The sequence below is a fragment of the Pongo pygmaeus genome, chromosome 16 (assembly GCF_028885625.2).
Source record: "Pongo pygmaeus isolate AG05252 chromosome 16, NHGRI_mPonPyg2-v2.0_pri, whole genome shotgun sequence".
Lineage (NCBI taxonomy): Eukaryota > Metazoa > Chordata > Mammalia > Primates > Hominidae > Pongo > Pongo pygmaeus.
Genome location: NC_072389.2, coordinates 22,872,288 through 23,016,466, shown reverse-complemented (window position 1 = coordinate 23,016,466; position 144,179 = coordinate 22,872,288). Strand labels below are relative to the sequence as shown.

Sequence of the window (144,179 nt, the reverse complement as noted above, 5' to 3'; positions counted from 1 at the left end):
GAGCTTCCCTGCACACACATGAAAACCTGTATGAGCCACTCACCATGCTCACGTGTACCCCCCATCTCCCAGCACACCACCCCCACTAAGGGCTCCCAGACCTCCCATCCCAACTTCCCCCATCCTACATGTTCCTATACAGCTCCAGACTCAAGGTGTCCCTCTCATTTGTTAACTCCTCGATGTACTGCAAATAGAGAAAGGTCAAGTCAGGATAGAGCAGGCAGAGGAGCAGCTGGCCGACCAGTAATGACAGCTACAGTGACTACTCCACAGTAACTCTTGCTCCCTCTCAATCACACCCGACATGTTCTCAAGACATTTCCAAGCCCATGGTCTCATTTGTTTTCCTTTCTTTCTTTCTTTTTTTTTTTTTTTGAGATGGAGTTTCTCTCTTGTTGCCCATGCTGGAGTGCACAGGCGCGATCTCACCTCATCGCAACCTCCGCCTCCTGGGTTCAAGTGATTCTTCTGCCTCAGCCTCCTAAGTAGCTGGGATTACAGGCATGCACCACCGCACCTGGCTCTCACTTGTTTTTCAAAGAACTCAGTAAGGGTGGAAGGGACACGGAAAGAGATTGAATTGATAGCTGGCTAACAGGGGCCCAGAGAGATCAGATAATATTGCTATTGCTATTACTCTTATTACTACCACTGTTGGAACCTTTATTGAGTGCTTCACCAGGCACTATGCTAACAATCCCATTTAATCCTCACAACCTCCATAGGAGATGGTTACCATTATTATCTCTATTGTGTAGATGAAAAACATGGGGTATTAGAGGTTAAGTGCTGCCTAAGATCACTTAGAGCTGGGATTTCAAAACGCAAGTATATCTGATTCTCTAAGCCCATTCTTTCGCTGGGGGTAGGGACACAGATAAGGAGAAGGAAATTAATCCTTTGTTCATTTTTGAAAGAACGGTACATTGGCATAGTCCAAACCTCAGAAGGTACAGAAGGGAAATATCTCCCCCCAACACTGTTCCTATCTCCTGAGTTTTTACGAATCCTTACAAACATGTTTTATGTATATTACCATAATACATACACACACACATGTATGTGTGTTCCCTCTCTCTACACAAATGCTAACATACTAAAGATACTCTTCTGTACTTTCATGGTACAAGTACCCTAACCCCCACCTAGGATTTGACCAAGGGTGCAGCCAAGTATGGGCAGGGTGGGCACTTGGCCTCGGAGCTCTGTGTCCAGTGCTTGCTCCCCACAGCACCCCACAACTCACCCACAGCAGCTGACTCAGCCCTAACCTGTCTCTAACAACCACACACAAAAGCAGCAAGAAATGGCCCATGCTGTCTTCTGGGCAGGACACTGCATCCTGCAGAAGGGACCTTTAGGCTCATTCCTCTATCTGCAAAGCTGGGCTCCCATGGGACCGTGCAGGTGATTGGACTCACCCTGTCTGCCTTCTTGTGCTGTATGGACACAGAGGAGAGAGCCGGCTGTAACTCTCCTTCAAAGTGCCAGGAATGATGCAGGTGGTCTGCCAGATAATGGGACTCTCCTGGAATAAGAGAGGTTGAGATGCGGCCCAAAGGACTCCCCCAAAGGCCTGTGAAAGTGCGAGGTTGAGGGATGATGGGGTGCCCAGATTCCCACCTTCAAATTTCCCGGCAGCATCCTGGCTGTAATAGAGCACTGTCTCCAGTTCAATTTTCTGACACATAAGGATTTCTACGGTATGATCCTGGGCCTTTGGGAGAAAAGACAAGCAAGTGCTGAAAGAGAAGCAAAGAAACCTCATCCAGAGGACAGGAGGGAACTTCACCCCCTCCACTCACCTCTAGCTGCCTCCTTAGGGCTTGCTGGTGTTGATGGCTCACCTTCTTTTCCTATAGGAAGAGGAAGAAAGAGCTCCTACTAGGGGGAGGCAGAGATCCACAGCAAGAGACATGCCCCCAGAATGGCCCCCTGCCCCAGGACAGGCCCACCCATGGGACCAGTTTATCAGGGACCCTGTGGGGATGGGGTGGAATAAGGGGGGTGAGCCTTCTTCCCCAGGCTAGGAGTGGGGGAGATGAGACTTGGGCCTCTACATCTGAGTGCCCCCAAACCCAGCAGTCATGTCATGAGCAAAGAAAGAAACCATGTTACTTCTTTCAGCTGAGCTCGGTTCTGTTGTTTCTGTGGGGAGAGTCAAAGGAAGGTGACTGAGGGTAGCCCCCTCAACTCTATTCCCCAGGCCAGGAAGTGGTAGGCAGGGGTCAGGAATGGATTTTAAGGGCAAAGTTCTCAGACCCAATGGGAACACGAACTGGTCAACTCTCCTCAACTCCCAAAGAAGAAGGATTTGGGTCTTTGTTGGTTTTTGCCCACAGCCACGGAACTCAAAGTCTGAAACTAGATTCTCTTGAAAAGACAGTAACAGAAACCTTCGGAGATGGAGTGTGAGAAAAGCCCACCCTTCTGCCAGCTTGTGATTTAGAAAGGTGCATTCATTCAGCAAACGTTGAGCACATACGGGCCAGGGACAGCTCCTCACAGCAGGGATAGAGGTCAGAAAAGGCAGAGAGGAGCCCTTGGCCCCGAGGTTTCCATTCTAGTGGGCCTTTAACTGTCGGGCTCTCAGAGCTAACAGAAACCTCTGATACTCTCTAACTCTACCTCAGGAAATGCAAGCCCAAGAAGGAGAGTTTACAGCCGGCCCTGGACTAGGGATTAACATAAAAACTCAATGATAAATCTCATTTAAACTTCACAAATACAAGTAAAACAATACCACTCCTGTTTTACAGATGTGAAAAGAGAGGCCCAAAGAGCTCAAGCTATTTGCCCTAAATCATATCCCTAGGAGATGGAGAGGTAGGATTCAAACCCAGAACTCTTAACCAGTACCTGGCAGTTCTTCCACAATCTTAACAATTACCCTCCACCACCCCTTGGGCCCTCTGTCCCCAAGGAGCCTGGCCAGCCAAGACTCACATCCTCAGGTGAGTGGCAACCATCAGAAGTGGTTGTCTCAGGGTTAGTGCCATTATTTATTTTCTTCTTTTTGGCGTCGCTTGCTCCTGCACCAACACTAGGGCTGGTCTGGGCATGATGGTCTCTCAACTGTGGAAAGGAAGAGCAGTGATACTCATGAGAACTACAAGATCCTACAGTCACATCCTGCTTTACAGTTTATACTAAATACTCTTATAGCCCATCTGATTTAATGCCACCAACTGTAGGAAATGTTGTCACAATCACTTAGTGACTGAGAGAGATTGATACCATGGCTGAAAAAAAAGGCAGTAATGGAACTTAAACTCAGTTTTCTGACCCTGAGCTCTGGGATTTTGCCACAAATCAGCAGCTGCCAGGGACCAAAACCAGAGGCAGAGGTAGAAAAGCAAATATTAAGCAGGCAGGAACTGTACACTCTGTGGTTTAGAGTTATTCACCCTCACACGTCTGTTAGTGTTAAGAAGTACACCAGTACCTCTCAAACCTTTACATCAATGTATCCTCATGGCAGAAGGCAGCCTTTCTGTTAAATCCGGGAATTTAGCAGAAAGAGGACAACCCAAGCCTCATTTCAGAGAGAAGTCTTGTATACTCTTATAAATCTATGTGACTTTCATCCCTAAGTACATTAATGTTTCATCTCTCAATAGAATCAAGGGAAACTGATGCTTCAGAAAGATGCCCCATATTTATCCTGTGGCACTCAAAGTACCCCAGGTTGAGATGAGATGAGGAAGACTCAAGCTGTCAAGTCCAGTTTCCCAAGATCTGTTCCACAGAAGATAAGCAGATCTCACTCCAGAAACCAGTGACTGAGGGGCACGCTGGTCCCAGAACAATGGAGAATTCAAATCTGAGGTGCAGAACTCAGAAAAAATGTTAAAGTCTCTCTGGAGAGTAGAAGCCTGGGAGAAAACCCAACCCAACCCGTTCTCCCATTGCCACCGAGAGACACTGTCAACATGTGGAGCTCATGGGGGAGGTGTAGGCTTTTCACCCTGTCAACGTCTGTGGTAAGGAAGTCAGGCAGCCTGAAACCTCTCTCTTCTAGGTCCCACGGTCCCCATTCCCCTTCCAGCTGGAAACCTGTGCTGCAACCAGAGGAAACAGAAGTGGGCAAGAACACTTAGGGGACTGGGTCCTAAGACCAAAGGCCGGTCTCGTGGTAGTAATGACAGTTTGTAGAGGGACTGTGACATCACTACATTCCACTCCTTGGTGGAGTGGCGGGGGGGGGCGACATATGAGCGCAATGCCCAAGTTGCCACTTTGAGACTGGGGAGGGGGGTCAAAAATTGGGACTTAGGTCCTTGGAGATGTGACCCCAAAGAGCCCCGGGAGGTCAGGCTTGGGGCGGCAGGAGGTGAGGGCCAAGTAAGGAGCAAGGAGCCCCAGGAGTCACATCCCCAAAGTCACCCTGTGGCAACTGGTGAGGGCAGGTTCTGGGGCACCCAGGTCCTTGGAGATGTGAGCCCAAAGAGCCCAGGGAGGTCGGGTTTGGGGTAGCAGGAGGTAAGGGCAGAGTATGGAGTTGGAAGCCCCGGGAGTCACCTGCTCAAAGTCACCCTGGGGTGCCGGGCACGGCAGGGGCAGGACTCATGTGGGGGTTGGGCTGACTGACAAGATTTTGGTGTGGGGATCCCAGAGGTACTGGGGGGGCCCAGCCCGGTGTGCCTCGGGAGTGTCACAGACTGGCATCAGCTCAGCTGTCAGAGGGGGCCTCAGCTTGTGTTGGGGTGCTTGTGCGTTTACCTTTTCCTTAGCCTCGGCCAATTTGTTCTGTCGGGTTTCTTTGGACATCGTCGGTTGGGTAGGGAGGTGGGGGTGGGTAGGGAGGTGGGGGTGTGTAGGGAGGTGGGGGTGGGTAGGGAGGTGGGGGTGGGTAGGGAGGTGGGGGTGGGTAGGGAGGTGGGGGTGGGTAGGGAGGTGGGGGTGGGTAGGGGGGAGGGGGTGGGTAGGGAGGTGGGGATGGTCAGGGAGGTGGGGTTGGGGCCACATCAGCACGATCCAGGTGAGGACAACTATACACCTCCAGTCACCTCTACGTCGCTGTGTGACTGAGCCAGAGGAGGCGTAACCAGGGCTGCACTAGAATGCAGAATAGGGGCATGGCCTTAATGCTTGAAGCCCATTGGCCAATGAGAAAGATGAAAGGAAAAGGAGTTGTGGCCAGACAGCAGCGTGTCATGAAGGACCTGTGTTGTCACAAGGAAAGCTGCCCATGCAACTGCTGTCCCCATCCACTCCAGGAGAGGGGCGGGGCTGGCTTTCACTTGAAAAACTTTAAAACTTTATTACCTCAGTTGAGGTACAAATCCTATTAAAATGGAAATTTTATAGTGTGCTTGATGATTGATAAAGCAGACTTTAGTATCCAACATTCCAATAAGATAAAGTAATCACAATGTTTTCTCTTTTTTGGAAAAACTTTCTCTTATTCTCCTACATTAGTGTTAAGTTAAAAAAAAAACAAAAAACAAGAAACATGTCTAATATCTTTAAAAACACAAAGCTTTTGAGCCCGGCGTGATGGCTCATGCCTGTAATCCCAGCACTTTGGGAGGCTGGGGTGGGTGGATCACCCGAATTCAGGAGTTCAAGACCAGACTGGCCAACATGATGAAACCCTGTCTCTACTAAAAATACAAAAGTAGCTGGGCATGGTGGCAGGTGCCTGTAATCCCAGCTACTTGGGAGGCTGAGGCAGGAGAATCCCTTGAACCTGTGAGGCAGAGGTTGCAGTGAGCCAAAATCATGCCACTGCACTTCAGCCTGGGCTACAGAATGAGACTCTGTCTCTAAATACATACGTACACACACACACACACACACACACACACAAAGCTTTCCATTTAATAAGCACTCAAAGTTCTTTACAAGGTTAAAGCAAATACAGGACCCTTCTAAAGTAAGGCTAAATCCTAAGTGATGGGGGAGAGAAAAAGGACATAAATAACTCCCACTCTCATGAGGTTAATCACTAAATCCTATTTTTCTAGAATCACCTGGCCTCTAAGCCCTGAAAATGAAACTGAATTTCTCACTAGATACTTGGCTATGACTTGCAATCATGAAAACCAAGAATTGTGTTATGTCACTGTGTGTTGCTTGTTACCTGGGATCAAGGGTTGACTTTTTCATGATTTGCTCCATTGCCTGTGTGCTTCTTATCTCAGACCAAACTAAGCTTTTTTATAGAGTTCTACAATTTACAGTTAGTATGTAAGAGTGGCTCTCAAACATATAGTCTCTGGACCAGGAGCACCTGGGAACTTCTTATAAATGTAAATTCTCAGGCCCCACCCTAGACCTGATGAATCAGAAACTCTGGAGTAGGGCCCAGCAATCCATGCTGCAATAAGCTGTCCAGGTGTTCAGGAACCTCTGCCATACAGCAGGTAGAAAAATGTGTTTCCTTCTATAGGTCCAAAGCCAGGGATACTATATGTTCTGTCTCAATATGAAACAATGACATGCAATTAAAAGACATAAATCTCCTTCCTATTTCCACCCTCCAGCCAGTGTGTTTTATTTTTATGAGTTCAATAAGAAAACGCGTGGCAATCAGAGATTTCATCTAAAAAATATATTTACAGGTATCGGTTCTCATCCAGCCTGATCTCATCCAATATCATTTCTAGCCTCTTACATCTAAAGTTTTAGAAAAGGATCTTCACATTATAAGACTCAGGCACACTAGGAATTCTATGATAAAAGACAACGTACATCTGAATGTCCAAACTTACTAGAGAAGAAAAGTGGAGTCATTGGCTATATTTTCAAATTGCATTCAACAGGAAATTAAAGTTTTGAATTTTTTTCACCTTCATCCTTCCAAGTTAATAGAATTAAACCAGAATACTCCATTCTTCCACAGCCTGTAGCCAGGCATACTTTTACTGTGTTACTTCTTGCTTTTCAATGGATATAAAGCAAAGTCCTGGTAGGCACATTTTGTATACTTGCAAAGGTGCAAAACTAAACAGTTCCCTCTATTCAACATTAAAACAAAAGTCCTGTAAACCTCAGATGGTGAGTGTAATACTTCAGCACTAGCACGAAAGCCTCAAATATAAAAAGATACCAAGAACCTCGCTAGCAAACACAAGTAAGCTCTTGGCCGGGAGCAGTAGTTCACGCCTCTACTCCCAGCATATTGGCAAGCCAAGGTGGGGTAAGTCAGGAGTTCAAGACCAGCCTGGGCAGCATAGCAAATTCACTTCTCTACAAAAAAATTTAAAAATTAGCTGGGCATGGCGGCACGCACCTGTAGGCCTAGAGCTACTTGGGAGGCTGAGGTGGGAAAATCGCTTGAGCCCAGGAGTTTGAGGCTGCAGTAGCTATGATCATGCCACTGTATTCCAGTTGGGGTGACAGAGTGTGATCTATGTATTGCATTCTGTCCTGCTCCTGTTTCCACTAAAATCACTGTTAAAATATGTTCATTCAGCAGGATGAAAAATAAGTGAAATTTGATTTTGGTGCTTTGCTAGCAAAAAATAAATAAAGTGAAATGACAAATTACTTACTGGGAGAAGGTCTTTGTAACCTCATTGACAGGTAAAAGGTTTGTATCCTTAGCCTATAAGGAAATCTTTAAAATTACTCAGAAAAAAAAATGATTTCCAGCAGAAAATGGGCAATGGAGAAACCAGCACTTCCCACAAGAATAAAAATGGCCAATGAGCAAATGAAAAAGATTCAAAAGCACTAGAAATCAAAGAAATGTAATGAAAACAATGAGATTTTCTGCTTAAAGATCTGCAAAGATGACAAATGGAAGAGGGAACCTGGAGCTCTGTCCTTGCTGGTGGGAGCATAAACTGAACCAATTTTTCTACAGGATAATTTGAACATTTCTTTTAAAAACCCTAAAACAGTTTTATATTATTTTCCTCTAGGAATTCTACTTCTATGAATTCAGTGTAAAAATCCTCACTCGAGTCCATTAAAATGTTTATACCAGGAAATTCACCTCTGGGTGGCAACTATTCACTTAACATACATCCAGCTACAGGCTGGGTGTGGGGCCTCACGCCTGTAATCCCATCACTTTGGGAGGCCAAGGTGGGCAGATCATGAGGTTAGGAGATTGAGACAATCCTGGCTAACAGGTGAAACCCCGTCTCTACTAATAAAAGACAAAAAATTAGCCAGGCGTGGTGATGGGCACCTGTAGTCCCAGCTACTCGGGAGGCTGAGGCAGGAGAATGGCATGAACCTGGGAGGAGGAGCTTCCAGTGAGCCAAGATGGCACCACTGCACTTCAGCATGGGTGACACAGTTAGACTCTGTGTCAAAAAAAATAAAAAATACATCCAGCTATTAAAAATGGTGATGCCAAGATATATTTCCGCCATAGAAACATGCTTAAAATATAGGAATTGACAAAAGACCATATGTTATGATTCTACTTTTTAAAATGTTTATATGCATAAAAAGTGTAAAAAGCAACGAACTGGAATGTTTTGAGTGGCAAAATTAAAGATTTTTCTTTATATTTTTCCTCCAAATTATTAGAAAAAAATGTGATTTCCTTTATAATCAGCGAGAAGTGTTATTTTCATTTATTTATATTTATATTTCTTTTCTTTTTCTTCTTTTTTCTCCTGTATGTATCCCATGTAGGCTAGAGAGCTTAAATTGCTGCCTCTTGAGGGAAATCAGCCCATTTTCAGGACGTGAAGTACAAAAAGCTGTCCCATCTTCCCTTTATTTTTTATTTTTACTTTACTGATTTACTTATTTATGTTGAGATGGAGTCTCGCTCTGTTGCCCAGGCTGGAGTGCAGTGGTGCATCTCAGCTCACTGCAACCTCCATCTCCCGAGTTCAAGCAATTCCCCTGCCTCAGCCTCCCGAGTAGCTGGGGCTACAGGTGTGCACCACCATGCCCAGCTAATTTTTTTATTTTTAGTAGAGAGGGAGTTTTACCATCTTGGACAGGCTTGTCTTGAACTCCTGACCTCAACTGATCCATCTGCCTTGACCTCCCAAAATGCTGGGGTTACAGGCATGAGCCACTGTGCCTGGCCTGTCATATTATTTCTAAACATTTCAGTGACATTTCAATTAATTTAAATTTAATTCTTACTGACCTGATCTCTTATCCTCTGTTTAATGACATCTTCCAGTTGAAAGATGTTTCCTCTATAATCACAGGTGCTAAAGGAAATACAACATGTATTCATTAGGTAGATATCCACTAAACCACTGATGCTCACATCGTAGTCCTTAGATCCTCAGCATCAGCAACACGTGGGAACTTGTTATACATGCAAATTCCTGGGCCAGCCCCACACCTCCTGAATCAGAAAGTGCAAAAGAGGGACAGCTATCTGTGCTTTAATAATCCTTGAGATTCTCCCTGAAGTTTGAAAACTACAGAACTAGAATACATATGGTAGTAAGTGCTCATACTTTATCCAAGTTACCTTCCCCTCTTTTCCATTCTCTTTTCCATTGAAATAAAATGAGAGCTCATTTGGACTTAATGGATATAAGAAAGAAGGAATGGAAAACACTTTAAAAAATAATAATAAACATTATTACAAACTAATATATGTGAGAGTACTTAGTTGAAACAAAAAGGAGTTTTAGTAAACAGTATTATTCTATATTTGAAAATCAAGGAGAAGTTTATGCAATTTAAAATGTTTACAAACTGCAGTGCAATCTACTGTTTGTGAATCTCAGTGTATTAGGAAACGCATCTACACAATCACAGAGTTATATTTCTTCACAAACTACGAAGAGCGAAATATGTTTTTGTACCTCTTGGTTTCAGTTAGGGACATATTTTGTGCAGTATTTATGTGATTGTGCCTATGCATGATGAATGAATGAATTTCAGTCATACATTGCCTAAATCATAACTTGATGATGCTTGGGAAAGACTCAACAGTTCAAACTTCATGAAGTTCTAATGTCTGTGTTTCAAAACACATCATATTATTAGGATGTAGGGAGATATGTATATGTGCTCCCTGGGGTGGGGATTTCTAGTTACTAGGCCATCTCCATTTTTAGCATTTGGCATCCTCATGACAGGACTTAATGTCCTGTTCTTGCCTTTTATTTTCTGAACTTGCCGCTTTTGCATTCTTTGGGCTCAGTTTAAAGACAGTTACTTTAAGTCCATTTTAAACCCTCAGGCTAGAAATTTGACCACTGTTAATTAGCCACATTATTTGGTCTAATGTTTTTTCTTTATCATTCTGAAACTGGGTTTATCTAATACATTGATAAAGTATTTCAAAGGTACTTTTATCATTGAAATCACTTCACTTTTACCCTGATAAATGTCAATGACTAGGAATGACCTTCAGATAGTGTTTAGCATCTGTAACCAATCTGACAATAATGTGTTCATCAGGTGCTTATGGATTAAATCACACACTGGCATATTTAAGCTAAACGTCAGTCTGGAAAATAAATTTACTATATTAACTGAAATAGCACTCTTTGTGTAGGTATTTGTCATACATTTAAGAAAAAGCTAAAAACAATGGAAATCGTATGACAATAACTTAAGTCTTTCTTCAAAGTGTATGCAGTCTTTTGTGATACCACATTCAGCTGAGTATTTGTGCTCTTCCTCATTCAGTATAAGGCAGCTTTCAATTTGCTTAGAAGGCAACATTGGAAGGTTAGAGTTCATCAGAAACAGAATTTTAAAATGTGAGTTCCATTGAATACATTTTAATTTCTGTAGGAAGAATCAAAACACCTATTTAAAGATTGCAAATATAATAATCATTTTTAAAGTATTGGATTAAATCTGATAGGTTTTCCAGAAATGAACAAAAATCAGTTCTAATACCAAAGATGATTTTTAGAAAATTTGAAAATGTAAATCTGCCCTATCCATAATATAGTTTTTCTAAAACTTTACCTTAAAGAGTCATTTTAAAACAATGTTAACTATTAAAAAATGTAACTGTTATCTTAATGTTCTGAAATAAGTTAAAACATTTTAAAATATGAATACTGTAGTATAAAAGAAAGAAACAGTGGGAAGGAAAACTAGAGAAAGAAATGCCAATTCTAGTCCAAAGCTTTATTTGCCAAGTTTTCTTGGAATGAATTTTTCCAATTTATGAATTCTTGTAAACAGAATGTATAATGGAAATACTGAAAGACTTTTGCCTCACGTGGCATTATTGACTGCTGGTGTGATGCTACTGTAATGTAATAAATTATTAAGTTGTTGCAAAGTGCTGTTTTTGCCTTAAAATTTTATTTTGCATGTCTTGAAAACTATAGTATTGAAGGTATTGATACCGTGCAAATGCTGGGCATGCTTGGCATGAGATAATCTGTTTCATTTTTACAAAATTGTAATGTAACTATGCAAGTGTTTATTAAAAGAACACAAAATAAAAAAGTTATGGGATAAAAAAGTTATGGGGTGGAAGTTACAGGATAAAAAATGTAAAAAAGTTGTGGCAAAAAAGTAGAAAAAAGTTTTATGAAAAGTTACAAAAAAAAGTTATGAAAAAGAAGTTATGGGATTTAAAAAAAAAGTTATGGGGGCCAGGTGCTGTGGCTCATGCCTGTAATCCTAGCACTCTGGGAGGCCAAGGCGGGCAGATCATGAGGTCGGGAAATTGAGATCATCCTGGCTAACATGGTGAAGCCCCATCTCTACTAAAAATACAAAAAAAAAAAAATTAGCCGGGCGTGGTGGTGGGTGCCTGTAGTTCCAGCTACATGGGAGGCTGAGGCAGGAGAATGGCATGAACCCGGGAGGCAGAGCTTGCAGTGAGCCGAGATTGCACCACTGCACTCCAGCCTGGGCAACAGAGCGAGACTCCATCTCAAAAAAAAAAAAAAAGTCATGGAATGAAAATAAAAATTAAAAGCAGGCCCCTATCAGCAAATCCTGGAGAAGTGGGGCTGGAGTCTCCACCACCACCATGTCCCTACCACCCCTTCCCAGTCACTCCTTTACAATTAGGGTAGCAAGACAAGACTTCTGTCTAATGGGGAAAGACAAACAGACCCTTTGCCACCTTGACCAGGGCTGAGTCCTTAAATTTCTGGATGATGATGATTGTTATTTAAGAGCCAGAGGCTGGTGGAGTTGGTTTGTTTGGAGGAGGCCTCGTGGTCTCCTTACTCTCACCATAGCAACTTTTCCCTCAGTGGGGGCTCCAATCTTCTTATTCAGAGAAGTAGCTGAGGTAGGACAGTGGGGCTAACTGTGGATCAGGTGAGGGCACGGGCTGCTGGGGTGACCCCCCTTCCCCAGTGTACATATTGTGTCTGTAACATTTTGTATATTCCAGAGGGTAGGGCTGCCCCTGTGTCCTACCTAGCAGAGGTTGGAGCTGGCACTTGAGAAGGAGGTTCTAATAATTATTTGTGGCTGGGAAACTTATTTATTGCTAGCATTGGACATAGGAAGGAGGCAGGGATGGGGTCGTGGCTTCCCAGTGGTGTGATCACAGATCACTGCAACTTCCAACTCTCAGGCTCAAGTGATCCTCCCGCCTCAGCCTCCCAGGTAGCTGGGAGTATAAGCATGCACTACTATGCCTGGCTAATTTTTAATTTTTTTGTAGAGAAAAGGTCTTGCTATGTTGCCCATGCTGGTCTTGAACTCCTGGCCTCAAGCGATTCTCCCATCTTGGCCTCCCAAAGCACTGGGATTACAGGCATGAGACATTGCTTCTGTCCATGAGGTTTTCTCTTTATTACTGTTTTGTTGTTGTTGTTTCATTTTGTTTCATTTTGTTTTTTGACAGAGTCTTGGTCTGTTGCCCAGGCTGGAGTGCAGTGGTGTGATCTCGGCTCACTGCAACCTCCACCCCCTGGTTCAAGCAATTCTCATGCCTCAGCCTCCCAAGTACCTGGGGTTACGGGCATGAGCCACTGCACCTGGCAAATTTTTGTAGTTTTAGTAGAAACAGAGTTTTGCCGTGTTGGCCAGATTGGTCTCCAACTCCTGCCTCAAGCAATCTGCCCTCTTCAGCCTCCCGAAGTACTGGGATTACAGGGGTGAGCCACTGCTCCTGGCTAAGATCCCATCTCTATTTAAATAAAAAAAGAAAATTCAGAATATGTGGAATATAGAACACCAAAGGCCAAAGTTATTTACCTCTCTGGGGTAATCACTGTAAACAATTTGAAATATATCCTTTCAAGTTCATACTTGCTATGCATATACATACATATACAGACATACGTTGACATATTCCCTCTTCCCTGCTGTCATGCTATTAGAGTCTTCTTTTTTTTTGTAGAAATTGGACCAACTCTATGTTCTTTGCTGGCCCAAATTTCTACTATTCAGTGATGTGTTGCGAAGATGTGTTTAAGTCAATTTATGCAGCTCTTCAATATCATTTTAAAAGGTTATGATATATGATCATATGATCATATGAAGGTATTACAATTTATTCCAACAGTTCCCTTTTGCACATTTAATAATTTCCATTGATTTGCCAGGGAGAACATTCTCATGTCATGGCTAAATCCTTTTGTACGGCCATCCTTAATTATTTCCTTAAGATAAACTTTTAAATAAAGTTGCTAGATTAGTCTCATTTCTTAAAAAGTTGATTTTTGACAAAATGGGAGAAAATTTTCGCAACCTACTCATCTGACAAAGGGCTAATATCCAGAATCTACAATGAACTCAAACAAATTTACAAGAAAAAACCAAACAACCCCATCAAAAAGTGAGTGAAGGATATGAACAGACACTTCTCAGAAGAAGACATTTATGCAGTCAAAAAACACATGAAAAAATGCTCATCATCACTGGCCATCTGAGAAATGCAAATCAAAACCTCAATGAGATACCATCTCACACCAGTTAGAATGGTGATCATTAAAAAGTCAGGAAACAACAGGTGCTGGAGAGGATGTGGAGAAAGATGAACACTTTTACACTGTTCTTGGGACTGTAAACTAGTTCAACCCTTGTGGAAGTCAGTGTGGTGATTCCTCAGGGATCTAGAACTAGAAATACCATGTGACCCAGCCATCCCATTACTGGGTATATACCCAAAGGACTATAAATCATGCTGCTATAAAGACACATGCACACGCATGTTTATTGCGGCACTATTCACAATAGCAAAGACTTGGAACCAACCCAAATGTCTAACAATGATAGACTGGATTAAGAAAATGTGGCACATATATACCATGGGATACTATGCAGCCATAAAAAGGATGAGTTCATGTCCTTTGTAGGGACATGGATGAAACTGGAAACCATTATTCTCAGCAAACTATCGCAAGGACGAAAAACCAAACACCGCATGTTCTCACTCATAGGTGGGAATTGAACAATGAGAACACATGGACACATGAAGGGGAACATCACACACTGGGGCCTGTTGTGGGGTGGGGGGAGGGGGGAGAGATAGCCTGAGGAGATATGCCTAATGTAAATGACAAGTTAATGGGTGCAGCACAACAACATGGCACATGTATACATATGTAACTAACCTGCACATTGTGCACATGTACCCTAAAACTTACAGTATAATAATAAAATTTTTTTAAAAAGTTGTTTTTTTGTAGTTTATATGTAACACTGTAGTTTTATATGTAGTTGCAAATAGCTATAGTACCAGTAAAAAATGTGATAAAATTAAACTCTTCCACGTATGCCAAAAATACTTTGATTTAGCACTTCATTAAGTGCATGATTACAGTCTCTATATCTTTTGATTTACCTTTCTACCTTTACAATTTTCAGCCCAGATACTTAGAGGTCACATAGTAAATTAAGGTTTTCTTTCTTTAAATAATTTCCATCTTTCTAAATTTGGTGAGTCACAGTAAGTTATTTTTGGGTTGTCGAAATCTGTGGCTTTGTTCTAAATTTGAGCCCAGAAATCATTCCACTTACAAAATATGCTTTGTCTTCCAACATCAGAGTGTCTGGTAGAAGGTCACTGTTCTTGGAATTTAAAAAATCTTAACAGGACAAGAAAAGAATCTAGACACTTTTTCTGTTTCTGATAATATGGCTGAGTAGGTAGACATACTGGATAGTCCTTGCAAAGACATATTTGAACTTGCCAAAAAAAAAAAAAAAAATCCAGAGTCTCTAAGAATGAAGATGAAGTGAAAATCAGAAGGGCTACTGAGAGAATAATGGGGAAGCAGCCCCAGTTACAAGGGACGTGTGCATGTGTTCAATAAAAAGTTTCAGACGTAAAAAATGTTGAGAAAAATAATATAATTGCCCTACAGATACACATCATCAACAATTTTTCATTCATGGCATGGACAGTTTTTTTGTTTTTGTTATTTTTTGTTGTTGTTTGTTTGTTTTTAAAGGTGGGATTTTGCTATGGTTGCCCAGGCTGGAGTGCAGTGGCATGATCTTGGCTCACTGCAAATTCTGCCTCCCAGGTTCAAGTTATTCTCCTGCCTCAGCCTCCCGAGTAGCTGGGATTACAGGCACCCGGCACCACATCTGGCTAACTGTTGTATTTTTAGTAGAGATGATGTTTCACCACGTTGGCCAGGCTGGTCTTGAACTCCTGACCTCAAGTGATCCACCTGCCTCAGTCTCCCAAAGTGCTGGGATTACAGGCATGAGTCACCACACCTGGCCACAGCCAGTTTTGTTTCATTTATATTCCCACTTCATTTATATACAGTCCTTCTTCTTCTGAATTATTTTGAAGTAAAATCTGTACATCATATCATTTTTTAATTACCTTATATGTATCTGTAGAAGACAAGGAATTTTTAAAAATAAATATATTCACAATGCCATTAAATACCAAAAAATTAGTATTCTGAAAATAGCCACAAATCCAGAGTTCACATTTTCTTGACTTCCTCATAGGTGATTTTTCTTCTAGGTTTTCTATTTAATCAGATAACTGTTTGCTCATATTTACATTCCTTACTGAACAATGTCTAAACTTAAACTGACATAAAACGCAGATGATCTTCTGACCAAATGCTTAGCCTAAGAAAAAACTTCAAACTGCAGGACGAGTCCCTCCAAATGTAGAAAGGACCAGTATGTTAATAGGTATGTTAACTAAAATGTAGCAATGTAAGGAGCAGAGCAGGAAGAACCTTTAAGTCCTAAACTTAGAAGTCAATTTCCTAGTCAGTTTTCGCGGTCCTTCCACAACAACCTCTGGCATCTGTTTTCTCTACAATGGAGGTAACAATAGTAGCTATTTCAGAGCAGGAAAAGGCTTAGAGCAGTGCTACAAGAGGGTCGTGGCTATATAAAGTTTAGCTATTTGTATATTGTAGCAAACCAACTTTTTTTTTTGTCAATAATATATTTCTTTTGGAAAACTAGCAGCCTTCTGTTTGGGGACACCTGCAGTTCCACTAAGTGAGCATTGGTGTCTGCTAACCTTTGCCTCTATTTCTCTCAATATATTGTGAAGCTGTTCCTGGATTTAGCAATTTTGTATACTTTCTTTTTCTTTATTATTATTTTCCTTTCCCTTTTCCTGAGACACGGTGCCGCTCTATTGCCCAGTTTGGACTGCAGCAGCGCCGTGATGGCTCACTGCCACCTCCACCCCCACCCCTCTCCGGCTCAAGCAATCCTCCTACATCAGCCTTCAGAGTGGCTGGGACTACCTGCGGGGTCCACCAGGCCTGGCTAATCTTTGTGATTTTTGTTTTGTTTTTCTGTTAAGGGTCTGGGTTTCGGGCCAGGTGCAGTGCCACACGCCTGCCATCGCAACACCCCGGAAGGCCAAGGCCGGCGGATCACCTGAGGTTAGGAGCTGGAAACCAGCCCCACTAACATGGAGAAACCCCATCTCAACCAAAATAAATAAATAAATAAAAAAGGCAGGCATGGTGGTTCACACCTGCAATCCCAGCCACTCAGGAGGCTGAAGCAGGAGAATCACCCTTCGCCCAGGAGGCGGAGGCCCAGGGAACCCAGATCAGGCCACTGCACTCCAGCCTGGGCAACAAGAGGGAAACTCCGCCTCAAAAACAAAACAAAACAAAAACGAACAAAACCAGGTTTCACCATGTTGCCCAGGCGGGTCTGGATCTCCTAGGCTCAAGCGATTTGCCATGCTCAGCCGTCCAAAGTCCTGGGATCACAAGCGTGAGCCATGACGCCAGGCCGATCTATTCCTGTCTGATTAAAAATTGGGCCCGGCGCGGTGGTTCACGCCTGCGATCCTAGCACCCCGGGAGGCCGAGGCCCGCGGATAACCTGAGGTCAGATTGAGGCCAGCCTGACCAACATGGAGAAACTCCATCTCCACCAAAAACAAAAAAAAAAAATACAAAATACAAAATTAGCAGGGCATGGTGGCTCACGCCTGCAATCCCAGCCACTCCAGAGGCTGAGGCAGGAGAACCACCCAAACCTGGGAGGCCGAGGCTGCTGGGAGCCAGACCCTGCCACTGCACTGTAGCCTGGGCAACAAGAGCGAAACTCCCTGTCAAAAAAAAAAAAAAAAAAAAAGAGAGAGAGACTGGGTTTCAGCATGTTGCCCCAGCCGGCCTGGAACTCCTAGGCTCAAGCGATCGGCCACGCTGGGCCATCTGAAGTCCTGGGAATCACAAGGGTGAGCCGCCACACCAGGCGCATCTGTTCTTTTCTGATTAATAAATTGGGCCTGGCGCGGTGCCTCACTCCTGCAATCCCAGCACCCTGGGAGGCCGAGGCGGGCAGATCACCTGAGGTCGGGAGTTTGAGACCAGCGTGATCCACATGGAGAAACCCGTCTCTACCAAAAAAGAAAAAAAATAAAAAGCTGGGCATGGTGGCTCACGCCTGCAATCCCAGCACCCCAGGAGGCCGAAGCAGGCGGTTAACCTGAGGTCAGGAGTTTGAGATTGCCCTGAAGAAGGGAGAAACCCCGTCTGTACCAAAAAAAAAAAAAAAAAATTAGCCGGGCATGGTGGCTCACGCCTGCAATCCCAGCACCCCGGAAGGCCGAAGCAGGCGGTTAACCTGAGGTCAGGAGTTTGAGACTACCCTGATGAAGGGAGAAACCGCGTCTGTACAAAAAAAAAAAAAAAAAAATTAGCCAGGCATGGTGGCTCACACCTGCAATCCCAGCCGCTCTGGAGGCTGAGGCAGGAAAACGATCCAAACCCAAGAGGCAGAGGCCGCCGGGAGCTGAGACCGCACCACTGCACTCCAACCGGGCAACAAGAGTGAAACTGCCTCAGAAAAACAAAAAAGACCGGGTTTCACCATGTTGCCCCGGCCTGTCTGGAACTCCTAGGCTCAAGGGATTCCCCGCACTATTCCTTTCTGATTTATAAATTGGGCCTTGGGCGCTGGCTCAAGCCTGCAATCCCAGCACCTCCGGATGCCCAAGGCGGGTGGATAACCTGAGGTCGGGAGTTTGAGACCAGCCTTATGAACATGGAGAAACCCCATCTCCAACAACAACAACAAAAACAAACAAAAAACAAAATGAGCTGGGCATGGTGGCTTAGGCGTGCAATCCCAGCCACTCGGGGGGCTGTGTCAGGAGAACCACCCAAACCCGGGAGGCGGAGGCCGGTTGAGCCAAGACCTCACCACTGCACTCCAGCCTGGGCAACAAGAGCGAATCTCCGCCTCAAAACAAAAAAAAGTGACCGGGTTTCACCATGTTGCCCAGGCAAGTATGGAACTCCTAGGCTCAAGCGATCTGCCGCGCTCAGCCATCCAAATTCCTGGGATCACAAGCCTGAGCCACCATGCCAGGCCGATCTATTCCTTTCTGATTAATAAACTGGGCTGGGCGTGCTGGCGCACGCCTGCAATCCCAGCACCCCCGGAGGCCGAGGAGGCGGGCGGATAACCTGAGGTCAGGACTTTGAGACCAGCCTGATGAACATGGAGAAACCCTGTCTGTACCAAAAAAAAAAAAAAAAAAAAAAAAAAGAAGAGAGACCGGGTTTCACCATGTTGCCCAGGCCGGTGTAGAACTCCTAGGCTCAAGTGATCCCCCGCAATCCGCCGTCTGACGTCCTGGGATCACAAGCGTGAGCCACCAGCCAGGCCGATCTATTCCTTTCTGATTAATCAGTTGGGCCTTGCGCGCTGGCTCACGCCTGCAATCCCAGCAGCCCCGGAAGCCAAGGCGGGCGGATAACCTGAGGTCCTGAGTTTGAGACCAGCCTGACCAACAGGGAGAAACCCTGTATGTACCAAAAAAAAACAAGAAAACGAAAAAGAAAAAAGAAAATTAGCCGGGCATGGTGGCTCACACCTGCAATCTCAGCCATTAGGGAGGTTGAGGCAGAAGAACCACCCAAACCCAAGAGGTGGAGGTGGCGGGGAGCCAAGACTGCACCACTGCACTCCAGCCTGGGCAACAAGAGCTAAACTCCGCCTCAAAAAAAAAAAAAAAAAAGAGACCAAGTTTCACCATGTTGCCCAGGCCTGTCTGGATCTCCTAGGCTCAAGCGATCTGCCGCGCTCCGCCATCCAAAGTCCCTGGATCACAAGCGTGAGCCACCACGCCAGGCCCATCTATTCCTCTCTGATTAATAAAGTGGGCCGGGCGCGGTGGCTCACAGCTGCAATCCTGTAGCGGGATTTTTAAGGAATTAGATAGACTCATGGGGTTTAGGAGGACATTATTAATTATTTAGGTGCACTGGCCCAGTCGGATTAACATTTAAAGGATTGAGTACTGAACCAAGAGTTATCTTTCAAGCATTATGTGGGGTGAGGGGGCAGATCTGTGCAGGGGGAAGCATATTATAGAAGCAAGAAACAAAGATACTTATTTAATTGAAACATACATTATATTATTTTTTACCATTTAAGGAAAAATATGTTTTGTGACTTGAGTTTATTTGTTTAGTGACCTTGTAGTTGCACAGTTAGGGAATTAGTTGGGCATGGTGGCTTACACTGCAATCCCAGCCATTCAGGGGGCTGTGGCAGGAGAACCACCCAAACCCGGGAGGCAGAGTTCCCGGAGCCGAGACCTCGCCACTGCATTCCAGCCTGGGCAACAAAAGCAGATCTCCCCCTTAAAAAAAAAAAATGTGACTGGGTTTCACCATGTTGTCCAGGCCGGTCTGGAACTCCTAGGCCCAACCGATCTGGCGCTTGATGTCTTTAACCTGTGATTGAAAGCATATTAAGATCTTGGGTGTATCAACAGTCCAGAGGTCAAGAAGGAAAATCCTGGGATGTGAAATATTCTGCAACAAGAAAAGCAATTGGAGAGGTGACCAAATTCACTGAAGCTGTTTTGCCCTCTTCTTTCTCCTCTCTCTGTCTCTTTCCTGGAAGTCCCCTAGTAAGAAGTAAAAGAGATAATGGCTTTGGAGTGCATGTTTTTCCTGGAATTGGAAGGAATTTTAACAAAGGAGCCTTTCACAAAGAAACCCCCCCACAACCCTGCTTTTCACTTGAAGTAGGACAAGATCGGTGCCCCCACCATCATTCTCCATGTGACCCCAGGTGGAGATGAAGGGTAGACGCTACTGATAAGCTCTTAGCAATTTCCCTATTTATGGACTCTGAAGCTCCTTAGCTTGTCAACTGATGAATAAGTTTTCTTTTGTGGGATAAGAGTAGGTGAACTTTTCCGCCTGAATTCCCATCCTGGGGCCAGGGAAGAGAGCCCAGGATCCCTTCTCTTGGCCTTCACACTGTGGGAAAGAGTACCTAGAGTTAAAAGCCTGATAAATGCCCTCAAACAGCTTTGAAAATCACAAGGTCAGGAGATCAAGGCCAACCTGGCTAACACGGTGAAACCCCGTCTCTACTGAAAAAAAAAAAAAAAAAAATTAGCGGGACATGGTGGCAGGTGCCTGTAGTCCCAGCTACTGGGGAGGCTGAGGCAGGAGACTGGTGTGAACCTGGGAGGCGGAGCTTACAGTGAGCCGAGATCGTGCCACTGCACTCCAGCCTGGGCGACAGAGCGAGACTCCGTCTCAAAAAAAAAAAAAAAAAAAAGTGATTATTATATACTTTATTTCAAAGATGAAATGTATGACTATACAGCAAAATAAAATTGGGATAAAAAATAACCTGAAAAGCAGGAAACAGGAGAAACAGTCTAAACATTTAGTTTTGTGGTCTTGCCTAATTATTTTTCTTATGGTAAATAAGGAATGATTTAAAATGACCTTATTCCTGAGCACCTGGAGACTTCTAAGAAGTTTTTAAGAATAATTTTATGTTGAAGAATCATACCACAAAATACTTCCAAGATATATGTGTTGCCATCCTAGTTACTATAAACCAGAGAAAAATGTTCTAATTACTCTTTTTAATGAATATGTACAAAAATGCTTCATTATAAATCTAGAATATAGGAATATGTTCAGTAATTGATTTTTGCAAAAAGTCTGTTATTATTAATTTTCCCTAAAGCAGGGAGAGAACTGTAGCTTCATGATCTGAGATATCAGGTAAGGAAGTCCTCCCCTATTCTTTCTTAAGGTATAAGCTCTTTATATTCCTCTCTCCAGTCTCTCAGAGATAGCATCAAATAAATCCCCTATGCTCTGTTGGCTCCATCCTCGGGGGCAAGTGCTATTTCACATCTTACTCTTAAATCACTTTTGAGAAATAGACATAGCTTCCACCAAAAAGGAGCCCTCCCAACAGACCTCTAATAACACCAAAGGGTTTCCATGTGTGCGCCCTTAAGCGAACATACACAAATGAAATGAATCTATAGATTGATAATGAAGCCAGTTTTTATAAGTGACACATGAATATCAGTTGTATTAGACACACTCCTGCTGAGTACTGTAACAAATCTCATTTTTACCACATACAGGAATAGCTGTCCCATATATTCATAAAATATAAGAATTTTTTTCTTGATTAATAAACTTAATTTTTTTAGAGTAGTTTTAGGCTCACAGCAAAATTGAGTGGAAAGTAGAAGAGTTCCCATAAACTCCCTACTCCCCTTACACACACAGCTTCCCCCACTGTCAACATCCTGCACCAGAATGATGCATTTGTTATAATCGATGAACCTACACTGACACATCACTATCACCCAGGGTCCACAGTTTACATTAGGGTTCGATAAAATAATTTTTTACAAGTTAAATCCCCCAATAAACTTAACATTACTTCTCCGGGCCATAAGTTTTTCTGCATCAGTACAATGGGATAAGAATATTTATTTGCAGCTGGGAGTGGTGGTGCATGCCTGTAGTCTCAGCTTCTTGGGAGGCTGAAGTAGGAGGATTCCTTAAGCCCAGGAGTTTGACACTGCAGTGAACCACGATTGTATCACTGCACTAAAGCCTGGGCAGCAGTGAGACCCTGTCTCAAACAAAATAGAACAAAGACAACAAAAAGGTAATATTTATTTGGAAGGTTTTGTGAGTATTATTTGGGATACATTATGAAAAGTGCTAGCACATTATGAGTATTCAGTTATGGTTAGTTAACTTTATCATTAAGATCGTTATAACCTGTAGGAACTGACACTGCTACCCCAATCCTGTCTTTGAAGGAGCAAACCCATATGGGAGTAAAAATGACTGGCTCCCCTCCCTACCTTGATCCTGTCATCTGAGTCTACCTAATTATGAAACGAACAGGGTTTTCAGTTTTGAACCTATTCCCTGTCATGGTGGGTAGAAAATCAATCACTACACCCCTATTTATAGAACAATCAGAACAGAGGAAAAGACACGATTTTGAATTCCAGCCACACATTAATTGTGTGTCTTCAGGAAAATCACTTAAGCCTGTTAAAATTCATTTTATTCCACTGAATAATAATACATGAAAGCACTTTATATACTTGAATGAACTATGCTCATTTACAGGGTTCTGCGCGTGACACTGCATCTGTAAAATTGAGAAACCAACAAAGTGAAGGCAGAATGAAAAAAGAAAAAAACTTTCAGAATGTTCTTCCTTTCCTCAATGCCATGCAGTTTGTGCAGTCAGCTGATTGGCTGAAAATAGTCACTTTTGATGACTGATGCTTCCTGCTTATGTTTAGTTGGCTTAGGAAGCTCATTAGGGATGCTATCTTGGAGATGAGTCTGGTGGGTAGAATATCTGATGACTCTAAGGCAAATGTACTTCTTTCAGCTGGTAAATTAATTTCTCAATAGACTCAATTTGCTTTTTACCAACTGTCTGGCAATATCCGATATTTGCAATAGTCTTTCAAACACTTGCAATAAAATCTGGCTCACACATACAACCTGTTAGCGGTGAAAGAGAAACATTCATCAAATTCAAAATTCTCCAAACATGAGAGCAGTTGAATGTGCTTTAAGATGGTATACACAATGATACATCTCTATTTTCCCCTTCCTCTTACAATCATTTACACAGATATATAAGAAGTAAATATGTGTTTAGAAAGTATTAGTCATCATAGATGTACCTCCAGTCATCTATTCAAATGTAATCATGGTAAAATATGCACTTGTACAATTTTATACTATCAATGAGTATAGGTAGGTGAAAATTAGTGTTGCCAGAAAAAATCCAAACCAGAAAACAGAAAGTATAGAAAAAGTATACGTTATGTCATTGATAAACCATTTTAAAATAATATATCATGTGTAGAATAAAAAATTCCATGAATATATACATGCAAATTATACATATATGTGAATTTAATTTTGTTAAAAGGCAATTGGCATCTGCAATTTCATGCAGTCTAAGTGAAACCCATAAAGAAATATGTATGAAATAGAAAAGCAACAAAGCTCATAACATTTTAAAATTAGAAGTCAGATTCAAAACCCATCATGATCTATTTTAAATTTCTCTCTATAACATTTCAATGGAGACATAAAACACACTTTAATAACATGCCTCACTATTTCATTCACAGCATGACTTCCCTTTCCCCAATGCCCAAACCATGTTCCCATCTACACCCCACCCCACCCAACTCTCACCTCTTCCATTAGCATTATTACAAACATATTTTACAAATCTTATACCAAGCTTTTCCACTCTGTCTCTTTTAAATGTAGAAATATCTTGTATATAAACCTGAATACCACAAATCTTCACATTTATATTTTCTAAAGCAGTTAAACCTTTTTAGACAATTCTACCTAAAAAGCCAAATGCGCTTGACAATATGTCATGTTATGTTAAGTTGAGCAGATACAGAAGTCATTTCTGTCGGATTTCTTGTCGGTGTTTACATTAAGTTGGAGCTTTCTGATCTCGGCTCTTGTTGTGCCAGTAATTTGAAACGTCACCTCTCTGTTGGCCTTTGGTTTATGCAATGCAGTCTGGCAATTAAAAGTCTCCGCTGGGCGCGGTGGCTCTCGCCTGTAATCCCAGCACTTTGGGAGGCCGAGGCGGGCGGATCACGAGGTCAGGAGATGGAGACCATCCTGGTTAACACAGTGAAATCCAGTCTCTACTAAAAATACACAAATTAGCCCGGTGTGGCAGGCACCTGTAGTCCCAGCTACTCGCGAGGCTGAGGCAGGAGAATGGCATGAACCTGGGAGGCGCAGCTTGCAGTGAGCCGAGATCGCACCATTGCACTCCGGCCTGGGATACTGAGTGAGACTCCATCTCAAAAAAAAAAAAAGAAAAAAAAAAGTCTCGTGAATTTGTACATAGAATATTGAAGTTAGAAGAGGCTTATCACTCTCTGGGCTCTAATACTGTCCAGAGGTTGTTTCTTGTTCCCATAAGAAAATCCTGTATGTCTCTCCATTACCATTCCTGATCCTTACCTCCAATTCAAAATGTGGCCAGTTCCACCTTCTAAGCCTTTATACCAAATTGACTGGGTAGGTTTATTATGAATCTGTGTCCTTGTCCAAACTCTACATTAGACCTCCCAGGAGAGTTCAAACTAAAAACTAATGAGTAAGTGCAATATTACAATTGAAACAGGGGAGCAAACATAATTTCAAGTAGGACTCATAATAACTCTGGGACCAAAAGAGGAAGAGTGCACGCCAAATGTTCTCAATTCTGAAATGGCCCTTGTGAAATATCTATGTGAAAACACTTCAAGGACCTGAAAAAAAAAAATGGTGAAAAAGCGAACAACCTTCCTTGCAAAACAACTCCAGAGTTAATGCCAGAGCTTTCTATCAAAACATCCATGCTAAGTTCACCGGAACGATTCAGAAGATCAATGACAGGAGTAAGGGAAAAAACAAGGACATTTTGTGAGTAGGAATGTATAATGACCCTGCAGCAGGAGAACCAGAGAGGGGAAAAAAGGAAATGGAGGGTATAAGTAAATTAATTGCCTGTAACATGTTTAATGAAATAAGTAGACGTGTGATGCAAATTTCTTAATAGTCAAACATTATGCAACATATGATGCATAAGAATTGTACTATCTCAAATTTTTCTTAATGTGAGATTTTCTCAATGCCACTTTCATTTACCTACACACACACAAATGGCACAAATCACATGTACATATACTTCCACGAAAATACATATGTGGGAGGGAGAGAAAGAGGGAGGATAACTTTAATCATGATACATTGCCAATATAAGAACTCCCTTTTGGCCCGGCGCGGTGGCTCATGCCTGTAATCCCAGCACTTTGGGAGGCCGAGGAGAGCGGATCCTGAGGTCAGGAGATGGAGACCATCCTGGCTAACACGGTGAAACCCCGTTTCTACTAAAATTACAAAAAAAAAATGAGCCGGGCGTGGTGGCGGGCGCCGGTAGTCCCAGCTACTCGGGAGGCTGAGGCAGGAGAATGGCGTGAACCCGGGAGGTGGAGCTTGCGGTGAGCCGAGATGGCGCCACTGCACTCGAGCCTGGGTGACAGAGCAAGACTCCGTCCCCCCAAAAAAGAAAAAAAAAAGAACTCCCTTTTTAGAAAGATCTTTTATTCAACTTACCAAAATTTTAATTGCCAACGGAACAGAAACCAGCACAAATAAGAACTTGTAACTTACCCAGGTACAAGTGAACTTCTATGACTGAAATTCAGGGGCATTCTAAGCAAGAATAGTTCAATAGTAACTAATCTCATTATTTTTAATTTTTATTAAGTCATATTTATTATTCGTAGTGTGATTTCTCATCAAGGAGTTACTTAACATGCCAAAAGCCTGCATCTCTTTAACTAGGTCTTTATGCATAGGGAATGTTTAAATATCCACAAAAGTAATACATACTAACCAATTTTTTAGATTTTAACATATATATTTGAAGATATGTTTTCCCCAAACGTACAGTTCTTTGTGGCCTGGATTGCCTCAGGAAACTGCCTCTGCCTGTTGTGGGTATCATGGCAAGTAAGGGCACTGGTAATTTACTGCTGAGAAAATGCCTAGCCGTTTGCCTACTTATGCCATGTCATCTTCCCGACACTACAGAGCACGGTAACCTCATTTCCAAAATCAAAGACAGAACAAATCTGAACAGCTACTGTTCCTGAGGCAAACAAGTGAGTAAATTCCAAAACATGCCATGGACTCACTGAAGATGAATTTCAGACAATTCTTTTTTTTTTTTTTTTTTTTTGAGATGGAGTCTCGCTTTGTTGCCCAGGCTGGAGTGCAGTGGCGCGATCTCGGCTCACTGCAAGCTCCGCCTCCCGGGTTCACGCCATTCTCCTGCCTCAGCCTCCGGAGTGGCTGGGACTACAGGCGCCCACCACCACTCCCGGCTAATTTTTTTGTTTTTTTAGTAGAGACGGGGTTTCACCATGTTAGCCAGGATGGTCTCGATCTCCTGACATTGTTATCTGCCCGCCTCCGCCTCCCAAAGTGCTGGGAGTACAGGCGTGAGGCCCCGCGCCCGGCCGGATTTTAGACAATTCTACATCATCTGTTGAATCTGTCGTCTGTTGAATCAGCTTTCTATTAACCACACACTATAGAAGTGAAACCAACCTGTACTACCAAGAGTGTATTAATTTTGCATGCATTTCCTAGTAAACAATGTAGACAGTATTAATTTTTATGTTGCCAAGGTAATAGTTTTGTCCTTCAACTCATCTGCCAAATTTTGCCTCACCTGGCTCACTCAGAAGGAACAGAATTGACAGTATTAACTAGTCTCAGTTATCTCCACTGACAGAAAAAAAACGTCTATTTTCTACACGGACTGTGAGAATCAGCATTTTCTGTTATTAACTTAGATTTTTTTCTTGCCATTTCTCTTTATGATCCCAATGTATTGATGTATTTCTAACACTACAACAAGATTTGTGTCACTCAACTGCATGTGTTGTAATCATTATCTTTTAACCATTTACCTCCATGAAACTGATGTCATTGAAAGATAGAAAAGAGAAACAAAAAGCATAGAAGGGAGAGAGAGAGGGAGGAAGATTTTAGTCATGATACAATGCCAATGTAAGGGCTCCTTTTAAGAAAGATTTTTAAAAATTTCTTCATCAAAATTTCCATTGCCTCCTTGAATGAAATGTGAAGGATTGCAAATTCCTTTAAAACTTGGTTTTGGCAATGACTCTGGATTTCCTTCATTAGCCAGCTATGCAGAATTCATTTTTCAATTCTCTATTAAAAATAAAAGGCCGGGCATGGTGGCTCACGCTTGTAATCCCAGAACTTTGGGAGGCTGAGGCGGGTGGGTCACAAGGTCAGGAGATCGAGACCATCCTGGCTAACACTGTGAAACCCCGTCTCTACTAAAAATACAAAAAATTAGACGGGCGTGGTGGCGGGCACCTGTAGCCCCAGCTACTTGGGAGGCTGAGGCAGGAGAAAGGTGTGAACCCAGGAGGCAGAGATTGCAGTGAGTCAAGATCGCACCACTGCACTCCAGCCTGGGCAACAGAGCAAGACTCCATCTCAAAAAAAAAAAAAAAAGAAAGAAAGAAAATAAAATTAAAATTAAAAAGTGAAGATTCCCTTAATGTTTCCCAGTCTATTAAAGCTTTCCTTCCAAAAGGAGCTCATTCTGATCCCATTTAGTACAACACCCTCGTGTATGCCAGATGGCACAGGCATCATAGCTTCACAAACGTCATTCTGATTCTCACCTTTAAAATGAAATTCCCTTAATCTACCTTTCTTTACATAAACAACAAAATTGTAGACAAAGATATGCCAAATTAAAAGCCTCTTTTGCTAAATATTCTAGAAATAATTTGAGAAAAATGGGCACAATTTGAGACCTTAGTTGTCTTGGAAAGCGGTTAGGTGGGTATTTGACTATGATTCAGGTCGCTATTTCTCCTGTTAACTATTTAAATGTGTGACCTTAAAAGAAAATCACTCAGTCTTGTTGAGACTAATAAATGTCTCATCCAAAAAAAATGAACTTAAAATTTCTCCTATGTGTCTTATAGCTCAAAAATGTTCAATTCTGTTTCAAGCCATTCTAACATTTGGTTTATAAATAGGTATTACATCGTCAAGGCTTACTGCAGGCCTCTGCCATCTGTATTTCAATTTCATTCCTTTTTAGGCTAGATGTAATTTTGGGATTTTAAAAATGGAATTATATGTTGTTATGGGTTGAACTGTGTTTTTCCCAAAAATGTATGCGAATGCCCTAACCTCCAATACTTTAGAATGTGACCTTATATAGAAAGAGTCTTTACAGAGGTTATCTAGTTAAAATGGAGTCATTAGGGTGGGTACTAATCCAATATTACTAGTGTTCTTATAAAAAGGGGAAAATTGAACACAAGAGGAACATGCACAGAGGGAAGATGATATGCAGACACTATATGGAAGACTGGGCTGACACATCTGTAAACTCAGAAATACCAGTGATTTCCAACAAACCACCAGAACCTGGGAGAGATGCAAGAGACATGGACAGCCTCCCTCATATCCTTCTGGAGGAAACTACCTTGACTACATCTTGTTTTCAGACTTCTAGCTTCCCCAACTGTGACACAATAAATGTTAGTTGTTTTAACCCACCCAGTTTGTGGTACCTTGGAGAGTAGCTCCTACAAATGAATACATTGTTATAGACTAAAAAGTGCATAAATCATAAGTGTACAATTTTTATAATCTTTCAATATGGACTGAGTCATGTGACTACCATAAACAAGAGCCCCTCAGAAGCCTCTTTCATGCCTCATTAATTTTCTTCTACCAAATATAACACTCTTCTGACTTCCTCTACAATAGATTCATTTTTCCTGAGGAAATTTATATGAATGCAGGCATATTTGTGACACCACAGATGTAGCAGCAGTTCTTTAACTGCTGTATTTTATTCCACTCTATCAATGATCCATAAAATATTTTTACATTCTGCTCTTGGTGGACAATTGAACTGTTTTGAGTGTCTGCATATAAAAATAATATTGTAATGAAAGTCTTTTGGTGTAAAAAATTCCCAGTCATATCTGTTGGGTATATACTTAAATGTGGAATGGTTGGGTCATAGATAGGTATCTGTAACACCAAACTGTGTTTTATTAATCCACTTATTTTTCTTTTAAATACTAATGTATAATTTACACATAACAGAGTGTACAGATCTTAAGTATACACCTTATTGAATTTTCACATAGCTTCATACACGTGGAACAACTCAGATAAAAAATATCTTACAGGCCGGGCGTGGTGGCTCATGCCTGTAATTCCAGCACTTTGGGAGGCCGAGGCGGGTGGATCACCTGAGTTTAGAAGTTCAAGACCAGCTTGGCCAATGTGATGAAACCCCGTCTCTACTAAAAATGCAAAAATTAGCTGGGTGTGGTGGCGGGCACCTGTAATCCCAGCTACTCGGGAGGCTGAGATAGAAGAATTACTTGAACCCAGGAGACGGAGGTTGCAGTGAGCTGAGATTGCGCCACTGCACTCCAGCCTGGGTGACAAGAGAGAGACTCCATCTCAAAAAAAAAAAACAAAAAACTTACAAATACCCCATAAACCTTTTTCTTGCCATCTCAGTCAATAACCACAACCCAAAAAAAGATAACTCCTATACTGACCTCTATTTATATAGATTCATTCCATTAATGAATTAATGTTAATAGGCTGTTAATGAGCTTCATAAAAATAGTATCATGCAGTATATATGCTCCTGCGTATGGCTGATTTTATTCAACATTAGGTTTTAAACATTTATGAGATTCTTGTATATACCTATAGTTCATACCTTATAATTTTAATAGGGGTATTCCATTTTATGAATATATAACTTTTTGTGTTATTGGATGATTCATCTGTTTCTAATTTTGGGCTACTATAAATAATGCTAATTGAATATCTTATACATATCTTTTGTTAGACTGAAGTACTCATTGATCTTGAGTATATATACCCAGGAGTGGAATTGCTGGGTCAAACGGTACACAAACATTTAACTGTAGTAGATATTGCCAAAAGAATTTTCAAGATGGTTGTTCAGATTTACATTTACACAACAGTCTATAAGAGTGGTAGTTATTCCACATCTTCTGAAACAATCTTCTATATTAAAATTCTGGATTTAATCTTTAAAATCCTGGATTTAATATTTTTATATTTGTACTATCTTTTTTTATTCTTATTTCCTTTTTTTGGCTTTTGTTTTATTTTATTTATTTATTTATTTGAGACAGAGTCTCACTCTGTTGCCCCCGCTGGAGTGCAGTGGTGCCATCTCAGCTCACTGCAGCCTCTGCCTCTTGGGTTCAAGTGATTCTCCTGCCTCAGCCTCCTGAGTAGCTGAGATTACAGGCATGTGCCACCACGCCTGGCTAATTTTTGTATTTTTAGTAGAGATGGGGTTTCACCATGTTGGTCAGGCTGCTCTGGAACTCTGACCTTGTGATCCACCCGCCTCAGACTCCCAAAGTGCTGGGATTACAGTCAGGAGCCACTTCACCCAGCCTTTTTCCCATTTTTAGAATAATTATTTATTTTTCATTTTATTAAAATACTTGTAATTCCTTTTTAGTACTTTAGTTACCCTACAAAATATAATATTTATTCTAGACTATTGTGGACTATCTTAAGTACCTTGGTTATCCTAGAAGATATAATATTTATTCTCGACTATTGTGGACTACTATTTCTGAAGTATGTTCGTACTTTTTCCACTTCTCCAACAATATAAGGACCTTAGAACAGTTCAACACTATTTAGCTACTCCCACTCTTTGTCATATATTTTATTCAACATTTAAACTTTGTAAAAGACAAGTTAATTATATTTATCCTTACTTCTCAGGTTTATTTTCATGGTGAATGTTCCTTATAAATTACTTTTCTTTAATATCTTTCAGATTTTTGTATCAATGATTACTGGCTTCCTACAAAAAAATTAAAGTGTTCTTTTTTTTGTATTATTTCCTGAAAATACTTGTGTAAGACTAGTCCAATTAGTTTCTTAAGTTTTGGTAAGGAGTCACCAGGTAATCCACATGTGATTGGAATTTTGTGTGTGTGTGTGTAAAATGTGTTAATCATAAATATAGTTTCTATAATACATACAGAACTTACTCAGATCTTTAGAACTTCTTGTGCCAATATTTTAAGGCTTTTATTTCAGTTAATTTCATTGCTTCCTCTAATTGTATGCTTCTCTCTGGGATAATTTTTTTCTTAGCTGAAGAACTTTCCTTAGTATTTCTGTAGTTCAGTTCTCCTAGGCAAACATTCTCTCAACAATTACTTGTCTGAATATATTTTACTGCGCTTCACTTTTATGTGTTTTTTCACTGGTTATTACATTTTAGACTGGCAAATTTGCCCCTCAGCATGTTAAAATGCCATTTCATTGTCTCCAGCCTCTATTGTTTTTGTTGGAATACTTATTTTTGCTCTTTTACTTACTTTTGAGACTTTCGTTTTGGTTCAGCAGCTTATAATCTGGATAGGTAAAGTTTTATTTGTATTATGTTTCTTAGGTTTTGTTAAGTTTCTTGCAAGTAGGTTGATATTCTTTATCAATTTTACAAAATTTTTGACCAACAGCTCTTCCAATATTGCTTCTTCTCCATTCTCTCTCACTTGTCTTTATGTCCAATTCAGTTATAGTAGATGTTTTGACTGTGCCTCATGTCTTTTTTGTTCTGCTTTTTAAAATCTCATCAGTTGAGATTATTTCTATAGATCAATTTATATTTCTATGAATCTCTTTTCAGGTTGTTTTACTACATTTATTCTAAAGTAAACCTATTCAGTGACATAAATTCAATTATTATGTTTCTGTTTGAGAATATCTGTGCGACTTTTTATAGATATTTAAATCTTTGCTGCAATCTCCATCATTTCATCCAGTTTGCCTACTTTTATTATATTAGCAATGGTCATTCAAAATTTGTCTGCCAAATTCTGAACTGTGAATCAGTGGAGCTGTGCTTATTGTGCACTTGTGTTTTGATTAATAAAATTTTTGCCACTTCACATATCTAGACATTTTTTGTATCATGCTGGACATTGTGTATACAAGAATAATAAAGTATTCTGATAATAATAGTTTTAGAATGTATTCCCACTTTTCTCTATTAAGCAGATAGTATTGGGAGAAAGTCATTACCAATATAATCAGATATTGGAGCAGTCAGGATTCAGTTTTAGTTTCAGTAAGACTGGCATCTTTGGCTTATCTCTGTTTCTGAAGTATGTTCCTTTTGAGCTTTTGATTGAGAGCTGGTTGGAACTACTCATTAGTCTCAAAAAATGCTGTTGGAGATTAAATTTTAATTTCAGGGGTATTGGGCCTAGCCCTTTACCAATGCACCCTATTCAGATTCAAAATCTTAGAAATGTGTTGAACAAGGGAGTTAGCCATGCTTTTGAGGCAGGCTGTCTTCTTTGCAATGAGTTTGTCTCCCAGTTGCTGTGATACTCTTGAAGATTTTATTCTGTCTTTTGAAATCTTCTGGAATAACCCATCATTCTTGCATATAACACAATAATGCAATCAATATGCCTCAGGGAAAATATCTTTTGTGTGCCACTGCTTATTTTACCCCTAATCTACATCTGGGCCAGGCCCAATCCTCAGCCTTCACCCATAATTATAAAAGACACTCAGAGAAACGGTCAGTTCACGTTGGAAGCTTCACTAATCTATACATTTTTGTGGACCTATTTTGACCTATGCAACTTTCTTGGCATTCACTTTAAGTGCTTTATGCCTAATCAAATGGCCTTTCTTCAATATTTTTTCCAAAGCATCTCAATATTTATAAAATTATACATCTCATGCAGTTTTTAAAGAACTAAAGAGATCCTTCAAACGTACATATAGAATAAAAAGTCATGTTATCTTTGTTTGCATGCTCATCTTGGGAAGGAATATACTACTCAAGATTACTTTTTTTTTTTTTTGAGATGGGGTCTCACTCTGTCACCAGGCTGGAGTGCAGTGGCACGATCTCAGCTCACTGCAACCTCTGCCTCCTGGGTTCAAGAGATTCACCTGCCTCAGCCTCTTGAGTAGCTGGGATTACAGGCACATGCCACCGCGTCCAACTATTTTTGTATTTTTAGTAGAGATGGGGTTTCACCATGTTGGCTAGGAAGGTCTCGATCTCCTGACCTCGTAATCTGCCTGCCTCGGCCTCCCAAAGTGATTGGATTACAGGCATGAACCACTGCGCCAGGATTGCTTCTTAAATTAAAAGCATGCTGGAATTGGTTCAACAAGGATTTAAGACGGCTGTTCTAAACAGGTTTTGCTAATGATATTCCGAGTCGTCTGACACAGTATGAAAGTAAAAAGTTCTTGTTGGTATAATAATGATTCTGAGATATTAGTAATGCATATTATTGAGAAGCTGCCCTACAGGTATTTAGAAACCCTGGACAAGGGAGAAGCAGTAGATTTCAACCAACATATTCTGAGGAAGCAGCTTCAAATGTGACAGCATATCTTGTGTTTAGGTCAGTTGGTCTAAGGTAACTCATGTGTAAATCATAAAGCTTTAGAGATGGTCTTGGGGAGAAATGTGTAATAACATAGGTGTCAGGAAAACTACTATGAACCACTCTGTATAAAAGGTTCTGGGAGAGTAATTTACTTTGGCCTGTAAGGCTCAGGTTAACAGAGGGAAGAACAGCAAACAAACCCTGAGAACCATATAGGAGTGAATGACAGACAGGGATACTAGCATCTATTATCAAAGGACCCAGAGGAAATGGGAAAGAATAGAGAAGAGCTGAGTAAGTCAGTGTTCAGTAGGTTTTAAAAGAAGGTAACTATCAAAGGAGAGGAATATTGATCTCACAAACATCCTTTCACCTGGAGAGTAAAGATGGCATCAGAAGGAGCGCAGGCAAATGGAAATCTTGGTCCCTCTAGCATTGTCTTATTTCTTCACAAAGTAAAATTTTGTTGAAGACTCAGATCAGCCCAATAATTTCCTGGCCTGGTGTAAATTGTGAAAGATAATATTTCACAGTGTTCTATGGGTGTATTTGTGCTTTTTTCTTTAAAAATACAAAAAAAAGTTTTTAATTTTCACATGAGTAATTCATCATCATTATAAAATTTAAGCTAATATAGAAAACTTTGTGATTAAATAAAAACTTTACACATTTCAATGCTAAACATCCCTCATAGGGCTTTTATCACTGTTTACCCACCATTTGTTCATGTCCCTGCACCAGGCATGTGCCCTTAGACAGTTGAAACCTACTTAGATGTATCTGCTATTCTAGACCTATATCTGGTGTTTAGATGCTTAGTTCGGCTCTTCTAATTCAAGGAATATTAATCTTTAATGCATTGAATCCTGAGTACCATTATGTAAGTTTCTGCTTCTTGAACCCTATTTAGGAGACCCCTATTTAGTTCTATCAGGAGAGAATTTAAACAACAAAAGGAACCTGGTGATGTTTTTAAATCATTGATTTTTTTAAACCCCATATAATTTCAATTCATACTAAAAAAGTTAATATTCTAATTTATACATTAAGTACCAGTATCTTTTGATACATATATACAAGAGGCAGCATGAAAACCAGTGTTTACTTTTGGTGCAAACTGGCTTCCTTTTAGGGCTGCTCTCACCTGCTTTCACTCATGCATTCATCCAAGTGTTCGGTATCATACTGATTTTTAGCTGTTCCCTCCAGCTTTCCTAGAAGTATGCAATCACCGCTCCCTTCCATTATAATTCTTTCTCAAGCAATACTACTTTTCCTTCTGAGTAACTTATCCTTTCTAACCATTAGGAAAAAAATACGACCAGTTGATTAAACCACTTAAGAGTTGAGTGGAAAGGCTTATTCCTCCAAAATTGCACTTAAATATTAATGGAGGAGACTGTGAATTCACAGCCATCTAAGCACCACGACGGCCTCCTCTTCTATATTGTACCTTGCATTTAAGCAGTTTTCATCACATACACACAAATGCACACAGATGCATACCCACACGCACACTCCAACTTTTCCTTTCCATTTTTATTGTTAGTATCCTACTTGTTTAAGGCAGTAACACCCCATATGTTTTAATGAGTTTTTTTTCTTTCTCTCTACTCAAATCCATTTTATGATGTAGACCAGGGATTGAGAAGCATTTCCTGTCCAGGGACAGATAGTAAATATTTTTGGCTTTGCAGGTGGCACAGTCTCTGTCAAAGCCATAGACATTATGTAATGAATGAGGATGGCTATATTCCAATAAAACTTTGTTTACATGAATGAGCTGCAGACTAGATTTGGCCCATCGGCAGTAGTTTGTTGAGGCTGGATCTACATAAACCCTACTGATTGCAGATTTTCTCACATTACTTATTACTTAAAAATAAAATCAATCATCTCATTTCTTCAACAAACTTAAATAACTTGTCCTAAGTGCAAGACATCTATTTAATTGTCCTGTGATTTCACTACAGAATAAGATGTTAAATTTAGGCTGACAATTGAGACACATTTTCCCATTGTCTTTTTCATATGCTTGCAATCTAGTGAAAATAAACTATTGACTTCTTTATATGTCTAATGAAATATTTTGCTTCCTTTCTAATGTTAATCTCTATATGTTACTATCCAAAGTCCAACTCACATATACCTTTCCTCAAATGCTAATTGGATGAATTTCTCCATTAGGAAAAATTTCACAACATTCTACTTTGCACTATACCATTTTGAGGGCATCACCATTTTGAGGGTTCATCTCGGTGTCTAGTACAGATAACATAATGTCTTACACATCACAGATGCTCAGGAAGTAATTGTTAATGCTTAAATAAAACAACTCTGCCAATGGTTTTCCTACTGACTTGAACTAAAAATCTTGTTCATTTACCGCTTCTCCCTCTCCTTTTCTCCCTTTCCCCCTGCCTTTCTCTCTCCCATCTCTCTATCCTCCTCTCACCCCCATCATTGGTAGGTCCTATAAAATCTTACTTTATAGAATCTCACATTTATCTTTTACATCGTTCACACTGCTACCATCCAAATTCAGATCTTTCATACCTCTTCATTGGACTATTAAAATAGTCGAATTCCTTTCTGTCATTATCTCCATGCGAAACCATCTTTATTATTTATCTATTTATATGTAACATATCACCCCCAAACTTAGCATTTTAAAACACACATTATTTCAATTTTTGTTGGTGGGAATCCACATGTGGATTAGCTGTGGCCTCTGACTCTCACTCTTTTAAAAGTCTGCAGTCACCTTAAGGCTGGACAGGGAATAATGTATTTGCAGACTCACTCACATAGTTGTTGGCTTTAGTTTTATGCCAGGTGTTGTGCTGTAAACTCCCTTGGTTCCTTGTCACGTGGGCCTCTCCACAAAGCATCACACAACATGGTAACTCTTTATCAAAGCAAGCAAGCGAGAGTGCAAGAGGGAATGCCAGCAAGAGTTGGGGGTGGCTAGCAAGGGGCAAGACGTAGTTCCTTGTTACCTAACCAAGGAAGTAACACAGCATTACTTTTGTTGAATTCTGTTTCTTAGCAGCAAGGCACCAGGTCTAGCTCATACTCAAGAAGGGGAGATAATACAAGATATCGGGAGGTGGAATCAGAAACATGGGAGCTGTGTCAGAAGCCACCCATCCCACCATTCCAGATAGTTATCACTTTCTTCTATCATGTTATTTTTCTCTCCTTAGAACACTTAAATGACCTAGAGTAGTGGTCTCTACAGTTTTTTTTTATCCTGCTCTTCACTCCCAGAGTATATTAGTTGATGCAGCAGTTAGTCTGTCTTCATTATCACCAAACTCACACACAACTCGTGCATGTGGTAGATGCTCTGTGTGTGCGTAAGTCTGACTCTTCAGAATCCATGTTATTGACATGTGGGTGACTATTTTTATCCGTGAGCCGTTCAATTTCCACTTTCCTCATTCTCAATGGTCAAAAGTGTTGATTGCTTTCTACTCTCTACTTATTGTCACCTGGCTTCTGTAACAATGTTCCTGCCTATACTTTTTTCCTTTTTGCAATGTCATTTTCTGCTTTCTTGTGTAATTTCAAGTAAAAAGAACTTTTTTAAAACAGTTTCTACTATGGGGTCCTCCTGAACAGTGTGACTTCTCTGCCCGAAACAGTTGTAACATCCAGCTCTTTTCAGTAATTTTTCCTAGTTGGAACTCAAAGAGCAACACAAGAGAACTAATTTTTTTTTTCATTCTGTCCAGAGTAAGATGGGAGGGCTGATAATTCTGGAAAACTATTGCAGGGATTGCTAAGATTTTATTGCATGAATATGTCTGTCTTTCTTCGGATGCCTTTTTTTTTTTAAAGCACAAAGTTAACTGTAATAAGGATGGTTATTTATATTGTTTATTTATATATACCTTTGAGATTTCAATTTTGTTAAATGAATATTTATTAAGTCCTTATGCACTAGAAAACAGAGAAACAAAACTGAAAACAAAAACCTAAATTGCGAGGATTTTTCAGTACTACTGTAACTATATGCAAACTCAAAGCAGTTTTTTTGTGTTCAGTGGCGCTCTGAAATCCTCTTCTGGATACCTTGCCAAGTCCAGTATTGTGGAAGATGGCATTATGGTCCAGATCACTGCAGAGAACATGGATTCCTTGAGGCAGGCACTGCTAGAGATGAGGGACTTCACCATCACCTGTGGGAAGGCAGACGCGAGGAACCCCAGGAGCACATCCACATCCAGTGAGTGGATGATGACAAAAACGTTAGCAAGGGTGTCCTAAGTCCTATAGATGGGAAGTAAATGGAGACTGTAACAAATGTGAAGATATTCCATGGATCAGAATATAAAGCAAATGGAAAAGTCATCAGATGGACAGAGGTGTTTTTCCTAGAAAACGGTTCCCAGGATCTCCTAGAAATCCTAGTGCTGGGATTACAAGAAAACGGTTACCAGCACAATTGCCTCGGTGATCCTACAGATCACAGTAGATCGAGCATGTTGCCAAGGCTTTTTGCCTTGCTCCTGAAGCTTCTGAAGGAAGATGGAATGACCAAACTGGGACTACGTGTGACACTTGCCTCAGATCGGGTTGGCTATCAAGCAGGGAGCCATGGCCAGCCCCCTTCCTCACAGTACATGAATGATTTGGACAGAGCCTTGGTGCCGGTGATCCATGGAGGGGCCTGCCAGCTCAGTGAGGGCCCTGTCGTCATGGAACTCATTTTTTATATTCTGGAAGCCGGGCGCGGTGGCTCATGCCTATAATCCCAGCACTCTGGGAGGCTGAGGCGGGTGGATCACAAGGTCAGGAGATGGAGACCATCCTGACTAACACGGTGAAATCCCGTCTCTACTAAAAAATACAAAAAATTAGTTGGGCGTGGGGGCGGGCGCCTGCAGTCTCAGCTACTGGGGAGGCTGAGGCAGGAGAATGGCGCGAACCCGGGAGGTGGAGCTTGCAGTGAGCCGAGATTGCGCCACTGCACTCCAGCCTGGGCGACTGAGCAAGACACCGTCAAAAAAAAAAAAAAAAAAAAGTTAGATTAAGCTTTTGTTAACACTATTAAATGGGGCGGGGAAAGGGTGGCAGTGGGGGTTTGGGGGATGGGTGGGAAAGGGTGGTTGCGGGGACAGATGTTTCATAATTCTAAGTCTTCTATGCATTGTCCACCAAGAAGATCTGGGCAGCTTCTGTTCCTGCACAACAGTTATGCTATCCTTACAGCTAATCCCCTTCTGTTACTGTTTAGACAGTAATTCCGCTCCTCTCTCAAGATTTACTTACGGTCATGTGCTCCGAAATGCTCAAATGGGCACAACCATCACCAAGGGTGGGATGGGAGAGCAGAGGGGAAATAAAATATGAAGCATCAGTTAAAAATAATAATACCAATAATTTGAAAAATGTTTAATGAAGACATAACTTTGTAGAAAAAGGTACACCTAAGTAAGGTTATTCAAAATTAAGAATATATTTGGTAATATATGCTTTGAATTAATTTTTGATGTGTTTCTTATATATATATTTAAAAAGCAAATGTATGAATTTTAATCATTTTTTATTCATAGGAAATGTATAGGGGTTCATAAATTTTGTCACTATACTTCTCTGACCTTATATATTCAGTTTTGTCCCCTTGTTTACAATCTAACTGAGCTGTAAAGGTGTAACCATTAACCAGTCAAAGTGAACATTAAAAGGTCAGTGCATTATATATTTTAGCTGCTTCCCAAAAAAATGTGTAAGGCATTCAAATTTTGGCACATTTTTGCAAGTCCAAACTTGTAAAATAAATCTGTGATGACATAAATGAGACTCTGGCTCCCCGTAAATTTTGTAAAAAACATGAGAAGAAAGTTCAATTCCCTGTCTTTCCCTTTTTATTATATTTTAAAGTCAGTCTCCAAAATTCTAGTAAGTTGATATAGGAAGTACTCCAGTTATCAATGCCATAACAATCTTATAAATATTTCCCAGGCTGCAAGTTTCAAAATAAGAACTTCCTTCCTATTTACAAATTAGCACATGGACATACTTTGGAATTATTTGTGGTTATGAAATAACTTTTTATTTTTGCAAATATTTGTATCAATAACTTCTTTCCTGCCTCAGCCTCCCAAAGTAACTGGAATTACAGGTGCCCACCACCAAAACCAAAGAGTGTTTATTTATTTTTTATTTTTTTTTTATGTAGAGACAGGGTTTCTACATGTTGGCCAGGCTGGTCTCAAACTCCTGACCTCAGGTGATCCCGTCTTTCTCGGTCTCCCAAAGTGCTAGGATTACAAGCATGAGCCACCCCACCCAGCCAGTGTCAATAACTTCTATCATGACAATTATCTATTTTGGCCATCAGTTATTTGTAAATAAGTGATAAGACATTTTGCCCTCATATCTATTTGTGATCAAAGGAAAACCAGTATCAAAGAATATTTATTTTCTGCATGATCAATGTGATTGGAATATATATAGTGTCTATATTCTTTGTGTTATTAGTGTGAAAAATAATAAGCAAATTGTGTTTTAAATCATTTGTAAAAATTGTTTTTGTTGCCCATATATTTTAACCATCCTGAAGAGAAGGCTAAAAAAGATTTTTGCCTCTTTTTTTTTTGAAATGGAGTCTCGCTCTGTCACCCAGGATGGAGCGCAGTAGCGCAATCTCGGATCACTGCAGCTCCGCCTCCCAGGTTCATGCCATTCTCCTGCCTCAGCCTCCTGAGTAGCTGGGACTACAGGTGCCCGCTGCCAGGCTAATTTTTTTGTATTTTTAGTAGAGGCGGGGTTTCACTGTGTTAGCCAGGATGGTCTCGATCTCCTGACCTCGTGATCCACCCTCCTCGGCCTCCCAAAGCACTGGGATTACAGGCGTTAGGCCACCGCGCCCGGCCAGGTTTTTGCCTTTTTAAGAATGAATGTAAGGAATAAAATTAGATGGCTAAAAATGTGGGGGTGGGGAGGGGAAGACTGGCCTATTGATTAGGAGAAGGCCAGGAGTAAAGTCTGCCGGTAACGTTAAAGATATGAAACCATAACCATTGTTACACAATTTTATCCACTGCATAACAGCAATGGATGCTGTTTCTGCGCTGAATGGAAGGTGAGGTCAAGGCAAGAAAACTGCCTACAAGGCCTCGTTTACAGGGAAATTTGGAGAAGCTGGAGAAACTCTGAGAAAAAGCATATATGATGGTTGGAATTAAACCATCTACAGAAAGTATGTTCTAAGGTGTTAGGATAAGCACCTAATTAAGCGCCAGCAGGCTGAAGCAAGCAGAGGCATAATTGGAGCTACGTGTTCACACTGCGCTGTGACTGAGAAGAAGCTGAAGGCAGTATCTCTTCAGAAGTTTCAGGCATCCGGGCCTTTAAGAGGCCAAGAAGTCTGTGGCTGCTAAAAGCAAAAGGGCTAGCAGATTTTAAAAAATAAATAAATAAATAAATAAAAATAAAAATAAAAAACATTGATTTTTAAAATCTAGAAAACGTCACTGCGAGCGCAAGGTAAATTGTCACTGCAAAGATAAAAGGCACCCTAATTTCCTAAGCTTCCTGTTCTCCACATACAATTTATTTTTTAAGATTTCTGGGCAAAAGTAATTACTGCTTGATCTGCACCTAAAACTATTTTAATTGCTGTATTTCTGTATACCATGTGATAAGTGGAACATTGCTGCTATCACTGGACGAATGTCACAGAGTCAGTAGATATGTGATTTGTTGCAAGTTGCTTCTAGCAAAGGCTGAAGTTTCTTTCTTCTCTGACCTTGATTATGATAACTGAATGAGGTAATTGGATGAAAATATCCTTACTTTCATTTCAATCTTAATTTTTTTCTTTAAAAATGTTATAAGCAAATACATTTGGCACTTTCGTCACCTTTCAGCAATGTTTTCAGAAAATACACACTTTTCACTGGGCCATTATCCTATTTAAAAGGAGCCATGAATATCTTGTGAATGAGAGAAAAGGAGGTCAGGCACTAAGAAGATGTGATGACATTTGGAAGTCTGAAAGTGAATAGAATTGTCCTGACAGTCTAGCTAAGGAGAAGAGACCCACCACTCTGAGTACTCACAATGCCAACGTAGTGGCAGTTTTTCCAAAAATCACTATGGATGATAAGAACTGGGAAGAGAAGCAGAAATCAAGAAGATTGAAAAGTTGCATATGGAAACAGCTATGTGGGTCAACCTTCCACATACTTCCCCTATCGCCTCCGTTGCCTATAGCCTTTGCCCAAAGGATAAAGTCACATAAATATTCTTGAGAACAACATGATTTGTCCAGAAAAGGCTCAGTGAGACATAGCTGAATGATAGTTAGATTTGACGGGTTAATTTAGCAATTACTTGTGTGACTTCTCATCAAAGAGCAGATGTGAGTTACAGCATCATCATAAATTATGGTGAACAGAGATGCAGACCTGAACCAGAACTTCCACCCAACCCCCACAAACGTGTCTCCCCACCGTGTGACTAAGTCCATTGTCTCTGGAACAACAGGTAGGAAAGTGTGAGTGGGATCATCAAATCAACTACAAGAAAATCGAACAAAGGATTCTGAAGAGTAGAACTGAGGTTACAACAGAAATGTATTCAATAATATGGAAAATAATTATGTCTATCTTTTTAAAAGGAAGAAATACTAGTTTTACTTGGACATATGTGGTTGAAGGAGAGGGGCTGTGGGCATCTCTATCCTCCTCTTGAATGGCAAGGTATCAGTAACTGCTCAACAGAAGAACTAGTGGTCTTTTCAGAAACATTACTGTTGGGATTAAAAAGTATGCTAGTGGATAGGAAATAATATAACCACAATAATTTCAAGATGAATTGAAAAGGCAAACGTTGAAAGCTAAATTTCAAATTCATTTGAATATGAATTGATATTTACATAATCTGGAGTGAGGCAGAGCCTGCATAGAGCTGGACACCATAAGGGAAAGGACTATAGATTAACTAGATAAAATTTCACATCTCAATTTTCCAAACAAAATTTTATCCTGTTTAGTAAACATCACTTAAACACAGTTTTAACATTATAAATATATCTGCACATATACATGTACAAATGTGTTATTTATGTAGAAAGTTAGTTAAAACAGATCAACAGCAAAACATGCATTTTTGTACATAAGTGATTAACAAGGGAGGGTAATGTGTTTCTTTTTTCAAAAATAGTCACTAGCCTGGGCACGGTGGCTCACACCTATAATCCTAGCACTTTGGGCAGAAGTGCTTGAATCCAGAAGTTTGAGATCAGCTTGGGCAACATAGCGAGACACCATCTCTATAAAAATTTTTTTTTAAAAAGCCAGGCATGGTGGCACACACCTGTAGTCCCAGCTACTCAGGAGGCTGAAGCAGGAGGATTATGTGAGCTGGAGGTCCAGGCTGCAGTGATCAGTCATGCCACTGAATTCCAGCCTGGGTGACAGAGACTTCATCTCCAAAACCAAAAAATAGTCATTAAAAAGAAAGGCCCTGCTACAAAAGAAGAAAGGCAGTGGATTTGTCATAGAGTCTAACTTTTATGAAGAGTTTACTTACTGCTGCTTTTAAAGGGTATCTTACAGTCTGTAAATTAGCAGATGGAATAATGACTTGTACTTCCCTCTTATAAGTAATTAAAGCAGCTTATTTTTGTTCAGTGCTTCGACACCTGCATTTACTGTCTGATTAGACAACTTTTCTAGAATCTGCTATCTGCAAACCCTCTTCTCATATGCAGATCTACAACCTGTGAATATAACATTCCTGATTATATCATGACCACTCCCAGTGGGCTCTGCTGGTAGCTTGTTTTGTATAAATATAGATCCAGTGCTTTTTCCTCTTTATTCTTTTTACTGAGCGCTCTTATACATAGATGGTTGTGCAGAGATAACACACTGTCAATACAAAGATTTTCAGAATTTATTGGACAAAATGACACAAAACTAAAACTATCATTTACACATGAAATTCAAAGAAGGCATTATTTTTCCTTACAAAATTGTGGAAAAATTAATTGAGATAGTAACATAGAACTAGTTCTACAACTAAAATGCTAATGTGAATGTATATAGGAGATATGGTTTGACTGTGTCTCATCTTGATTTTTAGCTCCCACAATTCCCACATGTTGTAGCAGGGACACAGTGGGAGGTAACTGACTCATGGAGGTGAGTCTTTCTCATGCTGTTCCCATGAGAGTGAATGTCTCATGAGATCGGACGGTTTTATAAAGGGGAATTCCCCTGCACACATGCTCTCTCTTGCCTGCGACCATGTAAGATGTGACTTTGCTCCTCATTCACCTTCTGCCATGATTGGGAGGCCTCCCCAGCCATGTGGAACTGTGAGTCAATTAAACCTCTTTACTTTGTAAATTACCAGTCTTGGGTATGTCTTTATTAGCAGTGTGAGAACAGAGTAATACAATAGGCAAAACGAAGGAGTTTATTTTAAACCTGCTTTAAATTATTTCATGGTTAAAGTATTTAAAACCTTTTCTATTTTTAGGAAAACAATGAGAAAGCTAAGCACAGGTCTAACTTGTTATTCAACTAAAAATTATTTTAAAAATATTTGAGTATAGACTTCTGGCACCAGCCAAGACAAAGCATGCTCACCAAGGCCTATTTTCCTTCTGATTGAAATTAAAACTCTGGACATAAAAAGCAACTATCAAGAACTCTTAAAAGTAAACAATAACAGATGGATTGAAAGCAAAATCAAAATACCAATAGTGACCTGTAACAGGGGTGGGTTTAATGGCTATTTTTTTTTCTAACCCAGGTGTGCAAAATTTCTACTCTTTTTAGCTAGAGAACCAAGAATGAAGCCTCTGTAAAATGGAGCATATGTAGAGTGTTGGGAGCAAGCCCCCCAAAATCTGGCTATAAACTGGCCATAAACAAAATCTCTGCAGCACTGTAACATGTTCATAATGGCCCTAACACCCACGCTGGAAGGTTGTGAGTTTACGGGAATGAGGGCAAGGAACACCTGGCCCGCCCAGGGTGGAAAACCGCGTAAAGGCATTCTTAAGCCACACACAATAGCATGAGCGATCTGTGCCTTAAAGACATGCTCCTGCTGCAGTTAACTAGCCCAACCTATTCCTTTAATTCGGCCCATCCCTTTGTTTCCGTAAGGGATACTTTTAGTTAATTTAATATCTATATAAACAATGCTAATGACTGGCTTGCTGTTAATAAATACGTGGGTAAATCTCTGTTCGGGGCTGAGGTCTGAAGGCTGTGAGAGCCCTGATTTTCCACTTCACACCTCTATATTTCTGTGTGTATGTCTTTAATTCCTCTAGCACCGCTAGGTTAGGGTCTCGGCATAGCGAAATAATTCTTTTGTTTTTCTCTTTCTTCCCCACCCAGCCTTGCCTGGAAGCCAGCTCTGGTTCTGAAGCTGTTGTCATGAAACTAGCTGTGTAGTGGCAGTAATGCACAGGCACTGAGAACTTCAAGAGAGACAATCTCTCTCATCATTTCTCTTTAAAGAAAAAAAAAGGGGGGTACAGACACTTATGAGAAAAGAAAAACACATGAAGACAAATATAAAAATACAATACTAAGATATCAAACCTAGCAATATTTAAAAACAATACTTTACAAACAAGTGATTTATACCATGAATGCAAGCCTGGTTCAACATTCAAAGCTCAACAGATATAAATTGCAACATTAGGTAGATGAAGAATAAATGTATCATTTCAGCAGATGCAGCAAAAGCATTTGACAAAATTCAATAGCTATTCTTTATAAAAACTCTCAGCAAAATGAGAAAAGGGAACTTAACCTGATAGAGGCCATCTACAAAACAAACAAACAAACAAAAAACCAAAACTACCACTAAATTACACTTAATGGTGACTCTCCGACTGATTTAAAAACTGGGTCCAAGGCAAGAAGTCAGCTCTTTTACCACTTATATTCAACTTTATACTGACAGTGCTAGCCAGATCAGTAATGTAGGGAAAAAAATCAGTAACATCCACATCAGAAAGGAAGAATTAAACCTGTTTCTATTTTCAGACAACTTAACAGTCTATGTAAAACTATTCAAAATAACCTATTAAAATGCTCAATATGTGAGTTTAGTAACATGGTTATACGCAAACTCAATAAATAAAATCAATCATATTCCTATCTATTACCAAACATTTGGAAATAGAAACATACAAAAAATTATTTAGAATGACATAAAAATAAAGTGTTTATGTATAATTTTATAAAAATATGTGCACAATTGGTATTTTTTCCTGAATATAAGTAATTTATTCTGATTATTGATAACATTCACATTCAAACCTATAAATCTGAGAAATCACTATTCCATATGCACAGGAGGCCACAGTCAGTAGTCTAATAGTGCTGCTTACCAGAGTAGAGTAAACTTCTTTCAGAATCAGGGAACAATTCTAGATCACCCATGGTGAGAAATAAGTGCTCTTCTGTTAGGCCAGCGACACATCCGATGGGTCTTGACATCCCACGTATGGGGTGGTGTATGAAACTCTCATGTCTACTTCCCTCCCCAGTTTTAAGAGTCACCGCGTCACATAAAAGCTGCAGCATCAGCCAGGCACGGTGGCTCACACCTGCAATCCCAACACCCTGGGAGGCCAAAGCAGGTGGATCATGAGGTCAGGAGTTCAAGACCAGCTTGGCCAACACGGTGAAACCCAGTCTCTACTAAATATACAAAAATTAGGTGGATGTGGTGGCACGTGCCTGTAATCCCAACTACTTGGGAGGCTGAGGCAGAGAATTGCTTGAACCCGGGAGGTGGAGGTTGCAGTGAGCCAAGATCGTGCCACTGCACTCCAGCCTGGGCAACAGAGTGAGACTCCACCTCAAAAAAAAAAAAAAAAAGCCCGGGTGCAGTTGCTCACGCCTGTAATCCCAGCACTTTGGGAGGCCGAGGCAGGTGGATCATGAGGTCAGGAGATTGAGACCACCCTGGCTAACATGGTGAAACCCCGTCTCTACTAAAAAATACAAAAAATTAGCTGGGCATGGTGGTGGGTGCCCGTAGTTCCAGCCACTCGAGAGGCTAAGGCAGGAGAATGGCATGAACCCGGGAGGTGGAGCTTGCAGTGAGCCAAGATTGCACCACTGCACTCCAGCCTGGGCAACAGAGCGAGACTCCATCTCTCAAAAAAAAAAAAAAAAAAAAATGCTGCAGCATCCCACAAAAGGCCCTGCTGATCTTCTGGAATGTTACGTGGCCCAACTACCAGCACCCTGTTAGTGTGCTTTTCAATAGGTCTTAGCCTCACCCACTTTATTCAAGCCTACAGTGGCGGATGCCTTTGTCAAACTTGAGCCTAACAGTCCCACTGGCCAGGGTCCTGCTCGTCGCTGTCCTCCTGAGTCAGCAGACACCCTCTTGATCCTCTGGAGTGCGGCCTTGATTCTCTTCTCAAGATCACTGTTGCATCTGTTGCTGGTTGGTTTGCTGCTGGGTTTTGGGCCAATATCAGGGTGAACTTTCTTCAGTTTGACCCCTTGTCTTATGGCAGCCAGAATGTGCTCACTGACTGAGGCACGGGGAGGACACACCACCAGCACTTCCACCTTCTGGAGAGGAGCTCTGCCGTGCCTCAAGGAGGCCAACGCTTCGTCCATAGATCGTGGACATGGAAAACTTTCCAAGGAGTCACGTGGTCTCTCAGCAGGTGATTCGCACACTAGAGGAAGTGGCTGGTCATCTTTCACTGGAGCCCAGAAGCCTAAGTTCTGATGAGTTGCAGCTTGAGAGGATGAGGACAGAGCAGGCAGAGGAGGGGGTGAGGTGGTGGTGGTGGTGGAGGAGGAGGTGGTGGCAGTGACAGTTCCTCACTGGATTTGGAATGTGTTTGATCACCAACTGGAACAAAAAGCTGGACAGGGATATTTCCATGACAGTCGACACTTGGGGCTTATCACTTTACCAGCTTCCGATAGGGGAACACCTCTAGTTTTCCTAGAGGACGGGTGAATCACTGACACCACCTGGGAAGCTGGCAAGCACGTCTGCTGGGAAAGGTCACCTGGCAGGTTTGGAGCCACAGATTCTGAGCCAGAGGTGTTTCAGACAGATTGAGCTAGGCATTTCTGAAAATGAAAAACCATGGTGAGGAATCTGCCACAAGTGCAAACCCTCAAAATGCTGCAACTTTCTAGAAATCTATAAACACATGCGTTTCTATGCACGGATGGTCTAATCCACAAAGTGGCTCCTTCCTGTTTGCACAGCCATCCTCGCTACCGAGTCCATTTCTCATGGGCTAAACGATAAGCATTTATATCCTCTGATCAAGTATTACCTTCTCTGTAGTAAAATGAAGACACGAAAGCATATGTATAGAGGAAAATAGTCATCAATTTTAGTATGGAAAATTAGAAATGCTAAAATACGAATAATAGGATACTAGTTGAAAAAATGACAAATCTATTCAAAATATTAAGTAGTCATAAAAAGTCATAAATAGTACAACCCCTGAAACATCTGAAAAAATCAGATGATATAGTCAGTGTTCAATGAAAACCAGATATAAAATAGTATGTATTACAATTAAAAATGAGAAAAGTTCTATGAAAAATGCCAGCACAGTGGACATCTGAGTGGCAGCTATTACAGAGCCTGTGGATATTTATTTTCTCTAACTTTTAGGCTTAGAGTTAATTTCATAATTTAAAAAATGTAAATTGAAAAAGTTCTGGTCTTTCAGGTATTCATTTGATAAAGAAAAACCTAGCCCTACAAAGAGCTAATCTTGAGAGGAGGTCCCTAAAGAAGGCGCTGATTAGCCAATAAAACATAAAATGTAATACTATGAACTCATTAAAATGAACTAGCTCTATACATATTAACATGAATATATCTCAAAAACCTAAGTTAAAGACACTGGCAAAGGATGCATTCAATATGATCCTATTAATGCAAACCTAAAACAAACACACACACACACACACACACACACACACACACACACACACACACACACCATGCAATCCATGATTAACTCAAGGACTATTTCCATTTCCCTCACATTCTGCTCCTTTCAGGACAAATAGCAATGTCATGGCAACAAGCCCCCAAACTTCCCCGATGCAGACACAGCCATGCAGCTGCCGTCCTGCAGCCTTCTGTCAGAGAGCATGCCAGCAGAATTAGAATCCCAGAAACTGGGCCAGAGGGCTAAACTGCAGTGGTCATCCAGCTGATCTCCATCCAACTGATCAGGTCATCCCTGATGTTGGGGTTCCCTGAACCACTCAAGGATGCCCTCTGTGGCATCCCGGCTGCAGCATGTCACTGTGACTCTGAACTATTAAGTTTCCCTTTGTTTTTTTTGCAGAGACGGGGTCTCGCTTTGTTGCCCAGGCTGGTCTCAAACTCCTGGGTTCAAGCAACCTGCCTGCCTCAGCTTCCCAAAGTGCTGGGATTACAGACGTGAGCCACGGTGCCTGGCCAAGTTCTGCCTTATATTACACAGGCAGTCTGTCCACCCACGATAAATTAAATCCTTTACCTCGTGCAGCCCTTCAGATATTCAAAGAACTTCCTTGATCTCAACAGATATCATGTATCACAAGATTTTATTTCTACTTCCTCCCTTCTAAATGTGCTCAAACTGGCTATGTCCCCTTCAAGGGTGGCACTTCTTGGTAAACACAGAACTCCCTTATTCTACACAGGATGCTGCTGTCCATACATCCCAAAAGCCCATGAGCTTTCATCACACAGATGGCTCATTAAGCTGAAGGAAATTGAATTCTCAAATTCTTTTACCCAAAACTTAAGCCACACAGACTTTCCTATCACCCCATGCAAGTGCATAGCTCCACATGGGCTTTTCTGCACTAGAAAACCAGTAATTTATCCAAATTTTGGGTGAACTTGTTAGCATTTAACTAATTGTTCCAGTTTCACTGGGAGGTTAGGAGGCCTGATTCTGTCATCTTAAATCTGCCTACCCCTCCCATTTTCGTATCACCCACACATGAAAAAGTAATCTTCTGTACTGCCAAACAATTCCTTGATCTGAGTGACAGCTGAGGAGACGGGCTGGCCGCCCTTGGATCCCTTCCTCCACACTAACTCCATTCTGTTCATCGAAACTCTGTGACGGCGACCCGCCAGTTCCTCTCCACCTCACTAGCTCTGCGTTCATCTGGTATTCATGCAGCTCCTTCAATTCATGCTTCCCGCTGCAGTTCAAACCCAAACCATCAGAATTTCTGTGGGTGGGGCTGGGCGTTAGTACTTAGAAGAAGCTCTCCAGGGAATCTGGATGTGTTGCCTACGCTGAGAAGCCATGTCTGGCTCTGGAGTAAGACCTGGCTTCAATGCCTGTTTAACCTTGAACTAAGTTGTGTAACCAACCATTCTGAACCTTGGTTACTCATTTGTAAAGTGGTGATGAAACTATCTCACAAGGCTGTTTCAAGAACTAAGAGTGAATGTGAAGTGCCTAGCATGGTGCCTGGTATATGGAAGGCATCTGATACCTATTCCAGAATCTTTTCTGGGATAAAGTGGGTTGTTTCCTTTTTTGGGGCTATAATAAACTTGGGTCTTTGTGAAGAGGCTGGGGAATGAAAGCAGGTCTATGTTTTATAGTCGGTAAATTCAATGATATTCTTTAATAAGCCCCTATTTACTTTTTTTTTTTTTTTTGAGGCAGAAGAGTCTCACTCTGTTGTTCAGGCTGGAGGGCAGTGGCGCAAGCTTAGCTCACTGCAACCTCTGCCTCCCAGGCTCAAGTGATTCTTGTGCCTTAGCCTCCCAAGTAGCTGGGACTACAGGCATGCACCACCATGCCCGGCTAATTTTTGTATTTTTAGGAGAGCTCGGGTTTCACCATGTTGCCCAGTCTGGTCTCAAATTCATGGTCTCAAGCAATCCGCCTGCCTCAGCCTCTCAAAGTGCTGGAATTATAGGCGTGAGCCACCGTGCCGGACTCCCTATTTACATTATTTAAAAAAACCTATTTACCTTTAGATAAATGTTTGAGGTGATAGATACGCTAATTATCCTGATTTGATCATTCCACATTATATACCTGTATCAAAATATCACACTATACCTCATAAATATGTACAATTATGTGTCAATTAAAAATAAAAGCAAAAAATTATTTTTTGAATCTTCATAGCAGCTTTTTTTAATTAAACAAATTTATCTCTAATAATAAAGTCAAATAGAACAAAAATTACAGACTCAGGATCATTTTGTGGAGGAAATACAAATGTAGGCCTGGAACAGAGGACATAAAAAATAACATTACCCTCTTAAGTATATACTTTAAAAAAAAAAAGAAAAAAGAAAGTTGTAGATATTAAAAAAAAACCACATTTTACTTTTAACTGGGCACTTTCACTACACTTATATCACAATGCTGCCTGTATAACATTTTAAAGAACTGTTTATTACAAATGAGAGGAAATGCCAGCTAAAGTCAAGGGAGTTGAACAGTTTTCAGTTTTCCCTGCCAATCTAAACCACCAGTGCCAGTTAGGACTACTCAGTGAGGAGTGCAGAGCAGGAACCCAAGTGTGTTGTGATGTACAAAACAGCAGTTATTTTATGTCATGGGTTTTGAATCACTGATATTCTATTTTTGTTGTTGCTTTTTATTGATATACCAGAAATAATGTTATTTTTAAATGTTTCTTGTTCTGAATGACCTGTTCTTAATACTTTATCCTTTCCTCTTTAGAGCAGTCTTCATTTATTTCCCCAGAAGTGTAGATGAGGTGGTGGTTTATAGAACTTACATCTTTAAATGCTCTCAATCGTTGGAGTGTTTGACGTTCTTGGTTGATCCATTCTTTTTTCTTTTGCTCCTTTTTATCTTGTCTCTTTTCTGTATTTAAACAAATGTATATTTGTAAATTGCTCAACATTACAAAAAATGTCTTGGCATACAATAAAAATGTCTTGACAAAGAAAGAGGCTGTACCCCAACATTACCACCCCAAGGCTGCGCCCAGACTGCAGACCTGGAGGCAAGATGGCTGACAGCTGCGGGTCCAGGGCAACACAATTCCAGTTTCCACAAATCTAGGCCTGCATGTCATGCTACACAAACAAAACATTTTCCTTCAGAGGACACTCACCATCTGAATACTGTGATGCTGACGAGAATATCTTATGCTTTCTTCAGCCTGTTGCAATCTGAGCCGATGATTTTCTTTGCACTGATCCTGGTGGAATAATACAAATCACCTACATGGTTTTTAATATTACCCTGGTATAGCATAAAAGGTTAAAAGAAGAAAGCACTGCATTTGGGCATAGTGTAAGGCATTCATTAATATTAGTTCTGGCGCGGCCCAATGGTACTGTCTCCTTCAGAGTCTATGATGAGAGTTGCCTGGCTGCTTATGGAAATAATTTGTTCCCAGCAGAGTGCTTTAAGAGATGAAAACAATCCTCCAACCAGGAGAGGACATACAGGCAGCCCCAATTCTTAAATGGGATGTGTCCCAACAATGTTTTAATGTGATTGTTTTAAACACATTTCCCCATAACATTATAAATACTAATTACATTTCCAAGCATACCTACAAACACAGAGCAATCTACAAATACCTGAAAAATTGTTATCACTGTGTTTCACCTGTGCTTAACCACTCACTATACCAATATATAATATGCTATATATACATAAAATCTTTAATCTATGTAAAAAATAATACAGTAATACTCACAGATAATACTAACATTTATTGAGTAGGTTTTAGCTTCAATGACAAGTACTTTTCATGCCTTATGATACTTTATCTTCACATGAAATTTGTATTATTACCACTATTTTTTTTTTTTTCTTTTGAGACTGAGTTTTGCTCTTGTTGCCCAGGCTGGAGGAGTGCAATGGCGTGATCTTGGCTCACTGCAACCTCCGCCTCCTGGGTTCAAGCGATTCTCTTGCCTCAGCCTCCTGAATAGCTGGGATTACGGGTGCTGTGCCCGGTCTGTCACCGTCTTTTAACAGAGGAGAAAACTGTGAGCCGAAAAGAGATTTAAGTAGTTTGCCTAATGTCACATGGCTACCCTAAGTGGCCAGGCTGTGATCTGAACCCAAGTTAAGAGCTCACCTCAACTACCAATCTATGAACCGAGTGCCTTCCAAATTCCAACATTTCCAGAATCAGTGGAAAGAGCTCCTCTAAATGGGGTAAGAGGAGTGATTATATCTTGAGAGTGAAGGTTAATGCTCCAAGTCTGGATAAGAGAAGGCACAGGAGCATTTTATATACATATACATATACATATAACACTGCCAAGGAGGTGGAGGTATCTGTTCATCCACAGCACCATGGGAGTGCCAAAGGAGACTCCTCTTGGGGCTCATGGGTTTTCTGAAATGTGGAGCAAAGGGCAAATGCCTGTAGATCTTCAAATCCTCTGAATAACCGTTCCTAAATTCAGAAGTACAATTCTTAAACACGAACATGCAAAGAATATATTCTTCTAACAAAATTTTTTATTTTTATTTTTTATTAGAGACAGGGTCTTGTTCTATCACCCCAGCTAGAGTGCAGTGGTACAATCACAGCTCACTGAAGCCTCAATCTCCTGGCCTCAAGCGATCCTCCTGCCTCAGCCTCTTGAGTAGCTGGGACTATAGGTGCGCATCACAGAGATGAGGTCTCACTGTGTTGTCCCTGGTCTCGAACTTCTGGCCTTAAGTGATTCTCCCACCGCAACCTCCCAAAGTGCTGGGATTACAGGCATAAGCCACAGCACCTAGACAAGTTTTTTTTAAGTATTCGTATTACATAGAAGAGTAATCAACATTTTTGTAAGCTACAAAAGTCACAATTTTCAAGTTTTCTTAATTCTAACAAGAAAAGTATAGTAGGCTGGGCACAGTGGCTCATGCCTGTAATCCCAGCACTCTGGGAGGCTGAGGCAGGTGGATTGCTTGAGGTCAGGAATTCAAGACAAGTCTGACCAACATGGTGAAACCCCATCTCTACTAAAAATACAAAAATTAGCCAGGCGTGGTGGCAGGCGCCTGTAATCCCAGCTACGCAGGAGGCTAAGGCAGCAGACTCGCTTGAACCTGGGGAGGCAGAGGTTGCAGTGAGCCAAGATTGCGCCACTGCACTCCAGCCTGGGAGACAGGGCAAGACTCCATCTCAAAACAAAAAAAAAGGGAGAAAAGTATAGTAAATATGAGTAAATACATATAAAAGTCTGTATAAAAATGATATATAGAAGCTTCCTTTTCTGTCGGAAACAATTAAATTTCTTAGTGTTATCTTTTTATGTATTCATGGATTTTTAAAAATTAAGAAAAAAATCACCAAATACAAGATCTGAGGTGAGCTGAATATTGTTATATCTGTAATTGTTTTGTGTACTCAATAATTTACAGTAAAATATATTTAGAATTGTTATAGTTGGTTATTAGAAATAGGGTTTCTACCTATTGTAGTTTTTAAAGTACTCATGGTCCAGGGGCGGTGGCTCACACCTGCAATCCCAGGACTTTGGGAGGCCAAGTGGGCAGATCACTTGAGGTCAGGAGTTCAAGACCAGCCTAGCCAACATGGCGAAACCCCGTCTCTACAAAATATACAAAAATTAGCTGGGCGTGGTGGCACGTGCCTGTAAACCCAGCTACTTGGCAGGCTAACACATGAGAATCACTTGAACCTAGGAGGCGGAAGTTGTAGTGAGCCAAGATCGTGCCTCCGCACTCCAGCCTGGGTGACAGAGCAAGACTCTGTCTCAAAAAAATAAAAATAAAGTGCCTGTGTATGCAGTGGGCATTCAACAAATAGTTGTTGAATGAATAAATTAAAACCTTGAGATCTGCTAAATGCTTAAAACCCAAAAGAAAAAAATAATATTTTTAAGAAAAATATTTAAAATCATTTTAACTATAGCCATGGATAAGTGCATAAGCACACAAAAAATTAATCACTGTGTGGGTAAAAACCTTATTTCAATACCTCTTTATCCTTCATACAAGAATAAATCTCTGGAAGAGAAAAGAAAAGAAAGCCGCTCTGAGCGTACCTACCTTTCTACTCTGGAGAGAAGCTATTTTGACACAGATCCTGCCCGGTTTAATAGACTCCAGCTGCTGGCACTGCCTTCTGAGTTCTTTCACTTCCGAATTCTTATCATCCTGCAGCCCCACCACAGTCAATGACTAAGTTCCTCTGGACTTTCACATGGATCATAATAGACAACTTCATCCTGTTTTTCCAAAAATGTATTAATGATTGTTTAAAACATATTTTATTATTTGTAAAACTGCACTGAATTTTTTTAAATGTAAGGAAAATAAAGATCACTTGTAATCCCACCACTGAGAATCGCTATTAACATATAAAAAATGTATGTGTATAAATGTAATATACATATACACATGTATATATACATGACTATACACATGTATGTAAGTAGCATGTGTGCATATACCTGTAAGTAGTATATGCATGTATACATACCTGTATAGACATACGTATATACACACACACACACACATACACATACTACTTACATAGCTACACATATCAATGGAGTTCTAAAAGAACATTTTCCATGGGATGGAAATAAATTTTTAGGCCAGGTGCGGTGGCTCACACCTGTAATCCCAGCACTTTGGGAGGCCAAGGCAGGTGGCACACCTGAGGTCAGAAGTTCAAGACCAGCCTGGCCAACATGGCAAAACCCCGTCTCTACTAAAAATACAAAAACTAGTTGGGCACAGTGGCGTGTGCCTATAATCCCAGCTACTCAGGAGGCTGAGGCAGGAGAACAGCATGAACCTGGGAGGCAGAAGTTGCAGTGAGCCGAGATCGTGCCACTGCACTCCAGCCTGGGCAACAGAGCAAGACTCCATCTCCAAAAATAAAAAGAAATTAAAAAAGATAAATTTTAATGGCAGCATAGTATTCTCTAATTTAAGCAATCCATGTTGTTAGGCTGTTCCAATGTTCCATTATTCATTTCACTGTGATGAACATCTCTGTATAAATCTTTGTGTACACTTTTTATCACTTCCTTAGCAGATAAGTATTTAAGGATCTTGATACCCATTGCCACAATGCCCTCCAGAAAGGCAACTTATATTCTATCAGCAATATATTATTAAGATGCCTTAGTGATATTTAATCTTGATTTCATATTGATTTTTTAAAAGTCATGCTTACTGTAACAAATTCAAACCCTCCCGAAGTACATTAAATAAACAGTGAAATTCTATTGCTTCTTCCCCAAACCTTCTGAGTCATTCTCAGAGGAAAAACATTATGAACAATTTGGCATGCATCCTTCCAGATTAACTTCTTTTTTTAATGTAATTTTTTTCCTAAATATGTAAAATGCTTATAACCTGAAACTACTGAAAAAAATTCTGAATACTCAGGATTAAACTAAAAGTTCAGGATCTATGTGAAGAAATTTATTAAACTTGGAGGAACTTTAGGAAAAAAGATTTAAATAAATGGAGAGAGACATACCATGTTCTTGGGTAGGAAGATTCAAAATTGCAAAGACCACTACTCTCCCCAAAGTAATCTCTAATTTGAAGCAAAATCACAATCAAAATTCCAACGAGTTTTTGTTTTGAACTTGATTCTGAATTTCATCTGGAAGAATAAAGGAGTGAAAATAGTCAGAAAACTTGTGAAGTAATGGGGGGGTGCTTGCCTTACCAGACCCTAAAATGTGCCTCCAAGACAGTCATGAGAACAGTATGGAGCCAGCAGCAGAAGCCACTCACGAACCAATGGAGGAGAACAACTTAGAAACAGACCAAAGTCAATCTAATGTTTAACTGGAGAAATGTTAAACATTTAGGGAAAATGTTTTTAAAATCAGTGATTGGGACTGCTTAACAATTTGAGTGAAAGTTTCAGTTCCTACCACAATCAAAATAAATTCCACCTGGACTAAAGAATTAAATGTTTTAAAAAGTAACATCATAAACATACTAAAAGAAAACATAAGTATATATTGACATAATTTTGGGATAGGAGACTATTGCCAGACATAATACTAAAAGCAAAAGCCATAGGGGAAAAAATCGATAAACACGACTTCATAAAAATTAAATATTTCTGAAAGGCAAGAAAACGCAAATGACAAGGAGAGATTATTTGCAATATATGACAGACAATAGAGGATATTATTCTTAATGTCGAAAGGAAATATTCCAAAGAAAAACGGACAAAGACTATGAATAGGCATTTCATAAAATAAGTACAAATGGCTTGTAAACATACAAAATTTTGTTCAATATTCACTCATAATTAAATAAATGAAAATTGGAAGATTGCCATTTTCTCTGTCAAGTAAGCAAAAATGCAAAAGAATGGTATGAGTCTGGGAAACATACACACTCATATTCTGCTGATGGGAGTGTCTTTTTTCTTTTTTTTTTTTGAGACAGAGTCTGCCATCTGAGCTCACTGCAATCTCGACCTCCCAGGTTCAAGCGATTCTCCCGCCTCAGCCTCCCAGGTAGCTGGGATTACAGGCGCCCACCACCACGCCCTGCTAATTTTTGTATTTTTAGTAGAGACAGGGTTTCACCACGTTGGCCAAGCTGGTCTTGAACTCCTGACCTCAAGTGATCTGCCCCTCAGCCTCCCAAAGTGCTGAGATTACAGGCGTGAGCCACCACACCCAGCCTGGGAGCGTCATTTTAAATGTACAACCTATCTAGAGGGCCACTACGTAGTATGAAATTTAGAAATCAGAAAATAATACGGAGGTGAGGAAAAATGTATCTCAGATGATTGTTGTATTGTTACATAGCAAAATGTAAAATATACATTGCCCTTGACCCAATAATTCCATCCTCAGATATTTATTCCAAGGAGATAATCTGTCGTATACTCAAAGACATGTGTAAAGGAAAGTTCACTACACTACTGTTCAAAACAGCAAAAATCTGGAAATCACGGTATATCCATATAATGGAATACTATGCAGCCATTAAAATTTTGATACTTTTATTATTTCTGAAATAGAAAGACAATTATTATGTATTAAATGAAAAAGAGACTATTATGCATTGTATGCCTGTGTCAAAATATCTCATGTAACCCATAAATATATATATCTACTATGCACCCATAAAAATTAAAAAAATTTAAAAAAGATGTTACTGAACTGGTTATGTAGTTTTGGTTAAAAATTTATGCTTTTATATATCAGCATATTTTAAAATCTACAAAGTTATACAGCAAATTATTACCACTAAGTATCTCTCTCTTTTTTTTTCTTTTTTAGACGGAGTCTCGCTCTGTTTTCCAGGCTGGAGTGCGGTGGCATGATCTTGGCTCACTGAAACCTCCGCCTCCCGGGTTCAAGCCATTCTCCTGCCCCAGCCTCCCAAGTAGCTGGGATTACAGGCAAGTGCCACCACACCGGACTTTGTATTTTTAGTAGAGACAGGGTTTAGTATTTTTGTATTTTTAGTAGAGACGGGGTTTCACCATGTTGGCCAGACTGGTCTGGAACTCCTGACCTCAAGTGATCTGCCCGCCTAGGCCTCCCAAAGTGCTGGGATTATAGGCGTGAGCCACTGTGCCTAGCCAACCATTAAGCATCTCTAGATGATGGGATTGGGATAATAATCATTTTTCTTTCTTTGTTTTGCTATGTGCTAACAATGAATATATTATTTGAATAATAAACCACTGAAAGAAAACTTTAGGAAATTTTCAGATGTTACAGTTTACAAAAAGTAATTGATAATATGGTCTGTATTTCCTTAAATTTATAAACATTGTAATCTATATACTTAAATATAAACTTTACCTTTTATAAGTCTTTTAAGAGAGTCCAACTGTGTAGTAGGCAGTATTTCTTCATTTTTTAATATCTCAAATTTAACTTCATATAGTTCTAACTGAATTTCATAAAATTATATTTCTAATTCATCTACAACATTTATATTTTTTTCTTGTTCTGGAAGATCTTCCATCTTATTTTCATAGAAAAAAGAAAAATAAGTTAAAATAAATAGTATATTAAAAACAAACTTTAGAAGCATTCTAGCTATTTTCTATTCCTTGTTCAGTACTAAATATAAAAGAGCAAATAGGAAAGAAACACTTTTTCATTTCATCTAGTGATGCTAATACTTTATCTCATCCTTGAAACACAGAAAAACATTTAGGTTTTGAGAAACATAAATGGCAATGAGGTATTATTATGTATTGCCTATTGGTGTCCCACCAAAATCATATGTTGACACTCTAACTCCCCATGTGATGTTATTTGGAGGTGAGTCCTTTGGAAGTAATTAGGTTCAGATTATGTCAAAAGGATAGCATCCCCACCATGGGATTAGTGCCCTTATTAGAAGAGAAAGACAGGGATCACTTTCTTTCTCGCTAAACATACACACAGAAAAAAGGCTATATGAGCACTCAGTTAAGAAGGCAGCTGTCTACCAGACAGGAAGAGGATCCTCACCGGGCAGTGAATCTGCAGGAACCTTGATGTTGGACTTCCCAGCCTCCAGAACTGTGAGAAATACATGTCCATTGTTTAAGTCACCCAATCTGTGATATTTAATCTTGTTATAGCAGCCTTAGCCAACTAAGACAGGTGTTTACAGTGTTTTCTGCTTTAAAGTCATAAGATTATAGGAAAAAAGTGTCTATGATCCTTCAGTGAAGTATCTCTTTGATTATTTTAAAGCTGTACTGAAAACATTGCTGGATTGATTTTCAAGTACAGTACCCACTTCAATACTGGGTTCAGTGTTACTATAAAGTGAATCCTACAATATGGTATTTTGAAACATCTTAACCAAAGGAAAACTTTATGTCTAACCTTCCATAGAAGACGGTGTTGGAATAAGTGAAGAAAAGAAGCTCCTTAATGATGCCTGGAAAGAAGAGTGCTATCTAAAAATAAAAGTGTGCTTTACCACATGGTCTCACTTATAAATGGGAGCTAAGTAGTGTGTATACACAGACAGTGTGGAATAATAGACACTGGAGACTCAGAAGAGTAAGTGGGTGGGAGGGGGGATGAGAAATATTTAATGGGTACAATTACATTATATAGGTGATGATTACGCTAAAAGTGAAAACTTCACCACTACACAATATATCCATGGAACAAAACTGCACTTGTATCCTTTATTTATACAAAATTTTTAAAACATAAAAGTGGGGCTGGGCGCGGTGGCTCATGCCTGTAATCCCAGCACTTTGGGAGGCCGAGGTGGGCGGATCATGAGGTCAGGAGATCGAGACCATCCTGGCTAACACGGTGAAACCCCGTCTCTGCTAAAAATACAAAAAATTAGCCGGGCATGGTGGCGGGTGCCTGTAGTCCCAGCTATTCGGGAGGCTGAGGCAGGAGAATGGCGTGAACCCGGGAGGCGGAGCTTGCAATGAGCCGAGATTGCACCACTGCAGTCCTGCCTAGGTGAAAGAGCGAGACTCCGTCTCAAAAAATAAATAAAAAATAAAAAAAAATAAAAGTGTATTTTTAAAACAAAGTTATATTTATCTTTGTCTTACCTTTCCCTGAATTTCAGCTCTTTTGTGATTTAAACAACTCTTTCGCTCTCATGAGTTGCAGAGTCTCCTGAGCTAGCATTAGCTTAAGTTTTTCCAACCTGGGAATTGCTGTGGCCCAGGCAGCCTGGCCAAATCTCTTCACATCCTGTTCCATTTCTTTCTGCATTCCTGTTGGACTATAAAGATAAAATATAATTACACCTCATTAAAAAGGGAAACATTGATCATGAGCTAATCCTTTTTTTATTGCCTCCATACTACCTACAGAACATCTTTTTTAAAAGAAATTTTGTTTTATTAACTTTTTTATTATTATAAAAATAATACGTGGTCATTAATATAAAATTTTAGGTACTCAATTTTTAAAAGGACAATAAGAAGTCATGATCTCACCTAGTTGAGGCAACTGCTTCTTATATTTTGGCACACTTGCTTCCATATCGTTTCTATGTCTAGCTAGACAGACAGACTCATATGGATAGTTTGACCAAAAAACCAGGATCATCATTCTGCTTTATATCTTGTTGATTCTGCACAATATATCAGAAACTCTTGCCACTCATAAAAAAAAATCAAGAATCATGCTTAATAGCTATGTAGTTTTCTCTTTTATGAATGTACCATAACTTAACAAACTGACAGACATTAAGTTGTGTCCTACTTGGTGTTTTTATCAAAAATTATTTAAGACTGAAAAAAAGTCCTTCACCCAGCCCACAAGCCCCTGCACAGTCTGATCCCTGCCTGTCTTGCCAGCATTTTCCCTCATACCACATTGTCCTGCACTCTCTGCGATCCAGCCCCGCAGGTTTTCTGTAAGCTCCTATTTGCCAACTTCCCTCAAGCCAGGGGACCTTTGCCAGTGCTATTCCTTCTGCCTGGAACACTCCTCACTTTTTCTATTCTCTCAACTTCCATTTACCCTTCAGATATTGGGGCAAGTGCCACTTCTCAGAGGCCTTCAGTGACCACCCTGATCAAGCCCAATTTCTCTCTCACAGACCCTCAGAGCCCCATGTCTCTCTTCTTTGTGCCATTTATTGTCACTGCCATTTTCCATGTGCTTCAGTGAATAGATAATTAAGATTTCTCTCTTCACCAGACTGTACAATGTCTCTTAATGCTTGACACTGAAATCTCGCCACTTAGAAAACACAGTGCCTAGTGCGTTAAGAGGGACTCAAATGGTATTTGAATAAAATGACAATCAATTACACGTATCTGCATATAGCATTTTTTAGATTATCACCTGCTAATGCTTTTACTGTCTCCTTAAAATAATTCACTGTGATATCTTGAATAGAGACGACAGCTGCTTCAGCCCATCTGGTCCATTCCTCAGCTTCTTTCTCCAAGGCAACTACCCTTCTAGGACCTAGGTCATCCTCATCCAAGGACTTCTACAGACAGAAGGGAAAATTATCTTAGTAAAAGCTAATAGTTACATAGAACCATTAGGAAATTGAAAGGAAATTGGTCACATGGATTAATTTAACTACACTACTACTCAATTAAATTTTCATTCATTCAGCAGTCCCTTACTGCATATGAATAAGGCTCTAAGCTGAGCACCACCTGGAAGACAAAAGGACACTCTGGGGCATAAAGGGGGGGAAAAAAACCTACTTTCACTTCATATGCCTAGAATAACTTTTTCTAGAGAGGAATGTTGTCAACTTATGCTTCTCTCTATTAATAATAATACACAATTGTTTAAATGAGTCATCTGTGTTGTCAAGCACTCAGCATAGGGCCTGGAACACAGCACTTAAGTGTTAGCTGTTGTTATCATTTCTTTCAGGGATATGTAATATAATCACCTGAAAGACAGTATCTGTATATTCATGCTTATAACATGTACTGGTATTGGACTGAATGTTTGGATCCCCCCAAAATGCATATGTTGAAGCCTAAATCCCCAGTGTGATGGTATTTGAAGATGGGGCCTTTGGGAGGTAATTAGGTCATGAGGGTGGAACCCTCAAGAATGGGATGAATGCCCTTATAAAAAGAAGAGGAGACACAGGATCTCTCTCTCTGCTCTTCACCATGTGAAGACACAGCAAGACAGTGATCTACAAATTAAAAAACTGGCCATCACAAGACACTGGATCTGCCGGCACCTTGATCTTAGACTACCCAGCCTCCAGAACTGTGAGAAAAAAAGTTTTGTTGTTTATAAGCCCCTAATCTACGGTACTTTATTATAACAGCCTGAACTAAGACATGAACTGCTATGTCATCCAATATGCAATTTTTCTTCTACAAAGCATAAGAAATATGTACAAGTTAGCCAACAAGGAATTACAAATCAAAACCATAATGAGATACCACTTCACACCCACTAGGATGGCTGTAACCAAAGAGACACACAATTACAAGTGTTGGTGATAATGTGGACAAATTGGAACCCTCATTTACTGCTTTTGGGAGTATAAAATGGTGCACCCACTTTGGAAAACCAGCTGGCAGTCTTTCAAAAGGTTAAACATTGAGTAATCATAGGACCCAGCAATCCTACTTCTCAGTACGTACACAAGAGCAATGAAAACATATGTCTACACAGAAACTTACACACAAACATTCAAAGCAGAATTATTCATGATAGCCAGAAAGTGGAAACAACCCAAATGTCCATCAACTGATGAATAAAATGCAATATATTCATACAATGAATATTACTGAGCAATAAAAAGAAATGAAATCCTGATATTTGCTACAACATGGATTAGCCTTGCAAACACTGTGCTGAGTGAAAGGACCACATATTGAATAATGCTGTTGCTATGTCCAGAGCAGGGAAATCCACAGAGACAGAAAGCAGACTGGTGGTTGCCCAGGGTTGGGAGTGACTAATGGGTACAGAGTTTCTTTTGGGGGTGAAAATGTCCTGAAATTACATAGTAATGATCATTGTGCAACTTTCAATATACTAAAAATCACTGAATTGTACATCTTTTTATATATATTTATATATATACATATATACGTATATGTATTTTATACATACACGTATATACGTGTATGTATTTTATACATACACGTATATACGTATATGTATTTTATACATACACGTATATACGTATATATGTATTTTATACATACACGTATATACGTATATATGTATTTTATACATACACGTATATACGTATATATGTATTTTATACATATATACGTATATATGTATTTTATACAATACATATATACGTATATATGTATTTTATATATATACATATATACGTATATGTATTTTTTTTATATATATGTATATACATAAAATCTGTGAATGGTATCTTAAAACAGCTGTTACTTAAAGAAAGGAAAAATACAGACCGGGTGCGGTGGCTCATGCCTGTAATCCCAGCACTTTGGGAGCCTGAGGCGGGCAGATCACCTGAGGTCAGGAGTTCGAGACCAGCCTGACCAACATGAAGAAACCCCGTCTCTACTAAAAAAATACAAAATCAGCCGGGCCGGGCATGGTGGCACATGCCTGTAATCTCAACTACTCAGGAGGCTGAGGCAGGAGAATCGCTTGAATCCAGGAGGTGGAGGTTGCAGTGAGCTGAGATCATGCCATTGCACTCCAGCCTGGGCAACAAGAGCGAAACTCCATGTCAAAAAAAAAGAAGAAGAAAGCAAAATATATGCAAGAAGTAGACTCTCCAAATAATAGACTTTCAAAATAATGAACAGAACAACTTTATCCACAGGTTAGAGTGGCATGAGTTTCACCTAAATGTGACACTATTTTTATAGTACAATCATCTGGCAGGGGTCATGAGATTATATGTGGAAAGATGGCCCAGTGCAGGGGGCAGAAATCAAGAGATCTCTTAGGTGTCTTCTGATTCCCGTTGTTGAGACCCAAGGCAAGCTATTTAACAACTCTGGACTCTAGATTCATTTGTAACACTGGAATAAGAATGCCTTTTCTGAATGGTGTCACAAAGTTGTTTGATGGCTCAATGAAGCAAGAGCAATAACTGTATTTACTAAAATTTAAGTTACTGAATTACAATCTAGGGTCCTGCTATTTAAATTTTCATCCTATTTTAAGAAATCTGCATGAATCCTTAGAGGAAAACAGCTGAAGCAAATAAACATCACATCAAAAACAATTCATCAGGCTGGGCGCAGTGGCTCACGCTTGTAATCCCAGCACTTTGGGAGGCTGAGACGGGTGGCTCACTTGAGGTCAGGAGTTCGAGACCAGTCTGGCCGACATGGTGAAACCCCGTCTCTACTAAAAATACAAAAATTAGCAGGGCGTGGTGGTGCACACCTGTAATCCCAGCTACTCAGGAGGCTGAGGCAGAAGAGTCACTTGAACCTGGAGGAGGTTGCAGTGAGCCAAGATTGTGCCACTGCACTCTAACCTGGCTGACAAAAAGAGACCCTATCTCAAAAAAAAAAAAAAAAAAAATTCATCGCCAGAAAAAACATTTAACTCTTTAAAATTTGTAGGAATCTTAAGCTATCAAGCTGACCTATGTAAATGTCTTCATTTTCTATCAATTTTAAATATAAATTCAATATTTAAACATAAGGGTGAACTAGGCATAGTGGCTTACACCTGTAATGCTACGCTTTGGGAGGCCGAGGTGGGCAGACTGCTTGAGCTCAGGAGTTAGAGACCAGCTTGAGCAACATGGCAAAACCTCATCTCTATCAATAAATAAGTAAATAAACATAAGAGTAAACCCAAACAAAGTACAGAGATTGAACATTAAGTGTAAATACAGAAATAATATATGATAAATAGTAAATGTGATAAAATAAAAATTAAAAAAAATACCAAAATATCAAGCTTACATAAAGTTGCAACTTCTCGCATAGCCCTAAATGGCCGCAATAAGTACTGGAAGAACATGGTTGCCACGGTAACCAATTCCTGGTACGCTTCATCTTCCTCTTGGTAAACTTTCATTAATGCCACCATGGTGTTGGCTTTTCCGTGTCCTTGAATAACCTAGAGAGCAAATGTGAATAAAGCTCAAGTCAGGACAGTGTAATACATACCCAACAAACAAAACTAAACAAAGGAACCCTTCATGTTCTCAACTTTCAATACATCAATTTAAAATATTGATTAAATATGAAAATGTTACCATCCTCCATCAAAAATGTCCAATAAAACAAGAATTGTTACATAAATTATGATATATCCATGGCAGAATATTATTACTATAGTCATTCAGCACTGTGCTTCTGAAGATTGTTTAATAATATGGAGACTTTTGGCCAGGCACCGTGGCTCACGCCTGTAATTCCAGCACTTTGGGAGGCCGAGGCGGGTGGATCGCTTGAGGTCAGGACTTCGAGACCAGCCTGACCAACATGGAGAAACCCTGTCTGTACTAAAAATACAAAATTAGTTGGGCGTGGTGGCGCATGCCTGTAATCCCAGCTACTGGGGAGGCTGAGGCAGCAGAATCGCTTGAACCCGGGAGGCGGAGGTTGCGGTGAGCCGAGATAGTGCCATTGCACTCCAGCCTGGGCAACAAGAACGAAACTCCGTTTCAAAAAAAAAAAAAGAGAGACTTTTATAATTAAATGGAGAGGCAGAGTACAAAATTTAATCTCAACTATGCACTAAGTATGCAGCGAAAAGGACTCAAAAGAACACTTGAGATTGTGGATATTTTTTCGTTTGACTTTTCTGACTGTAAAGGTTTTGTGAGGCTGTATTCCTTTTTAAAAGCTCATAAGGGCCAGGCGTGGTGGCTCATGCCTGTAACCCCAGCACTTTGGGAGGCCACAGCAGGCGGATCACGAGGTCAGGAGAACGAGACCATCCTGGCTAACACAGTGAAACCCTGTGTATACTAACAATACAAAAAAATAGCCGGGTGTGGTTGCAGGGGCCTGCAGTCCCAGCTACCGGGGAGGCTGAGGCAGGAGAATGGCGTGAACCCAGGGGACGGAGCTTGCAGTGAGCCGAGATGGCACCACTGCACTCCAGCCTGGGCGACAGTGCAAGACTCCGTCTCAAAAAAAAAACACACACACACACACACACACACACACACACAAACCTCATAAAACATCACAGAGCTGTCTCCAAGTACTTTAGCATGTTGATTCTCTTAATGCCCCAGGTTAATATTCCCATGAAGTCCTTAGCAGTCAACTCATTTACAGAGCCTCAGCTGTGGTTCCAGTCTCTGCTGGTTATTGCTTGTGCTGCAAGGCAGAAAACAAACTGAACAGTGTATGTAATCTAGGTGGACTGATTTGGTTGGAAATTATTTTACTCCCACAAGAAGAGAAATAAAATCAAATAATATAGATGTTTTTCAACCAATACATTCTTAAATTCTTCTATTTCCATCCTTCTGCTTAAGGATAAAGTGATCTACTTTCAGCTGTATTTTTTATCCAGGTAATAATATTATGTTTTTTTTTTTAAGTGAAAGCCTCACTGAACAATATTAAAACACACACGCAAAAGTAAACTTAAGGCAAGTGATACATTTCAGCCTTATTTCTCAAACTATTCAGAAAAATTCCAGAGTTAAAATATTCAGCTTCATTTTATATATCCTAGCAATGCTAGCAATTGGTCTAATTCTAGAATCAATTGCTTTTCTATTCTAAATATAAAGTAAATATTAAAATTATATATTTGGACATGTTTTGAATTTTAGCTTCCCCCTCAACCCCTCATTTTTGAGTTCCAGATAAACATGTGAACTACACTAACGTGAACAGCTAGCTCAACAGAATGAACGACATTCATGCTATAGGACCCCAGAGTGAACTGAAATTTGGGAAAACTAACTTTTCTGATAGTAACTACAGTAAAATACATCATATAAATGTTCAATTTTAAGGAGAAACCACCTATCTCTGTGAGAAACCAAGTGTTTAAAAAACAAGTCTGATACAAAATGATACCATTTTTGAAACTCCCGTGTGGGTTCCTCACATCCTAAGGTGAAAATGAAGCTCAAAAGCTGACTGGCCTGAAACTCCCCTGTGGTTTCCTCACATTCTAAAGTGAAATCAACACGTTAAGTGGGTGTGTACACATTTACACATAAAGCTCACAGTACAAAAATGACCCCACTAACAAGCTCCTTTAATAAAACTATTTTAATTTAGAAAACTTATTTTATATTTAGCTTAGGCTGAATTCTTCTTTTCACCTCCTCTTCCTCAAAAGAATGCACAGAAAAATATTCAGGTTAATAAGAGCAGTGAGCCGAGACTCCAGCCTGGCTCTCCTTATAGTAAACTGTGGGTGTGGATTTAGAAGGCATATTTTCTCCTAAACCCTTCTATGAACACGTACTTCCCCGTCCCCTCAGGTTCAGTAAGTTTACCACTCAAATAATTACTCTCTCAAACTACCTCTTTCAAGTTTAAGCGGGCACTAATGCGGTTATTCTAAACTGATGAATAAAGTTTGCTTTCTACTGGCTTTCCATTTGACCAAGTCTATATTACTTAAAACAAAACACTCTCTCTCCTAAAAGCCATTTCTTCCTTTAAACCATTTTATCCCACTTGCGACGTCCCCTCATACACAGACTTGGAATTGTTTACATGTAGTCCGTGTTATTCTTTCCTACATGGATGGGTTGTTTTGAGTTTTGCTTGCAGTATTTCTGGCATTTCCCGTTACAACATCCTGCTCTGCCTGCATCTTCAGGGCAAAGGTTGGGGGCCTAGCCCAGCTCCCAGCTGCAAGGACACTAGGCTCTAACTTCGCTTGTCCTCTCTGCAGGCCCTCCCGGAGCTCCCCCCACCCTCCCCGGTTTCCCGCAGCGGTCCCGCGCAGGTGAGGGCACCGGGGAGCCCTTGGCCTTCTCCGCCCGCCGGCGCCTCCCGTCACCCGTCCGCTAGGGCTCTCGGCGCGGGGGGAGCCTCCCACAGGGTCCCAGGTAACCGAAGCCCGGACTAACGCCGGCGGCCCGGACTCGCTTACCTGACGCAGCCGCGCGTCCGCCTCGACCCATCACGCGCGCAAGCCCTGCTCCCGGAACTCGCGCGGGCTCTCGCAGTCGGCCGCGCGGCCCTTAGCCGCGAAGAGCGCGTCGCGCACGGTGGCGCCGCCGCAGCGGTGGGCCGCCGCGCCCAGGTAGCGCTCCAGCTGCCCGCAAAGCTCCTGCAGCGCCTCCTCGCAGGGGCCCGCGGGCGCCGGCCAGAGCAGGGCCCACAGCCGGAGCCCCAGACCCCAGGCCCCGCCTCGCATGTCCAGCTCCGGCGGCAGCCGCAGGAAGCAGCGTTCCAGAGGCGGCCACGGCGCCGCTAGCTGCCGGCGCGCGCCACGGAACCCCGCGGCCGAGAGCCGGCCGGCCCAGCTGGGCGGGGACACGGCGGCCTCGGGCTTGGGCTCCAGCCCCAGCCGGGCCCCCTCGTGCCGCTGCTGCTGCTGCGCGGTTGCGGTCGTGACAAGTCACAGCGAACTTGCCCTCCGCGCCGTTCCAAGCCATCGGGAAGCGCAGCCGGTGCCTCTCGGGTTCGGCGAAGAGGCCCTCCCGGACCGGCGCCGAGCCCTCCAGGCTGTCGGGCTGCTCGTCCTCCATGGCCGTAGGCGGCAGCGGCCCTAGGGCTCGGCGGGCGCGGGCCTGACCTCGTCGCACGGCCTGTCAAGAGGACAGTCCCAGCTGAAGCATTTTTCGCTCCACAATTGGTATTTTAACAATATGAATGAAAAAAAAAAAAACTCAGCTGTTTTGATAGAAATAACAAACATGCCTAGGAATCATCTTCCTTGAAGGGAGAGGAGGGTCTTGTTGAACTTGAAAAAACTAAATAAAGTTGATACGTAAGGACACCCTTCTCTTTACCCTTACCTATTCTTCTCTTAACAACTTTAATTCATTTCTGACAGTCACCCACTGAAAAACGGTCCAACTTAAAAAAAAAAACTGATCATAAAGGTGAGAAAAATTGTGATGTGTTCTGTCCTAATCCAAGATATCTAAACCAATTTTACTGATAGAGAAAATATATTAAGTGAATGATGTAAATACATTAATATAGGTAACAACTCTTTGAAAGTAAAGTTTGCACATAATATGAAATACAAAGAGAATTACTGTAGTCTCGAAGGAGAAAACCCTTGATGGGGAGTGGTAGTGAAAAAGGTGTACGAGCAAGTCATGTGTTGCACGGGGATGGGAGGAGATTTTTATGCAGGCGTTCAATATCAGAGTCAGAGGTTTTAATGATTTTTATTTTTTATCTTGAGAGTTAGAGACTAGAAGATCTAAAATAGGAAATTTTTGGCATATCCATAGATAGAATGGAAACTCTTGGCCAAAAATAACGTGCTCCAAGTCATGAAAAATAGCACACATGCACAACTAACTACGGAGTTACACAAGATGGTCCTTTTCATTCGATTTTATTTGAACTCTTATTCTCTATCTTTTACGCTTTGTATCCTTTTAACTCTTCCACTTTTTCCTCATCCTATGAGGTACTTTAAACATTTTATTCAATAACTCGAGGCAATTTTTACAATTCTCTTCACATATAAAATTGTCAAGCATGTTTTGTGAGTGAAAAATTCTAATTTGTAATGCATATCAAGTGAAAAGCCTCAGTTCAGCACTTGTCATATCCAAAATCTGTGTTATATAATAAGGTAAAAGAAATATTTTCACACATGTAACTCAAATGAGATTCTTACTTACATTTTTCTTTTTCTTTTTTTTTTTTTTTGAGACAGAGTCTCACTCTTGCCCAGGCTGGAGTACAATGGCGCAATCTCGGCTCACTGCAAGCTCTGCCTCGTGGGTTCATGCCATTCTCCTGCCTCAGCCTCCCAAGTAGCTGGGACTACAAGTGCCCACCACCACGCCCAGCTAAGTTTTTGTATTTTTAGTAGAGATGGGGTTTCACAGTGTTAGCCAGGATGGTATCGATCCCTGACCTCGTGATCCACTCACCTCGGCCTCCCAAAGTGCTGGGATTACAGGCCTGAGCCACCATGCCTGGCCTACGTTTTTCAAAATTTAACTCAATCTTTTATTTTTAAAAATGTGCATATACTGCCTGTTCAAGTACTTAATCTTTTTATTATTTGAAATTGGAGGTCCATCTTTTTAGATTGTTAGGGGGTCTTCACATATTTGAATGAGTTATTAAGTTGATACAACCATTTTGGAAAAATAACGATCATTATCTACTACATTTAAACACATAATTTATGACCAGCAGTTTCCACAGAAACACCTGGATGTTCATCAGGATAGAATGGATTGGAAAGCTCCGTATTTATTCAACAGGGTGCTACACAAAACACAAAGGAATGAATCACTGGTCCATAACATAAATAGATTTCACAAATGTAATTTTGAGTGAAATAAGCCAGAAAAAAATAAATACCGTATGCTTCCATTTATATGAAGACAAAGATAGGCAATATTAATCTATGGTAACATGTGAGAGTGACTTCTTTTCTCAGCATCAGCTGAGAGCCTGAAAAATATTTTTCTGGGGTGCTAAAAAAGTGCCAGATCTTAAAAATATTTGTACAAAAGATAATAATATTTGTTTTTTATATAAATAGGTACAAAATACAAATATGTACAAAAATATATTTATAAATATGTTAAACAAGATTACTATTTATAATTTATACTTCAATATAATTTTTTTCACTTTTGTTGACATTAGTAAACCATCACACTTAATAAACAGCCATTTGGAATGGTTCTTGATTTAGGTATTTCCTTGATTAAGTACCAAGTAGGAACATACCTTCATTCTAAAATATAAAGAATATGATTCCATGAAAGTTTCCATGAAAACTATCTTGCATTCTAAAATATTTTTAAAAGTACTTATTTTCAAAGTTCAGTTTCCTATTTTAAACAAAAGTTGAGCTAAATTACATATAAGCTAGTCCCCAAAATATTCAGTAAATATCAAATGAAGGTGTGAAAGTCAAAGATTTCAATTTTTTACTAGTTAATTTGTAGTGCTCTATTATTTTGCTTAATAAACAATTTTATGCTAGAAATAAGCAGATTTCTCTATTCACATTATCTTTAGCAAGAGCATTTAAATAAATACCATTGATTACTTGCAAAATACAGACTGTAGATTCAGAGCTCAAAACTAAAGCTCTGAGGATGTAATTCAATTAAAACAACCCATAGTTGTGAATTCACCTCACCAGTGCCCCTAAGACAATAAGCTCTTTCTCACATCAAAGTGAATTATTTTAATTCGCTTTGGATGTTAGGAATATCCTAACTCCTTTGTAATTAAAACAAAAACAAAACTTCTGATGCTCCTTTATACCTTAACAATCATGAGGTCTATAAAAATATGAACACAGAAGTTTGGGTCAGTTCAATGACTGAACTAAAACATTATTTCCCAACATGTCCATGTTTTACAAGATGATGGGGTTGTTATCTGTGATGTCATTGCAAAGATCTTGATGGTTCCAAAACACTCTAAGCATCACATAAGCCATGTTATACCTGTCGCCCCAAATTTACCAAACCATTTGGATTAAAACTCTCAGTAAGGACCTCTGAGGCACAAAGATCTATGAGTAACTCCTTAACCCCTTTTCTCTTACTCTTCAGGTACAATTTCAAATTTTCACCTTTCCCTTTCTGCACTGACCTTGGGAAAGTCACTTTATCTCTGTGATCTAATTTTCCACATCAAAAATGTATCTATACTTGGCATAGAGAGTTATAAGAATAAAATAATAACATATATGGGAGATTTCTGTGAATACCAATTGTACAGGTGGATTTTTAAATAATAGATTTAGGGCCGGGCGCAGTGGCTCACACCTGTAATACCATCACTTTGGAAGGCCGAAGCGGGTGGATCACCTGAGGTCAGGAGTTTGAGACCAGCCTGACCAACAAGGTGAAACACCGTCTCTACTAAAAATATAAAAATTAGCCAGGTGTGGTGGCGGGCACCTGTAGTCCCAGCTACTCAGGAGGGTGAGACAGGAGAATTGCTTGAACCCACAAGGCGGAGGTTGCAGTAGGCCGAGATCACGCCACTGCACTCCAGCCTGGGCGATGAAGTGAGACACCATGTAAAAAACAAACAAACAAACAAATAAATAAATAAAATATATTTAGGAAAACTATTATAAGAAAAAAATTGAAAGCATTAAGAACTCTATTATAGACTGAACAAAAAAAGGAGAATTGGTACCATAACTTGGTAAGTTTATTTTAATAAGCCCAATTTCTATTAGTCCCTCAGTGTTTCTTCTTGCTCCGTGAATGTATATTCCTTGCCTCTATCTTATCCCATTTTTTCTATTGTTAATGCACAGAGAGTTATCACAAGTTCTATTCTCAATGCCTATTGCATCAGGCAATAGATGACTCTGGTTCCCAACTCAGAAAAACCTCATTTTTAAGAAATGTTTGAGCTTTGACTTTGATCTCATTCAGAATATTTTGGTTCAAAAGTGGTTTTTTTGTTTTGTTTTGTTTTTTGAGACGGAGTCTCGCTTTGTTGCCCAGGCTGGAGTGCAATGGCGTGATCTCGGCTCACTGCAAGCTCCGCTTCCCGGGTTCACACCATTCTCCTGCATCAGCCTCCCTAGTAGCTGGAACTACAGGCGCCCACCACCACGCCCAGCTAATTTTTCTTTGTATTTTTAGTAGAGATGGGGTTTCACCGTGTTAGCCAGGATGGTCTCAATCTCCTGATCTCGTGATCTGCCCGTCTCTGCATCCCACAGTGCTGGGATTACAGGCGTGAGCCACCACACCTGGCCCAAAAGTCTTATGTTTGTGTAAATAAGAAAAGCACCTTTGAAAACTACATCTACAAATGGGAATATGGAATAAAAAGGACAAACCAAAGGTTATGGAACAAAATAAAACATGAAGAAAGAGAAATAGAAACACAATATTACTATATACAATATAGTAATGTATTTTAAAATATGAAAAACGCTAGCAAAAACAGCAATATGTAAACAAAAGAATTGGAGTAAAATAATAGAATTTGAAGCAGCACAATCTGCTGAAAATATACAAAAGACAAATTAGGATATTTCTGAGCTCACTGTTTATAATATTAGAACATGTATATAAAAAGGAAAAGTCACTTTAAAATGTCTGGGGGCCAAGCAATATATAGTTTGTTACATTTTATTTACAAACAGTTTCTTTGACTAGGGAATCAATTTAAATTTTCTGTTTTGGAAGTAATATAAATATATATTTTAGACTTTTTGCTGAAAAGTTTCTTAAATATTTACAACTTTAGGATAATCAGTGTACAGTTCAACATATAATGTCCTAAAAATCAAACAGCTACCAAACATTGAAGTTCTGCCTTATATAAATCATTTGCATAAAAACTGGTCATTAAAAACAGTATCTAATGAACATTTTGGCCCCAATATTAATTAAAACTCAAATGATAGCATTACGAGCTAAAGATTAATTTCAATGACATGTCATCAACCATTTTGACATAATCGACTTATAATAATCTAAAACTGACTATTTTTATGACATATTTGGCCTAAATGAAGAGAAAAAAGCTTTGACTCATTCTTAATTACTCTTTCTAACCAATTGATGGCCAATAACTGAAATCAATTTCAAACCGTTTTTTGTTATTTTAATCTTTTAAACATGTTTTACTTTCAGTGATTCATTTTCTAACATTCATAGCCAAAGCCCAGGCTCTACCCATCTTTGTCTACCTTAATGACTTTGTCAATTGTTGGCATACACTGGGTCTTAAAAACTTGTGTTTCTTCTGAATTAATGAAGTAGAATTGCTCTTATAGGGTTTCATATACCATTACCTCCAAAAGAGTACATTAGAAGTATTAGAAAATACTGATATTTATAAACAGATATTTATCTTACGATTCCAAGAGCTAGAGCTGTTTTATTTTCTGTAAAACTAAGAATAACTTCTTGATAACATAGCTTCACAAAAAGAAAATCCAACACATTTGCATAAATAATTCTCTGAAATAACTATGTGAGTTTGTGTCTTTTTATATACATGTAGGTATACATATACTTACACATACATATATATGTAACATAAAGGATATGAACACTAGGACTGTTTAATGTCTATTTGTCTTGGAAAGAAAAATATACTTAAAAATATTTCTCAATTGGAATTTGTAATCGTACCGACTTAATTGATAAACTTGGCGACTGCTTTTATGTTGTCTCCTTCCATAAATTTTTCAAAATACTAATTCAACAAAGAAAAAGCTCTAATGTTCATTGGAAATAATTTATAGACTTTTTTAGAGCAGAGAAAAATTAAGAAAAACTTTGAAATGGTCTCAAAAAATTACTAAATATTTTCAATGGAAAACTAAATGTTAGTTTAGCTGATTGTATGGGGTTTCTGAACCTTTCACTTTTTGTTTGTTTTACCTATTTCACAACTGTGTAAATTGCAAATAACTCCTGTCCATGAAAATGCAAATTATCCACTGTAGATATATTTGACCGTCACCCTATGGATATTGGCTAATTTTGCCTTTATTAAGCAAATTCATTTCAGCATGAATGTCTGCCTATATATTCTCTGCTCTTTGTATTCTCCTTTGAACCAGTCAAAACATCCTGTGGCACTCTTATTTATTAATCAGTTAAATAAAATCATGAACATATATCCATTTTACATTTGTAGGAGAACCATTATTTTTCTTTTCTTTAAAAAATTAATTATCCTTTGACATTGGGTTGACATTTTCTTAAGACATGCCGTAAACAGAGGATATCAAGTTTCTCAAGGTCAGTTCTAGAGGAAAAAAAAATTCTTTATAAAAATTTAACCTCATGTGTAACAGTTTGCATTCCCATAGCAATGACATTTGATATACATTGTATATATTAATCTGGGAATGATGTAAGATTCTAAGTATAATTTTATCAGTGAACTCAACTACTTGATTACTTTCACTTATTTAAATATCTAGTTCAATGTTGTCCAGTGGCGTTGTGGATTTAGGTAATTTTACCAGGTAGCCGTTTCTACACTTTCTGTTTGCCCATGCAGAACATAACACATTTTATAAGTCAAAGTATAGGCATCTGGTGGCATAATTTTAATTTGTTATCAAAAGCCTGATCAAATTTGTCTAGAAAATAACTCATTATTTATTTTAGGACTGTATCACTATGTAATGAGATACAAATGTATGTAAGTGTAAGTGCCTAAGAGGCATGCAGAGAGCCTAAGATGTATGCAGTATGCCTAACAGGAATGCAGAGAGCCTAAGATGTGTGCAGTATGCCTAACAGGAATGCAGAGAGCTTCATTTTCATTGTCAGCTGCTCAGTTGTTTCTCAGGAAAGAAGTGTGGCCAACTGACACCATTTAAGAGATATATAGCAACAAGTTTAGAAAATTCTCATAAATGGGAGTGGCTAATGCATAGACAATAGCGTTGACCTTTGATCCATATATATATATATATTTAGATATATACCTCAAATACATTTGGATCAATTTAATCATGAGTACTATAAACTACAAATGAAAGTAAAAAAGCAAATCTGTTGGTGTTTTAGAAGAATGAAAGATTATTAACTCATGGCCTGTATGTATTTGGAATGAGAAGGACGTACACAGCTTTCTTTGGATGGGGTGGAATTGAAATTGTGATTTACAGTGACTAAAACCTGACTGCTTTCACATTTTTTTTTTCACTGTTGAGGGTGAAATTCTTGATTGATTGGTGCATTCGGAACTTTTTTTTTTTTGAGATGGAGTCTCGCTCTGTAGCCCAGGCTGGAGTGCAGTGGTGGGATCTCGGCTCACTGCAAACTCCACCTTCTAGGTTCACACCATCCTCCTGGCTCAGCCTCCCAAGTAGCTGGGACTACAGGTGGGCGCCCCCACGCCTGGCAAATTTTTTGTATTTTTAGTAGAGACGGGGTTTCACCATGTTAGCCAGGATGGCCAGGATGGTCTCGACCTCCTGACCCTGTGATCCACCTGCCTTGGCCTTCCAAAGTGCTGGGATTACAGGTGTGCGCCCACCTGAGCCACTGCATCTGGCCAGGAACTTTTGAAGGAAATTGACAAAATAGACAAAATAGACAAAATAAGTAAGGAAATTGACAAAATAGAGAATGACTCCTTATGTGACATGCAGAAAATATTTTGTGTCATTCGTGGTACATTTATCATATTTTCTATAGGTTTGTACTATGTTACTCCACTTCTTAGAATTCCAAGTAGTTCAAAGCCAACAGGGACTGGTATATAGCATATTTAACCTAAGCAACTCTAAAAGCTAATGAAACCAAGTATCTACAAACTCTAGCCATAACTACCATCAACATGAAGAATGTAATAGGCAAAATGTTTTACGTGCTGAATATGCACTACTGAATTCTGTATATATTTTTTGCAGTTTTAATTTAAAAATATACTAGTTAGATATTTCATCTATACCCTGGTATAGTAATAAAAATTCAGATACTGCTCAATGAGGAAGCACATTTTCAAAGCAACAGACCTGAAAACTAGTATTTTATTTGATATTTTAAATGCTTATTTCATTTTCTGGTTAAAGATGTTTGTGGAGGTAAAATTTAAAATAGATAACTTTATGTTCTTCTATTATATAACATTGAAATTAAATTTATTATTAGTAAATGTAGAAAAGGTAAGTCTGAAGCATTGACCGAGAAGGATTTAGTAAATGGAGAATTTTGAGTATTAAACATCCCATTTTAACAAAAATATGCATAAAATATTCTTAGGATGATTTAATTAACCTTTTAATAAATACGAAAGACATTATGAAAAAATTAAAGAATACATCACATTGCAGAATCAAAATAATAAAAATCACTCAAATTCTACTGCTCAGAAATGAAAATAATTGCTAAACATTAGGTGGCAGTATTTCAGACATTCCTATATAAATATACTTAAATGAGGCCCAGAGCAGTGGCTCTCGCCTGTAATCCCAGCACTTTTGGAGGCCGAGGCGGGTGGATCAGGAGGTCAGGAGATGGAGATCATCCTGGCTAACACAGTGAAACCCCGTCTCTACTAAAAATACAAAAAAATTAGCTGGGCTTGGTGGCAGGCGCCTGTAGTCCCAGCTACTCGGGAGGCTGAGAGAGGATAACGGCATGAACCCCGGAGATCACGCCACTGCACTCCATCCTGGGCGAAAGAGCAAGACTCTGTCTCAAAATAAAAATATAAATAAATAAATTATACACACATGCATTCATTTATAAAATACATTTAATATTTTTAAATAAATAAAAGTCAGAATAAAACATTGATAAAATGACTATAGTTATTTGTATGAATATATGCATGTGTGTTTGTACAGATGCATTAAGAAATCTTAATCCTCAAAATGATGAACATTTTAGAAGAAATATTAAGAATAATAGTTTGGGATCTGTATCTATCTTTCTTTGTCTTTTTTTTTTGAGACGGAGACTCGCTCTGTCACCCAGGCTGGAGTGCAGTGGCACGATGTCAGCTCACTGCAAGCTCTGCGTCCCGGGTTCACACCGTTCTCCTGCCTCAGCCTCCCAGGTAGCTGGGACTACAGGCTTCCACCACCACGCCCGGCTAATTTTTTGTATTTTTAGTAGAGACGGGGTTTCACCGTGTTAGCCAGGATGGTCTCGATCTCCTGACCTCGTGATCTGCCTGCCTCGGCCTCCCAGAGTGCTGGGATTAAAGGCTGAGCCACTGTGCCCTGCCCTGGGATCTGTATCTTTCTAAGTAGGTGATTCTGTATCTAATGAGAAAATTATCACTTAAAAATTCAAAATGTTTTTGTTTGTTGTTATTATTATTATTTGTATTACTTTTAAAGATGGGGTCTTCTTATGGTGCCCAGGCTAGTCTTGTTAATATTTTTATATTATCATGGTGTCTTAGGCAGCTCAAGCTGCCAGAACAGAATACCAGAGACTGGTGTTTTAAGCAGACATTTATTTCTCACAGTTTTGGAGGCTGGGAAATCCTCCACAAGGTGCCGGCAGATTCAGTCCCTGGTGAAAGCCCCCTTCCTAGACTACAGGCTCCTGCCTTCTGACTGTGTCTTCACATGGCACAAAATAGAGAAAGACAGAGAGCTGTGGTCTCACTCTCTCTTCCTGTAAGAACACTAATCCCATCATGGAGATGCACATGATCTTAACCTGACACACTTTTTTTGGATATTTTGAACTGATCAAATAATTCACATTGATTCAAACATATCACAGTTATTAAAACTCAGGCAAAAAATCAAGTTAGTTCATCAGTAATTGAGGCAGATAATTTTAAATCAAAATATAGCTACACAAAACATCCTTTGCTAATTATCTTAGACTTTAAAAGTAGTTAGAGGAAAAGAAAGCTCATCTCTCTATTACAGTATTAATGGGTTTCCCATCCTAGGTGTCTTAATCTATTTAAACAGCTATAACAAAATACCATAAATTGGTGGATTATAGGCAATAGAAATTTGTTGTTCACAGTTCTGGAGGGTGGGAAGTCCTAGATCAAACTGCCATAAGATTTGGTGAGGACCTGCTTCTTGATTCATGAATTGCCATCTCTTCCCTGCATCCTCACTTGGTGAAAGGGGCAGGAGTCTCTCTGGGGACTCTTTTATAAGTGCACTAATCCCATCCATGAGGGCTCTACCATCATGATCTAATCCCCTCCCTGTAAGGCCCCACCTGCAAATATCATCATATGGGTGTTACATTTCAACAGTTGAATTTTGGGGGGCACCATCATGCAGTCTACAGCACTGTGAAATCCCTAATATCGGGTTTTCTTTTTAATTTTTTTTTTTTTTTTTTTTTGAGGAGTCTTGCTCTCTCCCCAGGCTGGAGTGCAGTGGCACGATCTCGGCTCACTGCAAGCTCTGCCTCCCGGGTTCACGCCATTCTCCTGCCCCAGCCTCTGGAGTAGCTGGGACTACAGGCGCCCGCCACCATGCCCGCTAATATTTTTTGTATTTTTAGTAGAGATCACGGCACCTGGCCCTTAGATGAATATTTGAATAAAAGTTGTATGTATGATGATAAAACAATAAGAAACTGAATTTTTGCAGAAAGTAAAAATAAAACTTGTCATTCTTTATATAGGCAAATCAGAGACTATACTTGAGGTTTTAGAAAAGACATCAGTATGTTCCATATAAAGTACGTACTGGGACCCCGTCAGTCTTTTTCACCATATAATATCAGTGTTTTTAATAGTACCTGGAATGGCTGGGCGTGGTGGCTTACGCCGTAATCCCAGCACTTTGGAAGGCCGAGGAGGGAGGATCACGAGGTCAGAAGATCGAAACCATCCTGGCTAATACGGTGAAACTCCGTCTCTACTAAAAATAACAAAAAAATTAGCCGGGCGTGGCGGCGGGCGCCTGTAGTCCCAGCTACTCTGGAGGCTGAGGCAGGAGAATGGCGTGAACCTGGCAGGCGGAGCTTGCAGTGAACGGACATCGTGCCACTGCACTCCAGCCTGGGTGACAGAGCGAGACTCCATCTCAAAAAAAAAAAAAAAAAAAAAAAGAAAGTACCTGGGACATGGGACATGATAAGAACTCAATGACTATTTATTGAATGAATTAATTGAACAAGTTTATGCAAGAAATTGACATAAAATGAAACATTGTCTTCTTATACCATAGAGTGTCTACAAAAACTAAGTTGATACAGAACCTGTATTCTAAAATGATTAAATTTGAGCCAAGTACATTTCTCTCTTAAGAATTTAGAAGTTTATAAAGAAATCAGGGCCTTGGAACTGAATCATTAATGGAAGATCTCAAAGGCAATATTCTTTTCATTGTAATTAATATTAAGTCATTAAAGTAATAACTAATATTTCGGTTCCTGAAAAAAATGATTAAATTGAACATCAAATAGTTTGCATTTATATCACACTGTACAATTTATATTTTTTATGCTGCTTTACTGTAAGATTTCATTGAACAAATGCATCTTATGATTTCAAGGTAAGGTATTGAAATATGCCTTTTTAAAATGTAATGCTATATTAGTGATTTTAAAATATGTAAAAAAATTGTGTGGGAAATACTAGAAATGTTATTTGAAATTAACCAATTCTGGGTTTGCTTTTTTTTTTTTATTTTATTTTATTTGCCAAACTGAGAACAATAGCCTTTACACATTTTCTATTTTTCTGGACTTGATTCTTAGGAACTTTAATTTTGCACTTTTGCATTCCTCTACTAATGTTAATGTCTTGGCCAATGACATTTTTCTAGATAAATTCAAAAGCTTAACCTAAGTAATGTAATGGTGGCATTTATGAAATTGATTCCTGGTTCTCTCTTTAAATTATTTTTTATTGTTTATTTCTATGGCACCATTACACTATGCTATCACGTTGTTCTTGTTTTATTCCCTGTGTTTAAAAAGCTGTATCTTCTTTGCTGAATCTTAAAGGTCACTTTGAAGCCTGAAGACCATGACTGAAATACAGTGAAGATTAAAGATAAAAAGGAGAAAAAAGGTTAAATTATAAAACCTCTAATATCATTACTCATATATATGATATACACAGAGATGCATCACCTAGGTCCTCCCTGAGAGCTGTGTCAGTAGACAGGACTCAGCTGTGAGCCCCTTCAGACGTCACCTCAGCTGCAGAGCTTCCCCCTGCCTAAGGTCCTGATGTTCCCAGTTGTGGCGCATATCCAATGACTGATTGAGGTGAGGCAAGGAGGCAGGTGAAAGAGGTGGGGAGGGGACTTGGGGCCTATAAAGACTCAGTCATGTCATTGTAATGTGAGAGGATGCCAGTGGGCCATTTTATCTTCAAAGTCCCCTGGTGAGATGAGCCAAAGCTGTGGTCCAGGACTTTTTTTCAGCCCAGCTTTTTCCCTTTCCCCCAACCCAGCTTCCTTCTTCTCATTTTCACAGGTAGTAATCCAAGGGCACTCCCTAGTATATATCCCCATGTCCAAATCTGCTTACTAGAGAACACTGTATCATGAATGATACCATTCTTCAAAAATACGGGGTACTTTGAGTGAAAGGAGTGAAACGGTATGGAAGAACAGCTTTGGTAGAGTAGTTAGAATAGAAGCTACTCTACATTGGGTTGATGCATGAATGGGATATTAGGAAGTAAAGTGGCAAATTGAAAACTCCTTTCAAAAGAAGATAATTAGAAAAGGGTCAGCAAGATAGTAGTTGGGGCCTGGCTGTGATGGATCACGCCTGTAATCCCAGCACTTTGGGAGGCTGAGATGGGAGGATCACTTGAGGTCAGGATTTCAAGACCAGGCTGGTCAATGTAGCGAGACCCCATCTCTTTAAAAAAAATGTAGTTGGAAGCTAGAGAATAGCATAACAAAAAAGGTGATTTTAGAAGATAAAAGGGCCCACTGGAGATCTCTCACATTGGAATGACATTCTGAAATTACCCTCGTTTTGGTTATGTCATTCTACCTCAATCATTTTGCCTCAATCATGTTTACAGGCAAAATAAGAGATAGAGAAGTGGGAAGGGGTGAAGGCAGGGATATGAGACACAATAACAAATGGGGAAAGATAAAAGATATAATAAAAGGCATGAGCTAGATCAATTCTACAAGTGAAAAATTATATTTAGTTAAGAGGAAGGATCACTCATCACCCAATTATAGGTAAGTTTATAGGAGGGTGAGACTGGCTACATAAAGGTAGGTGATACTTTAAGTCCTTATTTTCATTAAAGAGAATATGTCATTTCCTGAAAATGAAAGATGTGGGTTTGAATAGACAGTTGGCAAAATTTGGTATTTATTTGAAATCAACATTTATTTGGGAAGATAATGTAGGGTAACTAATCCACTTAGATGATACTTATTAACTATAAACTATGTACCAGGTACTTCGCTATAATATAAAGGCAATGGAAAAACCCAGATTCAATCTTGATTTGACATCCTTAACATTTACAGTGTCGTGGTGGAAACTATGTAAAGAATCCAGTGTGATAGAAGGTGGTAGATGCGGAAACAGGAGGTTTAGAAAAAGCTCCAGGACACATTGCTGATACATCTAACTCAGGATCAGAGCATTAAAGAAAGCATCACACTCTCCCTCAATCTCTCTATTCTGTCTCTTGATCTAATCCTTTTAACAAAGTATCAAGATGGCCCTCAGCACTAAGGAGGAAGTGTTATTTGAAAGCATGTGTTTGAATAGTTGCATTTATCTAAACAGAATTTTTCACTCCTATGTGGATTTGGCTTGGAACTGGTGTATTCTGGCATTCCATGTTGTAAAGCACTTGAGGTGCTTAAGAGATATTTGGTTGGCCAGGTGCAGTGGCTCACACCTGTAATACCAGCACTTTGGGAGGCCGAGGTGGTTGGATCACCTGAGGTCAGGAGTTCGAGACCAGCCTGGCCAACATGGTGAAACCCCGTCTCTACTAAAAATACAAAACTTAGCTGGGCATGTTGGCAGGTGCCTGTAATCCTAGCTACTTGGGAGGCTGAGGCGGGATAATCGCTTGAACCTGGGAGGCAGAGGTTGCAGTGGGCCAAGATTGCACCACCGCACTCCAGCCTAGGGAACAGAGCAAGACTCCGTCTCAAAAGAAAAAAAAAAAAAAGGAGGAGAGATATTTGGTAAATAACTGAGGCAAAGGTGGAAGAAAATAGTGTTCTGCAGGAGATCAAATAATGTGTGAAGAGAAAATAAAAATTTTAAAGAACTAAAAGAATCAGGTATTGAAGTCAAAGGTGAGAGGGCCACTGGAATTCAAAAATACAATGTGAATAACTACAGAAGATGTCATCATTCCTGATGAGGCAATGAATGTGGGTGCCTAAATTAGAGTAGAAATACATGTTATTGAAGACAAGGAGAACAAAAGGTGTAAGGCCAGGGTGTTGAAGGTATTTTGCACAAATGCACTAACGTTACCCAGAGTGTTGGCAGGGGGAAAAACATCTGATGGCCTGTAGCCAGAGTTTTCCTTAAAAATGCAGATGTGTCCTCTTGGAAAATAGACATCTTTGAAAAAATGAAGGAAATTAGGGTCTCACGGCATGAATCTCATGGAGGTGGTGAAGGACTGATTTGAGAACAGCCATGCAGAGTTAGGACAATGCCAGCAACATCTGACCCATGTACATGAAGCTCCAGATAACCTAGGTGATTCTTTTAATGCAAAAGGCAACACAGTGTGAATTCCTGAGAGACTATTTATCTTTTATATTCCAGAGGTTGGAATGGAATAATTCACTCTTTTAAAAGGCTTGCTGGATATCCTCTATTTCAGGGCTCTCCAAACCCATACTAGTCCATGGCTGTTAGGAACTGGGCTGCACAGCAGGAGGTGAGTGGCGGCTGAGTGAGCGAAGCTTCAGTGTATTTACAGCTGCTCCTCATGGCTCGTGTTACCCCCTGAGCTCGTCCTCCTATCAGATCAGCAGCAGCGTTAGATTCTCATAGGAGCATGAACCCTGTTGTGAACTGAGGATGCAAGGGATCTAGGTTGTGTGCTCCTTATGAGAATCTAATGACTGATGATCTGTCACTATCTCCCATCGCCCCCAGGTGGGAACATCTAGTTGCAGGAAAACAAGCTCAGGGCTCCCAGGGATTCTACATTATGGTCAGTCGTATAACTATTTCATTATATGTTACAAAGTAATAATAATAGAAATAAAGTGCACAATAAATGTAATGGGATTGAATCATTCTGAAACCATCCCCACCACCACCAGGTCTCTGAAAAAAATTGTCTTCCACAAAACCAGTCCTTGATGCCAAAAAGGCTGGGGACCACTGCTCTATTTTTCTTCACTGCTTAGAGAATCTGTTCTTCCACTCATGATCTACAAGGACTGAATGTTTCAAACAGTTCAAGTGTTCAAAATATATTTTTTGTAAACTTGAGTTTTTAGAAATCATTCACAGTATCCATATTATATTTTATTTGCTGCAATGCCCTATACATTTCCCTTATAATGTTCTTGAATATACTTTTACAACTTCAGTAACTTTACCCTTTACTGAATCTCAATCTGTCTCTCAATTTCTCTCTGTCAGCAAATCTAAACAAAAGAGAAACATACCGACTTGTGCTATGGTCTAAATGTTTGTGTCTCTAAAATTCATGTGTTGAAACTCAATCTCCAATGCAATAGTATTAAGAGTGAAGGCTTTGGAATGTGACTGGCAGAGCCCTCATGAATGGGATTAGTGCCTTTATAAAAGAGGCCTCCAAAATCTCCCTAGCCCCTTCCACCAAGTAAGGACACACAGAAGTCACCATCTATGAAGTAGAGAGCAAGCTCTTGCCAGATACCAAATCTGCTAACACTTCAGTCTTAAACTCCCACCCTCCAGAATTGTGAGCAATAAGTTTCTGTTTTATAATTGTCTAAATTACCCTGTCTAAGGTGTTTTGTTATAGTAATGTGAATGGACTAAGACAACTTGAAAATGCAAGGTACCACACCAATAACAAGAAAAACATTCATGTTTTGTAACATTTATTTTATACCAAAGATATGCCAATTACTGTATAAAAATATATGCCAAATGTTGGGTAAAATACTTTACATAAATTATATTAATCCTGACAACAACCTGAAGGTGGATACTGTTGTCTCCATTTATAGATGAGGACGTGGGGCTTGAATTAAGTAACTTACCTCACATCTCATCATGCTAAATGGCAAAGCTGGGATTCAAACCCTGCTCAGTCAGACTCCCATCAGGCTGCTCTTAGCCTGGTTATATTTTGAAGAAAAGAAGTTCAGAAACTTATCCATAGACATGGCCAGGTAGGGCCAGAGTCCAGACTCAACTGACTCTCAGCCAAGACCAGCCTCAACTCTTCCATTTTACCTCTAGCCTGAACAGCTTAAACATTTTTTCTCTTGCCATCTTATTAGAATACATAATGCCTATAATGATGGGACCCACATGATATAGCATGACAACACTCTGGTTTAAAAAAACTGAAATGTAATTAAAAAAATATTTTAAGTTCTGGGATACATGTGCAGGACGTGCAGGTTTGTTACATAGGTAAACGTGTGCCATGGTGGTTTGCTACACCTATCAACCTATCACTTAGGTTTTAAGGCCCCCATGCACTAGCTATTTATCCTGATGCTCTCCCTGCCCCCAGCCTCCCGATAGGTCCCAGTGTGTTTTGTTCCCCTCCCTGTGTGCGTGTGTTCTCGTTATTCAGCTCCCACTTATAAGTGAGAACATGTGGTGTTTGGTTTTCTGTTCCTGTGTTAGTTTACTGGGGACAATGGCTTCCAGCTCCATCTATGTCCCTGCAAAGGGAACATGATCTTGTTCCTTTTTATGACTGCATAGTATTCCATGGTGTATAGGTACCACATTTTCTTTATCCAGTCTGTCATTGATGGGCATTTGGGTTGATTCCATGTCTGTGCTATTGTGAATAGTGAAGCAAAAAACAGATGCAATAGGAATGCTTTTACACTGTTGGTGGGAATGTAAATTAGTTCAGCCATTGTGGAAGACAGTGTGGCAATTCCTAAAAGACCTAGAACCAGAATTGCCATTTGACCCAGCAATCTCATTACTGGGTATATACCCAAAGAAATATAAGTCATTCTATTATAATGAAACATAATGTAAAAATACCTCGAGTCTATTTGTATTTTGGTAATATCTGAATAAAACATAAAATATTATGCACACATCTTTATATCCTTTTATCCATATCTCTCTTTCTTTAAATCATTTTGGTTAAAATTTGTTATCACCTCCTGACTCTATATATATATTTTTTCTTTTCTGGAAGAAAGCTCACCTAAGCCTTATTCAAATGCATCTTCTCAATCTTTACCTACCACCCCTCCTGCCTTTTTGTTCCAGTTTCCTCTTATCATTGTACTGATGTGGAGATAACGAAAGAGAATATCACTGTCAGCCACCGGCAGTGCCTTTTCAGAGAAGAGCAATGGGGAGGAAATTGAGCAGACAAAGCCAGAATCCCCATTAGCACACAGAAAGAGGGAGCTCAGGATAACCACATACATTAATAATTCTTGTCCCCCAAAGGGAAGCTCTGTAAAATAAGTTGTATTACATCTGTACATAGCAGTACTTGAAATATAACTCTAGCTTAAGTATTTTAAGCATCTCCGTGATATGAACCTAAGGGAATAAACTCAATAAATCAATATTTATAAGCTCTGTTCACTTATTTCTTGTGGTTTCAGCCACTGATTTCAGAATATGCATGAAAAATATATTTCTTCTGAATATTTGATTTCATGATCCTAAGTAGACACATCTCTGTATTGGGTTTCAACAAGTCCACAAAAGTTAAATACCTACTTTTAGCCAGCTTTGATTTTCACAAGTTTAATTCTGACATTTAGTGATATACAATATGTAAAATAACCTGGCACTATATCTGTCATATCATAAGTACTTGGCAAACATTTCACTTTACTCTTTCTCATAATTGAATAATGGCTCAATAATAAAAGTCTGCAGGGAAAAATTTAACCTCTTATTTATCAATTACAAATAGTTTAAGACAGATAATTCCCCTTTCCTTGTTACCTTTAACGCTGAGTCATTAAAATTGTGAGCAATATATTTATTTTGAGGAAACTATTTTTTACTAAGTTTTTTTTTTTAGAATTTTATGAGTCTTCAAAATAACTAGAAAATCTTAAAGTGTCACCAAACAGAAGTGGACATTTAATAAACACCTCAACTTTAATACTTACAGAAAATCATTTGAAGGCTGTCACTCCTCTGGGTATTACAAATTTTAGCCTTGGTCAAATCGAATCACCAGGAGGCTACAAACTTGAACTACATTGCCTTAGTCTCCAACAGAATTTCTTTCCTTGAATTAAGTTTTCGGGCCATGCCCTACTCCTTTTAATAAAAGAACAATACAACAAATAGTCATATGAAATCCATTTTGTTGCCTAATACAAAAATATTGTTGAAGAGTATCATAGTTCAATGGCCCATATATATAAAATGTCTCAGCAAAGGCACTTATATCATAATTCAGTACTAGGAAATGATTTCCTTCAGGCAAGCTCCCTCTTAATTTTTTTTTTTTTTTTTTTTTTGAGACGGAGTCTCGCTCTGTTGCCCAGGCTGGAGTGCAGTGGCACCATCCTGGCTCACTGCAAGCTCCACCACCTGGGTTCACACCATTGTCCTGCCTCAGTCTCCTGAGTAGCTGGGACTACAGGCGCCCGCCACCACGCCTGGCTAATTTTTTGTATTTTTAGTAGAGACAGGGTTTCACCGTGTAAGCCAGGATGGTCTCGATATCCTGACCTCATAATCCTCCCGCCTTGGACTCCCACAGTGCTGGGATTACAGGCGTGAGTCACTGCGCCCAGCCCCTCCCCATTAATTAAGGTGAGAAATGCATAAATGATGATGGTAGTCATTGACGCATCAGTTACAAAAGAGTGAGGCCAGGTAATTGGATGACACCTGCACAGGGCTCTGGGGTCTCAAGGAAAATGACAGGTGTTTGTGTATTCCAAAAATGTGGACATGATGGCATAAGGCCCAATGAAGAAGGGGTAGATTATGAATGGTGTTATCTTGAACATAAGGAGACTGAGATAGTGTAGTTTTTAAAATGGCAGCATGAAAAAAGGTGATTGCTAACCCCACCCCACCTTATGGTAAGTGTCTGAAGAATAATCTTTCTAGGGACTACTAGTGGGTATTCTTAAAGGAAAGAGGCAGCTTTCTGTTTGAGTAGGAAGGTATTAGAAGCAGTATATGAAGGAATAAAAATATAAAAGAGAAATATTGGAGCAAGAGTGGGAAGTATGGTTAAAGATAAGGAAATGGCAGAGCACTTTAGGGAAATATGGTGTGAGACAGAAAAGAGGCATTTTTGACTGATGAAAATACTAATCATGGCTAACACTTACTAGCATTTATCGTATGTCAAGCATTGTTCTAGGTACTTTACGTGTATTAACTGTTATGATTCTCACATTAACCCCAGAAGGTCAGGCCTATCACTTTACAGGAAGTTTAAGCAACTTCCGAAATATTAACACTTCTTCTGAATTGCTTCTCTGGTGACAGGAATAAGAGTCGCAGTAGCATCAACTTGCTAAAAAGTTTAAAATGATGCTCAGAATAAAGGTATTTTACTGCTTTTTGAGACTCATTGTAAAACGGCTTGAAACGTCTTTGCCCTCAATCTCTGCCAGAGGGAAATTGGATGAGTTGCTAAAGAATATGGAATTAATTATCCAAAAACACTTTAGATATTTCTCTTTGTATAGGGTATTGTAAATGGTCTTTAGCTAATTATAATTTAATATCTCACTTGTCTCTCTCATACATAGGTACATATGATATATACACGTGTATGTGTACAATTCAATACATCTATGTGTCTATGTAGCTACCTATGTATGCATGTATGTATGTATGGATCTGCCTATCTATTAATCTATCTCTATGTATCTACCTACCTATCTATATCTGTGTCTATCAAGTTCAGGAATGCTTGGCATTCTTCTAACATCTGTGGGGTATTTACGGATTAGGCTATGATGATAGATTTCCAGCTTCATTTCTTTTTAAAATCTTTTATTCTTCTTGCCCATTTTCCTTTTCCTGTGCCTAAAGGACAGTTTCTCCTCAATTTAGGACTTCTTCCTTTTGCTCTCTTATCCACTCATTTGCAGACCTTCTGTTCTCAGCCAGAACATCCCTTTTGTGCACTGTACAACCTGTTGACACTGTCACAGTTGCCACTTGATCACTGCAGATAAAGGAGGAAGTAGCAATTCTGGAATGGGTGGCTTATCTCTTGGCTTTATAACTGGATACCTTCATCTGCCATTCAGTCACTCTTTTTTATTATGGAGACATATTTTCTGGGAAAATGCTACCATGAAGCAGGACCAATCTCCAGTTCAAGGTACCTCTTGATTTATTCATTCCAAAGCATCCCCTGTTAGGAATTAGGGCTCAGATCACAGGGTCATCTGCTCTGTAAGTAAAAGGCTGACAAAAAGTCTGTTACTTCACTGCTCTTTACATTAGGGTAATATTAACAATGGAAATCCAGTTCATTCAATAAAACAAGTGTCGATGAAGAGTCAAACTCGGTAAAATATTTTAAGGGACTTATTCTGAGCCAAATATGAGTGACCACGGCACATGACACAGCCCTAAGGAGATCCTGAGAACACATGCCCAAGGTGGTCAGGGTGCAGGTTAGTTTTATACATTTTAGGGAGATATGAGACATCAATCAAATACATTTAAGAAAGACATTGGTTTGGTTCAGAAAGGCGGGACAATTCAAAGCAGGGATGGGTGGGCTTTCAGGCTATAGGTAAATTTAAACATTTTCCAATTGACAATTGGTTGAGTTTGTCTAAAAACCTGGGATCAAAGGAAAGGAAATGTTCAGGTTAAGCTAAAAGATTGTGGATACCAAGGTTCTTCTGAAGTCTTATAGTGGCTGCCCTTAGAGATAATAGATGACAAGTATTTCCTATTCAGACCTTTAAACAATGCTAGACTTCTACTAATTTCTTCAGGATTGGGAGGGCTTGGAAGAAAAAGATCTAGCTATGTCAACAGAGATTCTTTACAGATGCGTATGTCCCCCAACAAAGGGCAGCTTTGCAGGACCATTTCAAAATATGGCAAAGAAACTTGCTTTTGGGGTAAATTCTTTTTTACTTTCTTCTTTGTCACATAATGTTATGCCAGAGTCAGATTGCAAAGTAAGCCATGATATATAGGGTTAAATAAAATCCATCTGATGAGAATTTATGGTTAGTAAGGGATGACTCCCCAGACCCCTTAGATAGGAATATGGGCAAAATAAAAAAATCAGAGCTTAGTCTTACACGTTATTGAAAAACAATGAGCTACCAATTTTATTTATTTATATTCTTTCAGTGGTCTTCAACAGGTGGCTCATGAATTCACATATTTGACAATTGTAATGTGAAATAAATTTAAGATATTTCAACAACAATCATATAGGAAAATATAGATAAATAAGAAACTATAAAAATTATACTTTCAAACCTTTCCTTCTCTAAGACACATGGTTTATCTGATCTCACACCGATATTGAACATACAACTTAATTTTTAAAATTAATTTTTCTCACTTTAGAAAACTGGCATCTTGAGGCCGGGCACAGTGGCTCACACCTGTAATCCCAGCTCTTTGGGAGGCCGAGGCAGGCGGATCACGAGATCAGGAGATCAAGACCATGCTGGCTAACACGTTGAAACCCCGTCTCTACAAAAAATACAAAAAATGAGCCAGGCGTGGCGGCGGGCGCCTGTAGTCCCACCTAATCAGGAGGCTGAGGCAGGAGAATCGCTTGAACCCAGGAGACAGAGATTGCAGTGAGCCGAGATCATGCCATTGCACTCCAGCCTGGGCAACAACAGTGAAACTCCGTATTGAAGAAAAATAATAATAATGATAATAATAATCCATGGGTCAAAGAACAATTCTCAAAAGAAATTAGAAAATACTTTGAACATAAATGAAAACGCATCAAAATTTGTGGGTTTAATTAAAGCACTGCTTAGAGGAAAATTTATAGCATCAAATCATTATATATTACAAAAAAGATAGGTCTAAATCAGCAATCTAAGTTTCCACCTTAAGAAACTAAAAAAGAGCAAAGTGAACACAAAACAAGCCAAAGGGACAAATGACAAGATAAAAGCAGAAAACCAATGGGATTGATAGCAAAAAAACAAAGCAAAAATTAATGAAACTTAAAGATTGTTCTTTGAAAAGATCAATAAAATTGAAAAACTCTAGCAAAACTGACAAAGAAAAAAACAGAAAAGACACAGATTATCAGTATCAGGAATGAATGAAGGGACATCACTGCAGGCCCCACAGAATTCAGATGATTAGCAAGAGAATGCTAAGGAAAACTTGACATGTAAAAATCAGACAACTTAGATGAAATAAAGCAATGTCTGAGTGCCACAAACCAGGAAAATCCTCCTAGAAACAAACAGGTCACCTCAATAGTTCTATATCTGTTAAATAAATTGAATTTGCAAAATCTTTTTTTTTTTTTTTTTGAGCCGGAGTCTCACTCTGTCACCCAGGCTGGAGTGCATTGGTGCAATCTCAGCTCTCTGCAATCTCCGCCTCCCAGGTTCAAGTGATTCTCCTGCCTTAGCCTCCTGAGTAGCTGGGATTACAGGCGCACGCCACCAAGCTCGACTAATTTTTTGTATTTTTAGTAGAAACGGGGTTTCACCATGTTAGCCAGGCTGGTCTCAAACTCCTGACCTCTGGTGATCCACCTGCCTTGGCCTCCCAACGTGCTGGGATTATAGGCGTGAGCCACCGCGCCCGGCGTATAATCTTTTAGAAAGAAATCTCCAGGTTCAGATGGATTCAAAAACATTTAAAGAAGAAATAACACTAATTCTACACAATCCCTTATAGAAAATGGAAAATGAGGGAACACATGCCAATACTTTGTATAAGGTCAGCTTTCCCCTGACAGAAAGTCAGACGAGATAGTATAATACAAAGAAAGAAAACTGCATGATGAGCGTCAATAGAAAAATCCTCAAAAACGTGTTACCAAGTCAAATTTAGCAATACAGAAACAGAATAGGGCTGGGCGCGGTGGCTCACGCCTATAATCATAGGAATTTGGGATGCCAAGGAGGGTGGATCACTTGAGGTCAGGAGTTGGAGACCAGGCTGGCCAACATGGTGAAACCCCATCTCTATTAAAAACAAACAAACAAACAAACAAACAAAATTAGCCAGGTGTGATGGTGCACACCTCTAATCCCAGCTACTCAGGAAGCTGAGGCAGGAGAATTGCTTGAACCCAGGATGCAGAGGTTGCAGAGAGCTGAGATTGCACCAATGCACTCCAGCCTGGGTGACAGAGTGAGATTCTGTCTCAAAAAAAAAAAAAAAAATAGAGTAGTAAATTGTGGCCAAGTGATCCCTATCCCAGTAACACAAGGCTTGGTCAGTATTTAAAAATCAGGCTGGTATAGTGTCTCACACCTGTAATCCCAGCACTTTGGGAGGCCAAGGCAGGCAGATCACTTGAGCTCAGGATTTCAAGACCAGCCTGGGCCACATAGTGAAACCCCATCTCTAAAAAAGAAAAAAAAAAGTTTAAGAAAAGGAAAGTAAAAATCATCAATGTAATACACCACACTAACACACTAAAGAAGGAAAACTGCATGACCATTTCATTTGGATTAAAAGCATTTAACAAATTTTAACACCCATTCAGGATTTTTCAAAAGCTTCTAAAAGGGGGAATTAAGGCCGGGCACGGTGGCTCACGCCTGTAATCTCAGCACTTTGGGAGGCCGAGGCAGGCAGATCACAAGGTCAGGAGATCAAGAGCATGCTGGCTAACACGGTGAAACCCCGTCTCTACTAAAAATACAGAAAGTTAGCTGAGCACGGTGGCAGGCACCTGTAGTCCCAGCTACCCGGGAGGCTGAGGCAGGAGAATGGCGTGAACCCAGGAGGCGGAGTTTGCAGTGAGCCGAGATCACGCCAGCGCATGCCAGCCTGGGCATAGAACGAGACTCTGTCTCAAAAAAAAAAAAAAAAAAAAAAATTGGGGGGAATTAAAGAAACTGCCTTAATCTGGTAATAAGGCACCTACATAAATATGCGCAGCTAACATCACAGTTGATGGTGAAAGACTGAACTGCTTTCCCCTACAGTCAGGAGCAAGGCAGGGCACCCACTATCACCTCTCCTACTCAGCTTCACACTGCAAGTCCTGGCCAGGGCAATCAGGCCGGGAAAAATACATAAAAGGCAAGCAGACTGGAAAGGAAGAAATGAAACTGCCCCTCTATACAGATAGCATTTAATTGTCCATGAAGAAAACCCAAGGAAACTACAATGAAGCTCATAATAAATGAGTTTAGCACAACTGCAGGACACAAGAACAACAAACAAAACTCAGTGGTATTTCCTATATACTGATAATGAACAACTGGAATCCAAAATCCTCCAAAATACCAAATCAACCTCTATATTCAGTACCTGGGCAGGCCCACAGGTAATTCCCACTATGTGTTTGGCATCCAGTCCTGGCAATGCTGCAGGTTCTGGCTTGGTCACGCGCAAGGTGTCAAAGTGCTGGCACTGGTCGTTGCTCCTCCAGCTGTGGACCTCGCTGTCCTCAGTCAGAGCCAGGCAGTGGGTGGAGCCTGCAGCCACATCAATCACCTTCTTCCCTACAAGGAAAGAGGGATGCAGATGCAGCTTCAAGCCTACGACCTGAATGGCCTAGAAAGATATTTCCACTAGGCCATTCAGGTCAGAAAGCTTTTAATATTACCTTCTTGAGGATAATCTGTTGCTTTAATATTAAGCACAATCATTTGCTTTGGGTGTGTTATTAAAACTCCTGTATTTTGTCAGCTACAATTTGTTAGGACCCACAGCCTACAAACATCATAATGCTGGGATATGAAAAGGATCTGTTCTTTTTTCTCCTCCTCATTCAGATTTTCATTCCGAAAGAAACAAGGTGCTTTTAATTAACCATTAGATCACATTCTCCCATCCCAGATACAACAATGCACAGCACACTCTTCACTGAGGAAGGCTTCCTAAGAAGAAATCTATTGTTCTCTCAGAGTTAGGAGATATCACTATTTAAAACGTTGTTTCTATTTAAACACTCAGCAAAATATTCTATTTTTCTTTCCTGGTAAATCTAACATGACAAACACAAAGGGTGTTTCACAGAAATGTCAACATATAAAATAATTCAGCTGAAAAAACACACTGCAGTGAGGGGAACAATTCTATTCTAGGAGCTTACCATAAGTTAACATCAGCAACAACAAAAGGTGTTTTCAACAGTAATTGAAATACCCTCAAAGTAAACGATTTCTGTATCTAATAATTGTCGTAGCTTTCCTATACTAATGGAGGGGAATATAAACAAGGAGGCAAGTGAAATTCAAATACCATTCAATGACACAGAGTAAACTTCTTACTCTGCAACTTATCTCAGAAGCCTAGAAAATAATAAATACCGTATGGGCACACAAAACTCTTAGACATCAAGATATTAACTCTTAGACATCAAGATATTAACAAGATATAAACAGAAACCCATTTTAAAACTCAGCTCCAATCACTTACTGCAGGACATCCGCAAGCTACCAAAACTCAACGAGTGACGGTGTGTTACAGAATGGGTGTCTGCGTCTTCGAAAGGTTCACATTTGCTCTTGAATGACAATTTTTCTGATACAGTGGCCCAGATATGACCAATGATCTCATGCCATCTGCTGTTCAGAGAAGGTACTACATGAGAAGCAAATCCCAAACAAGAAGGTTTGTCTCTCAACCCTCTTTTTATTTTTTTTATTTTGAGACAGGGTCTCACTCTATTGCCCAGGTTGGAGTGCAGGGGCCTGGTCTTGGCTTACTGCAGCCTCAACCTCCCCGGCTCTTGCTTACTGCAGCCTCAACACTCCCCGGCTCACATGATTCTACCACCTCAGCCTCCCACATAGCTGGGACCACAGGTGGGCACCACCATGTCCACCTAATTTTTGTATTTTTTGTAGGGATGGGATTATGCCATGTTGCCCAGGCTGATCTCGAACTTCTGGGATCAAGCAATCTCTCTGCCTCCATCTCCCGAAATGCTGGGATTACAGGCATGAGCCACCATGCCCAGCCCTGCTTTAATTTAAAGTGTATTTCATTTGATATTAGTACAGCCACTTCGGCTCTTTTTTGTTACTATTTGAATGTTGTATCTTTGTATTCTTTTACTTTCAATCTGTTTATTTTAATTTAAAATGTTTATCTTGTAGATAGCACATTGGTGGATCATTTTCTTTTTTAATACTTTCAGCCAGTCGGCTTTGCTTTTTTTCTTTTTTTTTTTTTTTTGAGAGAGAGTTTTGCTTGTCATCCAGGCTGGAGTGCAATGGTGCCACCTCAGCTCACTGCAGCCTCTGCCTCCTGGGTTCAAGCGATTCTCCAGCCTCGGCCTGCTGAGTAGTTGGGATTCCAGGTGCCTGAAACCATGCCTGGCTAATTTTTGTATTTTTAATAGAGACAGGGGTTTCTTCATGTTGGTCAGGCTGGTCTTGAACTCCTGACCTCAGGTGATCTGCCGCCTCGGCCTCCCAAAGTGCTGGGATTACAGGCGTAAGCCACCGCACCCGGCCAAAGTGGTGGATTTTTTTTTTCTCAGAAAATCTATTCCATTCCTTTTCCAGAAACTGAATTTGTACAAGTTAACTAAAATAAATATTTATACTCCAATTTTTTTTGTTCTGAGGTCTTATTGAGTTTTAAGAATAGAATTTTATCTTTACACGTTTAGAAAAATTAGAAAATATAGATAAAATATAACTAAGAAAATAATAACATCTTTTCCTTGTGTTCTAAGTTCATTACTATTAGCCGAGTGCAGTGGCTCACACCTGTAATCCCAGCATTTTGGGAGACTGAGGCGGGCGGATCACTTGATTCCAGGAGTTTGAGACCAGCCTGGGCCACATGGCAAAACCCTGTCTCTACAAAAAATACAAAAATTAGCCAGGCGTGGTTGCATGTGCCTGCAGTCCAGCTACTGGCAAAGCTGAGGTGGAGAACCACCTGAAGCCGGTAAGTCAAGGCTGCACTGCAGCCTCTGTCCCCCAGGCTGGAGTGCAGTGATGCAGTCTCAGCTCACTGCAATCTCCGCCTCCCGGGTTCAAGCGATTCTCCTGCCTCAGCCTCCCGAGTAGCTGGGATTACAGGAACGTGCCACCACACCAGGCTAATTTTTGTATTTTTAGTAGAGAAGGGGTCTCACCATGTTGGTCAGGCTGGTCTTGAACTCCTAACCTCAAATGATCCACCTGCCTCGGCCTCCCAAAGTGCTGGTATTACAGGCGTGACCACCAGGCCTGGCCAGTATTTTTCTTAGAGGCAGGATCTCACTCTGTTGCCCAGGCTGGGAGTGCAGTGGCAGGATCTCAGCTCACTGTAGCATTGATCTCCCAGGCTGAGGCGATTCTCCTGCCTCAGCCTCTGGAGCAGCTGGGATCACAGGTGTGCGCCACCACACCTGGCTAATTGTTAATTTCTTTTTTTAAGAGATGGGGTCTTGCTATGTTGCCCAGTCGGGCAACATGGGATCCTCCAACTCCAGGCTTTGAGGGATCCTCCCGCTTCAGCCTCCCAAAGCTCTGAAAATTACAGACGTGAGCCACTTTGCCGGGCCTACATTGTTTTATATTTCTTCAATTTTGTTTCGTGGTCGCTGGAGGTGTTTCTTTCTTGGATTCCCTGCCGAGTGCTTCCACAGCTGCTCCATGTAATCTGCCCAAGACTCTTGCTGCATTCAGTTGAACACACACCAGGAAACTCTTCAGTCCCCAGCCGACCACACAAAGATCCGTTCTCATCCCCAGGGGAGCTGGTCTCGCCACTCGATCCCTGAACAGCTCCAGTTGGCGTGAGCGCAACCACCCGCGGCATAATTAAGAGCGCTGGGCGGGGAGAGACAGTCTCCTGTGGGAGTGCGGGCGGGCGTGCGTGCAACGGAAATCCCGCCTTCCGGCGCCCGCGGTTGGCCCTGGCCGCAGCCCGTGAGCACCAAGCAGGAAGATAAACGGGATTGCGGGAAGCCGGAGAGTCCGGAGGAGCCGCGAAGGGCTTCTCTTCCCCTTTGGCTGCGCCCGCGGAGCAGCCCCGTTGCGATTGGCCGTACGCGGGGGGAGGTAGTCCCGTGTCCGCCCGCCCCTCGGGCCTCGAGAGGCGCCGGGATCGTGGGCGCGGGCTGAGCCTGCGGCTGCTGTGTGGCTGTGTCCGCAAGCCGGCGGGGCGAGGCTGCCCGGCCCAGCGCGTCAGGTCCTGGCCTGGGACACCGGGGACGCCAGCTGCGGGGGCGGTGCGGGCGCGGGGCTGGCGGGCGTGGGCGCGGCGGCCGCACCTGGGCCTGCGCTGACCGTCCGCGGCGCAGCCTCCGGCCTCTCTTCGTCTCTAGGTGGTGGTGGCTGTGGATTTTTCTACTGGCGATCCTTTTGAGTAATTTGTTTCACGCACGTGCCCTGCTGTGGGGTAAAGCGGCAGATTTATGCTGCTGTCATTTGTCCGTTAACACGATGGACTTCCTGTCGTGTGTGTGTACTTTTTGGATTTGAGGGCAGATGACATTGTGACTTGGCCTCATGTGAGCGTCCATTCTCCAGGTCTCGCCAGCGTGGTGCAGAAACCCGGCACACCCTGCCTACCTTGGAAGGAGGCTTTCCCTTCCCCGAACCTCCCTCTCCCTCCATCTCTTCCCTCTTTCCCTCTCTCCCCCTCACTCCCTTCCCCCAGCTCTTCTCTCCCCTCTTTCTGTTCTCTCTCTGTCTCTCTTTTTTTTTTTCTGCATTAAACTTTTTCGGGAGTGTCTTTGTAAATTATTAAAAAGCGTTAGGTCTTCAACATGTATGTTTACTTGCAGGCCTGAGAACTGGGAGGAAGCTGGAGAAAAGATGCCCTCTGAATCTTTCTGTTTGGCTGCCCAGGCTCGACTTGACTCCAAATGGTTGCAAACAGATATACAGGTGGGGTTTGACATGTCTTTTTCTTGATGTGTTTCTGCTTCCATTAAATTTCTCGGGTAAGGCTTTTTTTTTAGGGCATGTAAGGGGAAGTCAGTTGTATCTTGCTATATTAGAGGAGCAGGTTTATTTCCTGTAACTTATAATGTTAACAGTCTTTATGGCTGTTTTTGTAAATTGTGCACGGCTGCCTTTTAATTAGTTTCTTGCAAGTGCACGAAACTTGAGATATATGAATAGGCAAAATTTTTTTCCTATTTATTATTGCTGGTTAAGAAATCTGCCACACTCCTAACCATATCAGTGACTGTTGTTACTGACAGTTTTTGAGCTGTTGAGTTAACTGTGGAGGGGAAAATTGGAGAAGTAAGTTCAGTAATTATGGCCTGTAGAAACTCACTCATTTTATGAGGTCTTGTGTTTGTGTTTCTGGAGAGATGAGAGTTAGTTCAGTTGAGCTGTTTGGTTTGTATTTGTAACCAATACAAGGACTAAGGACAATTGTGTTGAAACTGAGGTCATGATGTTAGGATCTTGAGGGCTGAAGGCTCCAAATAAATGGTATATATAGAATTCTATCTGACTTGAAATTTTCCCTTTCTGGACCTCCACATGCTGAGGCTAACAGTGTCCATATGACAGTGCCTTCCATGACAGGAATCAGCAACTTTTTTTTTTTTTTTTGGGCACGTATCAGTGATTCACTCTGTATATTTTAAAAAGTTTTAACCTCTTCCTCCTAGCCCTCCAGTATTTGTTAATAAATTAAAACGTTCCCCGAAGTGTTTTCTGTGAAACAGTAGTTCCAAAAGATGCTCTTAGAAAAACTAAGTACATGGAAAAATCTAAACTATGTGTTTTATTCATTACATTTGATGAATTTTGTTGTTGTTGTTTTTTCCTCTCGAGAGGAAGTCTTGCTCTGTCGCTCAGGCTGGAGTGCAGTGGCATGATCCTGGCTCACTGCATCCTCCACCTCTTGGGTTCAAGCAGTTCTCTGCTTCGGCCTCCTGAGTAGCTGGGATTACTGGTGCCCTCCACCTCGCCCAGCTAATTTTTATGCTTTTAGTAGAGACGGACTTTCACCATATTGGCCAGGCTGGTCTTGAATTCCTGACCTCATGATCCGCCCCCGTTGGCCTCCCAAAGTGTTGGGATTACAGGCTTGAGCCACCGCGCTTGGCCCACATTTGATGAATTTTTTTGCCCTTTGTTCTTTTAAAAATCATGGTCAGAAAGCAGAGCATAATTGTTCTTTACGTAGATCCCAAGTGATTGGGATTTTTAGGGAGATTTTTTGGCACTCAGTAAATGTCTTTATTTTTAGTGTGGCATGATGTGTGTTTTTTATTATTAGAAAATATTTATAGATAGATTTATACATATTAAATTCCTTTTTTTTTTTTTTGAGACAGCGTCTCACTGTGTTGCCCAGGCTGGAATCCAGTGGTGCCATCTCGGCTCACTGCAGCCTCCGCCTTCTGGATTCAAATGATTCTCCTGTCTCAGCCTCCAGAGCTGCTGGGATTACAGGTGGCTGCCACCACGCCCGGCCAATTTTTGTATTTTTAGTAGAGATGGGGTTTCACCATGTTGGCCAGGCTGGTCTCAAACTCCTGACCTCAAGTGATCCGCCCGCCTCGGCCTCCCAAAGTGCTGGGATTACAGGTGTGAGCTGCCCACCTGGCTCATTTTCACTCTCCATTAGCTGCTTTTTTCCTCCATTCATTTCCTACCTTTCTGTGTATGATTTCTGAATTCAGTGTATTTCACGTCTTAACCTTCTGAATTGTTTGTTCTTTCATTTTACATGTTGTTAAGGAAAATAAGAGGCTAAGTGAGACTTATAAATTTGCATGTAGTTTCTCAGATCGGGATAAATGCTCACCTGTTGTAGAATGGGACTCTGCTCTTGCTTCACCCAGGATGCGTTTCTCAGTTTCTTTCTAGAGTGGGGCCACACCCTACTCCAGCCCTCCAGATGCAGCTCCCTGCTCTGATATGATTCCACCAGACTGTATTCCAGCTGTCCTCCCTAACCTGGACCTAGATATTTTCTTTCTTTCTTTCTTTTTTGTGAGATGAAGCCTCACTCGGTGGTCGGTGGTCCAGGCTGGAGTGCAGTGGCACAATCTCGGCTCACTGCAACCTCTACCTCCCAGGTTCAAGTGATTCTTCTGCGTCAGCCTCCTGAGTAGCTGGGATTACAGGTGCCGGCCATCACACCCAGCTAATTTTTGTATTTTTGTAGAGACAGGGTTTCACCATGTTGGCCAGGCTGATCTTGAACTCCTGACCTCAAGTGATCTGCCCGCCTCAGCCTCCCAAAGTGCTGAGATTACAGGCGTGAGCCACCGTGCCCAGCCCCTGGACCTAGATATTTTCTCATGACCCTTTCCAAAGCCAGATTTGCATCGATTAGTTATATGTATGTGATAGGTTTTTCTAAAGTTTTTTTTAGATGTTATCTTTTTACTTTAGTATAAAAGTGCTTTGAATACGCTGAATGTTAAATACATGTTTGTAGAATTTCATTGAAACTTTAATATTAATGAGAACCATTAACTTTTTGTGTGTGTGTGTGTGTGACACGCAGTCTCGCCCTGTCGCCCAGGCTGGAGTGCAGTGGCATGATCTCGGCTCATTGCAACCTCTGCCTTCCAGGTTCAAGCGATTCTCCTGCCTCAGCCTCCCGAGTAGCTGGTATTACAGGCACATGCCACCACACCTGGCTAATTTTTGTATTTTTAGTAGAGACGGGGTTTCACCATGTTGGTCAGGCTGGTCTCGAACTCCTGACCTTGTGATCCGCCCGCCTTGGCCTCCCAAATTGCTGGGATTACAGGTGTGAGCCACTGCACCCAGCTGATGTTTTTTTAATTAAAAAACTTATATAAAATTTATTTTATTGTGGTATCTAGTTGAGTAAATTTTGACCTCTATAGATTCATGTAACCCCCACCATCATCAGGATGGAGAAGTTTCATCACCTCAAAAGCTCCCTTAAGGTGCTCCTTTTTATCACATGTTCCCTGGGCTCCTACCCTGGCAGCCACTGATCTGTTCTCCATCGGTGTAGGGTATTCTTTTTGAGAATGTCATGTAAGTAGAACCGTATTTTAAGTAACATTTTGAAACCATCTTCATTTACTCCCAGTTATATGTTTGAGATTTACCAGTTGTTCTGTGTATTAATGGTTCTTTATATTGCTGAATAGTAGTATTTCATCATTTGGATGTACCACATGGTGTTTATCCATTCTGCTATTGTAGGACCTTGTGGTTGTTTCCGTTTTTCTTTCACAATTGTAATCCTGCTGTGAGCATTTCTGTACAGATTTTGTGTGAATGTAGTTTCCATTTCCCTAGGATAAAGACCTAGTAGTGTGAAAGTTGGGTCATGTGCTGAACTGTTTTCCGAAGCAAGTTAAGGCATAGTTTTAGATGGTCTTAATGACTTAAAAATATTGTGATCTAAAAAGTTTACCAAGGTGTCATCTGTGTTAAGAACTTGAAATGCACCACTATTTCTTCATTACACTTTTGTTTATTCTTTGGAAAATACGACTTAAATAGCACACAGTTTATTTGTTACCATAAAAATTCTGACTAAAGTTATATATGTGTATATACCTACATATAACTATATATAGTTATGAATATTAATACGAATATTGTATCTTTGAAATTTCATGATTCTGCCCTATTTATGCAAATGAAAACGGTTGGTAAATATTTTGCTAATTATTACTTGAACTGATTTTCTGTGTCAGTTTTTGTTCATGTTTATTTCAGATAACAGAGGGGTCTCTATATTTCAATATGAAAAGTTTTACCACCAAACTATTTCTGTACCTTTTAGGTGTCATTTTGTTTTCATCACCAGTGTTATCAAATTGTTTAACAATCTTATTGCTTCTAAATAATTTCTATTTGTAAGCCTACCTGTACACTATAATTAAATGTTAACTGATGTTTCTTATAGAAGTCATCTATACTACGTAATTTTCACTCTTAAGAAACTGATTTCAGTAGAATGGCTTAAAAATCCCATTAGGAAGTTGATGGAATATCATTTTGGAAGACATGCTTTAAATAATTTGATATATTGGTTTCTTTTCTTTTCTTTTCTTTTTTTTTTTGAGATGGCATCTCGCTTTGTCACCCAGGTTGGAGTGCATTGGCACCATCTCGGCTCACTGCAAGCTCTGCCTCCCAGATTCACACCATTCTTCTGCCTCAGCCTCCCCAGTAGCTGGGACTACAGGCGCCCGCTGTCATGCCCGGCCAATTTTTTGCATTTTTAGTAGAGGTGGGGTTTCACCATGTTAGCCAGGACGGTCTCGATCTCCTGACCTCGTGATCCACCCGCCTCAGCCTCCCAAAGTGCTGGGATTACAGGTGTGAGCCACCGCACCCGGCCAATGTTTTGGTTTCTTTATGAAAATTTTACTGGATCTGTTACAGATATGACTGATGTATTTTATTTTTAAGTTGTCAAACATTCAGTTCATGATGTGTGTTTAACTTTTCGGGGAGGGACATTTGCAGAGACTGACTAATGGTATGGCATTCTGAAAAGCGGTTACAGATTAAAAATTTTTTAATTCTGCAGATGATAGTGTTGAACAAAGTGGAACAAAGAAAGAAGATCTGGATGACAGAGAGAAAAAAGATGAAGAAGAAACTCCTACACCTGTATATAGTGCCAAGTGAATTCTGGACAGCTGGGTATGGGGCAAGCAACCAGGTAATCTTCTGAGTTTTGGCACTTTGGAAAGCTTGATCTGACACTCCTTTTCTAAATAACTTGGATGGATTATTAGTAATTTTTTGGTAACAATTTTTTTTTTTTTTTTTTTTTGAGATGAAGTCTCACTGTGTTGCCCAGGCTGGAGTGCAGTGGCGGGATCTCGGCTCACTGCAAGCTCCGCCTCCCGGGTTCACACCATTCTCCTGCCTCAGGCTCAGCCTCCCGAGTAGCTGAGACTACAGGCACCTGCCACCATGCCTGGGTAATTTTTTGTAGTTTTAGTAGAGACGGGGTTTCACTGTGTTAGCCAGGATGGTCTCGATCTCCTGACCTTGTGATCTGCCTGCCTCGGCCTCCCAAAGTGCTGGGATTACAGGCGTGAGCCACCACACCTGGTCTGTTAACAATTTTTAAAAATGTAATTTAAAAAATTTAAATATTGTGGTAAAATATACATACCATAAAACTTAACCATTTTAACCATTTTTATGTGCACAGTTCATTGGCATTAAGTATATTCACATTGTTGCCCAGCCATCACCACCATCCATCTCTAGAACTTTTGCATTTTCTCTGACTGAAACTCTGTATCCATGAAACACTTAACTCCTTGCTGCCCCCAAGCAACCACCATTCTACTTTTGTCTCAGAATTTGACTACTCAAGGTGTCTCCTTATAAGGGGAATCATACAGTATTTGTCCTTTTGTGACTGGGTTATTGAACTTCTTAGGTCTGTGGGGTTCATCCGCATGTGTCAAAATTTTCTTCCTTTTAAAGGCTCAATACTAGTCCATTATATATGTAAGAAACATTTTATCCCTTCATCAGTGGACACTCAGGTTGCTTTCGTCTCTTGACTTGTGTGAGTAATGCTGCTATGAACATTGGTTTACAAGTGTCTTGAGTCTCTGCTTTTAATTCTTTGTGTCTATACCTAGGAGTGGAATTGGTCAATAGATTTTTTTGTTTTTGTTTGTGTTTTTGAGACCGAGTCTGGTTCCATCTCCCAGGCTGGAGTGTAGTGGCGCAATCTCGGCTCACTGCAAGCTCTGCTTCCCGGGTTCACGCCATTCTCCTGCCTCAGCCTCCCAAGTAGCTGGGACTACAGGCGCCCGCCACCACGCCCAGCTAATTTTTTTGTATTTTTAGTAGAGACGGGGTTTCACCGTGTTAGCCAGGATGGTCTCGATCTCCTGACCTCGTGATCCGCCTGCCTCGGCCTCCCAAAGTGCTGGGATTACAGGCGTGATCCACCACGCCTGGCCAATAATGTGGTAGTTTTATGTTTAACTTATTATTTATTGTTATTTTTGAGATTAGGTCTCACTCTGTCGCTCAGGCTGGAATGCAGTGATGTAATCATAGCTCACTGCAGCCTTGGACTCCTGAGCTGAAGTGATCTTTTTGCCTCAGCCTCCCAAGTAGCTGTGACTACAGGTGAACAACACCACGCTTGACTAATTAGAGACAGACTCTCACTGTGTTGCCCAGGCTAGTCTTACACTCCTGGCTTCAAGTGATCTTCCTGCCTCAGACTCCTGAGTTACTGAGATTACAGGTGTGAACCACTGCACCTGGCAGTAGATGTAACTTTTTGAGGAACCAGTAAACTGTTTTCCACAGTGGCTACACTGTTTTACATTCTTGCAGCCGTATACCAAGGTTCCAGTTTCTCCACGCCCTCACCAACACTTTTTCTTTTTTTTTCCTTGTCTGATGATAGCCATCCTTTTTTGTGTGAGTAGGTACAGCATCTCGTTGTTGTGATTTGCATTTCCCTGATGATTAGTCATGCTGAGCATCTTTTTACATGCTTATTCACCATTTGTATACATTTACTGGAGAAATGTCTGTTCAAATCCTTTGCACATTTTTTTTTTTTTTTTTTGGAGACGGAGTTTGGCTCTCGTTGCCCAGGCTGGAGTGCAGTGGCACAATCTTGGCTCATTGCAACCTCCACCTCCTGGGTTCAAGTGATTCTCCTGCCTCAGTTTCCTGAGTAACTGGGATTACAGGTACCTGCCACCATTCCTGGCTAATTTTTTGTGTTTTTAGTAGAGACGAGGTTTCACTATGTTGGCCAGGCTGATCTTGAACTCCTGACCTCGGGTGATCCACCCACCAAGGCCTCCCAAAGTGCTGGTATTACAGGCATGAGCCACTGTGCCTGGCCCTTTTGCCCATTTTTTAATTGAGTTTTTTGTTTTGGGTTATAGGAGTTCTTTATCATGGATGGAGTTCATAATCTCTTCCCTTTCTCCAACCCGGTGAAACCCATATATTTATTCTTTGCTTACTTTATTTTGTGTAATTAAATTTTTTAAATGTGTGATGCATTTTTGTTCCAATTAAAAATATACCTGGATTCTTATAAAAATGTATAGATGATAAAGATTTCACGTGACTGCCCACCCCAATTTCAGTTTTCCTCTAAGAGTTAGCCACTATTATCCCTTCAGTGTGGATATTCAGACTTTCTTTTCCTTGAATGGACATACCTGTGTAAATGTACATATATAAAAATAATTTGTGATGCCAGGCATGGTAGCTCACGCCTGTAATCCCAGCACTTTGGGATGCTGAGGTGAGAGAATTGCTTGAGGCCAGCAGTTTGAAGCTGCAGTGAACTGTGATTGTGCCACTACACCCAACCTGGGTGACAGGGTGAGACCCTGTCTCTTAGAAAAAGTCCGTATGTGGGGTTAATAATAGTACCTACCTTGTAGGCTATTATGGGCTCAGTACAGTAGGCTAGGCAAAGTGCCTATGCAGTTATCTTGTGTGTAGTAAGTACCAGCATATACTACCTGTTATCCAGAAGTTTGCTGAAATGTGCCTTGTATTTTCTCTCTTTCCATTTTGGTCAGTTTTAGTAGAAGTTATCAGTTTAATTGAGTTTTTTCAAAGAGCCAGTTGTTGGTTTTATTGATTTTGTTTGTTTTGTTTTTCATTGATTTCTGTTTACTCTTTATTATTTCCTTTTTTCTGCTGCTTTGGGTTCCATTTGCTCTTCTGTCTCTTCTAGTTTTTTTTTTTGAGACACAGAGTCTCGCTCTGACTCCCAGGCTGGAGTGCATTGGCACCATCTCAGCTCACTGCAAGCTCCGCCTCCCGGATTCACACCATTCTCCTTCCTCAACCTCCCGAGTTGCTGGGACTACAGGCGCCCGTCACCACGCCCGGCTAATTTTTTGTATTTTTAGTAGAGGCGGGGTTTCACCATGTTAGCCAGCATGGTCTCGATCTCGCGACCTCATGATCTGCCCGCCTTGGCCTCCCAAAGTGCTAGGATTACAGGTGTGAGTCACCACACCCGTCCCTCTTCTAGTTTTTTAAGGTAAAGGCTTAGATCATTGACTTTAGATTTTTTGTCTTTTCTAACAGGTGTTCAAAACTATAACATAAATTTATCTCTAAGCGTTGTTTAGCCACATTTCACAAATTTGGAAATGTTTATTTATTTTCATCTTCATTCAGTTGAAAATATTTTCTAATTTCCCTTTTAATTTCTTCTTTTACCCACTTATTATTTGGAAATGTGTTATTTCATTTCTAAATGTTTGGGGATTTTCAAATATCTCTTGTTAACAATTTCTAAATTAGTTGTAGTCAGAGAACATATTCTGTGATTTCAATGTTGAGGCTTGTCTTAAGCCCCAGAATATGATCTGTTCTGTGGAATGTTTCATGCACACGTAATAAGAATGTGGCCGGGTACGGTGACTCATGCCTGTAATCCCAGCACTTTGGGAGGCCAAGGTGGGTGGATTACTTGAGGTCAGGAGTTCGAGACCAGCCTGGCCAACATGGTGAAACACTGTCTCTACGAAAAATACAAAAATTAACTGGGTCTGGTGGTGGGCGCCTGTAATCTCGATTGTGCCACTGCATTTTATTCTGGGTGACAAAGTGAGACTATGTCTCAAAAAAAAAGAAAAATGTGTATTTTGCTGCCCCGTAAAGCTTAATGAGATCAAGTTGATAGTGTTCAGGTATCCTTGACTTGAAATAATTTTCTGCCTACTTGTTCTATTCACTGTTAGAAGAGGAGTTGAACTAACACACAAGGTTGGATTACCACATTAGTTTGACGTGAATCTCAGAGATCTTACCCGTTCCTGATTACTTAGTAACTTTAAAGATACAAGTAATATCCTCACTTGTGTGCTCAGGCAAAGTGGGGAGAGATGTGGAACAAGCTGTGCAACTCCCCCAAGTCCGTCCTCTTTGAACCCCGCCTGAGAGATGAGACCTCTCACTGAGGCGTGCCGTCCCCTCACTGAGGCATGTCGTCCTCTCAGGTCTGTCGTCCCCTCACTGAGGCGTGTCGTCCCCTCAGGTGTGTCGTCCCCTCACTGAGGCATGTCGTCCCCTCAGGTGTGTCGTCCCCTCACTGAGGCGTGCCGCCCCCTCACTGAGGTGTGTCGTCCCCTCACTGAGGCGTGTCGTCCCCTCACTGAGGCGTGTCGTCCCCTCACTGAGGTGTGTTGTCCCCTCACTGAGGCGTGTTGCCCTCTCACTGAGGCGTGTCGTCTTCTCACTGAGGTGTGTCATCATCTCACTGAACAAGGAGCATTAAGGATGTGCAGTGTTCCCATTTTGTAGTCAGATGGTTTATACACCTTAGGGAACCTTTTCCAGGGAGCCATGTCCCATAAGTCTGTGGATTTTAGGTATGTTTACCAAACACAATCCTCAACTAACCACATCTTGCTAAAAACATTTCATAGATAAGGACTTTTTTCCTAGCAAATACTAGTCATTTATTTACAGAGAAGCCAGTCTCAGCATCTCAGCGTTCTGGGGAGATGAGCCCCAGTGACTGGCCTTTATTTCCCTGGAGTATCTCCATTGTGCTGGGGAGGCATGAAGAGCAATTTCACTGCTTAGTTCCTCTTCTGAGGAGAATTGAAATCTCTCATGCTAATTATGGATTATTTTCTTTCAGCTCTGCAGTTTTTGCTTCATGTATTTGAAAACTATGTTATAAGGTGCATGCAGTTTTTTTCTTTTTTTTTTTTTGGAGACGGAGTGTTGTGTGTCCCACAGGCTGGAGTGCAGTGGCGCGATCTCAGCTCACTGCAACCTCAGCCTCACAGGTTCACGGCATTCTCCTGCCTCAGCCTCCCGAGTAGCTGGGACTACCGGTGCCCGCCACCACGCCCGGCTAATCTTTTTGTATTTTTAATGGAGACGGGGTTTCGCCGTGTTAGCCAGGATGGTCTCAATCTACTGACCTCATGATCTGCACGCCTCAGCCTCCCAAAGTGCTGGGATTACAGGCGTGAGCCACCATGCCCAGCCAGGTGCATGCACTTTTAGGATTTTTATGTCATTTTCATAAATTTGACCCCCTTTATCTCCGGTGATATTCTTTGTTGTGAAGTAACCTTGGTCTGACTACCCTCTTTTCTTCTGATTTGGTGTTTGCATAGTGTGTTTGCCTGGTTTAGCTTTTTTCACTTTCAACCTTTGTGTATATGTAAAGTGGATTTCTTTTAGGTATCATATAATTAGGTCTTGCTTCTTTATTCACCCTGACAACCTCTGTTTTTTATTTGGAATCTTTAGACCACTTGGGTTTAAATCTATCATCTCTGGCATTTTCAGGTACATCTTTAACTTGTCACTCTCCACTTGCAAATGGTATTAACGCTGCCTGAGCTGCGGGGCAATGCTCTGACCACAGCTTCCTGCTTCTGACCTGTTCTTGGTTGGTTGTGTTGCTGTGTCATATGTCCAAGTGAACACCACGGCCTGGCTAATTCTGTATTTTTGAGTAGAGACAGGGTTTCGTCATGTTTGTCGGGCTGGTTTCGAACTCCTGACCTCAGGTGGTCCACCTGCCTTGGCCTCCCAAAAGCCACCACGACCGGCCAAAAAAAAAGTATTTATGTTAACCTACATGTTTATCATTTTGGGCCCTTAAGGTTTTGTTTATATCCCAGTTGCCCTCTGGTATCATTTTCCTTCAGTTTGAAGATCTTCATTTATCATTTCTAGATCTGCTGGCAGAGAAGTTTTTCAGTCTGTCTGGTTATCAATTTTGGCTTTATCTCTGACTCTACACAAATCACTTTGTCTCACCTTGGGCCTCTCATGTATAAAATAGGAGTAAGTGGCCGGGTGCGGTGGCTCACGCCTGTAATCTCAGCACTTTGGGAGGGCGAGGCGGGTGGGTCACGAGGTCAGGAGATTGAGACCATCCTAGCTAACACGGTGAAACCCCATCTCTACTAAAAATACAAAAAAATTAGCTGGGCGTGGTGGCAGGCACCTGTAGTCCCAGCTACTCGGGAGGCTGAGGCAGGAGAATGGCGTGAACCCAGGAGGCAGAGCTTGTAGTGAGCCGAGATCACACCACTGCACTCCAGCCTGGGTGACAGAGTGAGACTCTGTCTCAAAAAAAAAAAAAAAAAAAAAAAGGAATAAGTATAATATAATGTAAATAATTAAAATTATATAATATATATAAAATAAGTGAATACTTATCAGAGAGTTGCTGTGCAAATGACATGAAATAATGCACTTGAAGCTTCTAAGTCAGTGCCTGGCGCATACTGTTTGATAAACATTTGTTGTGATTTTTAAAATCTGTTGTTTTGCCTTTCTCCTTCTTTCCCCTCACCTAGCTATCAAAGTACCTACAGTTATGGGTGGGTAACTAGCCACGAAGTATACCTTTCTTGCTCAGATTAAAGCCCAGCTTGTTGACTCAGGGCAGCTTTAATGAAGAGGGTTTACTTGGAAGCCCTGCTTGCTCACAGGTATGGAGCTTTCGCAGAACCGACTCTCTACCTGGCAGCCTTGAAGGGGCTTGGATTCAAAGCATGTTCTTCAGCCACGTCATCTTTAGTCAAACTGCAGGTGGAATTTGTCGCTTTTAGAATAGCTCCTATTCCTTTCATTCCTTTTTTTCTTTTTTGCTTTTGCATCTCAACCTAAAAAGAAAAACACATTAATTTGAGCCATAGGAATTTAAAACTTGCTTTTTCTTTTGCTTAGATACGTTTGACTAAAACTTCCTTTTTCACAGGTTTATTTTTTCCAATATTTTATTATGAAAAAAAATACGGAAAAGTTGAAAGAATTTTACAGTGCGCACCCACATATTCACCACCTAAGACTGTGCCGCTGGCATCATCCCACTTGCTTTATCACTGCTCTCTCCACCTTTTCGTCCCTCTATTCATCCATCAGTCCCTCACATTTTTTTTGCAGTGTTTCCAAGGAGACCTCTGGACACTTGCTTCTCAACACTGCAGCGTGTAGGCCCTCAGCAGGAGTTCAGAAGTGCACATTTCACAGTGAACCTTCTGAGAGTGTTGACAAATCACAGCTTTTCTTTTTGTCTAATGAAAAGGGCTTGCTGGCCATTGGGTGTTGTAATCTCTTAGGAGAGTAAACTCTTAGTGACTATCTAAATCATTCCTAATAATTCTCTCTGCTGTGTAAAGTAGGTCTAGGAGGACCCTCTCTGACATTGTTGTTAGCATAGGTTTTAGCTTAAGGTTTTGTAAATGCTGCTTATCAAAGTGATGAAGTTCCCATTTGTTACTGTTTTTTGAGAATTTTTATGCATGAGTATTGAGTTTTGTCATTTGCTTTTTCTTTTGTTTTTTTTTTTTGAGACGGAGTCTCGCTCTGTGGCCCAGGCTGGAGTCCAGTGGCGTGATCTTGACTCATTGCCAGCTCTGCCTCCCAGGTTCACGCCATTCTCCTGCCTCAGCCTCCTGTAGCTGGGATTACAGGTGTCCGCCACCACGCCCTGCTAATTTTTTGTATTTTTAGTAGAGACGGGGTTTCACTGTATTAGCCAGGAAGGTCTCGATCTCCTGACCTTGTGATTTGCCCGCCTCGGCCTTGCAGAGTGCTGGGATTACAGGCGTGAGCCACTGTGCCCAGCCTGTCATTTGCTTTTTCTAAATCAATTGATTTGTAATCATGCAATTTCTGTTCTTTAGCCTATTAATAGGGTGGGTTACATTGATTTTTGACTGTTGAACCAGCTTTGCATTCCTGCAGTGAAACTACTTGGCGATGATGTGTAATTCTTTTTATATTTTGTTTAATTCTACTTGCTAATAATTCACTGAATATTTTTGTGTCTATGTATATATTGTCCTGTAGTTTGTACGGTCTTTAGGTTCGATATCATGCTAATATTAGCTTCTTAAAATGAATTGGGAGGTTTTTCCTTTTCTAGTTTCCAGAAGAGATTGTTTTGAGTCTGTGTTAATTCTTTTTTAATGTTTGATGGAATTATCCAGTGAATTCATTTGGGTCTGGTAATTTCTTTTTTCTCGGGATTCTTAGAATTATGAATTCAGTTTTCTTAATAGTAGTTAGGGCTATTCAGATGATCTATTTTATATTTGGTGAGTTGTAGTAATTTGTATTATTTGAGGAATAAGTCCATTTTGCCCAAGTTGTCAAATTTATGTGTGTAGAGTTGTTCCTAGTAATTCCTAATTAATTATCTTTTTTGATATCTTTAGAGTCTGTGACATCACTAATGTTGGTAATTTATGTCTGTTTTTTTTTTTTTTTTTTTTTTTGGTCAGTATTGCTGAGAGAGGTGTGTCAGTTTTATTGATCTTTTCAAAGAAGCAGCTTTTTGCTTTACTGTTTATTGTTTTTTTGTTTTCAGTTTGTTTCTACTCTTACCTTAATTATTTCTTCGTTTCTGTTTACTTTTGGGTTTATTTTGCTATTTTTTTTTCTTTGAGGTTGTCGAGGTGGGCACTTATATTATTGATTTGTTTCCAAGTTTCTAACGTACCATTCATTTAGTGCTGTAAATTTCTCTCTCATCACCCACTGTAGCTCTTTCCCATTCATTTTGATGTATAGTACTTGCATTTTCTCTCAGTTCAGAATATATTTTAAAATTTCCCTTGAGACTTCCTCTTAGATCCATGGGTTATTTAGAAGTTTTAAAGTTTAGTTTCTGAGAGTTAGGCAATTTTCCTGTAATTGTTCTCTTGTTGACTTCTAATTTGTCTCCATTGTTTGAGGGAACATATGCTGTGTGATTGTAATTTCAAAAAATTTGTTAGGTTTGTTTTATGCCTCAGAATATGTTCTAACTTAGTATTTGTGGATACTTGAACAGATTATGTATTCTGCTGTTATTGGCTGGAGTGTTCTATAAATTTTGATTGGATCTAGTTGATTGATGGTGATGTTGAGTTCTATATCCTGGCAGCCTTTCTGTCTCCTAATTTTATTAGCTGTAGAGAGAGATTTTGAGGTCTCCAACTATAAAAGTATAAATGTCTTTTTCTCCTTTCAGTTCTGTTCATTGTTTTTTGTTTCAAATTGCTGCATCTTAATGGTGTATTGACCAAGTTCTAATTTTGTAATGTTGCCGTCTGTTCCTGGTAATTATCTTTTTCTTTTTTTTTGTTTTTTTCTTGAGACAGAGTTTCGGTCCTTTTGCCTAGGCAGGACTGAAGTGGCGCGATCTCAGCTCATCAACCTCCAAACCCACCAGGTTCAAGTGATTCTCCTGCCTCAGCCTCCTGAGTAGCTGTGATTATAGGGGCCCGCCATCACGCCCAGCTAATTTTTGTATTTTAGTAGAGATGGGGTTTTGTCATGTTGGCCAGGCTGGTCTCAAACTCTTGAGCTCAGGTGATCCACCCACCTTGGCCTCCCAAAGTGCTAGGATTACAGGCGTGAGCCACTGTGCCCAGCCCTCTTGGTAATTATCTTTGCTGTGAAGCTTACTTTATTTGGTATTAATGTAGCCAACTTCTGCTGTCCTTTCAGTAATGTTTGCATGATCTTTCTTTTTCTGTGCTTCTGTTTTCAGTTTGCCTATTTGAAGTCACTTTCTTATGGACAACATGTAGTTGGATCATGTTCTCTAGCCTATTCTCCCAGTGTCTTTTAATGTATTCAGACTTTACATTTAATTTAATGTCATTATTGTTAAATTGAGGCTTAACACTGCCATTTTATTTTGTATTTTCTATTTCTTTTGTTTTTCATTTTTTTGGTTTGATTCTTCCTGGCTGTCTGTGGTTTACTTGACCATTTTTAGCATTTTATTTTGATTTTTCTGTAGTGTTTTAGAGTGTATCTTTTCGTATAGCTTTTTTAGTGGCTTTTCTAGGTACTATATTACATATAGATTGAGCATCTCTAAACCCAAAATCCAAAATCAGAAATGCCCCAAAATTCAAAACTTTTGGGCACCCCAGCATGATGCCCCCAAGTAGAAAATTCCATTCATAGGTACTTAGCATGAATTTTGTTTCATGCACAAAATTATTGAGAATACTATATAAAATCACCTTCAGGCTCTCTGTATAAGGTATATATAAAACATAAATGAATGTATTTCGACTTGGGTCCTATCCCCAAAATATCTCATTATTTATATGCAAATATTCCTAAATCTGATAAAAATCTGAAATGCGGAGCACTTGTGCTCCTGAGCATTTTGTAAGGGACACTCAGCCTGTGTATGTATGAACACTTATTAGATTGTACCTGGTGTTGTCATTTAGTTTCAGGGATATAGAAACTACCTCCCCTGACGTTCCTTTCTGTTCTCCTGTTCGTAATATACTTGCCTTAAGTATTTCATTTGCTTACATTGATAACCACATATGACAATGTTATAATTTTTGGTTGAACCTTCAGACATAATTTAGCAAAATCCAGAGGTGAGGGAAAAGTCTGTTGTATTTATGCATTGGTGTGCTTGTCATCTCCTCCTTCCGGAAGTTCCAGGGTTTTCTTCTTTGATGGTTGCCATTCTGCTTAGAGAACTTCCATTAGCCTTTCTCTTGGTGTGGGTCTTCTGGTGACAAATTCTGTTTTACTTCCTCTGAGAATGTTTTGCTTTCCTTTTCATTCCCGAAGGACATTTTTGGTGGATATAAGAATTCTGGGTTAATGGTTCTTTTCATCATTTGAAAAATATTTTGTACTTTCAGCTGGCCTCCATGGTTTCTGATGAGAAATTTGCTGTCATTTGACCTGTTAATCCATGATAGTTGAGGTACTGTTTTTCTTTAGTGGCCTTTGAAATGTTTTCTTTGTCTTTTGTTTTTTGGAGTTTGGTTATGATATGTCTTAGTTTGGATTTCTTCGGATTCATCCTGTTTACGGTTTGCTTACCTTAGATCTGTAGGTTTATGTCTCTTGCCAAATTTGGGAAATTTTAAGCCATCACTTCTTAGAGTACACTTTCAACCCCAACTTCTTTTTTAATTTATTTATTTATTTTTTTTTTTGAGACAGAGTCTTGCTGTGTCTCCCAGGCTGGAGTACAGTGGTGTAGTCTCGGCTCACTGCAAGCTCCGCCTCCCGGTCAACCCCACCTTGTTTCTCCTGTCCCTTTGTGAGTTCAGTGACTGGAGTTGTTATAGTCCCATAGGTCCCTGAGACTGTTTTGTTTTTTGTTTGTTTTTCTTTTCCGCGGGGACATATACTTCTTTCTTTTCTTTTTTTTTTTTTTTTGAGATGGAATCTCTCCCTGTTTTCCAGGCTGGAGTGCAATGGCACCATCTCGGTTCACTGTAACCGCCGCCTCCCGAGTTCAAACAATTCTCCTGTCTCAGCCTCTTGAGTAGCTGGGATTACAGGTGCCCGCCACCATGGCCAGCTAATTTTTGTATTTTTAGTAGAGATGGGGTTTCACCATGTTGACCAGGCGGGTCTCAAACTCCTGACCTTGTGATCCACCTGCCTTGGCCTCCCTAAGTGCTGGGATTACAGCTATGAGCCACCATGCCCCACCTTAGGGGCGTGTATTTCTTCTGTGTTATTCACATTGGGTAACTTCTATCTTTTACATCACTGATTCTTTGCCCTTTTTCCTCCACTCTACTGCTGTGTCCATTCACTGAGCTTTTTATTTTGGTTATTGTATTTTTCAGTTCTAAACTTCCTATTTGGTTTCTTTTTTTTTTTTTTGTCTTCCTTTTCTTGTCTTAGGCTTTCTATTTTTTCATTTATTTCACATGTGTTTGTAATTGCTTGTTGAAGCCTTTTTATCATGACTGCTTTTAATTATTGGCCACATTATTCCCACATCTTTCATTGTGGTATTTCTATAATTGTTGTTTAAAATTTGGTTTTAGATCTTCCTGGTTCTTGGTATCATGAGTGACTTTCTCAATGGAACATGTTGTTAGGCGACTCTAGGTCTTACTTAAATCTTCTGTGTAAGTGGTTAAATCTTTCTGTGACCCTGCTCTGGCCGGGATAGGGCGTGCTTCACCTCATCGCTGGCAGCTGGAGACGAAGTCCAGGCTTCCCACTTTGCCTAGAGGCCCCTGGTTACTGTGAGGCAGGGGTAGGAGTTCTGACTCCCCAGTGGTGTCCATGGTTTGTGTATTTTCTCACCCACTGTTTTAGAATGTACATGAATGATGGACTGGGCAGTCAGGATTGCAATGGAATAAGCAGGAGGGTGTCAGGGAGAAGGGCACGTGGGTGCTCAAGGGCCGAGCTGCTTTCTTGGAGCTTTGGGGTTGTTTCTGGGCTCCGCAGCCAAGCAGAAGGGAGATGTATTATTTAAAGGCGGAAAATGCAGTGACTCTTCAGGAAGGGCTTAGCCCTTGAAGTGCTGGGCCAGCCTCCTTGCCTGAAGGGTGGCTCGGTGGCGATGCCCTGAGAAGGGCAGGGGCACTGCTTTACCTGTCAGTCTTTCACTTCTCCATCTTGAGCCCAGTGTGCAATTCAGTATTCTTCATGTCATTTTAAATAACTATTAGCTCTTAGCTGCAAAGCTTCAGCTCTCACATCCTACTGCTGGTGCTGGGCACAGTGTGCGTCACCCTGTGCCTTTCCAGGGAGTGGTGAGATGTGTCCCTCTCCTGCCTTCTAAGCCCCTCCCGTCCCGTGGAGAGCATATCCAGGGAATGGGTAGCCGGAAAACTGATGTCTTCTGCCCAAGGGGAGGCAGCCAGTAGGGGTGTTGCTATTACCTGTCAGGATCCAGGGCTGCGAGGCTGGTGACTGCTGGCCTCCAGGCTAGTAAGCAGCAGAGAGGCAGGCCCAGAAGAGCCCAGCTCTCACCCTGCCACTGGGAACTGTGGTGTTATAGGGGATTGGTGGGAGGTAACTTACAGTTCCCCTATAATGATCTGTACTCTGAGGTAGACGCATGCTTAATCGAAAGACCAGAATCCTTTGAATTATTTTCACTCATGTGATTGCCTTCTAGCTACTTACAAAACACTTCTTAGTATGGAAATTTTTGAAGATACATAGAAGTAAAGAGAATAATATAATGAAATATCACTTACTAGTTGGAATGTGTATTCTAACTGGTTACTTTATCTTCCTCTAAAATATGTCCATAAATGTGTTTCATGAGTCATGCGTACTGGGTAATTTTATCAAGACATCGTTTTTATTTTGAATTTGGTTTTTCAACATAAAAGTAATGGCTAGTGTTTTTCTCTGTTTAGGAGATGTGCTGCTGAAAAATATTGATTGATATTGACTTCAGAGTTCTGTGTTAGTAACTTTTTTTTTTTTTGGGGGAGACAGAGTCTCATTCCGTCACCCAGGCTAGAGTGCAGCAGCACAAGCTCAGCTCGCTGCAACCTTCCGCCTCCTGGGTTCAAGCGATTCTTGTGCCTCAGCGTCCTGAGTAGCTAGAATTCTAGGCGCGCACCACCACACCCAGCTAATTTTTGTATTTTTTTTTAGCAGAGAAGGGGTTTCGCCATGTTGGCCAGGCTGGTCTTGAACTCCTGACCTGAAGTGATCCACCTGCCTTGGCCTCCCAAAGTGTTGCGATTACAGGCGTGAGCCACTGTCCCGGCCAACTTTTGTATGATGTTTTCAGAGAGGCAGTATGCCATGGTGGTTCAGAGTCTCTGTCATGTGCTTTACTCCTCTGTGTGGCCTCGGAGAAGTTGCTTAACCACTTGGTGCCTCAGTTTCTTCATCCATAAAATGGATTTACAACACTGCTTGACAGTGCTGGTTGTGAGGGTTGCCTGAATTCGTATGTGTAAAGTGGTTAAAACCGTTGTTGCCACATATCATGCCTTTGAGTACTACCTGTTGTCACCATCCATTTTCTCAACATTACAACAAACTGTGGCCACATTGTCCACAGGTGAGATGTTATCTTGTCTTGTTTTCTAGATGTGAATGAACTGAAGGGGTGTCTTTCTGTGCTGGTTAAAGAGCAGCAGGCCCTGGCCATTCAGTCAGCCACCACCACTCTCAGCCCCGTGACTCAAGCAGAGGCTGGTAATCTTGGAGCACTGTTTCATTGCCTTGAACCATTTTTCAGGAGAATGTCAAAGTTAAGTGGAAAAGCAGTGGCATTTCTCTGCCTCTTGTGGACAGAAAAAGGTAATATAACGCAAAGAAAGAATCCTAATGGGCCGGGCGTGGTGGCTCACGCCTGTAATCCCAGCACTTTGCGAGGCCGAGGCGGGTGGATCACGAGGTCAGGAGACCGAGACCATCCTGGTTAACACGGTGAAACCCTGTCTCTACTAAAAATACAAAAAAAATTAGCCAGGCGTGGTGGCGGGCGCCTGTAGTCCCAGCTACTTGGGAGGCTGAGGCAGGAGAATGGCATGAACCCAGGAGGCGGAGCTTGCAGTGAGCTGAGGTCGTGTCACCACACTCCAGCCTGGGCGACAGAGTGAGACTCCGTCTCAAAAAAAAAAAAAAAAAGAATCCTAATGCCAGTTAAATATAAAATTCAGACTGTTTTGTTTCAGAAAGTTTAATTAAGATTTTCAATATAGTGTCTGTCTTCACCTTCTGAAATTTATTCTTGCTTTCCCTTTTTGTATGTTTTATGTAATCTGGAGAATGAATTTGCCAATTTGCTCATGTAGTAACAGACCATACTATGTAATCTCTGTCATTATTTATTCAATTAAAATTTTTTGTTTCTTTTTTTTTTTTTTTTTTTTTTGAGAGGCAACGTCTTGCACTGTCACCCAGGCTGGGGTGCAATGGTGTAATCATAGCTCATTCTAACCTTGAACTCTGGCTCTCTAGTGATCCTCCTGCTTCAGCCACCTGAGTAGCTGGGACTACAGGCACATGCAACCATGCCTGGCTAAATAAAAATAATGTGTGTGTGTGTGTGTGTGTGTGTGTGTGTGTGTGTGTGTGTGTGTGCGCGCGCGCATGGAGATGGGGTCTTGCTCCTGGCCTCAAGCAATCTTCCTGCTTCAACCGCTCAGAGTACTGGGATTACAGGCATGAGACACTGCGCCTGGCTCTGTGTCATTATTTTAAAGACCTTTTTCTGTCAGTAACTGTGGAAGCCAGCCAAAGCTTTAGATCAGCTCAAGTATAAATTTGAAAATGAATTCTGAACATTGTGTACGTTTTATTTTGTTTTGCTGCTGGGTAAGGAGATAGATTGTAATGTTCAGTGCCCATCTAGTTTAGATGCTTCATGTTTTTCCTTCCTAATGTGATTTTCTTATTCTTTTATTACAAGAGATGCTTTTAGGCCGGGCGCGGTGGCTCACGCCTGTAATCCCAGCACTTTGGGAGGCTGAGGCGGGCGGATCACCTGAGGTCGGGAGTTTGAGATCTGACCAATATGGAGAAACCCTGTCTCTGCTAAAAATAAAAAAATTAGCCAGGGCATGGTGGCACATGCCTGTAATCCCAGCTACTCGGGAGGCTGAGGTAGGAGAATTGCTTGAACTGGGGAGGTGGAGGTTGCAGTGAGCGGAGATCGTGCCGTTGGACTCCAGCCTGGGCAACAAGAATGAAACCCTGTCTCAAAAAGAAAAAAAAAAAGTGGGGATGCTTTTGGGCATATGAGTTTTAATTTGTTGATGCCTGATAATATATTACAGATTTCCTATATTTGCTGACAGCCACTAGAATGTTTAAAGCTTATGTAAAATTGTACTTTTCCAAAATGAAGCTGTCTATCAGACTTTTGTCTTCAGAAGGCTGAACTACAAGATTGCCAGATGAAACTATATTTTGTGTAGTTAGGAGTGTTGGCTTTATTTGACTGTGATAGTGACTTTGACTCCCTGGAGAGCACATAGAAAGTACAGGAGGCAGGAAGAAACAAAGCAAAACCCTGATCATCTTGCTCGCCAGAGACACGAGCGATACTTGCAGCTTGTTTCCTTGTTTTCTTACGTTTTAATTTTTGTGTTTGTTTTCCTTTTTTGTTTCCTTCTGTTTAAATATAGTTGAAATCACATTACAGTTGGCTCTCTGTATCTGGGTTTCACATCCACAGATTCAACCAACTGTGGATCGAAAATATTGGAAGAAAAGCAATAAAAAACAACACAACAATTAAGAAATACAAATAACAATACAATATAACAACTAATTACAGAGCATTTACCTTGTATTAGGTGTTAATCTAGAGATGATTTTGTTTGTTTGTTTGTTTTGACATGGGGGTCTCACTGTTGCCCAGGGCAGTGGGGCTATCATGGCTCCCTGCAGCCTTGACCTCCTGGGCTCAAGTGATTCTCCCACCTCAGCCTCCCAAGTAGCTGGGACTGCAGGCGTGTGCCACGATGCCTGGCTAATTTTTGTATTTTTTGTAGAGCCGGGGTTTTGCCATGCTGGCCAAGCTGGTCTCAAACTCTTGACCTAAAGTGACTCACCCACCTCCTCTGACCACACTTGGCCCATGTGCTTCTCTTGTAAGGACTGTGTGTCCTGTTACATGTCTGTGTCTTGTCATGTTCATATTTCTCATTTAGGATTCGGGAGCAAAGATTTCCATCTTCCAGGTACCCAGTGCCCTTCTCAGAGGTTCTTGTGTTTCCTCTCTGAGCTCCCGGTGCATTATTCAGGCACTTGTGGATAAGCGTGTACCGTTGCCCCGGCCAGCCATGTTCTTCTTTGCCATTTTTATTACACATGGTATCTTGGGGAGATCCTTCTATAACATCCCTGTTTGTTGTTTTTTGTTTTGTTTTGTTTTGTTTTGTTTTTTTGAGATGGAGTCTTGCTCTGCCTCCCAGGCTGGAGTGCAGTGGTGCGATCTTGGCTCACTGCAGCCTCCGCCTCCCAGGTTCAAGCGATTTGCCTGCCTCAGCCTCCGAGTAGCTGGGATTACAGGCATGTCACCACCACACCTGGCTACCTTTTGTATTTTTAGTGGAGACAGGGTTTCGTCCTGTTGGCCAGGCTGGTCTTGAACTCCATATCACCTGTTTTTATAGCGTATCCCCTGATCATGAAAGCAAATTTTAGTAAATTTGGAGAATATATAGTAGCAATACTGTAATATACATATATTAGAAATATGATATACTATAAAGTATAAAATAAAATTATTTTCTATGCATAATTGAGTTGAGATTATGCCTTTTTGTATTCTAGCCTTTTCTCTCTTGTACAGGATGGTTTTTGTGGTGTACCATTTGCATAACCTTTTACTACATGCGGAATGAAACTGACTTGTGAAATTAACATACGCAAGTAGCGAAAAGCTTAAAAACACACAGGACGGTGATGAGCACCATCCTCAGAAGAGGGCGACTCCCCACGGGGTGGCTCAAGCACACAGGGCTTCACCCGCGGCCAGGAGCAGACCCCGAGTGGAGGACGCCGGAGCTGGGGTGAGCCAGGCTAGCCTGTGCGTCTCTGCTGCTCTTCTTCCAGCTCCTCTCCGGCCTGGTCTCCCATGTGGGGTTTATTCTCCCTCTGTTTATGTATTTATCTGTTTATCGTCTGCTTCCTCCCACTAGAATCTCACTTTGGGAGGTCATTTCATGAGCATTTTCCCAAGACATTTAAAATTCCTTATACATTTCTTTGATGCTTAAAGAGAAAACTTTTCCTTTACAAAAGACATTTGATCAAAGTTGTTAAACAACGAAACTAAAAATCCACTTGTGATCCTGTCACTTGAAGAAAACCATTGGTCAGATTTTGGTACACACCCTTTCATAGTATTGATTTTATGTAGTATCTGCACCCTCCGCTGCTGACTGGTTGTATGTTCCGTGTGTGTCGTCTGCAGTTCCCGGCCTGTGAGCAAAGGTGTGGGGGGGCTCGCCAGAGTGGGATCCCGAGCGGCACTGTCTTTCGCCTTCGCCTTCCTGTGCAGGGCTTGGCGATCAGGTATGGTCCCTGGTGTGATGCGTTGTTCTGCTTCCCTAATCCATCAACAGTCTGGGTTTTGAGCTCGGTTCAGCCACCATGTGCCCTTCGGCTGATCCCTTGTGTTCTCTGTGCCTCGGTTTCCTTGCTTGTGAGATGAGAGGCTGCAGAGGCTGTTTCACTTTTCATGTCTGTGCTTTAAAGAAAAAAAAAGAGAGTGCATGCACCCTCACCCCCACGTCAGCCACTACCATGGAACACCTGAGTACAGACTTAATTCTAGAAGAATAAGAAGTTACTGTATTGCTCATGTGACAGCCGTGAAATACAGAATTGACTGGAACAGCTGTGCTAGATTTTGGCCTGTTGAGTGAGGGATTGGAAAGGTGACAGTGGCATCATCTCTCGCTGAGGGGTGGGAAGCCCAGCAGGAGAGTGAGGGGAGTGGGCGGGCTCCTCTGACACGTGTGTGCCCAGGCGAGAATGCGGACCTCTGCAGTGAGCTGTTGTAGGAGTCCCTGGACGCCCTGCGAGCACTTCCCGAGGCCTCGCTCTTCGATGAGAGCACCGGGTCCTCTCTGTGGCTGGAGGTGGTGGAGAGAGCGACCAGCTTCCTCAGGTCCGTTGTGATGGGGTGAGTTCTTTCCTTTCTTGCCTTCTGCACGCAGACAGCTGGCCTGCTTGAGGCTGGTTCTTACCACCCTCGCTTTAGAGCTAAGAAGCCTAGTAGGTTGGTTTCTCACCTCTGTTTTCAGCGGGCTCTCAGTGCTGTGATTCTGGGTCTGGGTTCTCAGCTTTTCAGGAGATTTGATATATGATACTCTGACTAGACCCAGGAAGCTGTGATACTAAATGAGATGGACGAGGGAGGATGCTTAGAGATTTGGCCATCAGTCATTCGTGGAGGGTTGAGCACTTACATTGTGTGTCTGTCTGTGATTAGGAGCTGCTGTCCTGAGTGCAGAGTGGCGCTTGGTTTGAAGTCTTATAGATAACGTGGGAGTAAACAACTACTCAAGATCAAATAGTTTAGTCCTTTAGCTGGTCTTTTTAGCGTAAAAAATTTTGAATAGGAATCATTTGTGTGTAAGAAAAACATGAATTCTGGTCTTAGGTGCTATGCATTTTTGTTAAGGTTTTTAAATTTAAAGAAAATATAAAATTCAACAGGGAGGACAGATGCAGAGGAAAAGTGAGGCCACTCCTCACTCCCCTTGCAGAGGTCAGCACTGTGCCTTCTTCCATCCGGCAGGAGGCCTTTGGCGTTTGCATCCCTGGCTCTGAGTCCACTTCCTGAGCCTGCTGGTGAAGGCATCACCACAAATTTTTAACGCTGGAGGCCCTGAACATAGGCATGGAGTTGATTTCAAAAATTCAGCTGTAATATTGATGCCATAGGATCCTTTCTCCGCAGTCTTGGGATAGAATTTTAAAAAATTTATTATTGAGTAACATAGAAAAGTTAAAAATATTTCATTGATCAGAGATAAAAATTAGTGTAGACATTTTGCCTTCAGATTATCAGGTGGTTTTGGAGATTGGCTCTCTAATTCCGTAGGAGGATGTTGATACTGTTATAGTCTTACAAGTCATTGAAACTGGAAAAGATAGCTAGATATTCTTCTACTCATGTTTTTGATAATGAGATAAATTATTTTATGTTTCACAAACTTGGAGTATGTCATCTACTGTAATATAGTGTCTGAATGAATAATTTAAATAAAATATATTTCTGTAAGCTAATTTTACACTTTAAAAATCTCTGAAAAATTTGAGTAGCAAGTCTCATAAACTTGATTCTAAATATTAAAAATATATCCTTCCTTGGGAGGGAGCGTGTAGTAAACGTGTTAGTGTGATTGTAAGCATGCTGTCTTTCTGGAGGTCGCTTTGTTCCTGCATCCACTGTTTTCATTTCAGGGATGTTCACGGAACACCAGGCACCAAAGGGCCAGAAGCGTCCCCCTGCAGGACCAGCACTTGGCCCTGGCCATCCTGCTGGAGCTGGCTGTGCAGACAGGCACGCTGAGGTGAGGGCTGCCACAGACTGGGAACACTTTGGGGAAGCGGCTCTGTGTCCAAATACCTGTTGCATTGTGTTTGTTTCACTGAATCGTGTGTGACTGCAGCAGATGTGGTGCTCTGTAACCAGAGAACCATGTCCCAGAGCTCGCTCTCTCTTTTCCTTTTCTTCACTTCCTTTTTTTATGCTTAGTTTTCTAGACTGGGAATTTTTTTTTTTTTCAGTTTTCCTCATTTAATTATTTTTATTCCATGAATTTAAGATCCTAGATCTTTCATGTAAACATGCTCTTTGAGCTTCTTAACTGGTCTTTCCTATCAGCAAAAGGTGATGTCGTGTGCTGAAATCTTGGTGTCAATTCAGTGATTTAATTACCATGGCTTTACTTTCGTTTCCTTTCATATCCCAAGTATTGCTTCACTTCTATCTAGCTGTTTGCTTTTATTTTTGCTCCACCATGAAAAAAAAAGTTAATCTGTTTTTACTAGGAATAAATATCTTTTCTCCTTTGGCCAAATGTTGTTTGCCATCCTGATGTTGCTTCAGCTGTGGGACAGCGAGGCACAGGAGACTGACAATGAGCGTTCCGCCCAGGGCACCAGTGCCCCGCTTTTGCCCTTGCTGCAAAGGTTCCAGAGCATCATTTGCAGGAAGGATACGCCCCACTCCGAGGGCGACATGCACGTGGGTGTCATGATGGAACTTTGTGTGTAGGTGACACTCGAGTCTAGTTATTTTTTAAGCAAGACTGGCGTGCGTGTCCACGGCAGTATTTTTCTCTGGTGTGTGTGTGTTTGGTAGTAACAGCATTGAGTCAGATGAGACAGGTGTGGGAGGCCACTTGTTTGTGGAGAAGACTCGGATCAGTGAACACTGACTTCCTTGTCAGCACAGAACCAAGCTTGAAACATGCACTTTTAAATCAATACCAGAAAAGAACAATGAAAATAATGGCCTGCTTTGTTGGCCCTTCCTATGTACTGGGCTCTGTGCAGGGCGTGTCACCTGAGCTGTCACTCTGTTTAGTACCAGCTCCCCCCTTAACAGGTGTGGACACCGAGCTGGGGGAGGAGCAGGCGTGTGGGGCCCTGGGCCTAAACCTCCAGGACTGCTGGTCTTTACAGGTCAAGTACAAGTTGGATTTTGCCGGTTTTTTGGGAAAGTCTTAGGCATTCCAATATCATGCTTTGGTTTTTCTATTATTTGCAGTCTTTAATGATAATAGGGCTCTTCTGCCTTTAGAAGAATTAGAATTATGCAAATGAAAGTAGGTGTTCTCCAGAGTGGGCAACGTTTAGATGGAAATAAAGTTTTTGGTTTTAGATTTCAAGGCCAGCTTGAGATGCTGTGCTGGGTTCCCACAGAAGTGGTTCTGCCTTTCTCCGGGGGTCCTAGGCCTGTAGGGTGGTTTGGTTGTGCTAGTAATCTGTGTGGATTCAACTTACCTGTAGTATCATAAATGTATATATGCACAGTCAATGTTGTGTACATGTATACAGCAAATTTAGACATTTGTACAGTCAGTTTATATGCTGCATAAATATATAGCTGTATAGTATAACTGTATCATCGACATTGTCATTTGATGGGTCAAATGAGTCTATAGCAAAATAAAAAAAATAATTAAAGGCTAATTGTTACTTTAATTTTTCCCACCATTTCTGAATGTTTGTTTACTTTTCCTTTCTAGCTTTTGTGTGGCCCTCTGAGCCCCATTGAGAGTTTCCTGAGGTACCTCACCCTTCCACAAGACAACGAGCTTGCCATTGATCTGCGACAAATGGTGATTGTTGTCATGGCCCATTTAGACCGTCTGGCTACGCCCTGTAGATACTTCCGCTGTGTAGCTCTCTGACGTCTCATAAGGTGTGTGTGCAAGAACCGTGTTCTCCATGTGTTTTGTAGCTAGTACCACTTCTAGGTTCTCATCCTGGGCCCATGTGGAGACTTGTTTTTTCTGGTATTGTTGGGGGGAGCTGGCTTATGGTTTTTAAACATGTTTGCTGTTGAAAGTATTATCCGTGTAGAGAGTGAGTGATGAGCAAGCTGAGGCACACAGGCCTGGGGACCCAACCTGGGGGCCCGCATTCCAGGTTCAGGTGGCACAGCCCCAGAGAGCTCCCCTTTATCCACAGCCCCAGGCCCTCCCACCTGCAGGGGGTTCCACAGCCTTCTTTATACTCTGAACACGGGCTGTGTTAGTATGTAATGCTGGTTATAGCAGTGACAGTATAATTATATATTATATCTGTTATGTAATAGTAATGGTAATAGTAGTGATTTGCATGTGTGGAGCACCTGTAGGGTGCAAGCCTGCTGAGGACCTCATGCACGCTGTTGTATCTCATTATGTCAATGAGAAAACTGCCTTTGGGAATGGTAGTGAACTTTGCCAGTGTATAACAGTAATCCTAGTTTTGAATCCAGATTTTTCTAAGATTTTATTTCTAGTATGAAGAGTATTTATTTTGTTTTACAGTCATTAAAAAAAAAAAAGGAATACAGTCACATGGTTCAAAAATCAAACCTAGGCAGAGACACACTGTCGCTTCCCCGCCCACGCCTTCCAGCCATTTCCCACCTGCTGCCTCTGACTTTTCAGTCTCCTCTGTAACCTTGTTCTCTGGAATGAGTACGCTAGTGGTAGCATGTTGCATTACTTGTGTTGCTTGTTTTTTTTTACTAACCATATATACTGGAGTACTTTATCAGAGTGTCGCTCTTTGTTTTTATAAAGCAGCTTAGTCTTCAGTGTGTGGATGTGTCTTTTATGTATCTTTCTTTAGTGAGTCTCTTATTGGTGGACACTTGGGCTTATTGCCACAGTGTTGCTATACAAATAGTGCTGAGGGTCGGGTGTGGTGGCTCACGCCTGTAATCCCAGCACTTTGGGAGGCCGAGGTGGGCGGATCACCTGAGGTTGGGAGTTTGAGACCAGCCTGGCCAATTTGGAGAAACCCCGTCTCTACTAAAAAATACAAAAATTAGCCGGGCGTGGTGGCACATGCCTGTAATCCCAGCTACTCGGGAGGCTGAGGCAGAAGAATTGCTTGAACCCGGGAGGCAGAGGTTGCAGTGAGCCAAGATCGCGCCACCACACTCCAGGCTGGGCAACAAGAGTGAAACTCCATCTCAAACAAAAACAACCAAAAACACAAATAGTACTGCAAGGCTTGACCTGGAACATGTGTCCTCCATGGGTGCATGCGTGTGTGCCTGTGCACATGCACAGGTGGGGATGCACCTAGTGTGGGCTGGTTGTCACCAGATTGCTCCTGTACAACTTGATTTCTCTCACCACCAATATGGCTGCTGGTCTCCCAGCCTTGTGTGTGGGCTTTTGGGATTTTGCCTGTTAAAGCACAAAATGGTGACCCTGATATAGTTTGAGCATTTTAAAATACATTAGTATTTAAGGGCCATTTATACTACTTTTTAATGGTCTCTGTTAAAATGAAATGCAATGGAAACGGAAAAATAACCTGTTCAGTTGCTTCATCATACCTGTTAAATGAGGTAATACAGCATGGTACGAGCTATTTTGATGCTTTGAATCAGCATATTTTCTCTTTATTTGCTTTGTTTTTTAGCTTATAATATCTCAGTGCTACTCCCAGCATTTTTTTTTTTTTTTTTTTTTTTTTTTTGCTGTTGTAAAAGAAAACATTTACTTTCTCATCTTGCAGGGATCATTGCAAGAGGTCATAGGTTGGGTGTTAATAGGATGGAAATACTATGCCAATGTGATTGGTCCAATCCAGTGCAAAGGCCTGGCCAACCTGGGAGTCACACAGATTGCCTGTGCAGAGAAGCGCTTCCTGATGCTGTCACGCAATGGCCGCGTGTACACACAGGCCTACAATAGTGACACACTGGTGAGTGTTCTGGGCACCGCCTGCAGTGTTCCCTTGTGGAGCAGGGTCTGAACTATAGATGCACAAGCTCTGGTGTTTCTTTAAGCCATTTGATTTCTGAAGATTGATAAGCTTCTGTTTATTGTATATTATGTTTAATGATCTCAGTTGTAATATTGTCAAGATTTGGGTTGTGAAGATTAGGAAGTCCTTACAGTGAAACTCATTGCTAATCATGAGATTCCCATTTGTAAACTCATTTCCACGTGTAAACTCATTTGACTTTGGGACCAGACAGGTGACAGATGAGGGAGATGGGCCTCATGGGGATAGTGGCAAATTGGGACGTGGCATGTTTTCATTAAAGCGAGGTATTCCTCCCTGTCGGCTGTGTGTCTCTGTGGCATGGGGCTAGCCTGTCCTGCCCCTGCATCGGCTCTGGTCTTGGCACAGAGCACTTGGAGGCTGCCCGCTGTTCTGTTGGTGCTGGGTGGGAAGGGCTGGAGAGCCGGCCCCATGGCCCCCAGGGACTTATGCCCCACTTCCAGTTAGAGCAGGCTTTGCTCAGGGATACATGATAACGGAGAGCTGCGCTGCTTTCATTTTCCTTGGACTGATGACTACTTTTCTTGGTATTTTTCCTTTTTTAGGTCCCACAGCTGGTCCAAGGCCTCGCCTCCAGAAACATTGTAAAAATTGCTGCCCATTCTGATGGTCACCATTACCTAGCCTTGGCTGCCACTGGAGAGGTGTACTCCTGGGGCTGTGGGGATGGCAGATGGCTGGGCCACAGGGACACTGTGTATGTATTGCTCATTTCTGTAGGGGACACACTCTTCTTTTATGTTGCTATATCCTAAACAGGATGGAGTGCAGAAGTGTGTCCAGGTGTTTTCCAGCTACCCTGACATGTAGCGCTGGGGTGGAGCAGGACACTACGATATGCCCCCTCCTTGGTGATGGCTTAGGAGCTCTGCCCATGCATGGAGGGCAACAGGAATTGGCCTTTCGGCTCTTCTCCACCCCGTGTAGCCTTGGCCAGCCTTTTATCTACTCAAACTGCATCGCCACTCTGGAGTTTGCCAAAACAAATCCTACACCACTGTTCCTTCATTCACAAACAGTTCACCCTGTCTCCCGTAGATAAGGTTGTCACCCTTTCCTTGAACCATAATATTATTTTTACAGGAACAAAAGTCAGCAGTTTCTTCCTAATATTATCCTATTCGGTGGAACCTTTTATTGTGAAAGAACAGAGATAAAACAAAGTTATTATAAATGCCAGGCTGTAAGAATTGGGAGGTCTGACAGCCCCATGGAGTGATGGGGAACCCTCTTGTACTTTGCTGTTGTGCGTGGAACTTTGGCATTAGGTTTAAATGAAGGACGTGTGTGCATACCAACTCAGCAAGCCCATGTCATGTGGGCCAGAGCCCTGAGCAGGGAGCAGGCAGTTGCAGAGCTTGAAATGAGCGAAGTCATGACTGCACTTGTGTCCCTTGAGAGGAGCCTGGGGGGCATGGCCCATGCACACCACAGGGTGGAGTTGAGGTCATCATTGCTGACAGCATCCGCTGGGAAGATCCCAAACTGGGAGAAAAGCAGAGTGATGCGCATTGTGTGGTACATGTATGCCAAGCTCAGAACAGCCCAACCCTGACAGTGTTGAAAGGGATTCAGACAAATGTAAAATGAGTGAAAAACAAAAGATTGATCTCCATGGAATTTATAGCTGTTACTCTCACACTGGATCCTAAAGGCTGGGATTGACATGGGGTACATGGGACTTGAAAGGTGTAGAGGTGCAGGACAGGGTGGTATATCTGCTTACTTCCTTTATGGTATTTATAACTGACTTTATATAAAATATTTCATAGTAAAACAATTCTCAGTGGAGAGTAAGTGCTGGGATGAGTAACTTAGGCCTTATTCTAGGACTTCAAGGAAGGAAGAGAGATGAGTGCAGATGGCAGAAGCTGGAGATAACCTTTTGGGGAAGTTGAAACTTAAGCTGAGTAAGGGAGAGTTTGTACTGAGTAGAGTCATTGGGCTGTCCCTGTGAGCGCCTGTGCCACTGTGTGTGTGTATTTTGCAAACTAGTAGGTCTCAAAGTGAGTAAACCATGTCGTTGGAGAGGCCTGGCTTCTATAGATTCTCAAGAAAATGTCATCCATCATAGGAACATATTCTGGATCCTAAGAATAGGGTATTTTGCTAACTTTGCAATTTCTTCAACTAGTAAGACTTCTCTACCCTAATCCCCACTGCCTCATACTTTTCATTTGTAAAGTATAGATTGCAGAGTGCTGGCTTCATTCCATCCCCATTCATTTAACAAATACATACAAATGTTAGTCAGCTTTATGAGGCTTCCATACAGCCAGATGACAGTTTCAGATGTAGAGTTGGGTGGTTTTGACAAGTGCACGCAGTTGGGTCACTGCCATCAAGACATGGGGCGCTCCCGTCACTTCCGGGGATTCGAGTCGATGCCCGTTCCTACCTCCAGTTCCTGACAACCTCTGATCTGCCCTCTGTTGTTACGATTTTGTCTTTTCCATAATTTAATATAAACAAAGCCATACAGTGTATGGTGTTTTGTTTCTGGCGTCTTTCACTTAGCATGATGTCTTGAGATGCAGCCATGTTGTTTGGTGTGTGGGTAAGTCATTCCTTCTGTTGCAGATGGACCGTGGTTTTGGGCCATTGTGAATAAAGCTGCAATGGACTTTATTGTACAAGCCTTTTTTTTTTTTTTTTTTTTTTTTGAGATGGAGTTTTGCTCTTGTTGCCCAAGTTGGAGTGCAATGGCATGATCTCAGCTCACTGCAACCTCCACCTCCTGGATTCAAGCGATTCTCCTGCCTCAGCCTTCCAAGTAGCTGGGATTACAGGCACCCGCTACCATGCCCAACTAATTTTGTATTTTTAGTAGAGATGGGGTTTCACCATGTTAACCAGGCTGGTCTCAAACTCCTGACCTCAGGTGATCCGCCCACCTCGGCCACCCAAAGTGCTAGGATTATAGGCGTGAGCCACCATGCCTGGCCTATTGTACAAGTCTTTAACAAACACTGTTTTTATATTTCTACTGGATACCATGCTTGGCATCGGGTTCCAACTGAACAAAAAGTCATGGATGTGTTAGGTGTTTGAATTCTGTCTTTCTTATTTTATTAGGTACCTAGAAGGTGAAACTGGCCTGATGCTGTGATGGTCTAAATTTGGATAGTGAACTTCCTTTGCTAACACTAATAAGAAATAACACCAAGAAGAAAGGCGTTCATGTTTGTTCCCTTCCTCCCCAAGGCCTCTGGAGGAGCCTAAGGTGATCTCCGCCTTCTCTGGAAAGCAGGCCGGGAAGCACGTGGTGCACATCGCTTGTCGGAAGCACTTACAGCGCAGCCGTCACTGCCGAGGGGGAGCTGCACACCTGGGGCCATGGGAACTATGGCCGGCTGGGCCACAGTACATCTGGTCTGCATCAGTGGGAGCATGCAGCAGGAGGTGGCCTCTTACAGGACTTAATAAACGGCCGTCCTATCTGTTTGAAGGCTCCAGTGAGGACGAGGCCATTCCGATGCTGGTAGCTGGGCTTAAAGGACTGAAGGTCATCGATGTGGCGTGTGGGAGTGGGGACGCTCAAACCCTGGCTGTCACTGAGAACGGTACGTAGAGCTCTCGCCACCTTCGACAGGCCCTCGAGGACATGCATGGCAGCTTCCCTGGAGGAAGCCGCCCACCCTGTCGTCCAGTGGGTGTGGGGCTCAGTGTCATTGGTGGAGAGGCCCCGGTGGTTACTGGGCTTGTTTGCCTGGGGCCTGTCAGATGGTTCGCAGCTGCCACCATCTCTATGTGAGCATTTTATCAACTATGCTGATACATGCAGTTGGGAACACATACAGTGGTACGGTTGACCAGCAGTCCGCACGGTGGCAACAGAAGCAGCAGGCAAATGGGAGGGTGGTCTGCAAGCGTCTGCAGTGTGCCGGGCCCCAGTTATGTGTTACGGAGGCAGTGGGCCTTTGGTTCTGTGAAGCAGTGAACATTGAGCCCAGGCTAGTAAGAGTCAGGACTTTGTTTTTCATGGAATGAAAACAAAAAGAAAACTCAGCTTTCCCTGTCTTTATTGTTTCTATATCAACCTCAAGTGTCATCTAGATTTCATTTGCTCAGTAGCCACCCTTGTAGTGTTAACTATGCACATGGGTGGTCTAGATTAGTGTGCATTTTTCATTATATTATTTTCAGTCATTTAAAATTTTTCATTAAAATGCAGAGTTGTTGTTATTTAAATGCATTTGTATTTTTTATGGCAAGTGTGGTCTTGGGGAGATGGTGACTATGGGAAATTGGGCAGAGGTGGTAGTGATGGCTGCAAAACCCCAAAGCTGATTGAAAAGCTTCAAGACTTGGATGTGGTCAAAGTCCGCTGTGGAAGTCAGTTTTCCATTGCTTTGATGAAAAGTGGCCAAGTTTATTCATGGGGAAAAGGTGACAACCAGAGACTTGGACACAGAACAGAGGAATATGTTCGTTATCCAAAACTCTTAGAAGGCTTGCAAGGTGAGTGCAAATGTAAACTTTTAAAACCCTTCAGGACAGTTTCTTTAGTAATGTTTTAAAGTTTGCAGGTTTAATGTTCTTAACCTCACATTCCATGAATGGACTGTCATTAGAAACTTTTACTGCCAGCTTGGTGTAGGTATTGATACTAAGAGGAAAGTGGGTGTGTCTCTATTAAAAAATGACTTTGAGTTACTCTTACCAAATTTAATTTAAACCCATTGAGTTTTACAAACATTGGCACTTTCTGTGGCAGGCACGCATTCCTCACTCAGCAGGCTGGACTCAGTAAGGGTTCCTTCTGTGTGGTGAGGTCACCTGTACTTGTACTGCAGGCACACTGAGGACCGTGAGTGTGCATTGTGCTGTGGGGCCACATTGGGAGGTGGGATTGGGTCCACCTGGGTCGCTCTCATGTGAACTCATCCTTGATGGGTGATTCCTGCTTGCTCAGTTGCAAAGGTGTCCAGCATGCATTGTAGTTGGAGGGAACAGATGGAAGCCAAGGTATGTAGATATGAGTGCCAGCGCCTTCAATGTGGGCTGCCAGCGCGGGCAGAGATGATGGGAGCCTCCACAAGAAGACCCTGAGATTCTTCTGTGGTGTTCTTACTAGGGATGTTATGCTGCAGGAAGTTGGGGTGGGGGCCATCAAAACTATGATGATGGAGGGATTTTTCTAAGGTAAAACTGGACTTTTCCGTACCATCTGGCCTAGTGGTTGGGAGATAGTCTTCATCCTAGTCGAGAACTGGCGAAGGGCAGGCAAGTTGACAAGAAAGTAGGGAAGAAGGGAAAAGGCAGTGAGAGGTAGGTACATCAGATCGACTCTTTAGGGTTCTCTCAGGGTGGGCAGCCTTTTTCTTAAAGGGCCAGATTGTATTTGAAGCAGGTGGACCTGACTGTGTTCCAACACCAGTGTCTTCACAGAAGCAGGCTTTGGGCTGCGTTCTATGGGGGGCTGTAGTTCGTTATGTCCTGGTTACTATATACATTCTTTGTGTGTTTGCTTCTTTACCAAGTGTGTTTGGAAGTGGGACTTTTAACTAAGACTTGCCAGTTCCTTTCTCCATTAGTTTTATTTTGAAGCATGTTAATATCTTGATGTCTAAGAGTTTTGTGTGCCCATATGGTATTTATTATTTTCTAGGCTTCTGAGATAAGTTGCAGAGTAAGAAGTTTACTGTGTCATTGAATGGTATTTGAATTTCACTTGCCTTCTTGTTTATATTCACCTCCATTAGTATAGGAAAGCTATGACAATTATTAGATACAGAAATCGTTTACTTTGAGGGTATTTAAATTACTGTTGAAAACACCTTTTGTTGTTGCTGATGTTAACTTATGGTAAGCTCCTAGGATAGAATTGTTCCCCTTACTGCAGTGTGTTTTTTCAGCTGAATTATTTTATATGTTGACATTTCTGTGAAACACCCTTTGTGTTGGTCATGTTAGATTTACCAGGAAAGAAAAATAGAATATTTTGCTGAGTGTTTAAATAGAAACAACGTTTTAAATAGTGATATCTCCTAACTCTGAGAGAACAATAGATTTCTTCTTAGGAAGCCTTCCTCAGTGAAGAGTGTGCTGTGCATTGTTGTATCTGGGATGGGAGAATGTGATCTAATGGTTAATTAAAAGCACCTTGTTTCTTTCGGAATGAAAATCTGAATGAGGAGGAGAAAAAAGAACAGATCCATTTCGTATCCCAGCATTATGATGTTTGTAGGCTGTGGGTCCTAACAAATTGTAGCTGACAAAATACAGGAGTTTTAATAACACACCCAAAGCAAATGATTGTGCTTAATATTAAAGCAACAGATTATCCTCAAGAAGTTAATATTAAAAGCTTTCTGACCTGAATGGCCTAGTGGAAATATCTTTCTAGGCCATTCAGGTCATAGGCTTGAAGCTGCATCTGCATCCCTCTTTCCTTGTAGGGAAGAAGGTGATTGATGTGGCTGCAGGCTCCACCCACTGCCTGGCTCTGACTGAGGACAGCGAGGTCCACAGCTGGAGGAGCAACGACCAGTGCCAGCACTTTGACACCTTGCGCGTGACCAAGCCAGAACCTGCAGCATTGCCAGGACTCGACGCCAAACACATAGTGGGAGTTACCTGTGGGCCTGCCCAGGTACTGAATATAGAGCTTGATTTGGTATTTTGGAGGATTTTGGTTTCCAGTTGTTCATTACCAGTATATAGGAAATACCACTGAGTTTTGTTTGTTGTTCTTGTGTCCTGCAGTAGTGCTAAACTCATTTATTATGAGCTTCATTGTAGTTTCCTTGGGTTTTCTTCATGGACAATTAAATGCTATCTGTATAGAGGGGCAGTTTCATTTCTTCCTTTCCAGTCTGCTTGCCTTTTATGTATTTTTCCCGGCCTGATTGCCCTGGCCAGGACTTGCAGTGTGAAGCTGAATAGGAGAGGTGACAGTGGGTGCCCTGCCTTGCTCCTGACTGTAGGGGAAAGCAGTTCAGTCTTTCACCATCAACTGTGATGTTAGCTGCGCATATTTATATAGGTGCCTTATTACCAGATTAAGGCAGTTTCTTTAATTCCCCCCCAATTTTTTTTTTTTTTTTTTTTTTTTGAGACGGAGTCTCGCTCTATGCCCAGGCTGGCGTGCGCTGGCGTGATCTCGGCTCACTGCAAACTCCGCCTCCTGGGTTCACGCCATTCTCCTGCCTCAGCCTCCCGAGTAGCTGGGACTACAGGCACCTGCCACCGTGCTCAGCTACCTTTCTGTATTTTTAGTAGAGACGGGGTTTCACCGTGTTAGCCAGGATGCTCTCGATCTCCTGACCTTGTGATCTGCCTGCCTCGGCCTCCCAAAGTGCTGAGATTACAGGTGTGAGCCACCATGCCCGGCCTTAATTCCCCCTTTTAGAAGCTTTTGAAAAATCCTGAATGGGTGTTAAAATTTGTTAAATGCTTTCAATCCAAATGAAATGGTCATGCAGTTTTCCTTCTTTAGTGTGTTAGTGTGGTGTATTACATTGATGATTTTTACTTTCTTTTTCTTAAACTTTTTTTTTTTCTTTTTTAGAGATGGAGTTTCACTATGTTGCCCAGGCTGGTCTTGAAATCCTGAGCTCAAGTGATCTGCCTGCCTTGGCCTCCCAAAGTGCTGGGATTACAGGTGTGAGACACTATACCAGCCTGATTTTTAAATACTGACCAAGCCTTGTGTTACTGGGATAGGGATCACTTGGCCACAATTTACTACTCTATTTTTTTTGTTTTGAGACAGAATCTCACCCAGGCTGGAGTGCATTGGTGCAATCTCAGCTCTCTGCAACCTCTGCATCCTGGGTTCAAGCAATTCTCCTGCCTCAGCTTCCTGAGTAGCTGGGATTAGAGGTGTGCACCATCACACCTGGCTAATTTTGTTTGTTTGTTTGTTTGTTTGTTTGTTTTTAATAGAGATGGGGTTTCACCATGTTGGCCAGCCTGGTCTCCAACTCCTGACCTCAAGTGATCCACCCTCCTTGGCATCCCAAATTCCTATGATTATAGGCGTGAGCCACCGCGCCCAGCCCTATTCTGTTTCTGTATTGCTAAATTTGACTTGGTAACACGTTTTTGAGGATTTTTCTGTTGATGCTCATCAGGGATGTTGGTTTGCAGTTTTCTTTCTTTGTATTATACTATCTCGTCTGACTTTCTGTCAGGGGAAAGCTGACCTTATACAAAGTATTGGCATGTGTTCCCTCCTTTTCCATTTTCTATAAGGGATTGTGTAGAATTAGTGTTACTTCTTCTTTAAATGTTTTTGAATCCATCTGAACCTGAGATTTCTTTCTAAAAGATTATACGCCGGGCGCGGTGGCTCACGCCTATAATCCCAGCACGTTGGGAGGCCAAGGCAGGTGGATCACCAGAGGTCAGGAGTTTGAGACCAGCCTGGCTAACATGTTGAAACCTCGTTTCTACTAAAAATACAAAAAATTAGTCGAGCTTGGTGGCGTGTGCCTGTAATCCCAGCTACTCAGGAGGCTGAGGCAGGAGAATCACTTGAACCTGGGAGGCGGAGATTGCAGAGAGCTGAGATTGCACCAATGCACTCCAGCCTGGGTGACAGAGTGAGACTCCGGCTCAAAAAAAAAAAGAAAAGATTTTGCAAATTCAATTTATTTAACAGGTATAGAACTATTGAGGTGACCTGTTTGTTTCTAGGAGGATTTTCCTGGTTTGTGGCACTCAGACATTGCTTTATTTCATCTAAGTTGTCTGATTTTTACATGTCAAGTTTTCCTTAGCATTCTCTTGCTAATCATCTGAATTCTGTGGGGCCTGCAGTGATGTCCCTTCATTCATTCCTGATACTGATAATTTGTGTCTTTTCTGTTTTTTTCTTTGTCAGTTTTGCTAGAGTTTTTCAATTTTGTTGATCTTTTCAAAGAACAATCTGTAAGTTTCATTAATTTTTGGCTTGTTTTTTTGCTTTCAATCTCATTGGTTTTCTGCTTTTATCTTGTCATTTGTCCCTTTGGCTTGTTTTGTGTTCACTTTGCTCTTTTTTAGTTTCTTAAGGTGGAAAGTTAGATTGCTGATTTAGACCTATCTTTTTTGTAATATATAATGATTTGATGCTATAAATTTTCCTCTAAGCAGTGCTTTAATTAAACCCACAAATTTTGATGCGTTTTCATTTATGTTCAAAGTATTTTCTAATTTCTTTTGAGAATTGTTCTTTGACCCATGGATTATTATCATTATTATTATTTTTCTTCAATACAGAGTTTCACTGTTGTTGCCCAGGCTGGAGTGCAATGGCATGATCTCGGCTCACTGCAATCTCTGTCTCCTGGGTTCAAGCGATTCTCCTGCCTCAGCCTCCTGATTAGGTGGGACTACAGGCACCCGCCACCATGCCTGGCTAATTGTTTTGTATTTTCAGTAGAGATGGGGTTTCTCCATGTTGGCCAGGCTGATCTTCAACTCCTGGCCTCAGGTGATCCCCCCAACTTGGCCTCCCACAGTGTTGGGATTACACGCATGAGCCACTGTGCCTGGCCTGACACATGGATTATTAAGTATGTTGTTTTATTTAGAAGTGTTTGCAGATTGTTCTATTAATGATTTCTAGTTTAATACCATTGTGATTGGAGAACAAACTGCATATGATTTCATTTCTTTTAAATTTGTTAAGACTTATGTGTCAGGATATGTTCTCTCTTAGTGAACATTCTGTATGTGCTTAAAAAGTACATGTATGGTCTGTGTATGTATGGTCTGTATATACATATATGTATACATATATGTATACATATATGTATACATATACGTATAAAAAGTATATGTGTGGTCTGTTTGTGCTTAAAAAGTATGTGTATGGTCCAGCACTTTGGGAGGCCGAGGCGGGCAGATCACGAGGTCAGGAGATCGAGACCATCCTGGCTAACACGGTGAAACTCCGTCTCTACTAAAAATACAAAAAAAATTACCTGGGCGTGATGGCGGGCGCCTGTAGTCCCAGCTACTTGGGAGGCTGAGGCAGGAGAATGGCTTGAGCCCAGGAGGCGGAGCTTGCAGTGAACTGAGATCGCGCGACTGCACTCCAGCCTGGGCGACAGAGCTAGACTCCATCTCAAATAAAATAAAATAAAATAAAAGTATATGTAAAGTATATGTATGGCCGGGCACGGTGGCTCACGCCTGTAATCCCAGCGCTTTGGGAGGCTGAGGCAGGTGGATCACGAGGTCAGGAGATCAAGATCATCCTGGCTAACATGGTGAAACCCCGTCTCTACTAAAAATACAAAAAAAAATTAGCCAGGCATGGTGGCGAGCACCTGTAGTCCCAGCTACTCAGGAGGCTGAGGTAGGAGGATGGCGTGAACCCGGGAGGCAGAGCTTGCAGTGGGCTGAGATTGCACCACTGCACTCTAGCCTGGACAACAGAGTGAGACTCTGTCTCAAAAAAGGAAAAAAGTATATGTATTTTGCTGTTGTTGGGTGAAGTGTTCTATAAATTAGATCCAGTTTATTGATGGTGTTCTACAGTTCTCCTAGATTTTTGCCGATTACTTGTTCTCTCACTATGAAAGGGAGTGTGTGTGTTATATGTGTCTTAACAATTCATTGTCCAGTTAGAGTTGCTGTTATACCACTTCAAGTGGATGGAGAGCCTCACTGCCATCCATTAATGTGCATTAATCATTTTGAGAGTGAAAAAATTTTTTTAAATGTTTTTACTTTTTTAGGTATGGCCAAGTGAGATGGGGCTAGTGAAATGGGCGCGAAAATTGGAAGCTGATAGTGTGTGAGCTAGACACCCATGAATGCTTTTTGACTGGGCAGTTAGAGGGATGATAGGTAATAACATAAGGCAGCTCCATCACACACGCTGGTGGCTCCTGTGGAACAGACCAGCAGCTGCATCTGGAGATTCATTTTAGATTGTTGCGTGTTTCCTCTTAGAGCTGCGCTTGGTCATCGTGTTCTGAGTGGTCCATTGGCCTCCGTGTCCCTTTGGGGGTGGACATTTGCTCAGTGACTTTTCAGCAGCTGGATCTCCTGCTGCAGCAGGTGAGTGAGGGGATGGACGGCTCTGCGGACTGGCCGCCGCCCCATGAGAAAGAGTGCATGGCCGTGGCAACGCTGAATCTTCCACGACTTCAGGTATTTGTGATTTCCCTTCCTCTTGCTCCTTTTATAAGTTTCTTAGCAATTTGTAAGAAGGTTTATGTATTTTGAAGGCCTGTTGGGTGAAGTATTTTAAAGTAAGATTGTAATGCACTAATAATGGACGCAAGGCTTAAAAAACTTGATCTGTTTATTTTATGTTTGTCCTGGAAGTCAGCCTCGGCATGCAGGAAGAGTGTGTATGGATTGTGTTATTTTTGCTAGAATCATTAGTTTGTTGGCATTGTTACTGTTTTACTGTTGTTGCTTGTGGAGAAATGACTGGGTGAGATCACAGGTGATGGAGAGAGACAGCGCTCAGCTGAGACACCAGTGCTGGCCTGTCTCTCCTCTGTACTGTGAAAACCCTGCACCAAGAGGGTCCGGTCTTTGGTTTCCCTGGGCCACACTGGAAGAAGAATTGTCTTGGGCTACACATAAAATACACTAACGATAGCTGATGAGCTTAGAAAAAAATCCCAAAAATATCTCATGATGTTTTAAGAAATTTTACTTTGGGCCGCATTCAAAGCCGTCCTGGGCCCCGTGCTGCCCTCAGGCCATGGGTTGGACAAGCTTGATCTACTCAGTAAGCTCGGCTCCCAAAGCAATACCTTCCTTTCCTCACCATGAAGGTTATGGTTACGGTCAAAATAAAAGCTGCAAAAGTCTTCCTCCCTGGCAAAACTAAAGCTGAAGTGTTTGATCATCATCTTTTGTCTTTGTAATAAAACCCTCTAACTTAATGACAGGAACCACAGTTTTCTCGACATAGTAATTTTTCCCTTTTATTACAGTGGTTTCTGTGTAACAACCCGTCATGTCCCTCTTCCAGCCCCTCCCCTTTTTGCCCTGCTTCTAGAATGTACAGAACTGAGTGTAGTGTTTAGTTGCAGTAATGAACTGAGCAGAGGTCTGAAGTGTGCTTCTCTAGTCCTCTGTAGCACGCGTTTATCACCATACCTGTGGCATCCTGGCATTTGCGTGGGTGCACCCCAGGTGTTTGCTGCCCCTCCTGGTTTTCAGTGATGTTTCTGTTCTGGTCGGTGCTGTGGGGCGTGGCCTCGTGTATGTCTTAGGCTGTCGAGGTGTCCCAGCATATGGTTTTGCATTTGCCTCTCCGGGGTCCTGAGGGTTCTGTAGGTTTCACAGACTCTAGGTGAGTGTCGGTGGTCATTTCCTGACCTGTGATATCTATACCTAGATGAGTGGTGTGCTTTTGATTTCACTTCTACTCCCAGGGCAGGGCCGGGTCTCTCATTTCTCGTGGGGCCTCTTGCTACCCAGAGCCTGGGACGGGCAGTGCGTTGCCCCCTGGCTGTGGTTGGCTGGCAGGCAGGTGATCCTGAGTGGCTCCCAGCCTTCTGCAGGAAGCTCGGGTTCAGTGGGTTGTTGTGTGCATTCCCGTGTGGGAGGTTGTGCTGAAGCCTGGCGGCTTGGCTCTGCTTTCAGAGCCCGGAACCTCTTGATTCCTGCTGTGTGTGCCCATGTGAATTTCGGTTTTGCACTTGAGGAGTTTCCTTGTGTACTCTCAGCTCCGCAATCTAATTTTTAGCAGCTTTTTTTTTTTTTTAAGACAGAGTGTCACTTTGTCACCCTAGCTGGAATGCAGTGGTGCAGTCTTGGCCTGCCAGGTTCAAGTGATTCTCCTGCCTCAGCCTCCCAAGTAGCTGGGACTACAGGTGTGTACCATCACACCTGGCTGATTTTTTTATAGAGATGGGGTTTCATCATGTTGGCCAGGCTGGTCTTGAACTCCTGATCTCAAGTAATCTTCCCACCTTGGCCTCCCAAAGTGCTGGGATTACAGGCATGAGCCACCGCCTGTGGCAGCTTTTGTGGTTACATTGTAGCCATTATTTGTGTTTGGTGCAGATGGTTGGGGTGGGGTGGAGGTTGCTGTTGCTAGTTGTTTAGCTCTTCTGCTGATCTTGAGCTTTTCCATGTATGTGTTCATAGTGGGGTTACAAAAATTCCCCTAGAAAATACTTCAACTATTGTGGGTAAGAGTTTTTTTAGTCCAGTTTTTAAAAATACATAAGCTGAGAAGTTATTTTGTCTATTTAAATAATACTTCAAATTGAGTTTTATTCGGTGTTTAATAAGACTTTGAAATTCACTCATTTTTAGGGGTTCTAAGTGAAAATTGTTTTTCTCCTTTCAGTTGCATGCTGCCATTAGTCACCAGGTTCACCCGGAATTCCTTGGTTTAGGTCTGGGCAGCGTCCTCCTGAACAGCCTGAAGCAGACGGTGGTGACCCTGGCCAGCAGCACAGGCGTGCTGAGCACCGTGCATTCAGCCTCCCAGGCCATGCTGCAGAGCGGCTGGTCCGTGCTGCTGCCCACTGCCGAGAAGCAGGCCCGGGCGCTCTCTGCTCTCCTGCCCTGCGCAGGTGGGCTCGGGGAAGGAACAGGAGACGGCATGGGTCAGGGTGCTGGGAGGGGATGGCGTTTCACTCAAATTGGCACACACTTTCTAGTTCAGTTTCAGGCAATGAAGTGAACATAAGTCCAGGTCGTCGATTCATGATTGATCTTCTGGTGGGCAGCTTGATGGCTGCTGGAGGGTTGGAGTCAGCCTTACACGCAGCCATTACTGCGGAGATCCAGGTATGGCCTTGGAGGCACACGTGACCTGGTGGTGCGCTGAGATCGGAAATACCACACTCACACATGTGAAGAATAACAGAACACAGTAAAACACTCAACTTTTATCATATCCAAGTATTTTCTTAAATTAAAATTCTTTTATGTGCTAATTTTAAAAATTATTGAGGTGATTTAATTGTGATGAAATACTGCATGTTGCCTGTTTCAGTGAAGTTAACAGATAACCTGTTACTCAGGTAGACCATTCCCGTCACTCGGAAAGATCCCTGTGCCCTTGGCACTTGCAGCCAGGATACTCCCCTGCCCTCAGATGAGATGCGTTTCGCCTGCTCTGAGTGTCGCAGCAATATAACTGTATAGTATGCACTCGTTCCTGCCTGGCCTTGGAGAATGATTTTCAGATTCACTCACTGATGTGTCTATTGTGACTTCGTTTTTATTATTGGGAAGTTTTCCATTTTCTGGGTGTAGTACTCTTTGTTAGTTCATTCTCCTATTGAAGGACATTACATTGTTTTTGGTTTTTGTTTTCTTTTTTTTTTTTTTTTTTTTTGAGACAGGGTCTTGCTCTGTCACCCAGGCTGTATACAGTGACCTGCAGCCTTGTCCTCCTAGGCTCACATGATCCTCCCACCTCAGCCTCCTATGTTGCAGGGACCACAGGCATGTCACCATGCCGGGCTAGTTTTTTGATTTTTTTTTGTAGAGACAAGGTGTTACTGTGTTGCACAGGCTGGTCTCCAACTCCTGGGCTCGGGATCCCCCCACCTTGGCCTCCCAAAGTATTGGGATTACAAGCGTGAGCCACCACGCCCAGGCTTTCTGGTTTTTGGCCGTGTAGAGCTGCCACGATTGTGCTGTGAACAAGTACTTTAGTGAACATATGTCCTCCCTTTGGGTAAACACTTGGAGTGGAATTTGTTAGGTTCTGGGGTCAGTGTGTATTCATAGTTTCCCAAAGTGGCTCTGCCATTTACATTTGAGCCAGGACTTCTGTGTGTGAGAATTCTAGCTCCTTCTTGTCCTTGCAGAGCAGCTGGATGCTGCATGTGTGGGGCAGATCACATTGGGTTTTGTGAGAGCCAGTATGCAGGGTTAAGGATTTTAGGGACTTCACAGAAGGAGGCTGGAGAGCATCAGCAGAGGCAGCCTGGACCTTGGATCTGTAAACAGAAGACACTGTTTGAAACTGCACAACTGAGTTGGGGTTTCCAACAGGGCAGGTGGGGGCCTGTGGGTAGGTGTGTGCGGCAGCCACAGAGGCTGGGATAGCTTGGCATTGGGGTCAGGGCTCAGCCAGCCTGTGTGTCTTCACACCTGCTAATGAGATCACTTGTAAACAATTTCTGTTTATGAATTACAGGATATTGAAGCCAAGAAAGAAGCACAGAAGGAAAAAGAAATTGATGAACAGGAAGCAAATGCCTCAGCATTTCATAGAAGCAGGACTCCATTGGATAAAGACCTTATTAATACGGGGATCTGTGAGTCTTCTGGCAAACATTGTTTGCCTCTGGTTCAGCTCATACAACAGCATCTTAGGTAAATCGTATTAGCTGTATTGTATTGTGTTTTATTTATTTACTTTTTTTTGTATTTTTGAGACAGAGTTTCGCTCTTGTTGCCCAGGCCAGAGTGCGGTGGCGCAATCTTGACTCACCGCAACCTCCGCCTCCCAGGTTCAAGTAATTCTCCTGCCTCAGCCTCTCGAGCAGCTGGGATTACGGGCGTGCGCCGCCACGCCCCACTAATTTTGTAGTTTTAGTAGAGATGGGGTTTCTTCATGTTGGTCAGGCTGGTCTTGAACTCCCGACCTCAGGTGATCCACCCACCTTGGCCTCCCAAAATGTTCGGATTATAGGCATTAGCCACCACGCCTGGCCTCTTTATTTTACTTACTAACTTTTTTTTTTTTTTTTTTTGTGACGGAGTCTCTCTCTATCGTCCAGGCTGGAGTGCAGTGTCAACGATCTTGGCTCACTGCAACCTCCACCTCCTGGGTTCAAGCTATTCTCCTGCCTCAGCCTCCCGAGTAGCTGGGACTAGAGGTGTCTGCAAACACACCTGCCTGATTTTTGTGTTTTTAGTAGAGATGGGGTTTTACCATATTGGTCAGGCTGGTCTCAAACTCCTGACCTCAGGTGATCCACCTGCCTTGGCCTCTCCAGATGTTGGGATTACAGGCGTTAGCCACTGTGCCTGGCCTGTATTGAATTTTAATAGGTGATTATTGGTTTTCATATTAAGATAGTGAAATCCAGCACGAGGATCTCAAAACTTTGTTTGATGATTGAAGGAATATTCTGAAAATTACCTAGTATAGATTTTAGGGTAAAGAGCAGACCCTTTTAAATATAGGTGAGAGGAGAAGTTGGAGGGCATGATGATGTTCAAAAGTTTTTCCAGAAGAGAAATTGGGTGTGCAGTAAACCTGTAAAAAGATTCTTGCTAATAAGCAGGTGGATGTAAATGAAAATCATCATGGAAGGTTATTTTTAAAACTGGTTGTATCATTGCCTCGCTTCATATATTACAGAGTTATACATACTACTTTGTAAGATAACTTTTCTTTTCAAAACCAAAGTCAATGTGAAAGAATGGTGAGCATTGTTTTGGAAGGCCCGACTAGGAGGAGGTGGGAAGAAGTCAGACTCAGCCTGTGAACAGAGACTAACTTTGGCAGAAGCCAAAACAGTCAGACAGTGTTGTCTAAAATGATCATTCAAGAAGAGCGAAAAAACAAGGTGATTTGTGAAAGAGATTTATTAGAAAATGAAACACATTTGTACCTCTGTTTAATAAAAATCTGCTTTTTGTCACATCATGCTCCTGGTTTTTTGTTTCTACACATATAGAAAGCAGAGCCCTGGCAGGTTGGATCAGGCAGCTGAGCACAGAGCAGGGAGCCCTGGGCAGTGGCCGCAGCTCTCAGCTGGCCTGTTCATGGGGGGCATGGTGCATCTGCGGCGTGGGGTGGGCCTGCGGCGTGCGGGGGGCCTGCGGCGTGGGGTGCGTTTGCGGCGTGGGGTGGGCCTGTGTCGTGGGGTGGGCCTGTGTCGTGGGGTGGGCCTGTGGTGTGGGGTGGGCCTGCGGCGTGCGGCGGGCCTGTGTCATGGGGTGCATCTGCAGTGTGCGGTGGGCCTGCGGCGTGCGGTGGGCCTGCGGCGTGCGGTGGGCCTGCTGTCCACAGCCAGAAAAACTAACTTAGTGGACACACAGTGAAATTTTGAAACAGGAAGTTTTAGAGCTAGTTTCTATCATAGAGTTTAGCAAATGCTATTTTGCAAAATATTTTTCTGGTGTTTTGTTTTTCTAATCTGATAATGCATATTTCACACATTCTGGCCTTTAAGCAATGGAAATTAGAGAACTAAACTTAATAGTTTGTGTTAATGGAAAGAGCTGGAGATTTGTTCTCAGAAAATTTCAGTTGCAACAGCTTGTTCACATAGGTGAACTTCTAACACAGTAACTATAGGAGTAAGAATAAAAGCTGTGTTTACTTTCACAGAGTTCAGAAGACATGAGAAAATGGATGTTAAAAACCTTGTAATTAAAGTGTAAAGTTACGTGCAAAGTTTTAAAGTGAGCATTTTCCAGGAAGAGGTGATTTTCTAAGTTCTTGAATGCCTCTCCCTTTTGTGAGGAGGCTGCGTCGTGGGCTGTTGGTGTCTTTGGCAGGGGGTGAGTGCAGGGTTCCTGTTGTGGGTCCTTTGTTCTCACGAGGGCAGCGCCCGTTTCCCCATCTCCTGCTTGCCCAGACTGTTCCCGTGCGCAGAGAGACTGGCCTGTTTCAGCTGCAGCGGTGTAGCCTGCGTTGGCTGGTCTGGCCGGCACTCACACCGTTTGCTGATCAGCACTTGAAGTGTGTCCGTCGTAGCTGAGACACTGAATATTTCATCTAATTTTTATTAATTAAAATGCAGGTTTAAAAACTTGATTCTGTTATTAGAAAGCATTTAAGAATGTCACTTGGCCACGTGAGTCTCCTTTGTCAACTATATATTTTATGAGTCTAAGTGCAGATCAGATATTTTCAATGCAA

At 41.3% G+C, this 144,179-nt stretch overlaps 1 protein-coding gene, 1 long non-coding RNA gene and 2 pseudogenes across 13 annotated transcripts; 2 read left to right on the top strand and 2 right to left on the bottom strand.

Moving 5' to 3' along the window:
• The window catches only part of LOC129014674 (golgin subfamily A member 6-like protein 26), a 7,464-nt pseudogene extending 2,691 nt beyond the window's left edge, over window positions 1-4,773 (bottom strand).
• A 38,696-nt stretch (window positions 4,774-43,469) lies between these two features.
• LOC134738386 (WASP homolog-associated protein with actin, membranes and microtubules-like) lies at window positions 43,470-68,669 on the bottom strand (annotated as a pseudogene).
• Window positions 68,670-96,654: 27,985 nt separating this feature from the next.
• On the top strand, window positions 96,655-142,953 carry LOC134737558 (E3 ubiquitin-protein ligase HERC2-like). 12 transcript variants are annotated; one of them, XM_063653171.1, is made up of 17 exons: window positions 102,264-102,401; window positions 116,528-116,740; window positions 119,726-119,964; window positions 120,369-120,469; window positions 120,926-121,067; window positions 122,369-122,478; window positions 123,018-123,155; window positions 124,162-124,254; window positions 126,158-126,346; window positions 126,976-127,127; window positions 129,635-129,993; window positions 132,832-133,025; window positions 137,321-137,521; window positions 139,689-139,917; window positions 140,010-140,134; window positions 141,498-141,676; window positions 142,719-142,953. In XM_063653171.1, the coding sequence occupies exons 5-17, from the start codon at window positions 120,932-120,934 to the stop codon at window positions 142,795-142,797; spliced, it is 2,184 nt and encodes a 727-aa protein (XP_063509241.1). In that variant the 5' UTR covers window positions 102,264-102,401; window positions 116,528-116,740; window positions 119,726-119,964; window positions 120,369-120,469; window positions 120,926-120,931; the 3' UTR covers window positions 142,798-142,953. The 12 variants fall into 12 exon arrangements, with proteins under 12 accessions (XP_063509246.1, XP_063509247.1, XP_063509241.1 ...); XM_063653172.1 differs by lacking the exon at window positions 119,726-119,964; XM_063653170.1 differs by having other exon boundaries at window positions 119,726-120,469.
• Window positions 130,793-132,365, top strand: LOC134738385 (uncharacterized). The gene is made up of 2 exons (XR_010124056.1): window positions 130,793-130,891; window positions 132,042-132,365. It is a non-coding gene; the product is annotated as an uncharacterized LOC134738385 (long non-coding RNA).
• Window positions 142,954-144,179: the final 1,226 nt, after the last annotated feature.

Excerpts from the sequence above, each read along its gene's own strand:
- LOC134737558 (XM_063653172.1), top strand. The coding sequence starts at position 120,932 with ATGCGGACCTCTGCAGTGAGCTGTTGTAGGAGTCCCTGGACGCCCTGC. Across the intron at positions 123,156-124,161 it reads ACTCCGAGGGCGACATGCAC|CTTTTGTGTGGCCCTCTGAG; the intron begins GTGGGTGTCATG and ends TTTCCTTTCTAG. Across the intron at positions 127,128-129,634 it reads CTGGGCCACAGGGACACTGT|GCCTCTGGAGGAGCCTAAGG; the intron begins GTATGTATTGCT and ends TTCCTCCCCAAG.